The sequence below is a fragment of the Aptenodytes patagonicus genome, chromosome 6, assembly GCF_965638725.1.
Source record: "Aptenodytes patagonicus chromosome 6, bAptPat1.pri.cur, whole genome shotgun sequence".
Lineage (NCBI taxonomy): Eukaryota > Metazoa > Chordata > Aves > Sphenisciformes > Spheniscidae > Aptenodytes > Aptenodytes patagonicus.
The window spans coordinates 9,575,459-9,717,775 of record NC_134954.1 but is presented as its reverse complement, the minus strand read 5'-3'; the positions used below and the strand labels follow the sequence as shown (position 1 = coordinate 9,717,775).

Here is a 142,317-nt window from a genome sequence, read left to right as displayed (position 1 = left end):
CGCCCCGCCGCATCCGCCGACGCGTGCGAGCGCCGGGGAGCGTAACCCACGACGACGGCTCCCCTCAGCCCTGCGTGTGCCGCCCCGCACCCCGGCCCGCCGCCCCACGCTCCCCCGGAGACCGGCCGGGCCCTGGCGGCGCCCGGCCTCGGCCACACCTGCGCGTGGGCAGGGGCAGGCCGCCCTGGCGGGGCCCGGGCCGCCGCGGCGATGCCGAGGGCGCCGTGGGAGGACGCGGGCCACCGCAGCGGGCGCCGGGGGCCGCGGCGGGCCCGGCACACGGTAGCCGGGCTCCGGCCACCACAGCTGGGCCCGGACCGTCGCGTCCCGGCCGTCACCCCGGAGGGGCCGCGGCCCCCCCACAGCGCAGGCCGCCCCGGGGCCGGCGGCCGGCGCCCCCCGAGGGGAGCGGGCGGGGCCGCGCCTGCCACGGGCGCCAATTAACCCGGTAATTAGCGCGGCGCTCCCCGAGGGCCGGCCCCGGTCCCCGCCCCCCCCCCGCCGAGTTCCCCCCCCGCGGGCGGCGCCCAAGGAGTTAACCGCGGCCGCCCGCCCGCCCGCCCCGCGCCATTGGCCGGCGGCCGCCGCGCGGCGCCCAGCCAATGGGCGGGCGCCGTCCACGAGCGGGGCCGCGTGCGGGCGGCGCCCATTGGCTGGGCGCGAGTGTGGGAACGGCGGCGGGGGACGTTTCACACGAGCCGCGCGCGTGCGGCGCGCGCTATAAGTAGGGGCGGCCAAGGGCGCGCGGCACCCGCGCCCCGCCGGCCCCGCCGCCGCCGCCGCCCCGCCGGCCTGGAGCGCGCGCCCGCCCGCCCCCGGCCCCCCCCGCTGCTGCCGCGGCGCCTCTTCCGCGGCGGCGGGCGCTGCCGGCGCGGGCGCAGGATGCCGGCCGACCTGATGGAGAAGAGCAGCGCCTCGCCGGTGGCCGCCACCCCCGCCAGCGTCAACGCGACGCCCGACAAGCCCAAGACGGCGGCGGAGCACCGGAAGGTAAGGGCGGCCGGCCGGCCGGGACGGGTGGCCTCGGGCCGGGCGGTGCCGTAGGGAGCAGCGCCGGGCGCTGACCGCCGCCTCTCTTGCAGTCCTCCAAGCCCATCATGGAGAAGCGGCGGCGGGCGCGCATCAACGAGAGCCTGGGGCAGCTGAAGACGCTTATCCTGGACGCGCTGAAGAAGGATGTAAGCGGGGGTCGGGGCGGGGGGCGCGGGGGGGGGGGCCGGCGCCGCTGCCGGGCCGGTCTGAGCCCCGCCTGTGCCCGCAGAGCTCGCGGCACTCCAAGCTGGAGAAGGCCGACATCCTGGAGATGACCGTCAAGCACCTGCGGAGCCTCCAGCGAGCCCAGATGACCGGTGAGCCCCGGGGGGAACCGGGGAGGGGAGGGGGCTGGGGCGGCCCTGCCTGCATCCCGGGAGCTGGGGGCATCGCGCTCCCTGCCTGCACCCTCGGTAGTGAGGGTAACGGGGGCACCCGGCTCCACACCTGCATCCTTGGTACTGGGGGGTGATGGGGGGCACCGTGCTCTGTGCCTGTATCCCTGGCACAGGGGGCCAGTGGGCTCCCCACCTGCATGCTGGGTACTGGGGGGCCGTGGGGGGCATAGCGTTCCCCACCTGCATCCTAGGTACTGGGGGGCGGTGAGGGGTACCGTGCTCTGTACCTGTATCCCCAGTACAGGGTGGCTGCGGGGGGCACTGTGCTCTCTGTCTCCATCCCTGGTACTGGAGGGCAGTGGGAGGGCTGCAGTCCTGGCTTGGGTCCCCTCTACCAGCAGAGCTGTGCTCCCCACCTGGATCTGTTTTGAGGGGATGGGAGGCACAGGGGCCACCGGGGGGGACTGTGCTCCCAACCTGGATCCCCAGTACTTGGGGACACAGGAGAACTCTTGGGGGTTGTCTGTACCCCACCTGGGTCCCTGGTGCTGGTGGACTTGGTAGCGGAGGGGCCACGTTCTCCATCCGGATCCTCGGCACCCGGGAGCACAAGACATGCTGCCAGAGGGGCTGCGCTCCCCGCCTGGATTCCTGGCTCAGAGGGGCTGCAGGATGCAACGCTGGTGGGCTGCACACCCCCATTCCCTGCGGAGCCTGCTGACCTCTGTGCGCCTCTCTCCCCCGGCAGCCGCACTGAGCACAGACCCCACGGTGCTGGGCAAGTACCGTGCCGGCTTCAGTGAATGCATGAACGAGGTGACACGGTTCCTCTCCACCTGCGAGGGCGTCAACACCGAGGTGCGCACCCGGCTCCTGGGCCACCTGGCCAGCTGCATGACTCAGATCAATGCCATGAACTACCCTGCACCCCCCCCACCGCCCCCGCTGCCACCAGCCGCAGCCTTTGGGCCACCCCTGGTGCCGCCGGGCAGTGGCGCGGGGCCGCTCCCGGGCATGCCCTGCAAGCCGGGCGCCGACGCAGCCAAGGTGTACGGTGGCTTCCAGCTGCTGCCAGCCTCCGATGGGCAATTCGCCTTCCTCATCCCCAGCACCGCCTTTCCTCCCGGCGGTGCTGTGCTGCCCCTGTATGGCGGCCCACCCACAGCTGCCACTGCTGCCTCGCCGCCTGGCCCGCCACCTGGCACAGCCGACTCGGTCTGGAGACCCTGGTGAGGGTGGCAGGCACCGGACTGGACTGAGCACTGCACCCCGTGCTGCTGGCACGGCTGTACATAGGTTATATGTTCATATTGGATTGTGCCTTTGTACCATAGCACTCCCTTGACAGTGTTTCGTGTTTTACACGAGATCTTTTTTCTTCCTTCCCTCCCCTTCCTTATATGACACCAAAGATCGGGGTTTTTTTTTTTTCTCTTTGAATGCTCTTAAAATAAAAGTGTCTCTTCCATTTTGGAAGGCCTTTGGAGATAAGTTGGACTGCTGGTGTGTGTGCATAGGAAGGAGCGCAGCTCCTGGCTTGCTCCTGGCTGCCTGTCGATCGTGCTGCTCCAGGGCTGCCCTGTCCTGCTCTCCAGGCTGGAGCTGTCACTCAGACCCTCTGTCCCCTCTTCCCTGCCCTGGGGCAGATGTAATTACTGCTTCCTTGGGAGCAGCTCAACTGATCGGACTTGTTAAAAAGAGCTTATGTTTGCAGAGCTGGTGAATGCGCTGAGGGAGGCACCTCCGCTCTGTTCCTGGCTCCTCGGGCTGATGCAGTGGAGTAGCCCAGGTAAAGCAAGACGGATTCGGCACAGAGCCTGACAGCCCGGCTCCCAGTCTAGGCTGCCTGGGTGAGCCTCCTGCCCTGGACCCGGAGGGGCCTGCTCCCGGGCCGTGGTGTAAATCGCAAATGACTTCAGGCAGTTGATTTAGAGAGCGGTGCCTGCCAGCTTCTCATGTTACAAAAACACCGGCTCTCCGCAGGACAAGCCTGACACGAGTGCTCCTGTCTCCTGGCTGACAGGCTGCAGCAGGCGCTGGGCATCACCTCCACCTGGACTTAAAAGCACAGAGCTGTTCCCAGCCCTGAGCACCAGCCAGGCTCTGCTTGATGATTAATGCTCTGCATGTGTTTTTGATAGAGTTGGGCATTTCCTCTGCTATTATATGGAAAACATGTGTCTGGGGGAGTGATGTGGGGCTGTGCGGACTATCTCTGTAACTGTGAGTGGTAACTGACCCCTTTGACTTAGGGATGCCCCATTTCCAGGCAAGATGCAAGCCCTAGATAGAGGTGAGCAGCAGTTTCGGGTTACAGCTTGCATTGCCCTTCTTAACAAGTCCTAACTCGGAGCGGACAGCTTTAAAATGTGCCAGGATCCACTGGGGATTCCTTCCAAATCCTCCTGCAAAAGCTTGTTGGATTTTGGCTGGATCAGCCAGGTGCTTGACTGTATCCAGGTGCTGGGGAAATGAAAGCTGGGGAGAGTGTGAGACCAGACAGATTAAACCTGCTGGGGTTTGAATCCCTCCCCGGCTTATCCCCCCTTCTCCCTGTATACAAACACATCTTCCTGATCTGAAAATACTTCTTGGGATGGATTTTGGAGGGGGGCGGGAGTGTCTGGGATCTCTCTGCAGGGTGTGCTGATGAGGTTGGGGCCAGTGCACCTCTCTTTTAAAGGGGCTGCAGGGGCTGATCTTTTTCTGCCTCCCAACACCTTGCTGCCCTGCCTGCATTGCCACCCTCATGGTGGCATCTTGCAGCCAGGTTTTGTGTGCCAGGGTTGGGAATATTGGATTTGCTGTCCCTAGGCAGGCGTGTAGCTGTACAGGCGCTGAGCCTGCCTTCCCTTCCACCAGCTGTAGTGTGACCTTTCTGTGCTGGAGGTACCGAGGGCAGGACTGAGCCCACCTTGTGTTCAGAGAAGCACTCACAGGACCTGTCTGTCTGGGAATCACATCAGACCAACTCCTGCTGCTGGTTGACCTGCGTGGAGCTGATGCAGACCGGTAACGCATCACCTGTAAGAGCTGAGGCTGTTCCAGCTTAGCAGAGTCTTCCTTTTCTGCTGAAGCAGTTGGTTCGGAAAGTGCATTAGAAAAAAAGACTTTGCTGTAGGCTAATGGAGAACACATAGCAGATCCAGGAGTGAAAGACAAGACGAACCTATTTGCTAATGGAGTTTAAATAGCCTAGTATAAAGCAGATATGCCATGCTTGGACCGGTTTCTCCAAAGCTTTCTGTGTTTACTCTATCCTACAGCCTGTTGACATGAGAGATCTGCTTGAGTTTGTGAGCTTTGAAGGGATCAGAGCAATTCCCAGGAGCTGCGCTCTTGATGCCAATTCACTGAGCCCGTGACAAATTGGGATGACAAATGCAGGCTGTGGGTCCATGGGTCATTATGTGCAGGAGTTGCCCTTCAGGTGCAGCAAGTGCCTTCAAACTGGGGTTGTGGGATGAGCAGGGAAGGGTAAGGGAGGGATGGGGAGTGCCAGGGAAGGGACAGGGCTGAGCTGCTGGATGGTGGCCTCTCGTTTGGCAGTGACCCTGCACGGGGCTGTGCAGGAGAGGTAGGAAAAGGGACTGGACTCAGTGCTGCCGGACAGGATGGAGCTCCTGTTGGCTTCCCTGGACACCCTGCTGAGCCCTGCCGGCCAGCAGAGAGGACCCTGGGGAGGGCTGGAGCCAGGTCTGTCCCCCTCAGATTACCACTCCTTGGGTTTGTAAGCAGTTTGCCGCAACCCGGTGCGTGCATTTGCAGCCTGGAGAGTGCTGAGCTGGAGGGAGCAGCGTTCCACCCCTGCCTGCAGCGCACCTGCATGGGGGTCCACAGGCAGGGGGCTTCGCCTGCCTCCCCCAACACTCTGCCATGCCCCCCACCCAGCACGGGGCTTACATCCCTGGCTGCCCCTCGTATCCTTGCAGCTCCCTTCCCTGGGCCGCTGTTGCCGTCCCGGGAAACCTGTCATTAAAGTCAATTAACTTTTCCCACACTCCTCGCAAGCGGTGCAAAAACCCCTCCTCGCTTCCTCCTTGGCTCTTAAGTGCTACCATATGGCACGGGCCCCCGCGCCCGCCCTGCCTTTGATTCCAGCCAGACAGCCGGAGCTTTATGATTTAAGCCGGGAGAGCCCTCGTACCAAGCCCTGGGCCGCTCTGCGGCCAAGGTGGTTTTTTTAGCAGGCAAGGCTGTTTTCTGGCAGGAAATGAATAGCTCCCAGATGAGCTCAGGAACCTGAGAGGTCGTGAGAAAGGAGCGAACCCCCGGCGCGGTGGCGGGCTGCCAGGCAGCGCGGGGAGCGCGGGAGGGAGCGCGCCGCCGCCGCCGGCACACGAGCCTGCTCCGGCCCCCGCTGGCAGGCGGCGAGGCCGAACGCCGGCAGCCCGTGGCCGAATGCCGGCAGCCTGCCTCCGCATGCCGCCCGCGCACCTCGGACGAGACCCGGCCCCGCGGCCCCCTGGCCGGCTGTCCTAAACCATCGTCCTCGCTCGTGCCAGGGGCCCCCGGCTGCCGGCCAACCTTGGGCTGGGATCCAGGCCTCCGGCCCGCAGGGAGCGTGGGGATGGTGAAAAGCATCCTGGCAGCAGGGCTGGGATTTGGGGGGAGTGAGGCAGGCAGTCTGGGGGTGCCAGGGCAAGAGCCCCCCCTGGCACCAGCACTGCAAACCTCCCTGAGGGCTGCGCGCCACGGGTGTGGGAGCAGGTTGGGGAATGGCTGCTCGCTGATGGGGGCTGGGATGCTCCGGCCCCACAGCTCCTGGCTAGGGCACACAGCTCCTCCCCAGCCCCATGGTGGGGCCGGATCCTGCCCAGACCCAGGGAGCCCGTGACTGGAGTGTGTGCCAGCGCCTCAAGACCAGCACCCGCCTTTGCTCTGCCACTGCCCCCGGGGCAGGGTGGGGAAGGGGACCTGTGATTTACGGGGGGTGACATGTTTTACTTAAGTACGTCAAACAAAAGCCCAGTTTGTTTTGCAGAGCACAGGCTTCCTGGGGGGGGGTCAGCCCAGGCAAATGACTCCGCTCCCGTTCATTAAACATTTGTGGCCAGCCACGCCATCAGCTGGCGCTGGGGACAGCATTCCCGGCTGAGCTGGGACAAACTTCTCCCCTTCCCAGCCTCTGCAGCAGGAGCGATTTCCAATGTCCTGTGCCCCAGCATAGCTGTCCCCCCCCCGGCACAGTCATGCCAGAGCCATGCCCCAGGGGTACCAGCTCCCCATTACGGTGCCTTGCAAATGTCCAAGGACAGTGATTTGACCCACGCAGGCTCTGGTTTGCTCTTCTCGTGCACAGCCGTGACTCAGCCCTGGGCTGGCACGTGTCCTGCCTGCCGGCACTGCAGCGAGGGTGGCACGGGGGCTGTGTGACACCAGAGGGGTGCAGGGCTGGGGGGGGGGGGGGGGAGGCTGCCCCCAGGGTGTTTGCCAAGGGGGGCATGGGGGCAGCAGCACAGGGCAGAGGTGCTGTTGCTGAAGGACAGCCGCGGAGGTAGGGCTACCTGTAATCTGTAACGATTAGGAAGCTGTTTCCAGCCGAGGTTTATTGCCAATAAAGCCAGCTCAGCACAACTGCTGGGGCATTAACTCTTATCTGCCCAGCACGACAAGAGCCCTGGGCTTTGCCTTTGGGCCTGAGGAGACCAAACACCCACAGCAGGGCATGGCAGAGCCTGTGCCGTGCCCTCCCGCGCTGGGGACACAGCCAGCACCCTGCACGGGTGGGACGCGCTGCTCCAGCACGTGCTACCAAAGCCCTTGGCCCCAGCTCCCTTTGCCTGCTGCCTGCTGCGCAGGGGGAAGCAGCAGGAGCCCGGCCACAGGGGCAAAGGATCCATACCCGAACTCCTGAGGGGTTCAGCTGTACAAAAGCAGCGTCCCGCTTAATTAAAAGCAGATCTGCTGTAATGAGCCTGCCAGCACACCAGCATGGCTCGGGCAGCTCTGCTAGAGCAGAGGCTGGGACTCAGCCTCACCGTGGGACTGGGACACACGGTGGCCCAGGGGCTGGGAGCCAGGGCAGGGTCACCCTGTGACTCCCCGCGAAGCCACGTCTCCCTTCGTGTCCTCCCACCCCCCAAGGAAACACAGCCTGTGTGTTTCAGTTCCAGCCTGCTGCTGCTTAGCACCTCTCCAAAAGTCATCCCTAAAATTGCCTCTGGAGCAGGGTCTCTGCTGGGTCCTTCCGCCCCCGAGCAGGGTCCCATGCCGTCCCTGGGCTGTCGGCTCCCATCACACTGCCCAGCTGTGCCAGCACCGGGACCGCCAGCAAACATGCCTGCCCTGCAAGGGAGATGTCTACCGAGGAGCCATGGCAGCACCGGGAGGAGGCTGTGCTCTGCTTTGGGTCCTCGGGGGACTGGGACGGCACAAACCACTCTGGATGTGGGCGCACCGAGGCGCCTCACAAGAGCCCTTCCAAGGGTGCCCTGCATTTTGTTGGCTTTTTTGGCTGCTGAGGAGGTCAGAGGGCTGTCGGCAATGACTGGAGGCTGCCACAGCTCTTCCCACTGCAGAAGATGAGCTGCCACTCTGTTCTCTGGAAAACATTATGAGTTCTTGAAATCGTAAAACAATCTGGCTGGTGTCTCTCCCTCTGACGTTGGAAATCTGGACAGTGTTTGTACCAAGAGAGGGAGCAGGATGAAGAGACACATGCCGAACCTCACAGTTACACATCTTGCCTGGCTCTCGCTCCCGCAGCCCTGCTGCAGCCCAGGCAGAGATAAACCCCCACCTCTTTTGGCAGCACCCACACACGTAGGGCATCTGCCAAACAGGGGAGACAGTTCTGGGCCTGATCCCACTGCAGCCCAGCAGCACCCTCATTGAGGCTAACGACTAGTATAAAGCAGGACCAAAACAGGCTGATCCTGCTGGCTTCAGGGAACATTTGGCTTTGTTTGCAGCTCCAGCATCAGGCTGAGCCCCATCCCCGCCTCCACCAGCAACAGGCTCAGCTCCAGACCTGGAAGACAACCTGCCTTTGTCCCAGCAGTGAAATGAATCCAGTTTATGATGGGGGAGAGCAAATGGCCCATTGCACTCAGGGGTTTGACTGCAACATGTAAATGCAGAGCAATACCAGAGCCCTTCCCGGCTACAGAGGAGAGACCAGGACATCCTTCAGGGCTGCATCGCGGTGAGTGCTGGAGGAGACGATGAGCCTGGAAGGGGATGGGGGAGCTCTGGGATGACGATGCATCAGGACAAACCCTTCCGCTAGGCAGCGTTCCCAACCAAACCAGTCCCACGTATGGTGAATGGACAGGTAAATTGGAGCCTTCATCCCCAGCTCTTCATTTGGGAGGGCTCCAGCTGGTCAGCAGCCGCACAAGGGTCTCGCAGCGAGGACCCCAGTGGGCCTGACGGATGCTTCCTTTCTCCCTGTAGCCAAGCCTCGCTCCTCGCCATGGGGTCAGCACTGGCTCGTCCTGCAGCACAGAGCTCCGCGCTTCCCTTCCCACGAGGCAGCTTGCTTTCAGCCATCCTTCAGCTTTCATTGTGCTCTGAAACAGAGGGGCTGGCAGCTGGACAGCCCGGGCTGGTGTTTCTGAGCGGGCTCCAAGCAGCTGTTCGTGCTCGCAGACGGTGCTGGCGCTCGCTGCCTTCCCTGCTGGGCTCAGCTGCATGCAGGCAGGCTGCAGGCAGAGACTGTGGGCAGCCCCCTGCCTGTGGCGCTGCCTGTTTGGGTCAGCTCTCCCCAGAGGTTTGAGAGCGGGTCTGGTGCCAGGCACCGGGTGAGCGGGGTCACGTCTCCCCAAAGGGACGAGGAGAGGGACCACCACAGCCACCGGCTGCTGGACAAACGGACAGGGGCAGCAGGATGGGAGCAGGCAAACAGGCAAAGAGGAGAGGGGCATGGCCGTGAGCTGCATTGTGCTTGCTCACCCAGCGTCACAGCAAGCACAAGGGTTGTAAGGCACCTCTCAGGGAGCTCCTCCCGCGTCGGGGCAGCCTACGGCACAGCCACCACTCCCCCCTCCCGCCGCCATCCCCACGGCAGACCTTGCACAGGGTGAGGGCTCCCTTATCGCCCAGTGTTTGCCTGTCTGGAGGAGCATGCTGCAGACAGGACTGGTTAACCATCACCCATGGGAAACAGGACAGGAAAAGGTCTGATGGGACGGGCTGTCCGTGGTCACTCATCCTTCATGGGGGAGGCTCAGACCCCAGCTGACCCCATGCACCCGCTAGTGGCTGCGGGCTGCTCCAGCGATGGCTCCAGTGTCAGCCACATTTCACAGCTCAGAGTTGTCCCTCCTGCGTTAAAGCCCACTGAGACCCCCCTCCCAAAGTAAACAGGAGCCAGTTTATTGCCCGCTGGAGTTGTTTCCCGGGGAGGTCAGGAGGGCTCTCCTTTGGGCTTGTGACAGTCTGCTAAGCTCCGCTGAGCCAAGGTGTTACGAGAGCACCATGTGCTGGGAAGAACAACGTTTAGCCTTGGGGATGCCTGCAGTGTGCTCTAAACCTTGGGACAAAGTCCTGTTTGTCTTCCCTTGCTCTTCAGGGTGCTGTGCTCTGGGCTCCCCTGCCCACTTGTTTATGGCACTGATGCAGAAAATTGCGATGGCTGTAATTGCCAGCAGTTTGCTGATTGTGCGCCTGCCCTGTTTGCTGGGCTGGAGACAAAAGCCCTAAATCCCCTTCCAAGGTTTGAAACTGTGTCATCCCGACAGGCAAGAAGGGGACAGGATTTACTTATGCGTTTGCATAGAGAGTGTCTGGACATAAGACCAGTGCACCTCAGGGCAGGAGCAACACCGGCATCCCTGGGGACTGCCCTGTAATGCTGGTTCGCTGACCCCACATGCCTCACTGCGCCGGGGAGGCAGCTGGGCACCCCCACACCCCCTCTGGGCTTCGTGTGCAGGAGACCGACCCCCGTGCAGGCTGCCAGCTCTTCTTCTGGCACCGATCCCTCTGCAGCTCGGGCAAATTGGCAGAAAGCTTTCCCCGGGGCCAAGGCACCACGGGCCCAGGCTCCGTGTGCCTGAGCCAGCCCAGCATCCTGGGAGACCGCTCCTGGAAGGGTCCCTGCCTCCAGCCGGATGCTGCTGGGAGGGTCCACAGGCTTTTGAGGGGGGGGGAACCCGACCCCGCGTGTGAGACCCCAGCAGGAGCTCGGCAGCAGCTGCAGCGGGGCTGAGCAGAATGATGCAAGATGTCTGGAGACGGCCAGCTACCGGCAGGAGTGCGTGGGAGAGGAGCTGCCCGCCACGGGGCTCTGCCTGTGTGCGGGAGGGACCACACAGATGCTTTGCTGTCCGGCTCTTCGCAGCCTCGGGGCACCTGGAAAGAGCAGCACAGATTTTCCATCCCCCCCCCCCGGGCTGGGTACACCCTCTGGGGCTGCTCCATCGCTACCCAAAACAGGCAGGGTGGCGGTGTGGGGTCCCCCCCCCGGAAGTGGGGCTGGCGGAGCTGTGCTTGTGCTGCTGGGTGCTGGGGGGGTGGTCGACCATCGGTCTGGGGCCCGAGGGGGGGTCACTATGGCCAAGGGAGCTTTGCACGGGACCCTGGGGAGGAGAGAACGAGGATTTGGCCAGTCAGAGCCCCTGAGGACAGCCTGGGGAGAAGGGCAGCAGAGCTGAAGCTGGTGTCAGCACAGCACAGTGACGGGCATAGGGACACCCCAACACATCGTGCAGCCACACACAGCCTTGCACTGTGCAAGCGGGGAGCACCAGCAGCTTGGCTACAGCCCTGCCAAGCCCGCAGGGAAGGACCCTGTGCACAACCACATCGGAGCACATTCGTGCGGAAAGGGTAAAACTTCAGATGCCGGGTGTTGTTTCAACCCTGGAGCCTCGTCAATAGCAAGCTGCCCTCCAGAGACCTCCCCTTCGGCCACAGAATGGAAGTAGCAGCCTCAGCACTTTGGCAGGAGCAGCAAGCTTTCTGCCTCCCAGCCCCGCTGAATAGCGGCAGAATTCATTATAGCCCCGTTTCACTTCTCCCTCCAATTATCCCCCCAGACAATGGGCCGGGGCTGTGGCGGAAGGTCCCTTTCAGGAGGTGCCGGTAGCAGGACGTGCTGCTGGGGCTCAGCTGAGAGCCCCTTTGCTGGAGAGCAGTGACCTAAGTCCAGCAAATGCCACTTTTTGGCCCAGGCGGTGAGCGTGCACGGGGCAGCAGGGCCAGCCGGGCACCAGGGACTGGGGGATGCTCCCTGCAGGGCGGGAAGCACTTGTTGACAAGAGCTAGCCCCAATCTGCAAAACACCTGCAACACGGGGGTATTTTGGCCAAAAGTAAGATATCGATGATTACTTTAATTAAGTACTGGAGTGTCATTTTATCTTTACAAACACAGTGGTGATTCATCCCATCTGGCACTTCTCTCTGCACAGCGACTTTGGAGCCAGCAAAGACCAGAGGCGCTACTTGCATCGTGGCTCTGACCCAAGGGACTGGGCTCCTGCAGGTGACACCTTGCGTCCAAGGACCCAGATGTCTTCCTTGCTGCGCTGTGGCCACCCAGATCACCGCTCTCCAGCCAGCCATGTGTAGGCCATCAGCTGCTAAGGTGGAGAAACCAGCAGCAATCGGCGCCAGAGCCTGTTGGGGCTCTCTTAGAGCCTGGAGCTGGGCTTGGGGGTCAGAAGATGGACATGACACCCAGGTAAGGGCTGGTCTTCACCAGTCCCTCCCTGGCTGCTTGGAGGGTCCCCTCTCTTCCAGAGATGCTCTGCCCCAACCACACTCATTGCTGCACAGCTCTCCAGAGCCTTGCTCCTGCACGGTGGAGCAGAACTCTCTGGAGGGAGACTTGAGGGTGGTTGATGCTTGGAGCAAACTTTGGTGTGGGGAAGGGGCAGGAGCCCAAAGCCCACGGGCTTTGTGCGGGGATTTGCAGCTGTGCAGACAGGGAGAGCCTGGAGGTTTGTGCAGCCACCCCGTCCCTTCCACCTCTGGCTTTGCAAGACTAAGGGCTGTTTTGGAGGACCCGGCACAGGGGAGTGACTGTGCACCAGCAGGCCCAATCCTGGCACACTCGAGGCCGTTGTGGTGCGCACGTCGCCAAAGCAGGCTGTGCCCCAAGCTGGAGAGCCTGCAGAGAAACCCCGGGAGAGCGCCACAAGGGCTGAGGACGTTTCCGATGGAGGCAGACAGGACACTCAGCCTACTTAGTTTATCAGGAAGAAGATCAAGAGGCAGCTTGATTACAGTCACAAGGACCTTGGTGCGTAAGTACCTTGGCAGAAATAACAAGCCAGGTACTTAAGAGCTCTTTAGTCTAGCAGGGAAAAGCAAAACAAGGGCCAATTGCTCCACATTTCTAGCAGTCCGGGTGATTAACTCCAGAAGGAGAGGCAGGAACCCAGGCTGCCTCCCCCCGGGCTGCCGCAGGGCTGGCTGGGGGCTCCCACACCGGCATCACCTGGAGCAGCGTATTTTACTTTAACATAAGGTACATGAAACTTTTGGAGATAGCAGAGGGTCCGCGGGGCTAGGGCAGCATGGGGTGACCTGTCGAAACACTTCTGCTGCAGATGGCACACGTCTTCTCGGCAGGCGAGGTGGCAACTGCTGGTCCTTGGGACAAGGCGAGGTGGCAACTGCTGGTCCTTGGGACAAGGCAGGGTGCAGGTGGCATTGTCCGGGAGCAGTGGGTGGCACGGCACGAGGCGGGTGGCTCTGGCCAGGGAATCTGCAAATTGGCATTTATGTTGAGATTGCAGCCGAAGGCCCTTTGTGCCAGAGGTATCTTCAGCTTGCTGAGGTTTGAGCTCCCGAGCAGAGGGTTGATTGATCCCCTCTCTGCAAGCTCATAAACTTGACCGAAAGCTCCTGGGGACACAGGGGACCCAGATCGCCCAGCAGCCAGCAGCACCCGGGGCTGATCCCGATAATGTGCCCCTGGGATCTCCTGCTGGACGCAGCTAACAGGTACCGGGCAGCTGCGTCTCCACGGTGCCAACAGCACAGCGAAGCAGGAGGAGGAACAGAGCACTTATCCCATGGAGCCATTCATGTTTCTATTTAAATCCTATTTTTCCCCCCACGTTTTTTACAGTTTTCTGGTTCAAAATCAACAGCCTGGCCAGGGCCCTGTTGCAAAGCATTGGGAAGAGCCCTGGCCCGGGGGTGGGGGGGTGGGGGGTGCGGGGCCCCCCGTGCAGCCCTGCCGCCCGGCGTGCCGCCAGCCGGGCTAACAAAAGGCCAGCAGCGGGGCCAGCCCGTGCTGGGAGCGCCGCGGGGCCGCTGCTGAATAGCTCTTCCCGCGCAGAGGAAGGCGTGAAGAGGCGTAATCAAATAAGGGTATCAGCATGGTGCTCCTTGAACGGCGCTCCCAGCGTGAGCCGGCGGCGGGGCCGGGTGGAGGTGACAGGTATCTTTATCCCGCCACGCAGGAGAGCTCCAACGTCCCGCTGGCAGGAATTTGTCTGCAAATTTTCCCCCATTGAAAGGAGCGAGGGGGCCAGCGAGGCGCGGGCTGAGATGATCGCTTGATTAAGGCCGGGGCAGGCGAGGTGGAGAGACGGGGCAGCTCCCGGGGAGCCGTGCTCCCAGCCCTTAACCTCTCCTCGGGAGACCGCAAATTATATCTGTTAATGTATCAGCCCCCTGGTATCCTACAAATAAGTCGTCTGGATAAGTGCGTGTCAGACGTTCGCAGGAGGAGTTGTTACCTTTTCATCACTTAATCAATTTCATCATCATCATTTAATCTATCTCGCAATAAACTTTAACCCGGTGAGTCCCGGGGAAGGCAGGTAAAGAGGCTTACCAGCCCAGCTGGAGTGTAAACACGAGCAGGAGGCACCGGCTGCAAAAGGGGTTTCAAGAGCCGAGGAAAACAGTTTTCCCTGCTCCCCCGTGGAAACGGGAGGCCCTCTGCCACGGGGACAGGAGTATTCCCAGCCCAGCTTCCCATCCCGCTCCCCTGCCAGCCCGGGATGCGGGGGTGCGCAGAGCTGGGGTCCCCCTCCGTCGGAGACCGGGAGCGGCCGGAGGGAGGATGCTCCGCCGGTGTACCGGGGCCGGGGAGGGGGGCGGGCATGTCACGCACTCCCCCTGGGTGCCAGAAGTGATTTACACAGTGCACCGAGAGCAGAGTCAATTAAGGTCACATTTCTGTGTTGCTAAACAACAGGCGGCTCTGGGTTCAGGCCCGCTGAAAAGAAAACAAAAGCCACCCCTTGAAACGGGGGCTTTGAGAGGGTTCAAAGGAGCACCAAACAAAAGGCGGGCTTTGTGGACTGCCCTCGCCTGCGCCTTCCCGGGCCCTTCCGCCACCAGAGACACCGTTAATGTGGCAAGGGGGAGTTTTTAATTGTCCGGCACAAACAATGCTGGCATATTTAGGCCGGCCTCATTACAGAGCCATCCGAAATGCTTGAGAAGCATTCCCACCGCTTAGCATAAATAGCAGAAACGCTCTTTCACGAGCAGAGCAGGTCCCATCTGCTCCCAGCCCGTCCTCACCTTGACTTGCAATGGCGAGCCCGCAGGGTCGGTCCCTCCGCCCCGCTGCTTCCAAACCCTGGCACGGGAACCTGCCTCCCTGCCCTCGGCTCGCCCGCCGTAGGGTGCTGCCTGCACCCCACGGGAGCAGAGGGCAGGAGCCCCGGGGATTTGCAGCAAGGGGTGCGCGACTGAACTGGCCGGTGTGGCAGCCCTGGCTGGGGTTTGCTTTGCCTGCCTTGCTCCGGCGGCTTGGCCATGGGTGCTGGGGGTCTCGGGCATCACACATGGCTCCTGACCGGACAAGGCAGTTTCCACGTGGCCCCGCTGGGTGCTGGCTGATGTCCCTCATGGGGAATGAGACAGAGAAGGTCTTGGGGACCTTCTCCAGCTGGGCTGAGTCTGAATTGGGAATAACACTGACATTTCCCAGACAGACCCAGATCCAACTGGGAACCAGGGTCTGGGCTCTTCATGGCTGTGGCTGTGGCTGTTTCAGGTTTACACCCCATTGCACTTATCGGAGCTCCCTACCAGCTTCCCAGCTGGTGCATGGGTGCCCTTGACCCCAGCAGAGTGTCCCGCCAGCCCCTCGCAGTCAGCCACGCTGGCAGGCCATCCCCCAGTCTGGGCAGAGGAGCACGTGGCTGGGAGGGGGCTGCCCTGGCAGGGACATAACCTCCGGGGCTGGGTAATGGCATGGCTGCGAACACTGCTGGGTCAGCTGCCGCCACCAAGCCCAGCCATGCGCCTGGCATTTCCCGGGCAAGCGGTGCTGTCAGCTTGCAGCCTGGCAGCCAAGGCAAGGGCAGAGCTGTGCTGAGCGGGGCTGCAAGGCTGCTGGCACCGTGGGGCTGGAGAGCCAATGCCGTGGCACAGAGACAAGCCAGCCCCAATCCCCCCAGGCAAGGGGTCCCTGCAGGGGCCGAGCTGCCCTCCCTGCACCAGGATGGCTAGGAGTAGTAAAGGTACTGCGGCCACTCACCCTGCGTGTCCCACACGTTCGGGGAACACAGGGACCCCTTTGCAGCCCAAGCAGCTTCTGTGCCCCCTGCCCTGCCTGGCTCCCCCGCTTTCCCCCGGGACTTGCGGCTCCCATCCCTGGAGCGAGCCGCCCCAGCAGCCACGGGCAGCCTGGTGCAGGGCAGCCGGGGTGGTGAGCCTGTTTTCGCCACGTGGGTCCTGGCAAAGAGCCTCGTCAGCCCACAGGGATCAAAGTGAGCGGCGTTTCCCGACCGATACCTGATCCCAGAGCTGGAAGGGAGCCGGGAGTCTGCCGAGTGCCTCCTGCACTGCTCCCACCACCACACAGCACCGAGCATGCCGAAGGCCCCACGCCGCCGGGCTGCGCTTTATGGCACTGTGGTTTCTGCCAGCTTCCTCTTCCCCTCCTTTGCCTCCCCTTTCTTGGAGGCAACCAGCTCCCCACGCCCCATAGTTTATTAAAAATCCTGGGTACCTTGGAAGAGACAACACAATAGTGTACTTGTTACAGCTGCCTCCTATTAATGGACTGCCCCTTTTGATTTTAGAGTGGAACTTTTGGCAGAAAACCAGCATCCAAAAGGGAAAATGGCTGTAAAACTCAGCAGAAAGGCGGGGGGGGAAGCCCCCAGCTTTGATCAGAAAGGCTTGAAGATGAATCGCGGTGATGCCCAGGCAGATTTGCTAGAGGTGAAGTTCAGTTGCAAAGAGGGGAGCCGGGGCGGGTGCGGAGGGGGCTGGCCCGGGCGGCGTTGGGGCTGGGGTGGAAGGGAGCCACGGCAGCCAGAGGTTCAAAGGCCTCTGCAGCGTGGAACAGAATTGGAGGATTATTCACTTTCTATATTTTCACTCCTGCAGCACACATGGGAATCTAATTGGCCAGGATGAGAAATACAGCCAGACAGCTTACAAGTGGGCTCGAGAAGACAGAAAAATATTTGCAGCTGCAAGCCATTAAAGGCAAACCCAGCCTTGCTCTTACACTTTAATTACCCTGCTGTACGCTCTCCTCTGCGTACCAGAGCTAACGTCAGTTCAAAAACCTTTCTGATCTTAAAAAGCCAAGCGCAACGCCTGGCTGCACCGGGACAGCAGCACTCTGGCACAGTGAGGGCTGCACACCTCGCAGAGGCATCAGCTCTCCCCCCACCACCCCAACGCTGACCCTGACACTGCTCCTGCAAGGCTGACAGCAGCCCTGAGCCCCCCTGAAGGGGTTAGCTTGGCTTTTTATGGAGGGAGGGAGCCCAGCCTCGCAGGGTTGCGGCTTCCCGTGCAGCCCATGCTCTGCAGGGTCTGGCCAAGCTCATCCCAGCATCTCCCTGCAGCGGCGGTGTGTGGCAAAGCCCTTTGCAGGGTCATGCCCACAGGAGCATCCTCCCACAGCCTCCCCGGCCGTCATTGCTGCTTCTGCATTTCAGCTGAGCCGCTTATTCCCCAGGATCCAAAAGCACTTGCCGGGGACATTTTTGCCTTCTCGGCACCTGGACCCACCCCGATGGCTGGAGGCAAAGGGTGACAGAGGGACCCCATCTCCCCATCTCCCCCACGGCAGCCACATGTCCAGGTCACTTTTCCCAGTGCTACGGGCACTGCAGCCTGCCCGGGGGACCACGATGCCCATGGCCACAGCGCAGCCACCCCGGGGTGCCGGCAGCACAGCACTGCCCATGGGGGGGGCTCTGGATTCGGCGAGGGCTGGCGCGGCGGCAATCACAGCCCAGCCCGCTCGGCCACCACTGTGCCGCTCCCAGCTCCTTGACTGCTCATTTCCTTTTCTGCTCCTGCAGTGACACCAAAGATGTTATTGCAGGTGCCGGCCCCGCTCGCTCCCCCGCATGGTTCACCCTGCTTCTCCTGAAACCTGAGGAGAACTGAACTCATTTTATGCCATCTAATGCTCTGAGGGTTAACCTTGTGCCAGGCATTTTAATCCAGCTGTAAATTCGGGAGACGAGAGGGGCTGCGACTTTGATTAATAGGGCAATTTTTTATTGATTATTTTGAAGCTTTGATGCAATCTCCTTCCAAATGCATGAGCTGGGGGGGAAGAGGGTGTTTGAGTCTGGACTCATTTTAAATTGAGCTTAAAGTTGCTTGGCAGCACCAAAGGGGCATTGCAGGATGTAGGCAAGGACTCCAAAAGATGGGGAAAGACCCTCAGGTGGAAGATCTGAAATGAATATACGGTGTTTGCACTAGTTTGAGATGTTAAACCCAGGTGCATGCATGGGACAAGAGGAAGACCCGCCTGGAAGTGCTGGTGCTGGGACTGTGCACCAGGGTGTAAGCAGGGAGCTCTCTGGTCCTGAGTCCTCACAGGGCTGGTCCTGGGGGGCTGAGAGAGCCACCCTGCTTCTGGGGGAGATGCTTCAAGTCCAGCAAGGAAATGTAGGGACAGGCAGGCTCAGGAGCGCAGCGCTGCCTGGGGACATCTCTGCTGGAGCCAGCGTGCTGGGGGGTGACACGGTGTCACCGGCACTGCCCAGGGGCCGATGGGCGCAGCACAGCAGAGCCTCGCAGGCAGGACGGCACAGGGGCAGCGACGCAGCACTGCCAGCAGCCCCGGCAGGCCTCCACACATGGAGTGCAGCGAGCAGGACCCGACCTTTCCCTCTCCTGCCCCAAACCCTGACAACCTGGCAGGAGCTGGCAGGGAGGGCAGAGAGGGTGCTGCGCCCCGGTAGCCCGAGGATGGGGAGGAGGCAGCCGCAGCCCTGGCCGACAGCTGGGGAGGGTGAAGTGAAGGCTAAATGAGGATGCTGGCTGCTCCTGGCTGCCAGCCCAGTGCCGCCCCCACAAATCACCCAGTGGCAGATGAAAATCAAACCCCGATGGGAAGACGATGCCCAGGGCCGGGCTAAGTGCCAAAGGAGTGATGTTAGCCCCTCCACGGGGCACGGGCCAGCGAGGACCTTTCTGGGCATCGTGTCCCCAGCGGGAATTTGCTGTGAGCCAGTCTCACCCCTTGGGGGGGGTGGAGGTTCCCTGTGCCCCCTAGGAGAGGACTGGCCGGGGGACATGCCTCAGGGTTGGGGAGCTGGGTGGCTGCCGTGCCGCGTGCCGAGGCCAGTGCCCAGGCCAGCTTCGGGGCTGCTCCCAGCTCTGCCCTGCTCGGCTGCTCCCGGCCCCTGCTGAGCCCCGGGGGACAGCACGGGGGGAGCAGGGGCTCCAGATTGGAACCACATGGAAGCACATTTGCAACAAATTAGGCCGGGAGCCAGCAGCTCTTGCTTGGCCGGGTGTGCAGCCAATCTTTGGGGATTGTCAGCTCCTCCCAGGTTTCCACAGCGGATGTTCCCCGGCCAGAGCGCAGCTGGGCTCTGCGTGAAGCTGCGGCCAAGGCAGCCCAGAAGGAGATGAGCACACGCGCGGGCAGGGACCCCCGCCCACACGCACAGCCCCGCCAGGTCGAGTGGGCCCCTGAGTACTCCCTGCTTCGGCCGGGGATGCTTTCGGGGGGTGAGGATGCCCCAGCGCTCTGGGGGAGAGGAGGCGGTACAAGGGAGGGGTTATTCAGCCAATTCCCAGCCTGGCAGCCCTGGGGTGAGGGGGCAGCTGCAGCGGACATCATGCCTCCTTGCCTGCCCCGGCTCACCAGCTCCTTGAGCTGCACCCAAAATTCGGCAGCTGGGGAGCCCCAGCTTAGGTGCTGGTGTGAAATCACATCTCGAGGGTACCTGAGAAAGGGGCTGACCGAGAGGTGGGGGAAAAAAGCTCCACCTGGCAGCCCTCCCAGGGGGCAAGAGGGTTAAATCAGTGGTACAGAAAGGCTTTGAGTGTGCATGTCAAAGAATGACACTAACAACTCATGTGACAACCTGCCAGGAAAACTTTTCAGATCATAATTCGCATAGTGTTTGTATCATGTTCCCTTCCTGTTTAAAAAGGCAATATGGAAACCGTGCAAGGGGTTATTTGCTGGTCAGGCCAGTTTGCTGGTTATGCTCCCTGTCACGCGCGTTCCTTTAGGAAGTGATGCCACTGTGACAGACATCATTTCTAAAAATAACACCATCCCATGCATGAGTCTCCAGTGCCATTTGTTCCAATAATTCATTCCCAATTAAAGAATAATGGCTAATGATTAGCAGTGGATGCATAGTAAGCCCCTGGCAGAGCAAGAAATTGGGCTGCCTCCCCACAAACCACCCAAGCATCTTCCGCAGTGGCATGTCCTACCGACAGCAGAGGACAGAGAGGGGATGCTGCCTTCCTCTGCCCAGCCCAGCCGTTTCAGCCCTTACAAACCCTTCAGCAGTATTGCACCCATCCTGCCCCACCTCTAAAGGACAAATCCCTGGGGGCACCCAGAGCCCCCGTGCAGCCGCAGAGCCACGGCACAGGTGCTCGGCTGGATGCGTGGGGGCCCCAGTGGCACTGCGGCTCTCCGATAAGGCCATGCCTGCTGTAAAACAGCCTCTTGTTTTGCGAGTAAGGTTATTTATGAAATGACAGGTTGCAGTGTTAATCTCTGGTTGGCAAGCGAGCATGCCAGCAGCGTGGCGGCCGAGCACAGCCTGCAAAAGCCTTTTGCTGCAGTCCAGGCAGGGAGGCGCTTGGGGAGGTCCTGGAGATCAGCCCGTCTGCCGGTGGGTTTCACCTCCAGCACTTTGCACGGCCCCTGCTCCCTGACGCCCACGCTGCCTGTGCCCAGCTCCCGGCGCGGAGGGGCTGGGGCAGGAGCTGCCCGTGCGCGGGCAGCCCCAGCTGGGGGAGCTGACCTGCAAGCCCCCCCGCATGCTCCTGCTGACGGCCCTGCAGCAGCAGTGGCCCAAACACAACTCCCCCTTGGATTTTTTATCACCCACATAGCGCTGGCGAAGGAAGGGAGGCCACCGCCGGGGAACATCTGGGCTCCATTGCTCATTGTCTGGCAATTAATGCTAGCGCTGAAGACAGAAGGGACGTCAGATATTAAATAAACACAACCGCACTCTGCAGACCAAAACAGCCCCCCTGGGGAAAGGCGCACATGCACCCGCACCCGCATGCCCCCCTTCCCCCCCGCACGGCCCCGGTCAGGGCACAGGACACGGACGGCTCACCGCACACACGTGTGAGCACAGCCACACACGCTTGCAGGCTCCCACACAGCTTGGGTTTCACGTCAGCTAAGGCAGAGCAGGGAAAAAAAAATAGACCTCCTTTTCCTTTTTCGTTTTCCAGCAGGCAGATTACATCTGCAAGTGCAGAAACCGATGAAAACTCTACCCCGTGAAACAGGGTGATGCAGGGAAGGCGGTCAGAGCCCCCCGGGGTCTGGGCTGGCTGGTACCCCCACAGCCAAAGCTGCTGCTCGGGGTCTCACCCCTGGGCTGGACACATGCCTCCAGCAAGGAGCAGCCACGTGCCGGTCCCCGTGGGTGTGCACACTTCACACGTGGGGCTGTGAGGGCTGTGCCCTGCCTTTACCAGCACCCCCAGCCCTTCCTGCTGCCCCCACAGTCCCGGCACAGCACGGCACGTTGCGGGGCTGACGGCAAATTAGCACAAGGCCCTGCCCTATGGGTTTCTGTGCATCCTACCAGCCAAACAGCAGGGATGGACAGTCCCACCCCCCCCCTTCCACCGGACTGGTTAAAGGCTGTGTTTCCCCCGCTCCAACCTCGGTGGACACCAAAAGCCTTTTCTCCTGCCCTTTCCCTGCCTGTGCTCAGAGGCAGAGCAAGTGTGAGAGAGGCCGGACCCCCAGAGAGCACTGCACAATGGCAGACACATGCCTCAGTGCTGCTCCTGCAGGCTGCCAGCCCCTGGGCTGAGCAAGCTGGTGCACCAGTTAGTTCACAGGCCAGGGCAGCTATTCCCCACGGGCTGCCTCGCACCGGGCAGAGGATGCACAGTGGGGCTGCTGGCCCAGCCCCAGCTCGCAGGACATGCTGCCTGGGTCGCCAGAGCACGGCAGAGCTCAGGATTACCCCTGGATGCAGGCTGCGGCACTGGGCTGGGCTCGGCTTCATGCTGCTGCACGGATGCTGCTCTGATGTGTGTAAGAGCCACACCACAGCACCAGGGCACAGCAGGGATCGGCGCTTGCTGTTCAGGATGCTCCTGACCTCTGCCCGCTACTGCTGCTGCATTGCTGGAGCAAAGTTTCCTGCATCTTCCATCAAACAGGAGGCGTTTCAGCAAGGCACGTTCACCCTGCACAAGTGTGTGTAGGGGGGGGAAAGCAAAACACAGCGGGCTGGTAGGTGCCCAGGCTCAGCCTGGGTGGTCTCCCATCCCTTCTGGCCTTAAACTTGTGGGTCCTGTAAAGGGCAGCAAGGAAAGGGACAGGCAGTGAAATGTCCCCTGTTCGCACAGGAGAGGAGCGCTGCACCAGCCAAGGGCAGCACACAGGGTTTTCTGCTCCTGTGTGCGGCGGGGACTCATTAGCTCAGGGCTGGCTGTGCCTACTTTATTCTCTGGAAGCTTTTGTTCCCTTACAGAAATGTAGTCTCTCTCTCTCCCTCGCCCTTAGCCCCTTTTAATATTAAGGTCAATAGGTTCACGATTAAGCAGGAAAAGGGCATGAAGAATCAACCAAATTAAATCTTGTGTGCAAACAGGTGGGTGTGAAATTTCAATCAATGGCTGGTGTTAGCAGGGACCCCTGGGATCCCGATTTCCCAGGGGAAGACTGGGCAGCCCCAGGGGGATTTGGGTACAAAAACTCCAGACATGGGAGAATAGAAAAAAGTCTTCTCAAAAACCAATATTGACAAGGTCCCTGTGTTTGCACCCCGGCTTTCCCCGGCAGCACAAAGGGAGATGATTATCCCGGGTCCGGTGGGGAGGGGATGACGGGAGCTCAAAGGTGAGCTGGGCCCCCCCCGGCTCCCCTGCCCCCAGCCTCTCTGCTTAATCCCCCTCTCGCCCGAGCTTTGAAGTCGCCAGAGGTTGAATATGGGATGTAAATCACGTTAGCCGCAGTGTGTGATCACAACTCTGCTGCGAGACAATGCCGTGGTTCCCCCGGCGCCCGGGCATCCCGCCGAGCCGTGGCTGGCACCGGGCTATAAACAGCCCCGAGCTGCAGACGAAAGCGGGGACCAAGGGTGGGCTGTGGCGGGGGACACCCATTGCAGGCGGGAGAGAGCCTCGTGCTCCGCCGCGGAGCCGGGAGCAGGAGCCGCAGCGGGCACCGGCGCCCAGCGGCCGCGGGGCTTCCGATAGGAGGAGGCTCGTCCCTGGGATTAATTAGCAAAGGCTGCGGCCACAGAGCAATGTAAAACACGAGCCGTTTGCTGGGGCGTTGGTTACTGGGGCTGTCCCGCAGCGGTGCACATCTTGTAAGCATTAGCGTCACGTAAGAGGAGCCTGCACAGAAGGACGTGGGGTTTATTGGGTTGTAAACTGCGTTGTTCCCGTTACAGTAACGACGTTGCTGGTGAAGAAATGTGCCTTTCGCACACGAGGCTTGGGAACCAGGTGTGCCGGGAAGAAACGTAGCAGGGTTTGGAGGCTCTGCTGTCACCATTGGGATAACAGAGAGAGAAACAAAGCAGGCGTGGGAGAAAGCAGGAGGAGGCACCGAGGAGATGTACCACTACCCCCAGGGCTGCTGTGCCTTTCAGCCCTTTGCATTTATCTACCCCCGACCCGGCTCGCTGGTGCTCAGCCCCCCTGCTCCCTGACACAGGGCTGCACACCCCGACTGCCTCCTGGGAAGTTCAGAGCTGGGGTGCGAGGGGTGACAGGGAGGCAGCAAGTACCTGCCTGCTCCTCGGCTCTGTTTTGATGCCCTTCGCTCTGCCTTGCTCCAGCACTTGCACTGCCTCCCGCGGCACCTGGGAAGATGTGACACATGGGGTTTGCTGCCCAGCACAGAACAAGGGCACTGCTGCCTGAGCGAGCAGCCCCGAGCCTCAAGAGCTTTCCCACCCTGCGGAAAAACCTCCCGTGTTTAATTTTACCTTAGCTAAGGAAGCAGCCTCCAAAAAACGTGATGGTGGACCCAAATAATTAACCCATTTCCTTTTTTCCCTCTACCAAAAATGCATCCATTCTCTGCAGGCAGCAAGTTGGCTGTTTTAAGTCTTTTTTCACCATTTCACATCCAAACCAGGACTGATTGTCCAAGACCAGCACCAGAGCTTATCAGCCATCGCCTTCCAGCTGCACAGGTCAGGTGCCTGGTGGGAAACACAGGACCTGTCATCCTCCCCGCCTGGTGACGAGTGACGGAGAGGAGCTGGGTGATGCCAGGATCTGAACCACATGGCATCAACGCGAGTGCACGTACATGCTAACAGGAGCCAGGCATGGGTACCAGCCCAGCTCACCCCCCCCCGGGCTCCCCTTCGCTCCCCTGCAGCTGGAGGGGCTGCTCCATCCCAGCCCGCTGCTGCAGCACCCAAGCACAGGACCCTGGCAGTCAGAAAGTATCTGCTTTCAAAGCTTTTTTTCTTTCTTCTTAATTAGGAGACCGGATGATTTTTTTTTAAACAAAATATGTTGTTATTGTGGAAAATATCTGCTCTCCACAGAAAATGCCTTGCGTTCGCTGTACACATTGTGGGCCATACCAGAAAACATCTGATGTGCTTCCAAATCCGCCGGGGCATTTCTTTTCCTATTAGAGTGGAAATTTTCTTCAGGAAACAAGTTTTACCTAGTTTGCACTGACATTTGCCGCAGCAGGAAGCAAGCAGCCCTATCCCTATGCCACCCCTCCATCCCTGGGAGGTGGCGTCGTAGGGACACCCTGGCATGACCAGGCACCCAAACCTGCAGCACAAACCCTGGCTTCGACCCAAGCTTTGACCCAAGTCCTGTGAGCCACCAAGCACCAACCACCAGCACCCACCCAGGCTGGCCCAAGGGGGAACCACGGCTTCTCGGGGCAAGATGATACCTGTTTGGGAAACACAGAGGAAAATACATTATTTTAGTCCTATCAACAGCTCCCCGGTGCCATGCGGGAGCCGAGAGGAGCGCAGCATGCCCACCACGCTCCCAGGGTTGCGCTGGCCCAAGGGCAGTTGTGGAGATGCCCTTTTCTGTCCCACCGTGTGAGCTGCCCGATACTGCGGCACTGCTCTTTGTCCCAGGTCAGAAGAAAGGTCTGAAATTTACTGTGGAATGGCAAGGCTTGACTATTAGATCTGGAAAAGTGACCTGATTTTATCACCATATCTTCTGCCCGTATTGCTGGTGTTTCACAATGTGAAGTACCAACAGTGCCCAAGACAAACATCTAATATATTTAACGTTAGCCAGTACGGCTGTACAGCATCAACACTAATTGAAGTTTAGAAAGCTAAGTCAAAACCAAACACTGGCATTTCAATTTAGTATTTTCCATGATTGTTCTATAGAAATGAAAAAAAAATAAATCCCAAAGCAAAAATGAAAAAAAAAACCAACAAAAAACCTGCAAAATTTCACTCGCGTCTTTAAAATTCTTCTGCGATTAGCGTAGATGTCAGGATGGTGATTACAGCAACTCTACCCATCAGTTTTCCTGCTGTGTCCGTAGCACAAGGTAGGAAGCACCCGGGCACGACTGTTACGGTCCCTCCACGACAGCTCCGGCTGGGTCTGAATCTGACAGCCCGGGACTTAAACTCTGCCCGGCTCCGGAGGAGCTGCACCCTTTCCAGTTGGGGACTATTCCTTAACACTGTTCCCGCCGGCAAAGCCTCCGGGGACAGTAAAGAAAATTGCCTGTGCCTTCCCACCTGAAACACGCCTTGTTTACTAACCGCTCCTCATCCAGTGTTTATAGGGTCAAAACCATGGCGGCTCGCCTCGCATGCCGGAGAGCCCAGGGGCTCGTTAGGCAAGGGCTGGCTTCACCGGGCGACGAGCCCAGTGAAGATGCTGCGGTGCCGTGCGGCGCAGCCAGCCAGGCCACGGCCATATTCTGAATTTATTTCTTTTTTTTTCCAGGCAGTCTTCTGAGAAAACATCTGCTGTGCCCCAAGCCCGCACCGGAGCTGAAGATCAAAATAATGGACTTTTGTCTTTTTATTAAGCATTTTAGCAAACGTGACTATTACATTCATATTATATTTCCCTGTTTTGTACAAACACGTTTAAGTCAGCACTAAGAGGATTACGTTTATGGTGCACCAGTCTCTGCTCAAATGGGCTGACTAAAGAAACTCTTGTTAAACAGTATTTTCTCTAATGCCTGTTGCTTTTTTTCCTTGCCTTAGTGCTCAGACATCTATCCAGGCTTCCTAAATCCACCCTCCTCATAAGCTTTCACATCAAGACTCTTCCCCGCCTCCACTCCCCTCCGCACCCTTTAATACAGCTGAAGATGAACATTAGCGCTTGGTTCAACTGCACTGGAAAGGGAAAGGGCAGATTCATCAAAATCTTTATACCTCCATAGAAAAATGTAGCCTTTTGCCTTTCCTCGAGTGAATGCCTTTTCTAGAGGGTATTCATTGGGGTTCGGTCTGTTTTTGCAGACAGCTCCACAGATGTTGACATTTTTTTTCTTCGCTGGGTTAAGACGCCTTCTATAGGCTTTCAGTCTTCATTTGTTACTTCTTTATTATCCAAGAGGGGGTTTTCTTTCTTTTTTTTTCCTCTTCTTTTTTTTTTTTTTCCCCTTTCCTCCGAAGGAGTTGACTCGGTTCTCTGAAGAGAGCAGTGGTAGTCAGGCTCATTATTATCTCGGACCCTTTTTCATCGCCCCGGCAGGCCGGCCGGGGCCGCGGGGCCATTGTGGTGGAGCAGCAGGTAGCTGTGGCACGGCGGGGTCAGCGCTCCGGCCGGCGCAGTGCCTTTGTGCGCCCGCCTCGTGCTGCTGGCTCCGTTTGTCCAGTGGTGGGAAAGGTCAGGAGCATGCCGCCGCTCCGTACCTGAGCTTTTGTCTCCAGCCTCTGCCAAGAGTTTATGGAAATAATTTGTTGGAAAGCAATCGCTGGACCTGGGGGGGGGAAGCAGAGTGAAGGGGTGGAGGTGTGCCAGCAGGGATGGGGGTGCTACCGGAGCTGCCTGGTCCATCAGACATGCTGCTTCTTGGCTAGAGCTGTTGCATGCTGCCAGTGTCCACCCTCTGCATGCCACTCGGGAAGCCATGGGCTTGCCATGGTCCTCAAATGGACCATTTGTGGTCGGTATCATCACCTTTACACATCGAGATAGCCGGTTTCCCATGGTGAACTTTGCAAAGAGAGCAATTTGGCTTGGTGTGGAGGCTTAAAGCATGATGCAGGCAGCACCCCGTGCTGATGTCCCCATCTCTGAGACCAAATGCACCTCACTTCACCCAGGACCCTTGCCTGCAGACATACACCAGCCAAATACTCCATTCCAGTGCCAGCAGGTGTCCAAATACCTCTACCCCAGCTCCCAAAGAAAATTTACTGTGTATCTAGAGATTTTTCCCCAAAAAAGATTGCTGGGACAGACACAGGGACTGGCAAAGGCATCATAATTCAAGTGGTGCTTCAGGACCTGCCATAACAGAAATTGGAGGTAAAAGGGCTCCAGTCTATTCATAGCTGGGCTCATTGTGTCACCTCACCACTGCAGGCCATGCATTATCTCAGGGAAAAGGAAAGCCCTCCTGCTCCTCCCGGGAGCCCTCCTGGCCCGTTCCCACACTGCCCGGAGTCACCAGCCCCACAGCCAGCATCGGGCTCTCCCAGCGTGAGCCAGCGGCGGGGCCGGGTGGAGGTGACAGGTATCTTTATCCCGCCACCCAGGAGAGCTCCAATGTCCCGCTGGCAGGAATTTGTCTGCAAATTTTCCCCCATTGAAAGGAGCGAGGGGGCCGATATGATCGCCGGGGCAGGTGAAGTGGAAAGACGGGGCAGCTCCTGGAGAGCTGTGCTCCCAGCCCTTAACCTCTCCTCCCCGGCCTGATGATTTAATGCCTTAGCGGGGGCACGTCGGCTCCAGCCGTGGGGCAGCGGGTGGGCATTAAGGGTGACGTGATCCCAGTTAGCGCTCACCATCTAAATAATGCTGGCTGTGGTTGGGAAGGAAGGTGCCTGGCCAGCAGGCACAGCACCCTCATGCCTTCGCAGCACTGCAGGGTTGTGCTGCTGCCGGGTGCCCACGCTGGGTGCCCAAGTGCTCCCCAGCTGCCCTTGCCCAGCCGAAGGAGGAGCAAGGGGGCGGTAGCTCCCCCCCACCAGCTGCAGCCCCATGTCCCAGCCTGGGACACTGAGCTCACCGGACGGAGTCCGGATGGGAATATCGATGGGGACACCGAAAATCATCACATTCAGCCCCCATCAGTATGCTAAAAGCTCCTGCCGTTTTCCCTTCTTATCACGGCTTTAGCAGGAGAGCTCCCATTAGCTCTACACGTCACCCTTGGGGAAGTAGTGCTGATAGATGCGTGAGATCAGGCAGGTGGATTTTCTTTTCATCACTTACGCCGGAGAAGCCTTCCACTGCTAAAAGCAAGAGGAGAATGAGCCAGCTCTTGCAGCCTAATAGCGATACACCCAGAGGGTCACGGCTGGATTTCATGCGCCTTGCTCTGCGGTGGTGCCTGGGGGGGACTGCCTGGCCCTAGTGGGCAAGGCAGGATCTGGCCCAGAACAGCACTGACTCAGAAGAGCTTTCCTCGGGGCTGGACTCCTCATCTCCCCCTGCACAGGGATGAGTCCTCTCCTGGCGCAGCATTTCACCCTGGCAAACTCCCAGCCCACAACCACAGGGAGAAAGCAGCTTTTCTGTAAAAGCGGAGTGCTGGCATCCCTTGCTGCGCCTGCTCTCTCTCACCCCCATGTGTTTGCGTCAGCCGTTGTCCCCCTCGAGCGTGCTGCAAGCTTGGTGGTGCTGGACGGCTGGCACTCACACGCACTGACCGGCATCAGGGATGCAAAGGAGCCCCGGGCACGGAATCCACAGCAGCCTTTGCATGAACATTGCGAGTGCTGAGGTTTATAACCCAGAAAATCTGGGCTCTGAAGGGCTCTATCTGGCGGGGCAGGAGGCGTGCCGCCCTGCCCAGAGCTACTTTTATGCCATTGTGCCTTTTCAGCATTGCATTAAGGCAGCCAAAGAAGGGGGATTTTTAATGGTTCCAGGGGAACAAAGCCGGGACATTCGGCCCAACTTCATTACAGAATCATCTGAAACGCTTGAGGAACGTTTCCCACTAATTATCATAAATAGCCGAAAAAAATCTTTCCCTCCCAAAGCAGGTTCCAGCTGCCCCTCTGTGTTTTCTCACCTCCGCTTCCAATAGCCTGACCCTGCCCCCGCACAAAGGGGAGACCCCATCTCCGCTCCCCCAACGCTCGGGGGCTCTAAAGAAATACAAACAGGCAGCAGATTAACAGCACTTGTTTGCACCTTAAACAAACAGGCGACTTCCGCCCCTCCGGCCTCTCCCACTGCCCAAGGGAGGATGCGCCGGCTTGTTTTCCTTGCCCTTGCTCTCCTGCCCTGCCCAAATCCTGGATAAAAGCATGGGCAGCACAAGGCGTGAAGCAGGCGGACCAAGGATGGGAACGACGGGGGTGTCAGCCCCGCACCCCCTTGAGCCCCGTCCCCCATGCCTGTGTGTCCTCTCGCTGCCCCAGCCGCCCCGGGGGAGGTCGGGCCCCTGCCCCGGCGGGACATGGCTGCAGCCCTTTTGCAGGAGGGTTGGGAGATGCCGAGGCCAAAGCAGACGAATGAATGTCCCAGTTCAGCTCCTGCCCCCTGCGTCTCACACAGCTTCTTGGCAAGGAGCAGCCTGACGTGGCTGGACGGGTGCCGTGAGTGGGCGCAGGGAGGGATGCTGTGGGTGAAGGATGGGGAGGGAGAGACAGACCATCCAGAGGACACACGGAGTGCTGCTGGTGTTCAAAACCATCACCAGCATCGAGGGGGCACAGCAGCAACACCGACAATGACTGCCGGTCCACGGTCTTCTCTGCTGAGTGCAATAGGGGATGGATGGGTGCCGGACATGCTTGCCCGGCCAGTCCTTAGGTTGATCCCAGCAGCCACAGATGCCTCTGCAAGGGAGCTGCCCCAGCTCGAGTCCTCACCCTACAGGTGCCATGTCACCCACCCCACCTCTCCAGGCGGCACTGCCAGCACCTCCCTGCTCCTATGGGACCTGGTGCCAAACCAGTCCCTTCTTGCCCTGCCCGCAGCACACGGAGCAGCCAGCCCCGAGGCCCCCACCCCGCCGGGTCAGGCAGTCACGAGAGACATGGGGGTTCAAACCACGCCAGCAGCCGGCAAGACGCCGCTCCTGGCACAGCTACGGCATGTGTTTGGGGCTGGCACATGAGGCGGGCACCCGGGGAGGAAGCTGCGGCAGCGCAGTCATGGGCTGGGGCAGGTTCCCAGCAGCAAGCCAGCAGCGGGACTTGCCCGCTGGAGGCTCAGGTTTGCTCCCCGCCCAGGTTATTGTGCAAATCCCCCCATGCAGGTGTTCGTTGCCCCCCTTCCCACCAGCCACAAGAAAGGGCTGTCGCTCGTGAGCCCCCTTCCTGCTCGTGGGGTGCCCCAGGGGCAAGAAGGGGACCGGAGGCAGGTGGCAGGGACAGGCCACCGCACACACAGCATGGGGGACTCCCGGCGGGGCTGACGGGCAGAGGGGTTACAAGTCGGTACTGCAGCACGAGTGACAGGGCTGTGGGAACCACAGCTCATCTGCACGGTGTAGGATGAGAGGATGAGAGTAGCGGCTGTGGGACTCCCAGGCCACGCTGAAGACCCCCCGGTCCCAGCACCACTCAAAGACACGCACGCACGGTGTCCTGTCTCTGCTTCTAACTGGTTGTCACCTGAGGCTAACTACGAGGACCTCAGGCAGTCATGGGAACTGGGAAGGGGTTTACAGTGTCACAAGCAGCCTGGAGTTGCCACACAGCGATGCTCACCTTTTTTTTTTTCCAATGCAAGAACCAGGGGCATCCCATGCAAGGAGAGGCGAGCAGGGGGAGAGCAAAGGGAGATGCTGCCTTTTTCAGTGCATGGGCAATCCTGGGCACTCCTTGCCACAGGGCGCTGCAGATGCTAAAATCTTACGTGAGTTCAGAGAAACCAGAGAAATTCATGGATTAAAAAATCATCAAGCGCTACTCAGTGCAATGGCTGTCCTGCAAAGGGACGCCCGGGCTGCCCGCAGAGGAGCGGGGAGGGTGTGCTGGGGGCTGTGCACTCCCTGGGCACCTGCCCTGGCCACGTACCTCCCCACTGGGAGGAAGGCCTCTCCTTGGCATCGCAGCGAGGTGCAGCTCCAAAGCAGCAAACCTGTACGCTGGTCTCCCTGGTGCAGATCCCCCATCCATCCCCGCGTGCTCTCTGGCTGCTCTTGCTCAGCAATCAGGAAACCCAAGCACGTTCCCCCACAGGCTGCCCAGGCACGTCACCCCCCCAGGACACCCTGCATCCCACCCGCCTCTCAGCCCCTTCCCTCCGGGGGGACACCAGAGCGAGCAGGGGCAAATGGGAATGGCTGCTAATTCCTCCCAGCCCAGCCCAGCCGTAGCCCTCCAGGGATCGGCCTCACAGCGATGGAGGGAGCCAACTCCTTCCTGCCTGCGAGCCAGCTGCATCAGCCTGGCCCCGGGAACACGGGCGGCTGTATTTTCATTGCAAATTAGAAATCAATCATAGCAGGAAATTCCCATGCTGAGAACACCCTGGCTATTATTATTTTACAGCGCTCAGAGGTGTTCTGGGCACTTAGAAAGACGTGGCCCTTTCAGGGTATTATGGGGCAAATTAGTTTTAAAGGCGGTTGTAGGAATGTTGGACATTTGGTTTCCGGAGCAGGATGGGCACAGGTGGAGGCTGTGGGGCTTTGTGCTGCTTTTGGATACACCACCACTCTGCAAAGAGGGAATCAGCACGCTCCGGAGTGAACACCTCTAGCCTGACCCCAGCTTTATTAATAACAAGTAATTAATATGAGAGCGGATGTGCCTTGTGTCTCTGAAGACCTTTTAAGATGTGATTATGTTGTGCTAATCTCACCCCAAAGTACTTCCCTGTTTAGACTGCGCTGGGCCATTAAATATCTGAAAAGCCAGTGAAGACCCCCCCCTCGCCGCCCCGGGAAGTGCTCGGGGTCTGTTCCCCAGCAGCCAGGCCCCACTTTCAAACCCTCTAAATCAAGTATTAAGTCAAGCCCATCTGGACTGCCAGGAAAAACACTCCTTTCCCCTCATCTGTGTCTCATTACCCACCGTGCCAGCCCCAGCCCCGGAGCCGCTCGCTCCATCCCGCCCAGATGTGCTGCCCCGCACTCGCCTCCCGTATTTCACAGCCGTCAGCAGGACTTCAAGGAGCAGCCGAAGGGCCTGTAACACTGCACAGGCTCTTAGTAAAGACATATATCCAGGTCCCTAAGGCAGAGCCGCAGGCACATGCCCTAACGCGAAGCCCCTTTCCCCCTCCCTTGGTCTTGCACCAGGCAGGGGAGCTGGGGCCCTTGGGGCTCCCCGGCCAGGAGGTTTCTGAGCCACTTCCCCGCGGCTCTTTGTCCAGCACGTGTCCAGACTATTGATTTTCAGGGGCTCTGCCCCTCGAGACCTCCCAAAGCCAAGCAGCCCCTATGCCCTGCACCTGGGGAAGGGCACCCAAAGGCAAGGCAGGGCAGGGCAGAGCAGGCACTGGCGGCAAAGGCGAGGAGTTGAAGACAGACACCTGCAACTCTGTAGTAACCGGGGTGATTAAATTTGGGAGCAGCTCACCTGGCACAGGGCAAAGTCAGCACTGAGCCTAGAGAAAATAAGGTACCCAAACACCCAAACCAAGGAACAACCCCTGTGTTCATTGGCTCAAAAATCTCCTGGGCTAATGCTTTCTAGTGAAAGTTTCAGCACTTCCAGAAAACCCGCAGAAACAGCCGCTTTTGTTTAAGTTTGGCGCTTTCCTGGCCCTGGCAGCAGCCCAGGACTGCAGAGGTGAAGGCGCACATCAAACCTGCACTGAAGAGGAGAGCTATCCCTCTCCTCCCGAGCTTAAGAAGAGCTGGTGCTCAGCCTGCAGTCGGGGCTCAGCGTCAGGTGAAGTTATCGTATGAGCACCACGTGGCCAGCCGTGCTCAAACATTACTCTTCCAGAGAGGCCAGGGCAGGCAGCATCGCAAAGAGGTTTTGGGGGCACGAGGTTTAAAAAGGGGGGAAGAAAAGCATGTCTATTGTCTCCCTGTGTCGCTGCCTGCAGGAGGGTGTGCAGCCCTTGTCCTACGCCGGTCCCTGATGGCCGGCACTGACTGGGGACCCCACGCTCCAGCAAGCAACAGGAATCCCCTGCAGCAGGTCACAGCGAGAAAAGCCCTGGGATGAAAATACTCCTGTTGCCAGCCCTTCAGTGCACGGCAGAGATGCAGGGGAGGCTTTAATATCAGTGAGGAGGAAAGGGAGAAAGAGAGGGGAAGAGGTCAGAGCATTATGACGGACGTACGGGCACTGACATATCCCGTAACAGGGAAGAAGCCGCGGCGCAGGGTGGGAAGCCTTGGGAAGTCCTTCCCCAAGGGCTGCTTGCACCCTGCAGGTACCTGCCAGGGATGGGGAGGAGATGCAGGCAGGAGCCCCGACCAGACCTTGCAAGCAACAGTGGACCGTGCCCGAGGTCCAGCGAGGTCCCCAACCGGCCGGGTGCGGGGTCTCCGGCATTTCGGTGTGGTGCCTCCGGTGACCCTGGGCAGGCGGTGGCAGCCACTGCCTGTGTCGGGATGCCATCTAGTGTCGCTTGGTAGAAGGTCCCGCAGACAGTGACACCGTGCATAGGTTCCCCAGGCTTGCAGCATCTCCAGGGACCAGCTGGAAGGCACCCCAAAACAGCCTGGGTGCTGGAATACCCACCCCTGGGGGACTGCACCTCACCAATGCTGGTCCACACCCCATGACATAGGCACCCCGTCGCCAGCACAGCTCCAGACCCCAAAGGAGGGCGATGGGCATTGCCAAAATCGTGCAGGGGCAGCAAAGCTCAAAGCGGTGCCCAGGCTTGCTCGGGGGACCCCGGGGCAGCCAGGGCTCGGAGACTCAGCAGCCTCACCGGCAGCATGGGCTGGCCCTGGTGGCAGGTGGCTTGGTGAAGGAGAAGGGCGAGCAGCCCCCATAGCAGCATGCAGCCCGCCTGCAGCACCAGCGCAGCCAGGCCCAGGAACAGGGACACCCGGCAGTGCCATGGGCTGGACCGCAGGGTGAAGCCCCAGGCATGACGGCTCCTGGGGGCCAGGGGTGGGGAGGCCGGCCAGGGGCTCATATGGTCTGGCGGCGGGGGGACGGGAGGCGTCGGGAGCAGGATGGTACCTGCAGGGGTGGGAGCATGTTGGGGGGCAGTGGGAGTGGGCTGGGTGCCAACCATGGACAAGCCCCGCACAGTGGCATGGACCCGCTCCCCGTCTGGTGCAGGAGGCTGGTGGGACGGGGATTGCGAGGCCAGCGGGACCATGCCTGGAGCAGCAGTTCTGGGGGGTGGCCAGAGTGCCGTGGGAGGGACTGAGACAAGAGAAATGCTGGGTGTCCCCCATGGGATGGTGGCTGGCCTCTCCGTGGGCACCATAAGAGCAGGAGGCACTTGTCTGGTGGTGGCTGCCAGCAGGCTGGTTGGCACCGGTGTGGTGGCAGAAGCTAGAGTGGACAGTGCAGGCTCTGGGCTGGTGGCCCCAGGAGGCTGTAGGCTTATGATTGATGGAGTTGGGCACAGGCTGAAGGCTTCCTGTGGCACAGCTGGCGATAGGGTGGTGATGGAAGTCTTGGGCAGTATGGTTGATGATGGGGTGACAATGGAGGCCTTTAGCAGCACAGTTGGTGATGGTGTGTTGATGGAGGTGTTGGGCAGCACAGCTGGTGATGGTGTGTTGATGGAGGTGTTGGGCAGCACAGCTGGTGATGGTGTGTTGATGGAGGTCTCTGGCAGTACAATTGGCGATGGTGTGCTGATGGAGGTCTCTGGCAGTACAGTTGGTGATGGTGTGTTGATGGAAGCCTTGGGCAGCACAGTTGGTGATAGTGTGTTGATGGAGGCCTTCGGACGCACAGTTGGTGATGGGGTGGTGATGGAGGCCTTCAGCAGCACAGCTGATGATGGGGTGGTGATGGAGGCCTTTGGCAGCATGGTTGGTGATGGTGTGCTGATGGAGGTCTCTGGCAGTACAGTTGGTGATGGTGTGTTGATGGAAGCCTTGGGCAGCACAGTTGGTAATAGTGTGTTGATGGAGGCCTTTGGACGCACAGTTGGTGATGGGGTGGTGATGAAAGCCTTCAGCAGCACAGCTGATGATGGGGTGGTGATGAAGGCCTTAGATGGCATGGTTGGTGACGGAGCAGTGAAGAAGGCCTCCGTTGGCATGGTTGGCAATGTGGCAGAGGTGGCCACAGGCGACAGCATGGTTGGTAGTGCCATGATGGGAAAGGCTGCCAATGACAGCATGGTTGGCGCTGCCGTGGGCAAGGCTCCAGGTGACAGCAAGGTTGACATCCCTTGTGATGATGTGGAAGTGAATGGCAGAGATGAGGTAAAAGCAGCTGAAAGAGGCAGAGTAGCTGGGCAAATTAAGTGGTCGTCCCTCAACGATGTCACTGCTTGCCCTGCCAGGTGGGGTGGACTCTTGCATGACAGTTGGGTGGACAATTTGACCTTCTCACTGTTGCCCAGGATCCAGCTGTGCAGGTAGCAGAGGTTGCAGTCACATCTCCACGGGTTCCCACTCAGATACACTGAGCTGAGCTTCTTCAGGGGGTCCAGGAGACCTCGGGGGACACTCTCCAGCTGATTCTTCCGAAGGTTGAGGGTTTTCAGATTTGGGAGAGAAGCAAAGACCTCATCATCCAGAGCAGAGAGCTGATTTGTGTCCAGCTGGAGGTCTGAGAGCTTGCTGAGCCCAGTGAAGGCTCCTCTTGGTAGGGCTGCTAGCTGGTTGTGGGACAAGATGAGTTTGCCAAGAGATGTGAGGTTGACAAAGATGCCGTCTGGAAGTGTGGCCAAACTGTTCCTGCCCAGGTCCAGCTCCCGCAGGTGTGGCATACTGTCAAAAAGGCAGCAGGGGAGCTCCGTAATGTGGTTTGAACCCAGAGTCAGCAGCTTCAATTTGTTTAAACCAAAAAAGCCCTGAGGTGGGAGAACCTCGATGAGGTTGTTGTCCAAGAGGAGTTTCTCCAGATGAGACAGGCTCCTCAGGAGCATGGGTGGCAGCACCCTGAGCCTGTTCCTCTGGAGGCTGAGCTCCAGCAGCTCCAGCTGACTGTCTAGCAGCCCCTCTGGGAGGTCCTGCAGCTCATTCTCATACAGCCGGAGGACTCGCAGCCGGGGGAGTTTGCTAAAGGCATCCCCAGGAAGAGTCGTGATCCTGTTTCTAGCCAGATCCAAAAATGTTAGATTGACGAGAGAATCAAAAACTCCTTCTGGAAGAGAAGGGATTGCATTGATGTGCAGGGAGAGCTCTCCCAAATTTTCCAGCCCATCAAACAGGCCTTTGGGGATGTATCTGAGGTGACTGTCTCTCAGCTCCAGCCTCTGCAAGCTTGGGAGGTTTTGGAAAGTGCCCACAGCTAGTTCTTCTAACGAGGCACCAGATATCTCCAAGTCCCTCAGCTTCTCCAAACTATCAAAGGCTCCGGGTTCAACTGTCTTGATCTTGTTGCCAATAAACAAAATCTTGATCAGGTTGGGCATGTACCTGAAGGCACCTTTCCTTATAGCAGTGATGCTGGTTTGCACAAAGATCATCTCAGAAATGAAGGGCTTTGCAATCTTTGGGATCTCTTTGACGTCATTTTTTGTCCCTCTGTAGACCTCCTGGTAGTCTTTGGGCATTTCATATAGATCTTCACCCAGGATTTGATCTTGGCATTTATGGGGGTGGAAGGAGAGGAAGAAAAGGAAAAGGAAATGCTGGTACATTGTCCTGAAAAAAAGGTTTCAAAAATCAGTTATGAAGAACAAAAAAAAATAATCTCTGTCCACAGCTCATGAACTGTGGTACCATGCTGTCGTCCAGCTCTCAGGAGTCTTCTATTCACATATCATAACTAATTTTATGAGAAAGAGAGAGACTGTACAAGCCAATGTATGCTGCATTTACAAGAGTTCACTGCTGTTGGTACCAAGGGACGGAGAGGTAGGGAGAGCGAGCCAGCTCATGGCTTGGCACCGGGAAACGCTCCGGGAAGGGCAAGGGCTGGAGGGTCTGTTCTCTGACCGTCCTTCTCCCATGTTTGGGCTGTAGGCTCGGCATCTGGGTGAAGAAGGCAAAGTGCTGCTGCCCATTAGTGCTGCCCCAGTGGGTCCAGTTACTCAGCAGGGCAATAGCCCATTCATGCAACAACAGAAGCAGTCAGCCCTGCGCTTGCTAATGAGGGACTAGAAAGGGTCCCAGGAGCCAGCCAAGACCAGATGACCTTGTTTACTCAGAATTTCCACACTGTGCTGGATAGACTTGCTATTTCATTGGTGCTTCTCTCAGTTCAGGGGAGTCATTTAAAACATTGCTTCTAAGCATCTCCTTTTCAGGATTCTTGCTAATTGCATCACATTTTGGCCTTGGTTATGCAGCTCTGTGAGATAGAAATGGTTAACTTGTGAGCAGCAACCAAGCTTTAGAGCAAGGCTCGTTAAAAGACTATGAAATGTCCACAGATGAACTCTTTAATACCTAACATTTAGGACTCTGACCTGCAGTTAGGAAGTGAAGTCACTGATGCACACCCACCAGTAGCCACGAAAAGCCCACCACTTCCATCGGGTCATTTGGAAACACTCAGCTAACACATTAGCTGGGGTTTAATGGGTGTGAGCATCGTACTGGGACAGTCGTTTCCAGCTTGTGATTCACAGCCCTGGGTGGGAGCAGGGGAAAGGGCTGTGGGTTGCTTCTTGGGTGTCCATCAAAGCTGACCATGCAAAAAAACTTATACTGGGAGGGTAAATTTGCTATGAAAAGTTATTTTTTGAAAAATGTTGAGAGGTCAGCAAATACAGGAGGCTGAAAGCCACCGGGTTTGAAGAGAAACCGATGGGAGGTGAGGTATGTGCCAGCTGCCCCGCGGGGCTCCCCAGGGCAGAAGCCGCTGCTGATCCCTGCCCATCCTCTCCCCAGGGAGACTCGGGTGCAGGAGCCAGGGGTGCGGGTGCAAAAGTGCCTGCTTCACTTCAGCTGCAGGGGCAGTGCAATGGGTTAAATGCGGAGGTGGGAACGGCTGGGCTGGGTGCATGGGGATGAAATTCAACAGTTTTGAACTGCAAAGCTCTTTTAAAACCTTCCCTCACCCCGTCTGGCTGTGGTGGACCTCAGTGTGGCCCCCTGCTTGTCCCACCCTCCAGCAGTGCAGGGACACAGGGGGACGGCCCCAGCTCACAGCGCTGCAGCCTCTCCTGCTCCTTGGTGCAAGGAAACGATCAACAGCCCCCCAGAGCCGCCCCTCCCGGCACATTTTAAAGTGCAAAAAAAGTGTTTTGCATCACTTACTTGACCGAGCACATGCCAACGAGTCCAGTCGCCGGAGCGAGCCGTGCCGTGCCGTGCGAGGAACAAGGCCACCAGACATGGGTCCCATCACCTGGCCAGCTCTTTATCCATGGCCCAGGCGCAGGGCTTGGTTTCGCATGAGGTCAGGGCGCAGGTCTGCGAGGGGAGATAAGGGACGGCCGGGGAGCAGGCAGTGGAGCTGTGCCCCCAGCATGGGAGGCTGTTTGCAGAAGTGCCTCGGAAAGGACACAGACACGTACTCCCTAGGCATTATCTGCTGGTGCCACTAGTCACATCCAGGAAAACCTGAAGATCTCCAGGCCAGCCTGTTTTGTAGCTGAAGCTCTCTGCAGTCCCATATCTCCACCAGTGTAACCCACCAGCTTCACAGGCACCACCCCCAACGACACAACAGAAAGGAGCTTTTCCTATTTAAAGCTTTTCCGGTTAAAAATATCCAGCTGTTTCCTTCCTCAAGAATTGGCTTATGTAGCTAAAGGTGCTGCTCTGAAGCCATTTGTTTAAGCTTATAAGTGATGACTTCTGTGGCCGGAGAGATACGCTGACACCCAGGCTCTGGGCTCAGCCCCGTAGCCCCACACCTCGCTGGCTGTAGGGCTGGGTGCTCCCCTCCACCCTAGCACAACTCAAAGACCCTCCTGCGGTGACACCCAGGCCTCTGGCCGGTGCAGAGCGTCTTCTGGGAAGAAACACTCTGTTTGATGCAAAGACTTAAAATGACAAGGCATCCATTGCTTCCCACTGGATAATTGCACTAGTTGCATTTAAGCATTTCTTCTTTGGTTTTCACCTGCTCTTATTAAGGTTCAGCTTGTGCTCCTAGGCTTTCCTGGCAAATTTAGAAACACTCCAAACTATTGCACATTTCCAACAGCCTTACCCCTTTCCAACATCAACCCTGTATGCATCCCCGCTCGGTAGCAGGCTGCTCCAGAGGCTGTAGGGTGGCAGAGCCAGGGTGGCCAAGGGGACGGAGCTTGCAGCAGGAGCGAGACCAGCCTCCCTGGGCCATGGACAACACACCCCACGGTGTGGCAGCTGTGCCAGGGCTGGGGAGCTGCAGCAAGCCCCAGCCTCCCCGGTCCAGGCTTGGAGATGGCCACGCCAGCATCACCTGGGAGATGGCCGCAGCAGGGTGGCAGTCCCTTGTGCGGGAGAGGTGGCAGGGTGGCTGTGTGGGATCGTGTCTGGGGGTGAAGCATCGCCCACCTGCCTCCCAGGAGCTAACACAACACGGAGCCTCCACTTTGCTCCCAGCCCTCCGGCTGGGCAGCAGCCCCAAGCAAGGACCCCCCAGCTCCCCCGTTGCTGCAGGCGGGGCCGGGAAGGCTGGCTCAGAGGAAGGTGGCCAGGCGCAGGCAGGGCTCTCCCAGCTCTGCCTGGCCCAGGAGGGCCCGTGTCCCCTCGGCCGCAAGATGGTGCAGCAACACCACACCGCAACCCCTGGCCTCGGCGCCGCCGGGAGAAGGGCTCTGCCGGCGTGCAGCTCGCTGCAGCCTGCCGGGCGCGCGCCTTGCACGCACGCGCACGCGCACGCACCCACGAACACACACACACACACGCACGCACCCACGCGCACGCACGTGCATGCACACGCATTAGCTCTCTTAGGGGAGCACCCACCTTACCTGCCATCCCCTGGGCGGGCAGCTCTGCTGGGGCTTTACGCCCCCGTCTCTGCGGGTCCCCGAGCCTCTCTGGGGCAGACCACGGGGTTCCATGGCGGGGCTGTGGGCCAAGCCCTGCCAGGGTGGGTGGGGGGACCTGCTGGTGCACAGCCCTGGGCTGGAGCCCACCCTGCAGCCAGGCAGCCCGTGCCCCTCGTTGGGCAGTTGGCAGCGCTCCCCCCACGTCTCCCTCGAAAACCCCACACTAAACCCCGTGCCCTGGGGGTCGGTGCCGGGCTGCGGCTGGGTCTCTGCACTGCCGAGGGAAACGGGGAAGGAGGTGGGGCCGGTGACCTGCAGCAGGCGGAGACGAGCACGCCAGAGAGCAGCACCTACTGAATGCCAGGCATCTGCACCCATGGGACACCACGCACAGCCCCAGCCAAGTCCCCGTCGGACCACAGCGACTTGCGCTTCCCCCAGATATGCAGCCGGAGACAGGGAGAGTTTCCTCTCTCCACCCTGGGAACTGGTTGCGCAGAAATAATATATACATTTTAATGATATTTGAAATACACAGGAAATGCATAGCTGGGAGAATAAATACCACCAGGCCAGCTCTTGCGGAGAGTTCGGTGACAGCTGGTGGCCATGGTAGGGGTAGCAGAGCGAGACGGGGTGCCAGTTCCCAGGCTAGTTCGGAGGTTGCCAATGCAAGAGCCGAGCAGAAGTGGGTGCCTGCCTGAGCCCTAGGGCGCAGGGGGGAGACCTGGTGACATGGCCTCATCCCCGCTCTGCGCCATGATGAGGATGCTGACCTGCAGCGTGCCGCAGCGGGAGCGCAGCACCCAGGCGCCCTGGTACGCTGGCCCCAGCCCCACCACCTGCCTGGGAGTAGGAAGAGGAGGGAGGCGAAGGCTGAGCCGCTGGCAGCTCTTGGTATCGCAGGCCATGCTTACGGTGCCCTCAGGGTTGCTGTAGGTGCAGTGCCCCAGAGCATCCTCCCCTGGCACCCCATCCCAGCCCTCCTCCGGGGGGATGCTGGGCTCTCCCGGGCACTCCAGCTGCCCCTGGGGGACCTCCAGCAGGGACCGTCCCCGGAGGGTCGCTGGGCTGGCGCAGGAGGCTTGTGTGTGGATGAGGGGTTCGGCAGAGCCCTGCAGCCAGCCCAGGAGATAGGCCAGGCGGCAGTCGCAGGCCCAGGGGTTGTCGGCCAGCCCCACACGCACCAGCTCCTTGTTGGCATCAAAGAGCCCTGGGGGCAGGCCAGCCAGGCGGTTGTGGTCCAGCCCCAGGGAGGCCAGGAGCGGCAGCCCAGCCAGCAGCCCGGGTGGCAGGCTGGAGAGGTTGTTGTGGCTCAGCTGCAGCGCCACCAGCCCCGCCAGCCCCTGGAAAACCCCAGTGGGGAGATGGACCATGGCGTTGTGCGAGAGTGCCAGGGTCTGCAGCACTGACAGGTTGGTGAAGAGTCCCTGGGGCAGCGTCTCCAGCCGGTTGCGGGCCAGCGAGAGGTGGAGGAGGTGTGGGGTGTCAGCAAGGAGGGCGGCAGGCAGGGTGGCCAGGTGGTTGCCCTCCAAGCTGAGGACGGTGAGGTTGGGGAGGGCAGCAAAGATGTCGGGGGCCAGGCTGCCCAGGGCATTGTGCTGCAGCTGCAGCCGCCGCAGCCTTCCCAGCCCGGCGAAGGCACCGACTGGCAGCTTCTCCAGCCGGTTACCGTCCAGGTGGAGCTCGGCCAGCTGGTTCAGCGCCCCAAAAGCACCGGGGGGCACCTGTGTCAGCAGGTTGTCACTGAGCTTGAGGAGGCGGAGGGTGGCGAGGGGGGCCAGCAGCCCGGCCGGCAGCTCGGCCAAGACGTTCTGTGAGAGGTCCAGGGTCTGGAGGTGCTGGAGCGGGCAGAAGATGCCAAGAGGTAGCACCTCGATCTTGTTCCCTGGCAAGCGCAGGTCCTGCAGGCGGCAGGCAGTGGCAAAGAGCCCCGGCTGCAGGGAGCGGATGGCGTTGGCACCCAGGGAGAGCTTGCTGAGGCTGGGCAGCCCCACCAGCACCCCTGGGCTGACCGCTGGCAAGGGGTTGCCCGACACCTCCAGCTCAGTGAGGCTGGGCAGCCCCCGAAAGGCGCCAGGCTCCAGCTCCTGGATGTCGTTGTTGAGGAAGACCAGCTTGGTGAGGGTGGTGCTGGAGCCCAGGGCCCCGCTGCGGACGCTGTTCAGGGCTGTCTCCACGAAGAAGAGCTGGGTGGCGTTCCCTGGCAGGCCCGCCGGGATCTCCCGCATCCTTTCCTCCGAGCAGAAGACTTTGGAGGTGTCGTAGCACTGGCAGGTGGGGGGGCAGGGCAGGGGCAGCCCCCCCACCAGCAGGGACCCCAGCCCCAGCAGCGTGTAGACCACCAGCCTGCACTGGAGAAGGAGCCGAGCCTCATCCCCTGCCTCTGCAGGGCAGAAATCTGCACCCGCAGGTGGGTGCTGCTGGGGAAGCAGCTTTTGCAGCCAGAAACGCAGGGGAACAAGCCCTGGGGTACTGCCAGCGTGGGCAGCTGCTTGGGCCATAGGGCATCCCTCCAGCCCCGGACCCCCCACCACCCCAGCACTCCCCTTGTGGGAATGGGGAGGGCTTCCCTCCCAAATCTCTCCACGCCTGCCCCGTGTGGCAGGTCGGGACTCTTCCCCTGCACCCCAGCCCTGCTCCGGCTCGCCCTGTGACAACCAGAGTGGTGCCACCCTTGCCAACAGTCCCCACGTCCTGCAGAGCAGTGGCCTATGTCGGAGCTGTGGGGTCCCACGGTGGTCTCAGGGGAACCCGCAGCCTCACGAGATGTCTCTGCGGGCATGGACCTGGCCACTGGGGCAGGGGAATGTGTGAAGCACGGGGATGTGCTGCACACACTGGGTGACGGGGACAGCGCTGCAGGGCTGCCCTGTGCTCAGTGACAAAAGGAGCGGGCTCCACTTGTTGTATTTCTAATTGCCCATCAAGTACTTCTTTCTCTACAAGCAACCAGAGCTGCATCAAACCTGCCCGAGGGATATTTGGCTTGACCAAATGCCTGTTCCCAGCCCACGGGAGGCACTTTTTGACCACCTGGGCAAAGCCATGGCCTCCAGACCTCCCCCAGTCCCTCCCGACTCAGGACACATGCCAGTGCTGCCGGGTGATGGCGGATGCTGCCTGCCCCACGGCAATGCCCACCTGCGGACACCCTGCACAAGTGGGGGTATCCTGGACTTACACCAGCGCTTGAGAGCAGTGTTGGGCTTGGCTTTTCCTTTCCACCATCTTACTTGTTTTCATGCAGAGCCAACGGCAACTCTCACCTGTCCCGGGCCCTCCCAAACCACCTGAGCAGTGTGACCGCCACTTACCGAGCACGGCATCGCGGGGACCGCCACCAAGCCTGCAGCAGGTTTGCAGCAACGCCGCTCAACAAGATGGGACGATGTTTTCTGGGGCGGATGGAAAGCCGGCCGACAAGCCGTTCCTGCTGGGGCGGAGCTGCCCCTCGCTGCTTATCGGCAACAACAACCCGTGTCCTTGGAGCGCTTCAAAAAATAACCCAATCCCAGAGGGACTGGAGGTGAGGCCAGAGGCAGCTGCCAGCGAGCATCCTGGCAGGGAAGCGGGGTCTCGGCCCCGGACATCCACTGGCCCTGGGATGGTGGCAGGGCGCTGCTGTCACGGGTGGCACCGGTCCCACACCGAGGTCAGCACGTTTGCTTGCAGCAGCCCCCCAAGAGCCCCCCTGGACTTTATTAAATTTCAGTGGGGAATGGGGCTAGCAAACGTTCCTTGCATGACCGGGCGCAGCTTAGCAAAGCAAAGCAAAGCCATGGGGAGGGGATCACCCTGGGACCATCATGCTGAGATGCACCAGGTGCTTTGCAGCCTGGGACATGCACCCAGCCAGCGGTGGGATGGCCAAAGGGACCCATGGGCCAGCTGGACTCCCAGGGAGCTTGCTGCCTGCCCAGGGGAGCAGCATACACCACCTTAAGGGCTGCCCTGCAAGGGCTGTATTGGAATGGGCTGGGGTGGCAGCGGCCATAGAGGCACCCCCAGGGGCAGGAGGAAGGACACTTACGTGCATTCAGCTGGACCGATGGAGCAGATGGTGGCGCACGGAGAAACTCAGCTGACACAAGCCAGCGGCAGCCAGCTCTGAAGGGAGCCAAGTGAGCTCCCCCCCACCCCGGGGTGGAGCTGGGGAAACCCTCAGGGCCCTGCCCCAGGGAGAGGACTGCGCAGGAGGCAGTTGGTGTCTCCATCGAGAAGCTTGCCCAGATCTCATCTCACTCTCCAAAAGCCATCCTGCTGCTGTTGGATGATGGCTGAGCCCTCCTGGGTCCCTCACCCCACGTCAGAAAAGCCCACTAACCCTCTCCCAGCCCCACCAGCCTGTATGGGCTTTCCTCAACATGAAAAAAAAATCTCTTCGCAGATGAAATCAAGCGTGGCTCCCGTCCCTGCTGGGTCATTCCCCGGCTGCGCACCGCGGAGGAGTGAATGAACAACTCTTGGCACTGGGGCTGGACAACTGTGCTTTAATGGAGAGGTCACAGAGCAGCACCCAACAGCCCCGTGGCACAGTCCCATGTCTCCCGCCACCATGCAGGTCCCAGCCTGGAAGAGCATCCCATCATGTGCACAAGCGTGGGGCTGCTTGTGCCAGCACTGGCTCCTGGGGCGCTGTGAGCAGCCAGCACCATGGGGTGCACACCAAGTGTGTCCCTTGTCCCGTGGCAGCGATCCCCAGGCAGACCGGTGCTGCCACACCGTGCGCAGAGGTGAGCTGGACTCTTCCGTTGCCATGCCACGGCTGGAGGAGGCACGGCGGCCACTGGACACAAGTGCTGCTGGGGGACAGTGTGGCCCCTGCCTGTGATTTGCAGAGCAGCCAGCGCTTGCTGACACCGCTCCCCCCCCCAGCATGCACCACCAGCATCCCCGCCGCCTGAGGGCTGCGAGCAGGCAGCAGGACCGGGCATACACACAGGGGGGCCACTCAGGGTGGGAAGAGGAAGAGGAAAAGGGAGGAGAGGATGTAGCTTTGCCAGGCAGAGCAGGGCCAGGCTGCTCACTAGCTGGTGGGGTAGGCACGAGGGTGTTGAGGCAGCGAGGACCAGCGATAGGGTGCAGCGGGAGCAGCCCAAGCATGCTCCAGCAGCCCCGGGGCACAAGTGTGGGAGCCTCTCCCAGCCCCTGGCAGAGAGCCCTCGCAGGGGGAAGGGGTGGCCAGCATGGCCAGGCAGCGGGTCCAGCTCTGTGCACGCTTCGCCCCCCACCTCTATAATTCCCCTGCAGCAGGGGCTGGTGTGAGCCCCCCTGCCACCCACGGGGTTGGGGCAGAGCGCTGCAGGCAGGCCGCAGGAGGGTTAGCACCGGCGTGAGGCGAGGGCTCAGGGGATCTGCTGCTGCACCCAGACGCCGGCACATGGCCCCGCGGCTCTCCTGGCAGGAGATGCACAAGCGCAAGGGGAGCAGGCGGTTGCTTGGGGTGAGGGAAGATTGCTGGCTATGCTCTGGCCCACGCTGCCTGCAGGCAGGGAGGGCAGCTTGGACGCGGCCAAGTCACTCAGGGTGTGCCACCGTAGCAGCAGCGCCAGGCCCAGGCAGCCCAGCCCCGTGGGGATCCCCACCCGGATGCAGGCGAGCTACAAAGCAGCACAAGGACACGCAGCTCTGCTGGGGGCGAAGGCGTTCACTCAGCTCCTGGCCCTGCATGACGGCTAGCAGCTGCCTGCCCAGGCAGGGGCAGAGTCTGAAGGCATGGGGTGGGGGGGAAGATGGGGAAGAGGGGCTGGGGGAGGGCAGCGGGCAGCGCAAAGGCAGGTACCGCTAGAGGGAACGATGCGAGGTCCTGTTGTTTGGGATAAGCACCAACATGGCCAGGCTGTGGCTCCCTGCTCGAGGGGTCCCTCTCAACCCCCCCCCACATCCCTGCTGCTGCCCCCCGGGCAGGGAATGGGCACAGAGACTGCGCTGGAGGCAGGAGGGGCAGCCGTGGAAGGTCACCCGGGGGGACACCCTGCCGCAGAGCAGGGACAGGGCAAAGCAGAGCAGGACAAGGGGACACGCAGCACGTGGGGTGATGCCAGGCTGTCCAAATCATCAAGGGCAGCTGATGCAGAGCTGCTGTCGTGTCCCTCGGCCCCGTGGGGAGGGGACACCCCGCCAGCACCGCTCCCCCCAGGGTCTGCCGGGCGCTCAGGCTTCGTTAGGTGCCTTCATCCTCATGAGCACAACATGGCTCTTCTTCCTACAGCCATAGACCACCAGTGCCACGAGAGCGGCGAGCAGGGCCACACACACCAGCACGATGACTGCCACCACCACCCCGCTCTGCATGCGCGTCAGCCCCCACTGCCCCCTCTCCTCCTCCTCTTCTTCCTTCTCCTCCTCCTCCTGGGGGGAGACAGGCAGCCCCATGGGGGGCTCCGTCCAGGCACCCTCTGGCAATGCTGCCTCAGAGGGGTGAGTGGGGAGTGGGGTACTGGGATGGGGGAAGGCAGTGGGGCGCCGGGGGGCAAGGAGCTGGTCCCGCGGCAGCCCAGCGATGGGGGTGCCCCGCAGGGTGGGGGGCTGGGCACAGAGGGGGGGTGTCTCGCCCACCTTGTGGGGGTTGTCCTCCAGCCAGCCCCGCAGGGACAGGATGCCCTCATCGCAGCGCCAGGAGTTGTTGTGGAGCTTCACCTCCCGCAGGGCGGACAGGGGGGAGAAGATGCCAGCAGGCAGGTACTCCAAGGCGTTGGAGTGCAGCTGCAGGTGCCGCAGCCCTGGAGTGGCCCCGAAGAGGCCCCGTGGCAGCACCTGCAGCTGGTTGTGGTGCAGGGAGATGTTTTGCAGCTTGGGCAGCCCCTCCAGTGCCTGGGCATCCAGGCGGCGCAGGGCATTGGAGTGCAGCGACAGCTCCAGCAGCTCCCCCAAGCCCCGGAAAGCCCCTGGCGCCACCGAGCGCAGCCGGTTCTTGCTGAGGACCAGGAGCTGCAGCTGGGTGAGGTTGCTGAAGACAGCGGTGGGGAGGGTGGAAAGCTCGTTCTCATAGAGCCACAGCTCCCGGAGGTCGGGCATGGGCCCAAAGGCACCAGGGGAGATGTCCCGCAGACGGTTGACGTGCAGGGTGATCTTGGCAAGGGCGCGCAGAGGCAAGAAGACGCCACTCGGCAGGGCGGCGAGGAGGTTGTTGGACAGGTAGAGCTTCTGCAGGTTCCCGTTGTGCATGAAGAGCTCTGGGGACAACGTCTCCAGCTGGTTCTGGTGCAGCCCCAGCTCCTGCAGCTCCGGCAGCCCGTCGAAGGCACCTGCCGGGATCTGCCGGAGCCGGTTCTCATAGAGCCGCAGCACCTGCAGCCGTGCCAGCCGCTCAAAGGCCCGGGGCGGCAGGCGGTCGATGTTGTTCCTGGCCAGGTTGAGCTTGGTGAGGCTGGTGAGCTCGTCAAACACCCCCTCCTTCAGCTCCTGCAGGTTGTTCCCGTGCAGCTGTAGCTCCTTGAGGTTGCTCAGGTGGGCAAAGTGGGAAGGCTCGACCTGGAGGATCTGGTTGCTGGAGAGAAGCAGCGACTCCAGCTTGTCCAGGGGCTCGAAGACCTGCACAGGGAGCTCCTGCAGCTTGTTGCTGGCCAGGCTGAGGTAGCGCAGGTCGGGCAGGTGCTGGAAGGCCCCGGGGCTGATGCGCGACAGGTTGTTCTTCTCGATGCGCAGCCCGATCAGCAGGGAGGCGTTGCCGAAGGACGCGTCACCCAGCTCAGCAATATGTGTGTTGATGATCTGGAGGGTCATGGCATTCGCGGGGATGGGGCTGGGGACTGCGGTGATGCCAGCGCCGGAGCACTCCACCTGGGCGGTGCGGACACACTGGCACTGCTCTGGGCACTGGCCACCAGCCAGCTGGATGCCCACCAGCAGCAGCAGCCACCGCCACCAGCCTCCCTGCTCCATCGGGCCTGCAGCAAAAACAAAGGAGGGGGGCTCAGCCCCTGTGATTTCCCAGCCCCCCAGGGCCGCTGCCGGAGATGGGTGCTGCTTTCTCCCTGAAAGGGCCACTGAGTCTGTGGCCACACTCCTGCCCCCAGCACCGCAGCAAGGCAGAGGAGGGCAGGCGAGGAAGGCTGGGAGCAGGCGGGGTTGGGCACAGCCCAGGCGGGAGCGCAAAGCAGGACAGAGCTGGGGGCTGCGGCGCCTGGCTGCCATACCACAGCTATTAGTGGCATCCATGGCGTCCCCCTCGCTCAGCTCCTCCAGCAGCCAGAAGCGTGGTTTCCTGTTTTGCAGCGAGCGTGGCGAGCTGCTACCAGCGGCGCTGGCCTCCCAGCACCACCGAACAGCCGAGACCTTCACTGAAGTCGGCCTGCGGCACCCACAGCCGAGCGGGTCCCAGGGATGCTGGGTGGGGGCAGGAAGAAAGGTGCCTCCCCAGCACCGCCGAGCACCCTCCTGGCTCTGCCCGGCAGCAAGGGCTCTGAGCTCCTGTCGCGGAGCCAAGAGCAGCGCCAGCACCCACTGCCCAGGCATGCTTTAGCTCCAATCCTGCAGGAGCCTGGGTCAGCCAGGCCCTCTGCCAGCTCCCCAGCCCAGGCTGGGTACGGGGATGGCGCTGTCTGCACCCCATCCCCAGCAGAAGGTCTCAGCCCTGGCCAATTTTGGCCGTGAGAGCAGGGTGTCTGGTGTGGGCACCTGTTTGCGGGCTGGTCCCAGGGGAGCCCTGAAACCTGGGGGGACCAAGAGCTTTACAGCAAGGTCCTCCATCACCCCATAAGCACGGCCACCATGGACACCCTCTCCTCCCTCCTCTGGCCTGGGAGCTTCCTCCCTCCGTAGATTAAAGCAGCAGCCTTGTGCCAGGCTGGCATGAAGCAGCCGCCCGCCAACAGCTTCAAGTGGCACAAGGGAGGGAGAAAACCTGTGGCTCCCCCGTCCCCGAGCACGGCTCAGCCAGACAGGCAAGTCCAGCAGCGCAGGGGTCCAGGCACGGTGCCCTGGCTGGCACAGCACCCCAGGGTGCTGGGGACACAGCCCCTGCCCTCCGCCCCAGGCTCCCTCCAGGGAAGACGCTCGTTCTCCGACAGGGAGGGAGGAACCCTCCACAAGCCAGCGCAGTTTATGTTTCCCATATGGAAACAATCTGCATCCAAGAACAGCTTTGTTTATAGCAAGCCGTTTATAAACTTCCTCAAACGCTCTGTACATCAAAAGCCCTGCTCATGTCACTCCCTGGTAAGGCAGCTCAGAGAGCATCCATGCTGGAGCGCCCTTCAGGAAAGGCAGCTGAAAACAATTTATCTTCTCTTTTCTTCTAGGGACAAAAAGCTTACAGACCAAGGGGCTGAATATACCCTACCACTCAGCCCCTCAGCATCCCACTGCTCCTAACCTCAGCCCCCCTAAATGTTACTTTGTCCCCCTTAATTTTCTCTGTTGGTTATTATTTAAGATACATCGCCTATGTAACTATTTCAGCTCCCACAATGCTTAAGTGGTCTCGCTTTGTTGGAGAACCCTTGCAAGACAAACATCTCCATTAAATCAAAAGATGCTGAACATGCACACCCCACTGCCGCGCTGCCACCCCTCAGAGCTGCCCTGGGAGTCCCCTGGGCCTGGGGCCGCTGACAGGGGCAGTAGTGGAGAGGAGACTTACCCGAGTGTCCTGCAGCTGCGAGCGCCGTGTGAGCACAGCTCCGTGCTGGCAAGAGAGCTGAGTGTGGTTCATGCTTCCCCTCCCAGTATATAACCCGTCCAAATCAATGAATCAGCACAGGGGCAGCGTCAGGGTTAGGGAAAGCGCTGGAGCAGAGCTGCTTCCAACTCCTGTTTCCTCGGCAAACACCGCAATCATCTCAAGGATGGACTTTTGGGTTTCCCTCTCCTGAACCCCAGTGCCCTCGTTTGAAGACAAGCAGCCAGCCCCACGAACACGCTGCTCACGTCACCCAGGTAGCAGCTCGTCCCCGGGAGCCCCCCTGGTCCCCGGTGGGACACGGCTGGGTGCCCTGACTGTGGGGGCAGGTGAGGCAAAACCAGGCCCCTGGGCACGATCCTGCCCTTTGCTGGCACACATTCACACCGGGGCTACTCCATGGCATTGCCTTGGCAATGCACAGCACTTGCCTCCCCACCTACAGCCCCTGCAAGTGTCAGGACCTCTGGCCATGCCCCAGCCCAGGGCTGGCAGTGCAGGCAGCCCCACAGCACACCAACCCTGCCCGGGGTCACAGCTCTTGTTCACTCCCCCCAACCGCAGACGCAAACGGGCCAGGAATCTGCAAGCACCCACTCCAGGGCTCTGCCCCACAGGCACGTTGCCCAGCGCAGCCAGGGAGTGGGCACCAAGCAGGGGTCAGCGGCGTTGCTGGTGCCAGCCGGAGGCCAGGCTGCTCCAGAGCACCCTCAGCAAGCCAGAGCATCTCCCACCAGCGCTGCCATGCCTGCGGGCGCTGGGAAACCCCCTCGATGCCGACTGCAGGCAGCCTTGCAGCCCCAAAGCAGCACATGCTGCCATCTCCCAGGGGCTGCTGTGGCTGGGCTGCAGCCCATATGCTGCTCTTCATCCTCAGCAGCCCTGGTGCACGGATGATGGAGCCCTGCACGCAGGGGTGTTTGGGAAGCAGGGCACAAACCTGTCCCATCCACTTGTTCAGGGGCGCCTGCTGCCACCCCTCCCCTGCCCCCTCCAGCCCACATGGGTGCATGGGGGTGCCCTTGGTCCCCACCACCCACTGCCCCCCCCTCACCCACCTCTCCTAGGCAGCCCTGGTCCAGCAGCTGCCAGGAACAGATATTCAGGAGGAAGCAGCTAGGGAGAGCCAGCATGTGTGGCCCCATGACGTTTCCCGGAGCCAGAGCAGCCCCGTGCTAACCACGGGGCAGCTGGAATTTCCCTGACCGTGTCTAATCCCATCTCAGCCCACCCATGTTTCCGCCGGCCGGAGCAGCCCCTGCTCAGGTCCCAGCCGGTGCTAACGAGCTGCTGGAGATGGGAACAGCACGGGGCTGCCGCCAGAGAGGGGGGAGGAAGGCTGCCTCCATCCCCATGCCACAGCATGCTGTGCTGTGAGGAGCGGGAGGCGCAGGGCAGCGCAGGGGACGTGGACCCTGTTCAAAGTGGAGATCAGACCAGGATAAACAACAAACTGCAGGGACAGAGAGGGGAGGTTCCAGCCAGACCCTGAGGAAGGTGACAGGGATCGTGGGAAGAGGGTTGGGAGTGGGACCTCAGCCGGAGGCAACCGCCGCCGATATGTCAGATTGCATGGGGGGCCCAGCTGCCGTGGGACATGCCCAATGGCCACGGACCCCTCCCCAGCCGGGGAGCGAGCACCGAGGCTGGGGCCACCCCCGGGCCAGGCTCCCTGCCTGCTGCTGGGGCAAAGCCCAGGAATTTGGGCACGGAGAAGGGACATTTTGAAAACACCACCCACAAGTGCTTTAGCTCACACTCTATTGACATAGCAGATTTTCCCAGTGCCATGGTTCCCAAAATAACCTCCCCGCTTCCTTGACAGCGGAGCAGCTGGAGGTCAGGCAGCGGGCTTGGAAGCTGCCCACTCCCTGCAGCCCTGGCATGAGAGCAGGGCTCTCATGGCCTTATCGCACCTTTATCACCGGCTCTGCCTGCCCACTGCCAGCACCATCGCTGCTGGGCTCCTCCCTGCTCTGACTCATCCCAGAAGCACACAGCTTTTCAGCAAGGCAACACAGAAATTAAACCCTAGCACTTCCAAAAAACCACCACCCCAAGCCCAGTCCGACAGAGGAATGTCGGACTCCGCTCCTTCCAAGCAGTGCTGCCCCAGGGGGGACGCAGGGATGGGGATGCAGCGGTGGGTACCCTCAAACACCCTGCCCCCAGAAGGGGGCTGATCAGATTACGGTACCTACGGCCGCGCAGAGCACCCGAAGTTTCAGAGGAGCCCAGCTAACAGCCCTGCCAAAAACCCAGCTGCCTCTACCCAGGCCTCAGGAACCTGGCTCCGGCCCCTGGCTGGGAAGGGACATCTGTTTTCAAGACATCCCTAAAAATAAAGCAAGGCTGAGTAACGGCACAAGCCCGTGCACCGCACCCGCAGCAGAGAGGGAGCCACTCCCGGAGGTGAGCACACAGGAGCTTACCCCAGGCTACATGCTAGGGCGAGGAGTGGGGGGCAGGCAGGGAAGTGGAGCTGCTGCCTGCGGTGCGAGATCTTGGGACAAATGCACAGACACGCTCTGCACATCTGGAGGGGAGAGGCAGCTCCCAGAGACAGCATGTGGATGTTATTGAGGGTGAGATAAGCGTTTTGCAAAGGGAGGCTGCTCCGCATAGCTGGGAGCTCGCACAGTGCTGGATGGAGCGGAGCAAGCCTCGCACCATGGGAAAGCCCCACGGTCCAGCAGTGCTCTGGGGACCTTCCCCAACTCCAGCCACACCAGCCAGAGAAAGGCTGAACCCCCCAGACCAAGCTCAGGACAGCGTGGAGGCACTGCTGTGTTCCTACACCTCTAAAGGAACAATGGAACCCAAGGGTGAGCACCTGCCAGACCCTGTGCCCCAGAGAGGGACTGAAACTTGCGGTCACAGCTGGGCTGGGGGGGGTGGCTCCTTCCCCCAGAGCCCCCAAGCCCTCCCTGCCATCTCTGCTGCCTGCACAAACGTGGTTTTCTGATTCCTCACCAAAGGCAGTGACCAAATGCCGCTGTGTGGGAAAAAGTGAGAGCACGTGGTGCTGCCCCGGGTGCTGCCCCACAGCCCAGCCACTGCCAGCAGTCGCAGCCCGGGCTGGAGGTGCCCTTGCACCAGAGAGCCCCCAGCACTTTCCACAGTCATTTGTCCACATGCTGCTGAGCCCACAGGAGGGCCGAGGTCCTGTGGCAAGTGGTCCCAGCTAGTGCTACCCCTTGTGCTTTGACATAACCCTGGCTGGGGCTCCCAGAGGCTGGCACAGCCAGGAGCAGGCAACCCTTGGCCACGCTGAGCCACTTGCATTTAACGCAGTCTGGGTTCCCAGCCCCTCCGGGGCTCCCGTCTGTCCTGTGACCTCTTGCACAAGCCCTGGTGCTCCCCTCCACCGAGCTCAGCCCTGAAACACCACCAGCTAGGGAGGTCCCAGGAGCCCCACAACAGCAACGTCACCCATTTTTGCGGAGGTCAGCCTTGCTCCTGGACAGCGGGACAGTCCCGGGTCCATCCGCACTGGCACACCTCCCAGCGCATCCCCACGGCCGAGGTGGTGGGTGCAGCAAAGCCGAGCGGCTCTGAATCACCAAGGGACTCGAGACTGCTTGGAAAAATTCATGTAATCGCTAAAATTAGCAGCTTGTGGGCTTGGCCGGGAGAGCGCATTGCTCATCTGCCAAACAGCTGAGCACACTCACCCACGCCGCAGGGCTGCACAGCCCAGCAGCCTCAGCTCCCCCACCTCCGGCCCCTGCTCCTCGCACACCTCCAGCTCCTGCCTGAATTCACACCTCTGGGAGGGATGGGACATGCCCAGGCCCCACCACTCCTCACAGCGCAGGGCTCGGACACCCCCCCCCCCAGTTATTTTGCACTGCTGCAAGCCACCCACCACGCTATGGAGAAACCCCCACAGTGGCCCCCGGTACTTGCAGAGACCGGCTGGCCCAGGGCATCGGGCCAAACTGCTCTGCTGAAGCAGAGGAGGAGGGTGGAGGGCTGGGCTAGGGGCCAGGGGAGGGGGTCTCCTCAGTGCTCCAGTGCGGGGGGGACACCTCCGGGCCTGAGCCATGCAGCAGGACACGTAGGCTCGAGCCACAGCTGAGGGGTGAAGGAAGGTTCATTAGTCCCTTGGGGACAAGTGCTGGGGCTCCCACCACCCATTAGAGGGTCACCAGCAGCCCCTTCCCCACCACACACCACCCTAACCCTTTGAGGAGCCCAAACCAGAGAGCTCCTCCATAGGGCCAGCAATCCAGTGATTTCAGCCCCCTGCTTGAGGAATGCAGGGCCAGGCCTGCCTCGCTGCTCATAGCTACAGGACGCCCCATCTGCATCTGCCCCAAGGGATGGGGACATGTCCTGCCTTCCCTGGGGAAGTGCACGTGCAGGTTGGGAGCTTTGGGAAGGAGCAGCAGCCCTGGTCCCTCCAGGATGGGCAGCAGGGATGGCCATCAGGCTAACCTCCATCCAAGCACCAGCACGAGACCCACCACAACCTTCCTGGAGCTCAAGGAAAATGGCATTTAGAATCTCAAGCGCCAGCAGGGCTCGCCTGGCCAGCAGGACCATCTCCTCCAGGCTCGGCCCTGGCCTGAGCCCTTAGCGATAGCAGCAGCACGCGGGGCTTGGCGTGGGCTCAGTGCAGTGCTAGGCTGGAAGGAATGTGGGGCTCGCAGCCAAGTCCGCCTGGAGAGATAATCCAAAGCGGAAAGAGCTTGTCCGATGGGCGCTGCGAGAGGGGGGAAGGACCGGCTGGAGCAGGAGGCGATGGCAGGGGGCTGTCCCTGCTCATGCACTGCGAGGTGTTTGCTGGACCAGCTTCACCCCATTCTCCATCTCCATAAAGCCATCCCTGGCACCATGGAGTGTCCCAGGGACCCCCTCCCGACACCCCAAGGGGGAAGGGGCCCTATCTCTCCCCAGTGCCCAGGAGAAGCCAGCAGAGTGCACAGCAGGCTGCTGAGCCGCTGCCAGCTGTCGCTGGCTCCCTGCCCTGGGCTTTTTTCATCTAGAGAGACACAAAGGCACAGCTGGAAGCCTGGCACATCACAGAGAAACATGACAGTTCTACAGCAGCGATTGCACAAGAGGGGCCGAGCTCGGTGGTGGGATGCCTCCGGGTGCTGCTGGAGCAGCAGACCCCCACCCCGCAGTGAAGCGGCACTCACCCACCACGTCCCAGACAAGAGGCTTTGCCAGGGCTCATCCGCCCATAAATACGCAGGAGGGAAGGGGATGTGAACCCAGGCTCCGGCTAGGAAAATGGAGGCATAACACCTCCATAGCTTGCCCATCTCTGGACAGAGCAGGGGCAAAGCAGGAGCTTCAGGCCTCCTGATCACTTTGAGAGTCTGTAAAGACTCGCAATCCCAGCCTTGTCCCACGGGTATGTGCGTTTGGCTGCATCTCTTCCCAGCTATTCTGTCATCCCTAGGAAATGCTGTGCTCTGATATCACAGCTGCTGAATCAGCTTCCCCAGGCGATGTGTGCTGGTCGGAGGCCTGGAAGAGACATGGCCAATGCTCCATAGCGTCAGCCAGAGGCTCCCAGAGCTCCTGCCTCGCAGCCAGTGGTCTCACACACTCCTGGGTGCCTTCTCCGAGCACACCTGACATCACTCAGCTTCTTTTTGCCACCAGGAGAAGGAGGATTCAAGGTGCAGGCTCCAATCTTGCTGCTCCATGCTGGGGCTGAGCTGCATTTAGTAGGCACCCACCCGAGCTCACTCCCCTCTACAAGCAACAAAGGCCCTCCAGCAGCTACTGGCCTCAAGTGGCAGAGGTGACACAGAAAGGGCAGAGATGCCGGGGACACGAGCACAGCACACGGGTGCTGGTGGCTTGGAAGGGTCCTGCAGCAGCCGGGAAACAGGCAGAGAGCTGCCAGCACTTACAGCAGCAGTTAATTCCCTCCTCGCCACTCCGCTCTTTGGGGACTCTGTGCATTCAAGTCCTGACAAGCAAAGGAGAATGGCACCTGCAGTGACATCGGGCTGGAAACACGCTGCGAACTCCCATGGCCCAGCATGGCGGGTCGGAGCTCCCACTGCTCCAGGACTGCCTAACGCAGAGAGAGCAGGAGCAACCATCGCAGAAACAAGCATTTGAGGGAACCGAGTGAGTTACAGAAGACCCTTGGCTGGGCTGCGTTGGTGACATACCCCAAGCGCTCCCGACTAGGATGCGGTCCTGGAGGCAGCTCCTGGACTCGGAGGTCTGGTTAACATGCAGGGCTGTTAACCGTGACTCCTCATCCCATAAAGGAGCCAAGGGTGTGGAGCCGATCCCCTCAGCCACTGAGTGCAGACATGCTTTGTATCCACCCTTTCCCCAGCGACCCCCTGGACCAGGGATTAGATACCTCCAACCTTTTCCAGCCCACTGCCCGCCCAGGCCCAGCCTGGTGGCGAATGTAGATCATGGGGGCATGGGCTGCAGGGACCAGGAAAAACCTTGCCAATACACTGGTGATGGCAAGCCATCGGTGCCTTGAGACGGCAGCAAGGCAACGCTGCCCAGAGAGAGGCTCCGAGGTGCAGCTGCAATTTTCCCAGGGAGCCCTCCCTGCTGCCTCCCCGCCTGCCACAGCCACCATCACGCTGACCTGGAAGACCGTCCCTTTTCCAGGCAAAACAGAGATGGGATATAAATAAGCATGTCCTTGGATTTCTCACACCAGGGAGTTTTGCAGGAAGGGCTGAGCTCTGCTGGGCAACAAGCAATGAATCAGAGGCAGCTCAAAACAGGACACCTCAGAGGAAGAGTTAGTAAAACACCGCAGGGCCCTTATTGCTCCAGGCTTTTGTTGTCTGCTGACTTCACTTCCCCGTCTGGCTCAAGCATGGGGAAAGCCCGATGACAGCATGTAAAGACGAATCATCCTCCTCTGAGCACTTGACTGTACGCAGCCCCGTGCCAAAGCCCCCACGTGCCAGAGCTCAGCGACTGCGGAATGGGAGCCAAAGGAGCAGCACGGAGACCCAGCTGGCCCCACTGCAGGGCTGGGGCAGCCAAAGGAGGGTTCAAAAAGATGGCAGCTACTGCTAACCCGCTGCTCTTCCAGAGGTCGGGCATTAGGGTGTCGTACACCCATATGGCGACCAAACTGTTGCTTTTTCTTAGAAATCAGTGCGCATCCGAGCGCCTGTAGCCACGAGCGCACTTCTTCAGTGCCTCACCGAGGCAAACAATAACCAGCATGGTTTGTAAAACAATATCCTCGTTAGTCCAGATTATACTTATCTCCTGCCTGCTGCAAGCAGATGCTTGCGTGGCACCAGTACGACGGCGCTGGAGCTGGAACAACACTAAGTGGTCATTACAGTTGCCCAACCAAGAACCTAAATTTGTAACAACTGCCTCCTTTTAAGCACTAGCATGTAACAACCCAGAACCACCACCAAAAAAGCTTTGTGTTGGCTTTGTGCTTCTCTTAAATATATTGCAATAAATATTCTGGTGCTTCTGTTTATGAATCCAGTCCCAGTTTGCTTCGCACCAGCTGTAGTGACTTGCATTTCTCCTTCTTTAGAGACAGCTCTACCTACCACTTAGCCAGGCTTGCTAAGTTTTGTTAAACCTCACCAGCAAGACGATGGTTATTTAACACCATGGAAGCATATTGCCTCTTTTCACAGCCTAGACGAGGAATTCAAGTCCAGCAGCAGAGCACCCTGAAACAAAGCAGTCCATAGTTTATTCTCATCGCCTAGAGTAGCACACAGCAGGGAACAAGCCACACACCTGCAGCAAATGCAAGCTCTCTTCAGCTCAGGCTTGTAAAGTGCCATTTCAAGGTCATCCAGGAAAGACCTCAATAGTTAGAAAGTCACTAAGGCTACAAAAGGACTCCTAGAGTACAGGGTCTCCTGCCCAAGGAGCCAGGGAACATCCAGAGGCTCTTTTATCCAGCCCTAGCTTTCAAGCACGTCAGAGCTTTTAAGAACAAGCTAAGTCACATAATTAAGATAAAAGCTAATAGTTAAATCCAAGAGCACATGCAGTCTGACAGCTACCAGTCTACTTCAAACTAAGACACTCCTATCATTCAAAATATTAAAAAAACATTTAAGTATGAAGACCAAAACCCACACTATTGCCTTTGTCTTTGCATATCAACACTTGAAAGGGCTCGAAGTCAGGGAGTAATACTATGGAACAAGAAAAGGTAAAAAGTACTGAGACTGAATATGACTGAATATGCTACTGCATACTGCAATTTGGTGGAGATGCATATGTTCCCCAGCCAACTTCAAAAAAGGTGGCAACACGTCAGGGCCCTCAGATCAGGCAGGCTCCTGCACGCCTATGTTTTGCTAGCCAAGCCCAGGAGAGACCATCCCCTTCTCTCCCAGCTCAGTCAAGACCAGCTCCCAAACCAACTACGCTCCTCGGGAGCCAAGCCTCAGTCCTAGGCATCTGCCTGGCACTCCGATTTCAAGACTCACTGCATCATGCAGCGAGTAACACCTTGCTTTTCAGACCACTGGTCCAAGTTTAAGGATGAAAGTGTTTACTTAAAATTCAGACTTGTAGTAATGTTACAAATTTTCCAAAAAACACACAAACAACAAAAATACATCAAGACTATACTTCCTAGCCCAACATCTTACTTATCTTCCTTTGGTTAAGCTAGAGGAAAGCACTGTTAGCTTTAAATGGCACCCCTTCCTCCTGCCATGTCCTGGAAAGGGGCTGAGGACAGAAAGCAAAAACTGAGACATTTGCACCGTATCATTCTGCCCCCACCTCCATTTTTAAAAGGTCTTTTCCAGTATCTCCTCCCAAAAACACTTATTTCTTTTCTCAATAAGGAGACAAAACACTGCAGGCAGTATAAGGCGTAACAGCATTTGGAGTACCACAGGCAACCTTTAAAGCACTGTTAAAGCTGTGTTCCTGCGTAGACTTCCCTACACTGATGCCACTTCCATCCGAGCAGCGTGAGCACGACAGCAGACAGTGGTGTCTGGCAGGGACAGGGCTGCAGTCCAAAACAGGAACTAGTAGCACACACGTAGAGGTGACCACAGATTCTCTTTCAGCTCTCCCTCTGGCTTCATGCACCAAGTGCTGTAGCAACGCACAGCGATTACAATCACTTTTGGCAAACACTAAGGTACATAAAAGCACATTTTCATTATGCTGTAAAAACAAGGTCTTCATGCTTCTTGCTATGAAGATTTGTAATCCATCTCTGAATCAAGTGTGAACTGCCCAAACGCTCAAAATGCATCCAAAAGAGTGCTTCTAATCCTCTCTCTGGCTGGTATTCTTTATCTTCTCAAAAATTTTATCAGAACTACAGGCTGAGCAGGAGTATTTCTGGAGTGCAAGAGCTGCCTGGTTTTACCCATCACATACAGACTGAGCACAATGGCTACAGTCTGGAGTGCTAAAATCAAAGTGTGAAGGCACAAGAATAGCTGACAATAAGCAATTCTAGTATTAAAATAGGGCTTAGCACTCCTGCGGGCTGGCAGCTCATCCCACCAGGCAAGAGTAGTTAAATCTGTTCCTCTGACGCTGTTGGTTTCTACTACGAGTCTGGGAGAAGCTTGAGTTGGAACATCTGAGAAATGAAACCTAGGCCGTCCAACATATTGAACATGTGAGTAGGTAAAACCTGGGGTTGCAAGAGGAATTGACGTGGGTGTGCTGGTATCCATGTCGGACACCACTGTTACAGTAGTGTCCCAAGACGACGTCAAGTGCTCCGTCACAAGAGAAGTCGAAGCCTGGGAATAAGTTGAGCTGAACATCTGGTATGTAATGCCTGTGGTTGGCAGGCACTTCAGGTGATGATCTGTTAGAGCCACAAGAGAAATATTCTGTAGTGCCAGCGGGCTGTCACACGTTAGAGATGGCACATTTTTAACTATCTCCATGCTCTTTTGGAGCCACTCTTGGAAGCCAAGAATTTGGCAATCGCATTTCCAAGGGTTGTTATCAAGGAAGACTTCTTGCAGTTCAGGTAAAGCAGTAAAGAAATCTCCAGGAAGAGACTGCAGCTTAGTACTATTGAGGTAAACTTTCTGAAGGTGCTTGAGATTATGAAAGAGGTTTCTAGGAAGAGCCTCAAGCCTCGAATCAAAAAGGGAAATGTTCTGCAGTTTCTGAAGGCTCAGGAAGATGCCCTCTGTCAGACTGGAAATATTATTTGTATGCAGAGAAAGGCCCCGCAGTTCATTCAGACCACTGAATACATTCTTAGGAAGAACACTAAGCTCTGGATTAAAACTCAGCACAAGAAGCTCTAAGTTTGTCAAGTTACTGAACACAAAATCTGGTATTGTTGAGAGCTTTGTGTCGTACAGCCACAGGCTACCAAGATGCCTCATTTCTCCAAACAATACTTCTGGAAGAGACTTCAGTGGGTTCCTGTACAAGGTCAATTTAGACAGGTTGTGCAAGTGCAGAAAGAGCCCAGGAGGCAAAACCTCAAGCTTGTTTCTGGAGAGCGTTAGGCTTCTCAGTTTATGAAGACAATGAAATGCATCAGGGGCGATGGACTGGATGTTATTGGAATGCAGGAAGAGTTCCAGCAGCTCCTTCAGGCTATCAAACATGCCAAACTCTATTGAAGACAGCCTGTTAAAATACAGCATCAGCTTCTCAAGCCTGGTTAACGCACTAAATATATTTCTAGGCAGTGCTGCCAAATAATTTCTCGACAAGTTCAGTATTTTGAGTTTGGCAAGTTTCTTCAGCACGCCACTAGGAAGTGCTGTTAGTTGGTTTTTGTTCAAGAAAAGCTCCTCCAAACTAGCTAGTTTGTCAAACAGATTTTCTTCGATGGATTTCAGCCTGTTATTTTCAATGATCAATTGCTGAAGCTGTACCATGTCATCAAACACTTCTGGGGGAAGTTCGACCAGCTTATTATCTAGCAGCTTGAGGGCTTTTAGCCTTCTCAGGCCTTTAAAAGCCGTTGGTGAAATCAGAGAGATGTTGTTTGAAGACAAGATGAGATGCTGCAGTTCCACCATCCTAGAAAAAACATCCTGCAAGTATGTCACATTAGTGTCCGTTACGTGAATTTCTGTCATGTTGCAAGGCAGATTTAACGATTCCAGGTCTTTTATGTGGGGACCAGAGCAATGAATTGCATTTTTTGAAGAGCAGTCGCATTTCTCAGGACAAATAGATGCATCCAACTGGAAGAAAAGCTTGATCATCACTGACAAACGAAACACCAACATTCTTGTTGAAGTGCCAGCAACATTAGCTGTTACAAGAGATAAGAGAGAGTCAGGATTTGATCGTAGGTAGTTAATAACTTAGCAGCCGACAAAGTTGTGTGAATATATCATAAAACCTGCAAATGTGCGCGAAATTTCTCTTGGCTTGAAAGCAAACTTCAGAATCTCTATTACTGTTGACTGCAAATATTTCTACGGTGCGAAGTACAGATAAAGCTCTTTTGTAAATCAAGTATTCTTTGTTTATATTTGTACTAGTCAAGTATAATAAAAGCATTTGAAAATCATGATGAAACTCTAAGTAGTCATAAGGCATGTATTTATTTGAACAGAAAAGCATTATACTAAGTTACACACAGAAAGTCTTTAAAAATAATTATCAAAAGATCCTGCACCCACAATATTTTTTTATTGTGGGTTACCTGAGGTTTAAAAATAAAGTTTAGCCTGCAAAAATAGATAATGGAGGTAAAAAGGGTGTCCTGTATTTTAAGCGGCCAAAAGCAAAACAGCATACAGTTCTGTTAAATCATCTCTCAGCATTTGCAAGTGATCGCTTCTTGGAACAGCCCAAGAACACACAAGAAGCAACAGGCTATTTTCGACATAGCCTGAAATAACACACAAGAGCTCATGCAGCACAGGACAGTAGTGGGCCTCCGATAACCGACGAGTCTCATTTCAACAGCTTAACACAATACTAAGTTATCAGTGGTATTAAAAATACAATGAAATGAGAGCAAAGAAATGCCATGAGGTTTGCTAGAAAGCTGTACCAATAAAGGTAGATCTGCATGAAACATACCACAGAGTTGGAAAGTTGTATAGATTTCCAAACAAAAAAAGGAACAGGAAAGCAATCATTGTAGCTATAATGATAATATTTAAAAGACCAAGTCAAACAGAAATCCTCCCCAGTTTAGAAGTACTTCGTTAGTGAAATCAACAAGTCCAAGTGTATCAGAAACCTGGAAGTCAAGCACCTGGCTGATCAGTAGGAGAAGCAGCAGCTGGGACTGCTGGAATAGCTGGACAAGTTCTGCAGCCCTAACTGGAATAGCTGACGCCATGTCAGTCTTCAGCACCGAGAACACTGGGGGAGAGGAGGGCTCCATCCCAACATACCCTTTTCTAGGGGCAAGGATGAAGCTGTCCCATACCAACCCCACAAACAGACACAGGTACAAACACAATCACTTAAAAAGGAGTAAGTCGGGTAGGAGAGCAGAGCTTCTCACATGCCTGAACTGCTGACAAGAACATACCACCATGGAGCAAGAACAGCTGCTGCATCAAAAAAGCAAAAGAGTACTTTAAAAAAAGGTTCTTGGTTAGTCTCAGAGTACTGAAGACTGGTAAAATCTGCATCCCTTCCTCGGGAAGGGAAGGACACAGCACCTAGTGGTATCAACCACCAGCAACGTGGTGCGGGAAAGCAAGCTCTTGCTGGCCTTTCTACAACTCTTTGAATGAGACCATAAGTCACCAAAAAAGTCCTTGAGATTTCACCCTTCCAAAGGACTTTTCCATGTCAAAAAAGAGTGTTTCAGAGAATCTCGCCCTCCTAGTAATCCCCCCCATTCAACTCCAAAACTGACCATCTCACATAAACCAGCGATGCCTTCACCTCAATAGAGAAACTCGTAAGCCAGCCTGTCCCTGATCCTACCTATCCCCACCTCAGCACGCTGACGAGGAGCACATCCCCGCACACCCAGGGCAAGCACCTCAGCCTACAGCCCACAGCATGCAGAGCAGGCAGCCGGTGAGCTGCTTCTGGGAGCTGCGTGAGCACAACACTCCACGCAGGGCAGAAATGCACCAAGAAATTTCTGTTTCAAGCCCTGACTGGCATCTCAACCTGCACCAACTCAACCCAAGACCACAGCATAACTACAGGATTCAGTGAGACGGGAGAAATAAGGATCTAGAGAATCAAATTGGGGGAAAAAAACCGCCACAAATTATTATGCTACAGACTGCAAATGCAGGTCCCTCAGAGGGCATGACTGCAGGTCAGAGTCTGTAAAGTAAGAAACGGGCTAACACTAGTCTGTAGACTGGGGATGTCTGTTTTCCTGGTCTCATAACAAAAGGTAAGAGAGTATTCAACGAGACAAGGTTAGACACTCAGAAGTGCTAGAAGACGTACATTTTCACAAACAAAAATGGAATGGTAGAAATTCTTTGCAAGAGGGTAAGGCCACAAGCATATGACTGGCACAGGAACTGGATAATCCTATGGATCTCAAACATCTAGAGCTGCTAAGGCATTTTTTGAGGAAATATTTAAACAATTGAAGATTTTAACAGTAGCAAATACAGTAAGATCCACATAAGGGTCATACTTACACATTCCCGTGTATTAAAATTTTATCAAACCCTCATGTGAGACAGAATACTGAGCACACATATAATTTACTATGGTGCTTAACTTTTATACTTTCTTGCAAGTTTCTAAACTCATATGAGCAAGAAAAAGGAATTTTGAACTGTACCTTAGAAACTTATCTGCTTTTTAGAAGAACTTACTAGGAGCAGAGCAGGCAATCAGGCTTCACCATGATTCTGCACTTTAAATGGGAAGTAAAACAGCAAAACGCATCCTCTAGATAACACTTTCACCCCTATTTGCGTAACTACTGTGAAAAGCCAAAGAACATTTCGAGCTTCAGAGCAGATTTTGCCTACGTTTAGTTGTGTAAGCAACCAGCTTCCATAGGTTGTATGCAACTCCAAAAGTAGAACTTGAGACCGCTCACAAAACAGGAGAAAGTTTGAAGTCACACATGCAACAGCACAAAATGCACTTGTAGCTTCTTTGACAGTGATATTAGAGTACGTGCTTCAACCAACCCAATGCAAATCTGGCTAGAGTCGGAAATCTGTATTTCAACATGAATTATGATCAGAAAGAAATTTCAAATTTGTTAGATAGTTTCACCATGGTCTGCTACACAGGTGCATTAGGTTTTGAAGGAGTGGAGATACCTACTTTAAACAACCAAGTGATTGATATGTACCTTCACCAGGCTGCTCTGACTTTTACTTTCTTGCAGGATTGGAGTCAAAGCAATTTGAGTAAGAAATCAAGAGTTTTCTACTTAACCCTTTGGCTAAGCAATCCAGGGTTGACCCATTTGGCTTCTGTTTTTCCTCCAAGTCTTCTGTAGTCACAGGCCAACAAAACCTAAAGCCTGAAAGATTCTGCAGAGAGAAAAGCTTTAAGTTTTCAAAATATTAGCTTGAAATTAAAAGATTAAGTTTTTGTAATGAAGTAACCAGATATTTCAAACAACTTTCCTTCAAGTTTAAAATAATGTGCTCTGTGAATGAATGTTTAAACAGAAGGTGAGCCACAGGATGGAAAAGATGTCTTCGTTTCTGTGTGATTTTTCTGAAGATGACTGCGACAACAGTGCCAGCTCACAACCAGGAACATTTGCCCAAGAGTCTTTTCAAGATAATGCCTCCCACGCGTCAAAGAACAGAAGGAACATCTGGATAACAGAAGGTGGAAACAAGCTGCTATCACATGTACAAGGCCTGGCTCTAAAATGGCTCTCATAAGCCACCAGATGAAATTACGGTCAATGTTATCCTACTGCAGGACAGCAGTGCTACCGTACGCACTGCTAACACGTAGCACGCATACTTCTCCACCCCCATCTTCAAAAATACAGAGGCACTGAACAAGGTACCCATGACATCAGTGGGAGTTAAGTCTGTATTCTTCAACAAGCTTTGGATCTAACTGTATAAAGAATAATTAAAAACAATTTCATGAAACTAATGAAAAGAGTTAAAATATCTGTTCATTTTAATTTTATTTTCAAAGAGCTTCAGTCACAAAAATGATTTACAAGTCTATTTACAATTCTATTGTACAATTATTTATGTATGCCTCTTGACAACAGGGTACCATTCTAGAGCAGCAATACATATTTTAAATACAAAGATGTAGTATCATTTCAGATTTAAAAATAAAAAGGAAGCTGAGCTTCTAGAGAGTGCTGTAATGACGAGCCTTTTAATCTGTGTTAGGCTTGAGGAATTCATGACAAACTGAGTAGTTTCTGGTTCACATAATTATCAAACGAGCTGCAGTTTGTTGAAAATAGCTTTAAAAACCTGAAGCTTTACTGTATAAAATCAACATATTCAAGACTCTAAAAATTGTCAAAAACCCACAGCTTTCCCTTAGACATACAAAAGCCTAAGTTTACAATTCAGAATTTCATGGGAGAAATCCTACAGAACTTTAGCTCTCTCATTTTGTGATGACCAACATAAGCATTAAAAATTTGCAGCATAAAAAGGACTCCACATCTGCTTAGTATTATACTGTATACACATATACAGTACAGGATTATTTACCCAATTTGGGATGACTGTTCAGCACAACCTTCATGAAGAAAGAAAAAAATAAATAGAATTAAAAATCCAACAACTTTTTAAAAGTGCAACAGTAAGAATTTCCAATTTAAAGTTAGGACGAATATGGACAGTCAGTTCTGTGGGTGTTTTAGCCGCTTCTACTCAAGCATTATTCGCAGCATTTTCTTTACAGTAGATTTAGTTCTATAGTACATGAAACTAGAGTTACTGCTAATTGAATCTGAAGGTAAGAGGAAAAAAAACAAACTTTAAAAATAACCCTGAGGGATATACAATTTCATGATCTTGCAATTTATTTCTAAAAAGTAACATTTATTATTTAGCAATTGCTTTTCTGGGTAGACCAGTCCTTTAAGTATGTGCATAAATAATATTTAAAAATCAGTAATATTTACAAATCCTAATATATCAAAGTAAAATACGTACAGATTGAAGTCTGCATACACAAATAATTTAATAATAAATCAAACTCCTCAATGTAAGGCCAAAATATACAGCAGGAAGAAAACGTCTACCAAGTATCTAGTGGAGATCACTAAATTGGTCTGTTCACCTGAATTTAGACTTCCAAGATGAACATTAGAAGAGATTCTTTTCATTACAAACTGAATTTCATCTTGCTTCAAAGCAAAAACTGAATACGCTAGTGCAGATCTAGTTTGCTGCATTTCTGAAAACCAGAAAAACTAAACTGCTCAAAATGAGAAAAATTATAGGTGGCCAAACTCAGCTCTTGGGCAGGAAGGCATAAATCCCAATAATTGCAGAAGATGCAAAAGCTTATTTTGTGGCTGAACTTGCAACAAGAAGGATTCTCAGAAAAGCTGATTTATTATTCTTGACTAAGCATCAGGAGCAAATAGGTCAGAGCTCAAGCATGCAACCTCAAGAACATTTACTAACTCTGAACGCATACCTTGAGGAAACCAGCTCCCGTTTGCAAAATATTCAAGTTTAAATAGGCTCATGACCCATTAGTCACTCAGTCAAGTGGAGACACTGGGCAATATCAGTTTTAGTAAGAGTTCCCTAAAATATTCTCCAAAGACAAGCCCACCTTAATAAGCTGTTTCCTCCTCACTTTCTAGGTAAGTCTAATAAACTAGAATAATATTGAAAGACTAGCTTCAGAAACCAAACAAGCCGAGAGAAATTATCAGTTTAGAGAAAGTATTAAGCAAAAGCATATAAAAGACACATAGATTTTCTTTCACTTCTGATGGAACAACCAAGCTAAAATGGTCAATGAAACGGAAAGCAAAAGCTTATGCATTTAAGGATAAGTCACAGCTCCCAGGTCCAATATGCATAGCTTCACAACATTTTTCAGCTAAAATATTATTTTTCTTTAAATTTGAATACTACTTACGCAGCTAAGAATTATTCTTCATCAATTATTCCATGCTACAAAGATTTTGTAAAATCAACATTGACAGAAATTAGCCAACTGACTCAAGTTCATGATTAATAAATTTATCCAAGTCCACAGTTGCAGACCCCTTAAAAGCTACCGATGTTGTTCGATGTTTGTGACCCTAAGAAGCCAGGATAATAAGACTTTTTCATTGCTCTGTTGAATGAATGTTAAGAAAACCACTTCCCCCTTCCTCCTGCTCCACCCCTCAAAAACAAACAACAAAAAAATCAGGAAAAGAGTTGACAGCTGGACTAGAGGATAGTACACTATGTGCATACTACTTATGAGGAGCAAGTGCTAATAACGTAAACCCCCAAGTTCTAGGAAAAAGTCTTCCAAACCATTTAGCACCACTTTTAAATTCCCTATTGGCACAGTATGTTCAACACTGCAGAAACCATAACATGAGCAGTGGGGGACACTGTCCATACTGCCTTACAGAACAGCACAAGGGAATTAGGCCCAATCTGAAAAATTCCCCTTATTAAAACAATGCTGGAATGGAATCGTCTCCACAGGAATTAAAAAAAAAACCAAAACCCAAAAAACAACAAAACCTCAAATTCCATCATCAGAATACACACAATTCAAACGGATTCCAGCCGGCCAGGGAGTTTGGGGCCCTCCTTCCACGACTACTCTAAAGGACCCGACTTCCTTCTCTAAAGGATCTCTACAGAATCGTGACTTCTCCAGATCCCCTCCGAAAGCTTGGAGATGTCTGAACCAGTCAGTTGCATCTGGTCAAAACAGACTGATATTTTTATCATCTTCCCAAAGATACCAAATAAGACTTTTCTGAAAGTTCAGCAAGTTGAAAATAGTTTGGAGATAAGTAATTTGTGGTTTAAAAAAAAAAGTTTGTGCTTTTTGCTTTGCACATGAAGACGATGCCTGCCTCTACATCTTTGCAGATCTATTTTTCTAGTGGTCTTGTGTTTTGACACCGCCTAATGGCAAAATGATGTATCGCTACCCCAAGTGCTTAAGCAGCATTATTGGTGATGCAAGCTTTTCTTTTTTTTCCTGGTTTTTTTTTTTTTTTAAATAAAATCCACATAAGCCTTATAGTTCTGCAGCAAGACAGTTTTTAGCTCATCTATTTTCTCTTAATTTTGTTTCATACAGCTACATATAGTGCTTAAGACACCGGCAGACTCTTTGAAATGCATATGTCCTTAACATGCACAAATCCCAAGCATGGGCATGTGAAAATATTCCTCCCTCACACCCCCATTTCCCTTGCAGCAGTAACTCTGGCCTTACTACTTCAAGGTATATAGGAAAATTGTCTTAAGATTTACAAATAAAACATGGTCCACAAAGGGATAATCCAACCCTTCTGCTAGAAAAAGCAACGTCTGTGGAGAAATGCATAGCTAAATGTAATAAAACATGAGACAGAAGAAAGTGTTAAGATTCTCCAGCCTTCCTTCTCCAAAAGCTTTAGAGTGTAGCCAAATGCCTCCTCCTCTGGAGGCCACCTGAGCCCTTCCTTCGGGTTAGCTAGAAAAGAAGCTAAGAACCCTCTTGAAAGCAATGTGCTTTCTTCTTAAGGACAGAGCATATTGCTGCTATAGCATTCCCAATTCCTGCTGTGGCAGACTAAAGAATTAAAACTTAAGATCCAAACTTTACACCTGGAAACACTCCCTCCTTACTAGTAGGGACAAACTTAGAGGTACACACACCAAAACTTTAGAACCGTTTTGAGGCACAAAGCTTTTTAACAGTGAATATCAAAAAAAAAAAAAGCATGACAAGGTTATTATGTGCCTCTAGTACTACCATGAAATCATTACATCATAGGGTTTATGTGAACACGTGCCCAGGTAAGCAGGTTAGAACAATGATTAAGATACTCCAGGCAAATAAAGTGAACCTGTTTTAACTGCCCTGCAGTTTAAACCTTCAAATACATCTCATTTAGGAATAATGAAATTTGGAAGAAGGTGGAAGGAAACACAATCATTTTTGTTCTGCCTAAGGTAACCTACATTTTTAAAATTCATAGCCGTAAGATGTCTGGCTCTGAACTTTGTATTCAGAGAGATAAAACAGTTGGAGATATCTGCATTGGAATTTGACATTTAGTATACTGCAATTTCAAATAAAGCCTTAAAATTACATTCTTCTGAATACTACTATAAACACATGCCACCAAGATCCACCGTTACGTTACAGTGATGATTTGATATGAACCATTTTCTTGGGATGGTACTTTCGCTTCTGTTGTTGTTCTGGGTTTTGGTGGCCATTCTGGATCAACCAGCAGTTCCTGAGCTAGATGCATATACTTGGCTTTTGGTGTCTTCTCTCTACAACCAAACAGGGAAGAAAGGAAACAGACTCCACGGCGATCCACAGCCTCCTGCAGAAGTGAACAGATTTGAAAATTGGATTACCATAACAAAAAAATTAATACAACTAACAATACAGTAAGTCGCTAGAAAAAAAAACCTATTGTTTTAGTATCTAATTGACTATTTCATTGTCACATTGGACCTAGAAAGTGTAGTACAGAAACTCTTCTGTTGTGTCATCTCTTCTATACTATGGTAGCAATGACATTTAAAAAACATTAAGAAAAACCAAGTATTCTGCAATGCCGTAACATCGCAGGTCACATTAAGAAAACTCAAGTATTCTGCATTATTGTAACATCTAAGGTCACCAACAGCCTTTATGCATATTTCATAATAGTTTCAATAAACGCAGGTATAACAGGCACCATTAAATGATGTTACTGTTGAAGAATAAAAGCCTGGTCTAGAAAAAGCAGTCAAATTCCCAGACTCTCAAAACTCTTTTTAAGCAATGAATTGTTTAACTGAAGGCAGGCAGCCAGCCAAAAGTGGCAGAATTTAACTTGCTGTTACTGTGAAACCTAAATCCTGCAGGTATTAATAGTTACTAGAACAGACACAAATTATTGAACTTAAGTCTTCCTTCCTATTTTTCCTCTCCCAGTCCTAAATGCATGTAACAGCTAGCTGGAGAAGAGAAACATCATTCCTCATTCTCAAGACTGGATCCCTTTCATGTCTCAGAGAGCACCTGTAGTCTGCAGGGCTAACATTTTAATGGATATATATTCTATGGTTTTCTTCATGCTCTGAATTTCTGTCAACTGGTGAACTGAACCAAACGTGAGCCTTAAGCACAACTTCCGTTCTTCAGTGAACACAAAGCAATTTTTTCTTGAATAGCCTCAAAAGGACAAATGTAAATCTGAAGTGAATACATTTAATAAAATTTAGTGCTGAGAAATAAACCATTGTAATTTTAACAGGAACAAACATACAACCAGCTAAAAGTAATAAGCCAACAGGCTTAAAAAAGAAAAAGCTTTTTTTTTTTTTTTTTTTTTTTAACGGGATTCACATAGATTTCTTTCATGTGTTAATGACAGAGGGGCAGACCAGACCAAAATTTATGGTCACCTGAAAGGCAGAAGCAAAATCCTTCAGTCTCCTAAACCATCTGAAGTAGTAAAACCGTACTTTCATTTCCCATTTTGTTGCATTTCATATTATGTGCTATAAATTACTGCTCTCACAAGACAATGTTCTAAAACCCTAAACCAAATTAATTTAATAAAGAACTGTATTAGACCCAGCATCAGCAGTTCTGCTTCCAAGCAAATCAAGACGTTCTCCAGTCCTAGCATGCTAACTTGTGACAATGCAAGTAAAATTTGCTAATGTGCAAACTGAAGACAAAGTGAGAAAAGTCTTAAAAGCAATCCTCTGGGTTTGCTTCGCAGTTCTTGTATACAGAGCTAAATTCTTTAAGTGTCAACAAGGAGAAAAATGTAAAACCAGAAGCCTTTCCTTTTAACATTCAAGTGGCAGAAATCTAATTTAAACAGTCTTAAGCTTAAGATAAGGCAACAGACACTTATAGTTCATAAAAAAAGACAAAACTGAATTAATCTGCATGCACTCAAATGATGACAGCAAAATACTAGTCTCCAACCTGAGGCGGCTGGGGTATGGTGAGGCGATATTCTCCTTGTTTGTCTCGATTGAACACAACCTTCCAAAGGATCATATCAAGGAGGACATTCTGTGAGACATTGCAGTGAGCAGGAAGAATTAAAGAAACTAATGATCATTTGTTGTTAGCGTGCACATTACAAATAAAACCTGAAATAGTGTGTTAGGCATAACTAATTCAGTGCCAGGCAAAATGGAGAGTTTACATTACTTGTCAGTACTTAAGTGATAAACATTTTCACTCTTAAGTGCTCACATGAGATTTAAGAATATGAACATGTACTTTAAAACAATAGAAACAATGACCAAAACTGCATCCATCGATACAGGTAAAAATCATAAATACACATTCTTAATGTGTTTCAATACTCTAAAAAACCTGTAAAGCACAGCAGACATGAGTGCTTTAAGCAGTTTCCCCTCAAACCGTCTTTAACATTATAGTGTACTTCATGCTGTAGCTACACTTTGTTCGTAGTTTGTTTTAAACCAGTGACATTCCCAGGAAAGCTTCAGTGGGGTGGCAAAGCTGAGCCACCAGCAGGAATTCCAAAGGAATTCCGTAGGAGCCGTTCCAGATTTTGGAAAGCAGGCTGAAGTTGAACAGTATGTTCAGTACATCTGGTTATTCTCATACGGCTGTGTGGGCGGACTCGAGAGCCTTGAACAAATCCGGCAACACAGGTGTGAACTTGTCTTTCATGGCCTTGAGCCTACCACTCTGATCTTTGGACAGGTTCCATTTCTAACATCTGACTAACCTCTGACACTGAGAAAGGGGAGCCGATTAGCCAGACTTTTATAATGGATTTTATAATGCTTATGATTTTATAATCCACCAGAATTTTATAGTGCTTTTATAAAGCATTTGCCAACAAATCTTCAGCTTGTTAGATGTTAATTTTTGAAGCCAGTCTGGTTTAAGTATGTCTATACCCGGCATCGGGGTAAGGAGGAACATCTGCTAGGATCTGCCTTTGTTGTGCAGTATTTTCTATCATCTGGTAGAAAGACTATGCGTGCTTTGTGAACCTAGTCTGGCACCCACATGGAAGGAGCAAAAGCTTTACACAGCATTTCAGAAAACATGTTTGGGACAACCACAGTCAGAAATCATTCTTGTTGTAGAAGCAATTAAGAAACTACATATGATCATAGTGTGACACAAAAGTGTCAAACTGGCAAGCGTGACAAAAGAGGATAGATCTAATCCCTCGTGTATCTCATCATTATGAGACACTTAAAGAGGCAATTACAGAGGGATTAGTCTCAGCGGAACAAACTATAGGTGATATACCTACAGAGTACCTTGTTAAAAGAAATAAGGAGGTGCCACCAGAAGCTTTTCCTAGATACTCAGCATATGACCTGTGGTACCCAGTAATTCTGTAGTGAAAAGTGTAGCGAGCAGAAAATCCAGGCAGGCACACAGGGACAGAAGGGCAACGAGCTATACTGGAAGTGAAGGAATGAAATAGCCTGCGATTTCTACACAACACATTGGACCCAATGAGTTGGCACCACATGAAAAAGCTTCATGGAGCCTAGAGTAATACTGCCGGAGTTGGACAAATACAGTTCAAAAGGTGGGACAAAGGCAGGTTGAAGTTATGGAAGGTGAAGCGTGTATCATAAAACAAAGTTTGGGATTTGAGGATCACTAGACAATGCTTCTGTTGGACACCTGCTGTACAGTGAGACAACTTATCTCTCTGTCTAAACAAAGCATTCAACTAAGTGAAAGTGGAAGAAATAGGTTTTAAGTCAAAGCAGAACATCCCAAACGATTAATGTCAAGAAAATTAAATTCTATAGTTACTTCTATTCCGCTACTAAAGTATGGGCAACAAGATAAATAGAAAAGTCTGGTTAAAAGGAATGTGACAAATCATCAGTTTTGGTAATGACAGTTAAGTGACTAAAGCATTGAAAGATGCTAACTCACACCTGCACAGGAAGAAGAGTGGGTGGGGTTTGAAATACTGGGTGAAAGCAAACGCTCTACAGCAATTATATTGCTTAGGTTACGCTTACTAGAAACTCAGAAGTTTACAAACTGATGTGGCAACCAACAAGGCCCAGGAGTGGAACCTTATGAACGTTTAAACCAGAGAACCACTTGTCCTTGAGAGACACGTGCTGATACGTGGACTGACACACTGTACTAGAGCGTTTAGTGTCTACTAGAGTGTGCTAGAGCCCTTACGCTTCCAGAACAGAAACATCACCAGGTTGTGTAAAAGTTAGAAAGATCATCTGCAGAACAAAGTAATTTTTCAGCAGAAGCTAAGTTTAATTTATTTCTCTCAGTAAAGTATATCACTGGACTGAAAATTGTAACCGGCACCTATTTACACTCCATGTATCAACACAAAGCTCAATTCCAAGGAACAATCTTAGTGCTTCAAAAAAAGCTGATTTCCCAGAGATGGTAATAAAAACATCAAAACTGGCTAGAAAAAATAAACAGGAAAAAATATTTCTATCTAGGAGGGTTGTTTTAAACTTATCAGAAGACAAAAGAGTCACGATTCTGCAGCTTCAAAATAACTATTTTGTTTCAGTAGCAAAGACAGCAATATACATAAAATAAAGAAAAAAAGGAAACTATTAAGAGTTTAGTAGTACAAAAAATGAAAGAATTAAAGGGCATAATGGAAAACTCCATCACAAGCAGGGTTAGAGTAAATACAGGACAATGTAAGAAAGGCACAGGATCTTTAGGAGAGGATAAACTTATTAACAACAAGGAAAAGGCCAAAAAATTTAATATCTACTGCCGTGTTTTGGAAAAGTCAAGTTATCACCTATCATGTGAAAACACTGAAAAACATGTTCCAATAGGGAGCAACATAATCGCATATATTGCAAATTCTATTTGGAACAACGTTTTGAACGCAAAGCCTTGATAATTTTGATTCAAGTAGCCAAAAAACTTGGTTGATTTTATTTCTACTAAGTTGCAAATAAAAGGGAAAAAACTAGTCAGCTGGAAAGAATATTAATGCTGTAGTAATCTTCAAAGGCCAAAATGGTATGATCCAAGCAAACATTACGCTGGTTACCTTGATAGCAATCCCTCACATAGTAATGGAAATACTGACTAGAAGCTGCAGAAAATGTTGTACAGTAAAAACATATAATTGTAGTGTGCAAGCGCTAGATAATGTTGAGAGGCTTTTTCTTCTTGCAGAAAAAAATAGTGACTAATGGCTGCAACCAAAACCCAAATGTATTCAGGTTGGAAATAAGGCATCAATTTAACAGGGAGAAGAACTAACCACAGGAATAAATGACTGGCTTTGAATCCAGACTCCTCCTGGAAGATGTATTGGTCAAACTCCAATTCTTGGAAAAAACATAGGGGTACCTGGATGAAAGGTAGGGCGTGTTTCTGCCCACATTAACTCTGGAATTACAGCAGAAGAGGTCAATATCCAGAGTGACTTGACTTTTTTCCAGCTCAGGGCTGGAAAAAGCTGATCTACATGAACATCTCTACTTCTGGACTTGGATCAGATTAGATGAACAAGTTATACAGACCTGCATTATTCTGAACAATAAACTATGTGTGTGATCAAACTGAATGAAGATGGGCTCCCCCTAAGGATTTTATATAGTTCTTTACTATGTTATGTTATTCTGAACTGAATTAACACAGCAAATAAATATGGAGAGTATTGTCCTGTGAAATAGTTGAAATAATTTATGTCTTTCAACTTTTCCCCCTCTTTTTTTTTTTATTAATAAAAAAGGTTTTAAAATTATGCTTTTAACACAGAAAACCTTGACACCTTAAATCTAGACTACAAGGACATTTTTAGGAATACAAACTTAACAAGAAAACAGTGGCCACTTAATGGGCATGCTGTGAAGAGAGACCTTCTAAACAAAAGACAAACAAGTACCCTGAAAAAAACCCACTTAGACAAGCATTTTTTCCATTTGAATTTCTTACCTCCGTCAGCACAGATGCAATTGCATTGAGAATAACAATGATGAGAATTCTTAGGCGCCACTCATATGGCACACACACGAGCTGTGAGAAAAAGTTGCCAGAGGTTAGCAACACACATATGAAATAAACACACATTCAAAACAGGCTCAGAGTTATAAATTCTCTCTTCCCCCCTAGAGGTGCGAAGTTAAAGCTCTAAAGGGGTCAACCTTGCCCAAAAGGCAGCCAACCAGTTATCCCAGGAAGTACAGACGCCTGTATATCTGCTGAATCTTACCTCAAGAAATGTGTCAATAGATTCAACAGGATGCAACATGATGAAGAGTATGAAGACATAAAGAACTATCACAGATATAACAAACAGAACTGTAAAAGAAGAAAAAATATTTTCATTGGACCATCTCACAGAGTTTTAGACAGTTTTTCCATGTATCATGGGTTCATCACGCCCTGGAAATAACCTCTTTTCTCCCTCTAAACCCCTTCCAGGTGGATTTTGGCAATGCAAGTTGTGCTGATAGCCATAAAGAGACAGAAGGCCAGACTCAAATTACCACTGGCTCACTTGTGGAGCTGGAACGTATATACACATATACTTCTACAAACAAAGGAACTATTAACACAAATTTCTCCATACAGTTTAATACTTCCCTATTTCTATCTCTGATTATCAGAGGATAATTGTACTATGTTCCCCTAGCAACACTATTACTGCTGAAGTGGCACAACAGAACTGTAAGCAAGCCACGGATGAGTAAGCGCAGAGTCACTTCGAGTTTCACTTGTAACTGTATATAGTAAGAAAGGACTTACAATTTTTGTAGCACGGTTGTCTAAAGGGCTTTCCTTTAGAAAAGACAATTGCCACTATGAGGTACTGAAAGCTGGATATAAAAAACAAAGTTGTGTTTTCATAATTTTTAATGTAATGTTCATCATGAAGAGTCTCATTCCCATGGTGTGCATAGCTGGTGTTTGTGGCATCCAATATATTACATGCACTACAACACAAAAAAAACCCAAAACATTTAACACTGAGTTAAGGAGAAGATGCAAACAAGGCCTACTTATTAACAAAAGTAATGACAGAACAAATTGCTATAGTAGTTAAAAAAAAGCTTATCCTTGAAAACCTATTACAGGTAGTAAGAAAGGACTCAAAACTGTGTCAGGGACCTAGCAATTTTTGTGAATTCTGAGCTTCGAGTTCTTTTATGCTTCCAGCTTGTAAGTTCACTACATGAACTGTTTAGAAGCTATCACTGTAAATACACTTTGAAGACAGGTAAGAAAATACTGCAATCTAAAAAAAAGATGAAAACACCTCTCCATTTTCAGAAATACGAATTTGATTTACTGGAGCTCTAACAGGAAAACAAAACTTTGTAATATAGAATCATAGAATAGTTTGGGTTGGAAGGGACCTCTAAAGGTCATCTAGTCCAACCCCCCTGCCATGGGCAGGGGCATCTTCAGCTAAATCAGGTTGCTCAGAGCCCCGTCCAACCTGACCTTGAATGTTGCCAGGGATGGGGCATCCACCACCTCTCTGGGCAGCCTGTGCCGGTGTTTCACCACCCTCAGCGTAAAAAATTTCTTCTTATATCTAGTCTGAATCTACCCCCCTTTAGTTTAAAGCCATTCCCCCTTGTCCTGTCGCAACAGGCCCTGCTAAAAAGTCTGCCGCCATCTTTTTTATGAGCCCCCTTGAAGTACTGATAGGCTGCAATAAGGTCTCCCCAAAGCCTTCTCTTCTCTAGGCTGAACAACCCCAACTCTCTCAGCCTTTCTTCATAGGAGAGGTGTTCCATCCCCCTGATTGTTTTCGTGGCCCTCTTCTAGACCCGCTCCAACAGGTCCATGTCTTTCTTATGCTGAGGGCTTATCTCTTCTTATATAGAAGAGATAAAATAGGTCTGAACCATTGATTTTGAATTTCATTCTCAACTGTCCCAAAGTTGAGGAGTCTTCAGACCCTGCAGTCTGGCTCTGACCCAGTTTTGCATTTCAGCCATTGGGTAACTCCTCTGTACTAGTATGCTTGTCAAAAAATTCAGCAGACTAACAAGCTGCCATACAGAAGCTTTATTTAGAAAGTCCCCAAAGGGGGTCAGTAAAGAAAAGAGCAATTATTGCCTATGGCTTTCCAATCATTACTGTATTTCCAATCATTACATGGCGCCACTGAAACACTTACTCAGATTCCGTTGTCCAAGGCTCATACCAGGACTGCTGTTTGACCCAAAAAAACCCAAAGGTTTGGAAAGCAAGGCAGATGATGATCTGAGACAAAACGGAACACAGAAGTGGACCTGAGATAAGACCTGATGGAGGCCTTCGCGCAACAAGCTCCTTCCAAGCAGGGTTCAGACTCACTGCAAAGAGAAAGAAAAATGAGTTACAAATTACATCATTATGGTTTTCAAGAATTACCCTGTTCACATTCTGTGGCATTAGAATGGCTTGCTCATGACATCACTTTAAAAATTAGTCCAGAACTGCAAGTTGTGAAACCACCTTGAAAAGTTTATACCGCACTAGAATAATGCCACAGTGCCTTCTATAGGCTGGTTACCCCCAGCAGCACAGGATAGCAGGGGACAATAATAGAAGCCATGAGACTCAAGGAATTAGTAGTGTCTGGCCAAATTCCCTTTTGTCTGGCACAAGGACTTACAGCTCATCTCCTCAGTTTTGGTCTGCCATTGCTTCAAAGCAGCAGTTTCTATTAAACTTGAAAATGGAATTCTACTGTTAGCTAGTAAGCTGAGTGCTAGGTTCATAAGTGGAATCAAATATTTTGCTAGATAATAGTTTTCGAGCATAACATTTTGTGGACAGAAGTTCAGCTGAAAATGCAAGAAATCAAAACATTTGAGAAAGATGATGTTGGAACAACTCCTGTTTTGATTCCAAAACCAGTTTCCTCAGGTCAGTAGAGGTTTATGACTTCCTGTACTGTGGAGAACTACTTTCCTAAGATCACGCCCACGACCTGCTTTTTGTATGAGGACACTTCACAAACTTCAGATGAATCTAACTCAGTACGCAATGTTTGTTTTATTTAATGCATATACTGTAGTAGTCGTAATATCTTAACTGTATGTCACAGTGCTTACTCCAAAATACTCCATATTAAAGAAAATTTCACCAAGCAAAAACTGCTTTATAGAAGCCAGCAGGGGTAATTCGCACAATACTTACTAGTGAAGACAACCACCAAAATGATTGCCAAATCAATGAAGAGAAACTGGAAATCTCCCAAATTGCTCAGGATCTAGACAGAAATCACAACTGAAACATTGGTAATTTCTTCACACCAAGAAACATCTTACAGTGACACTCCTATGGCATTAATTCTTTAAATTTCACTCTATAAACAAGACAGTCTCTTATCAAATTGGCTTCCTTTATCTGCAGGAGTCTTGAGTACTCTACAATTCACAGATCAATTCCTGAAGTATCAAGGTATGAAACAATTCCAGTTTCAAGATGCATAAGCTATTTGTAATTGAAATTGTAATCAAACGTACTACCGAATCTTACAAACCAATGAAATAATAGCTTAGGCCCACAGTTCTCTAAACACCATAACCTTACTATGTAGTCATACAGTTGTCAAAATTTCCACCTCAAAAGGTCCTTTAATACTTTGCATGTTTAACTTACTCAGAATACAAATTAAAATACAGGATTTCTACCACATGCCATATTGTGAATCCAATCACATTAACAGGAAATATTCCACTTTGCTTTTTTCCCCCCTCCTAACTCAATACTTGCAGCTGCTTTCTTTCAATCCTTACGTGAAAGGAATGCATTGCCTTTAAATAAAGTTGTTAGGCTATTTTAAAATTCTGACAGTTTTTAAATAATGGAAAATTGTATTTTTGTTCCATTTATATGCTTATTTGGACATCCCACTGTAAAGACTTTCTACTCACAGGCATTAGTTATTGCCTTTTTTAAATAGATACTACCATGTTTTTCACACAGTTAATATAAAAAAAGGCAAAAAATACTAACAGTACTTTTAGTCCAAAGACAGTTTTTAGAATGTGGGTGTTGTGTACTCAAAGAGACCTGCAAGAATTTATATTAAATATCTATCAATTTTCAGATCTCTGAATTACGTTGACACTGCTTAAGCACAATTAAATACTTACAGAATATAGCAGAGTAACACTGATGTACTGGATAATGCTGTATAATGCCATGAACTTAAATACACAGAAGGAAGTTATTAAAGCAGCACGGCCTTCCCTGTCAAAACAAATGCAATCACGTAACTAGAAAGCTGTCTGTGCAAGCAGTTAAACTCTGCTTAGCAAAACGTTAGCTGCAATTAAACATATCAGCAAATCCTTTGAGGGACATTAGGCTGAAGACATGGAGAAAAAGAGGTCAGAATAGTACACTTGCAAGTACATCAAAGTTGTGAGCATGCCTTCTGAACTGAGCCACCACCTTGCTTCGGTGTTCTTTGGACTTTACGTGGTTTTCCAACAGAGGTTTTAAAATGAATGTCTGCTTGCAAAAGCATCTATGAAGCACTAGTTTACTACATGGATTGAATGAACATGCAGTCAGCCACAGAGTTGCTGACTTCAGAAATGTTTCTGATTACGCACTACTTCATTAGTTCCACACAGACTTAACTAGATTCTTCTCTGGCTGACCTTTACCCAAAATTATTACCTAACTTCCAATTCTAGAACAAAAAATTGGTCAAACCCTATTTAGAAAATTTGTTTTCTACTTTGTATGGTGCTGAGCAGTTATCTGAAGAATTTTACTGCTTGCAATTACACACAGCCTTTACAGAAACTAACACAGTCACTAAGACATCAAATTAAATACTAACGTGTAGAAGCTCACTCACTCTAAAAAGTTAACTTTACGTGGACAAAAGGGTTTATAACAAAATACTAAATCATGCTATGGCAAGCCTTTGCTCAGAGTACCTTCAGTAAAGAAACAGAACTACTAAAAACGTATGGCTTGTTCTTTAATTCAAACTGGCAGTATCAAACATATACTGACACAGGGTATGCAAAACGAGTTACACAGACAAGTTTAAGTTCACAGTAAGTGGCATTACCTGATCAGCTTTGGCACGCAGGAAATACTAGGCGTCCTGGAAGTGAATGGTGATGCCACAGAAGCCTCCAGTTCAGACAGAGATATACCACCATGTGCCCTCTTTAGCGCCTGCCAGTGAAGATTGAAATAGAGAACATTTTAAAACTTGCTTTCAGCTGTAAAATTTAACTGAACAGTTCTGTACGGAAAATAAAAATATACTTACGCCACAGTCATTTGCTCCATCTCCACACATGCCCACATAGTAACTATAAAAACCAAAGATTATGTCAACATTCTGGACCATTCCCTAATCATAGTCCACTTAGCTTGTTTCATTAAATAAGTCTGTATTATTTGACTTATTCAGGGCTTGCATAATAATGAGTGATCGTTAATGCTGAAAGCAATTACTCTTCCCATTATACGTATAAGGAAGTAGACAGAAAAGTAACATGACTTAGCCAGGTCAAACCAACCAATATGGTTATCAGCCCTCTATCATTCCAAGGTGGTCTAAAGTATTTTTGCTCTAGGCAAAGAGATTTTTGTAGTATTTCGTATAGCTGCAAGGCCTGACAGCAACAGACAGTATACTGACCATATGTGAACAGAAGTCATCCCATTAATACTTCTTTAATACACAGAAGACATTCGATGGATTTGTTTATTAAGCCAACCAACCAGATTTATAAAATATGTTAGTCAGTTTAGTTATTCATCATTTATAACTTCATGAAAAGTCTGAAACTTTCACAACTAGCCAGCAGATGGTACTATCATTCCTGCTCAGCTAACAGGCTGATTTACCAGCTCAAGGAAGTTATATTAGCCTAGCCTTTTTCATTTGGCAAAACCGCTAGCAGCATACGTAGTTTTTTCTCCTATCACACCAAACACTCTCTCAACCCTCCCGCTTTCTATGCTTAAGCAAGTACTTACTCTACATTTTGTAAAGCTTCCACCAACTGAGTTTTCTGATCAGGCGCCATGCGAGCAAACACAGTGCCATGTAACACAAGCTGGAAGACAGAAGATTTCTTAATGCTCACAGGGCAAAATCTGTTTACCATCAAAAGTGCCCATACTCAAGTAAAATGCTCACCTTGGGTACCAGGTCCTGAAAATGCTCCAAAATCACTGCAAATGACTTTCCATTCATTGCAAAATGGTATTTGGTCATCTGGAGATCCTCAAGGCTTTCATGGACCAATTTAACTGGAATATCCTATCAAAAGTAGTTTAATACTCTAGCTGTAGTGTATTTACACAGACACCTTGTAATTTCAAGCTAATACTCAGCGGGGTATTCCTAGAGGTCCCACACTAGAGGAGGTTTCTAAGAATGTTACTTGAAAGAAAACCTCATACAATGAAAACACGTATTTAGTAATAAGAAAATGTGGTTTAATGTTTCAACTGCAAGCAGCTAGAGCAGTCTTAACAGATTGAAATGTGGAAAAACACTGTCTCCTGCACAACTAAACTGTCAAATGTCACATCACAGTTGAAAAACTAGCTCCCCCAGCTGTTTTACTCCTCTTTGGTATTTTAAGATCTGAAAGTTAACCAGTACATCAATTTTGATTTGACACAACAACAGATTTGCTACTTAACGGAATAAGATAAAAAGAAAGAAACTCAACAGTAAAACTAACTGCTTACACTCTAAGGGCACAATAATGCTCATATTACCTCTGAGTTTATGGCTGGTGACGAACTAGTGCATTTTGCAAGGGTATCTGCATAATGCCAGTTGATCCTGGCAGCCTGCCCATCCTTAGGAGGTAGTGCTTCAGCAATAATGACCTTATCCTGAGGTAGAATCATTCCACAGTCTCTGGCCACAGAGATAGCAGTTAACATGTTATCCCCTGTTAAACAATTGCATGTAAAAAGGTTTGAGTTAGAAGAGGATCAATAGCACACACTGATACTCCACGTAAGAGAAAAGCTAACAAGGGCAGTTTTAAACTAGGAGAACTGCCTAACGTACCAGCAACAACCTTAGGGCAAACCAAGTCTACAGACAAAATTCAAAGTCTAGCCCGTTAAACCCCTCCCCTGCATTAGCATCACTAGAAACTTTGTATGCTTCTTTCAGCCACAAAGATCTCTTATTGACCAAATCTAAAATCAGGCAGAAAACATGGGGCCATTTAAAGTACTGCTTTTTAAACATGGTCACAGATCATGCAAGACAAACACCCAGTTGTATTGCTAGCATATCAAAACACCATTCCAAAGTTGCAATACCTGTGATTTAAAAACCACACACACACAGCGTGCAAAACACTGAGCACAGATACCTAGCCCACTTAGGGGAACGTAAGAAATCGTTCTTACAAAACAAATCCATTACAAAGTGACTTATAATATAATTAAAAATGGTAGGGACCCTCAGGAGGTCATCTAGTCCAACCTCCTTCTCAAAGCAGGGTCAGTCATAAGATTAGACCAGGACTTTTACTTAGTCTGATTTGGAAAACCTCCAAGGTTTTTCACTTTTCAATTCAGTATAAAGTACTTGTGCATGGAGCTAGGGAGAGGAAGCTACGAAGTAGAATTAACCTCCATGCTGGTTTCTGATCTCTGACTTACCAAAGCAACTTTTACCCAAAAAGAAACAGATTGGTGTCTGAATATTCTCACAATAGTTTCTAAACTTTCCTCTTGCTATACATACAGTGTAATCTCAGCCTATTGACGCTAAAAATTTACTTCGTACACTAGAATTAGAAGACCACCAAAGAGAGATGGATTTTTATCTTTTTGAGTATGAATGTTTACATGCTAACCTGTAACCATGACAGTGCGAATGTTGGCTTTATGCAAATCTTCAAGTACAGCAGGGGTTTCTTGCTTTAGTTTATTTTGCATTATAATTAACCCCATAAAATCCATGTTGCTCTCAATAGCATCTCTGTAGAAAAGGAGGCAAGGAAAAGAACGATTATTAGATGTAGCTTAAAGAGCCTGATTTTCTGTTTATCAAAGTAAAAGGCAATGTTTATTTTTAGCCATTAAAAGTGTGAAGAATTTGCTTTTAAAAAGTGACCTGAGAGATATCATCATTAACATTCATTTATACTTATTTCCCTTGTTTCAGTTTAAAACCTGTATGAGAAAATGTTTCCTCTCCAGTGCAGTTGTTTGTAATTTCTTTTAGAAAGAATTCTTGTGGAAGAAACTATTCTCAAAAAGAAAGGTTATTGCTAGAAAAAATGCTCTGAAACTAACTGCATTCACAGCCAAATTTTAAGATTTTAGAATGCAATCTCCAATTTCCAAATTAGCTGAACCTTAACATACAAAGCTACCAAATTATGTTACCAAGGCTAGTAAGATTAATAGACATTAGCTAATTAAGTAAAGCAACTAATTAGCTTTGTTTTACATGAAAGTCAGTGTATTTACAGGTCTTGGGTATTCTACTGCTGCTGTAGATTTTTCACACCTGAAATTGGAAAACCCCTTTCTCTGCTTTGTACTGTTTTGCAAAAAGTTTATCTTGTGCACAGAGCTGATACAAAAGAACAGAGTCAAAGTTGGCATTTTCATAGCAAAGCTACACTTTCAAACACCATGGAAAAGATAGCATTACCCACAAAACTAGGACCAGCTGGAAAGTAATTAACAGGAAATACTACCCTTTGAAGGAAGAAACCTTTCTACATTCCAAACCTTTCTGACAAGCTTTGCAATGAGGAAATGGACATGCTGCCTATAGTGGATGAAGAAACTAGATCAGACATGCACAGGAGGGTTTCCACTACATGCCATTATCTTCAATAGACACAAATGATATAAGTATGTTCAAGTAACAAAGAAATTGGATGAGATTTTCTGCCACATTAGCATAAATTAAACCTCATGAAGAATTATTATTACAGTTCATTTCAAGCTTAAAGATGTTCCTCAGAATTCACATTATTGCAGAAAAACTTCCTTGTCTTAAATTTCTATGTATTGTCCAGGGTACAAATAAAGAATGCACAGAACTACATATTTCAAGACAGAAGTAAGCTAAAGAAGAGTAGTAACTGATTTAAACAAAAATAAACATACATAATTAATTCAAAGCATGCAGCTTTTAAAGCCTGTTACTTATTAAAAAAAGTGAAGTCACTCTTACCTATTAATAGTCTGGACTTTGTGCCATGTAAGCTTAGACTCCAATTTTCTGTGAGCAAGAGCAATAACTCGGAAGCCCTGCTTCGTGTATTCTTCCAGGACACACTCAAAGTCAACAGGAACTTTAAGAAGGTCAAGTTTAGAGTTATTAAAATTATTCATGTTACAGCTGAGCTACACAAGAAATAAAAATAGTTTGTTCCTTTACCTGTTTCCTGCTTACACAAGCTGGCAATCACTTCAGGGGCACCTTTCATGTAAGCATCCATTCTTTTCTCCCCTAGAACTCTTGCTATTACACACATACGTTGCAAAACTGAAGAAAATGGAAACTGGCGCACAATTCCAATCTCGTAACTGGTCTGTGTCATACAGGAAGGAAGGAAAAGGGTTACATCCCTATACATTCTGAAAAAAGACGTACATGTTTAATTGAAAAAGCATACTTACCGAAAGCTCAAACAATTCCTAAAAAAAGAAAAAATACATTTACTGTAAATATTAAGTTTTTTTTCAGCTACAAACTATTTCAACACAAATCAGTAAATGAATCTACACAGCACTCTATATAAAGTTACTGTATTTGCAATGGATTTCATGAAAGCTGAATATGAATATACTGCATCTGTTTAGTATCCTTTGCTTTAAGTGAGACATAGTAGAACTTTAGAGCTTGATTTCTTGATTAGAATTTGCAAGACCTTTCGCAGTCCAGCCTGTTTAGCCTATGTAAATGATTAAAGTACATTTCAGAGTATTTCAGAATAAGTCCATTTCTTATTGGTATTTCAGAATAAGTCCATGATTAAGTATATCCTAAAAAAAAAATCATGTAATAAGTTTCAAGAATGTTCACATGACAACTACTGCACAATAATTACTGCTGTGCATGTACACTGGGTTCTGAACAAAAGAAGACACTTCTATCCACTTAGAATAAGACTCATACAGAGGAACCAGCCTGCTATACCCTCCTGCTACCCTGCTCTGAAATAATCTGGATATACAGTTACATGCTTAAATTTCCCCTCCTGTTTAAAAAAAATACTTCAAAAGCATGGGGAATAAACAAGAGGAATTAGAGACACGCGCACGCCTACAGGGCTACGACCTTATTGGCATCACAGAGACGTGGTGGGATGGCTCCTATGACTGGAGTGTTGGGATGGAGGGATACAGGCTCTTTAGGAAGGACAGGCAGGGGAGACGAGGAGGGGGTGTCGCCCTCTATGTCAATGACCAGCTGGAGCGCATGGAGCTCTGCCTGGGGATGGATGAGGAGCCAAATGAGAGCTTATGGGTCAGGATCAAAGGGAGGGCAGGGACAGGGGACATTACGGTGGGGGTCTGCTACAGGCCACCTGACCAGGAAGACCAAGTGGGTGAGGCCCTCTATAGACAGATAGGAGCAGCCTCACGCTCACAAGCCCTGGTCCTCATGGGGGACTTCAACCACCCCGACATCTGTTGGAGGGACAACACGGCAGGGCATAAGCAATTCAGGAGGTTCCTGGAATGCGTCGACGGTAACTTCCTTCTCCAAGTAATAGAGGAGCCAATGAGGAGAGGTCCTATGCTGGACCTTGTTCTCACCAACAAGGAGGGGCTGGTGGGGAATGTGAAGCTCAAGGGCAGCCTGGGCTGCAGTGACCATGAAATGGTGGAGTTCAAGATCCTGAGGGCACCAAGGAGGGTGCACAGCAAGCTCACTACCCTGGCCTTCAGGAGAGCAGACTTTGGCCTCTTCAGGGATCTGCTTGGCAGAGTGCCATGGGACAAAGCCCTGGAGGGAGGAGGGGCCCAAGAAAGCTGGGTAATATTCAAGGATCACCTCCTTCAAGCTCAGGAGCGATGCATTCCAACAAAGAGGAAGTCAGGCAAAAACACCTGGAGGCCTGCATGGATGAACAAGGAGCTCCTGGACAAACTCAAACACAAAAAGGAAGCCTACAGAGGGTGGAAGCAAGGACAGGTAGCCTGGGAGGAATACAGAGAAATTGCCCGAGCAGCCAGGGACTGGGTTAGGAAAGCTAAAGCCCTGATAGAATTAAATCTGGCCAGGGACGTCAAGGGTGACAAGAAGAGCTTCTATAGGTATGTCGAGGATAAAAGGAAGACGAGGGAAAATGTGGGCCCTCTCCAGAATGAAATGGGAGACCTGGTTACTCAGGATATGGAGAAGGCTGAGGTACTCAATAACTTTTTTGCCTTGGTCTTCACTGGCAAGTGCTCGAGCCTCACCGCCCAAGCCGCAGAAGGCAAAGGCGAGGACTGGGAGAATGAAGAGCCGCCCACTGTGGGAGAAGATCAGATTCAAGACCATCTAAGGCACCTGAAGGTGCACAAGTCCATGGGACCCGATGAGATCCATCTGCGGGTCCTGAAGGAACTGATGGATGAAGTTGCTAAGCCACTATCCATCGTATTTGAGAAGTCATGGCAGTCCGGTGAAGTTCCCACTGACTGGAACAGGGGAAACATAAGCCCCATTTTTAAAAAGTTTTCCCTTTTTAAAAATGGGGCTTATGTTTCCCCTGTTCCAGTCAGTGGGAACTTCACCGGAAGGAAGGAAGGAACAAAAGGAAGACCCGGGGAACTACAGGCCAGTCAGTCTCACCTCTGTGCCTAGGAAGATGATGGAACAGATCCTCCTGGAAGCTATGCTAAGGCACATGGAGGACAGGGAGGTGATTCGAGACAGCCAGCATGGCTTCACCAAGGGCAAGTCCTGCCTAACCAACCTAGTGGCCTTCTCTGATGGAGTGACTACATCAGTGGGCACGGGAAGGGCTACAGATGTCGTCTGTCTGGACCTCTGTAAGGCCTTTGACATGGTCCCCCACAACATCCTTCTCTAAACTGGAAAGGCATGGATTTGATGAGTGGACTGTCCAGTGGATGAGGAATTGGTTAGATGGTCACATCCAGAGGGTAGTGGTCAATGGCTCAATGTCCAGATGGAGATTGGTGACGAGTGGCGTCCCGCAGGGGTCCATGTTGGGACCGGTACTGTTTAATATCTTCATCAATGACATAGACAGTGGGATCGAGTGCACCCTCAGCAAGTTTGCAGATGACACCAAGCCGAGTGGTGCAGTCGACACGCCAGAGGGACGGGATGCCATCCACAGGGACCTGGACAAGCTGGAGAAGTGGGCCCGTGTGAACCTCATGAGGTTTAACAAGGCCAAGTGCAAGGTCCTGCACCTGTGTCGGGGTGACCCCTGGTATCACTACAGGCTGGGGGATGAAGGGATTGAGAGCAGCCCTGCCGAGAAGGACTTGGGGGTACTGGTGGATGAAAAGCTGGACATGAGCCAGCAATGTGCGCTCACAGCCCAGAAGGCCAATCGTATCCTGGGCTGCATCAAAAGCAGCGTGGCCAGCAGGTCGAGGGAGGGGATTCTGCCTCTCTGCTCTGCTCTGGGGAGACCCCACCTGGAATACTGTGTCCAGCTCTGGAGCCCTCAGCATAAGAAAGACATGGACCTGTTGGAGCAGGTCCAGAAGAGGGCCACGAAAACGATCAGGGGGATGGAACACCTCTCCTATGAAGAAAGGCTGAGAGAGTTGGGGTTGTTCAGCCTAGAGAAGAGAAGGCTTTGGGGAGACCTTCTTGCAGCCTGTCAGTATTTAAAGGGGGCTTATAAAAAAGATGGCGGCAGACTTTTTAGCAGGGCCTGTTGCGACAGGACAAGGGGGAATGGCTTTAAACTAAAGGGGGGTAGATTCAGACTAGACATAAGGAAGAAATTTTTTACGCTGAGGGTGGTGAAACACCAGCACAGGTTGCCCAGAGAGGTGGTGGATGCCCCATCTGTGGAAACATTCCAGGTCACGTTGGACGGGGCTCTGAGCAACCTGATCTAGTTGAAGGTGTCCCTGCCCACGGCAGGGGGGTTGGACTAGATGACCTTTAGAGGTCCCTTCCAACCCAAACTATTCTATGATTCTATGAAAATGCAGATAGAAGAAAATTTTAAATCTGCCAAGGACATTTTATTTTTAACTCTGCACTTAATTAAAACATGTATCTCTAAGGTACAACAGTGGCAAGAATTCCGTACCGTGCAGTGACATTAACAAACCATTGTTTTAACTAAAACTGCAAGGTGAGCACACCTGAGCACTTCATTAGCACAGTAAGAATTTGGTAACGATACTAATATTAAAATGCGTAGGCTCAAAAAGCACTACAGAACTTTATAACCAGCCTGTAAGGGTAATAATGCTTGCAATCAGTCTGTTCACCTTGAAAGTGGCATATACTGAACCACTACCTTCAAGAATGGTTTAAACATGTCTTCTCTATCTTTGCCATCAAAAACTACACAGTTTTGATCCTGTTTGAATTATATCAGCCAGAACCACAGCATACGGTAAAATGTATTTGTTTAACATGAAGGATTACTTTAACTCAAAGAATTACTTTGAATTTTTATACCATTTCTTGATTTGTTGCTTGCTTGGATTCTGGGAAAAGTTGTTTTGAAGGTCGAACCACTGTCGGCATGATTCGATTATGAAGGGCTGTTTCCTCTTCAGTTGCTTCTTCTAAAATCTGTATTAAAAATAATCAACTAATTTATACATTAACTTTGATTCTCATAATGCAATTTTCAGAAAAAAAACCAGCCTTGGAAGTCAGCCCAAGGTGCAATAACCTTTCTAAACAAGACTTCCTGTGAGAATTAAGTGTCTTAATTTAGCAGTTAACTTAAGATCCACTTAGCTATTTTACATGTTTATTACATGCATTGAAACCTTGCCACACACAACATCAGAAAGCAGTAAATTAGCTCTTCAGATTCTTTCAGTTCTATGAATTGTTGCACAGAACACATTTTAGGAACATTTTCATATTAAGACTTCCTTTGACACACAGGCATCGTCAAAAGCCCACCGTTTTACAGTTACAGCTTGAAACAGCATATAATAGCTTATCTTGTATATAACAACATAGGAAATTTCAGATTACTGATCTTAAAAACGTTGCTTCTCTTGAAACAAGCAGACACTTACCCATCCTATTGCTTCAAACATCTTCAAATCAAGTGGATCCCCAGAAAGTACCCCTTCAATTTTTGTAAGGGAATGACAAGTTGCCATGCAAGCAACAAACTCAGACTTCAGCAAGCTCTCACTGCAAGCCCTCTCTTCCGGCAAAAGGAAACTAAAACAATGAAGTTATAATATACTTAGCACTATAATTATTTATTATGAGCCAATTCAAAAAGTTTGTTTAGATTAACAGAAGAAAATTGACTGCACAAGTCTCTTCACTTGTATTTTCACACATCACAGCAAACAGATTAAGACTCTGGGCTGGAATCTTCAGAAACAGTCGCAACTTCTGTCTACTTCAAAAACTCTTGTGTTAATTCACTGTCTAGTTTGATTCCTCATACAGAGGCCTCCTACCACTTTGTACTTAACTCAATTAGCTAAGCTAATTCATTTTAGCTGCCCAAAAAGTCATCGCTTAGGAGGACAGGATTAAGGAAACATGCTATACTTTAACTGCATCATTTCTGCAGTGTGAACCTAATGAGGTGTCAGACTTTAACAAATTAAATTCCACCTCAGCCTCGTAAGAGAGTTGACTTTCATTACACTGAAACCATGATTTCAGTTGCATTCTCACAGCTCATTACAGAAATGCAAACATATATGAGCTCACATTGCATTTTCTATTCTATTCTGCTGAAGCTGTTAAAGCACAACTAAGTACCATATTTGCTACCAGCTCTGAGCTTATCCTTACCGAGCATTTTCCACCCGTTGAATTCCCCAAAGATCCAAGCCATCCTCAGTAAGTGTGCCAGTCTGCAAAATAAACCAAGGGGCATGGCAAGAAGAAAAAGCCTTCAGAAACAAGTTATCTTCAGGCAAAGCAAAAAATTAACAGCCAGTTAACCAAATTACACCTGAACAATATATTTTATTTTGTTTTCACTTAAAAATCAAGACTTCAGGACAGGAAATACAGTATCTCCCTTGCTTTTTGCTAGTAACTAAGTTCCAACTGTCTTAACTTAAAAAACCATTCAAACCAATCATGCCCCTCCTTGGAGACAGGACAAAACAGACTCTTAAAATCCAAAGATGATAGCTCAACATCTCTATATTCAGGGGTTGGGGTGACAGAAAATAGGTACTAAACCCTTAGTACTACTTTCTTACATGGCTAAAACAGTAACTGGAATATATTTACAAGGGAAATAATAAATTTAGTGTGGGTACTTAAGATTTTAGCTAAAACTCTAAGGAGGAAAATAAATTTTATCTAAGAATTAGCTAAAAGCAAAGGATTCTGGCTAGTGGCATTACTGTCTTTCACTCGCGTTTCTGTTATGGAATAATAACAAAATATGCTTGTTCGGCTTTGCATTGAAATAAATGAAAATGAGAAACAAGTCTGACTTCACACTTCAATTTTCCAGAATCCTGTGTACTAAGTAAAACTCTTAATAGACCCCAACTCTCACACTTCGGGGATGCCAGTATAAAGTAGGACTTGGGTGTCTTGAGATAAGAAAGCAGCTCTGTATTATCACAACTTTTTAGAGCAGACTAAATTATGTGAGTTAACAGGTGGTAAACACTGAATACCTGGAAGCAAACAGGACAAAAATTATCTAACTTATGTGAAAGTAATGAGTTTTCTTGTAGTTGCTAGTCTATACAAATTCCCATTTATAATACAATGCCTCTCCAGGTAGCAACACAAAGTTTCAAAATTCACCTAACCTTATCAAAACACACAAGATTCAGCTGGCCACAAATATTTATCCTTTGTGGGCTGATGCAGAAGATGCCAATTTTTTTCAACCTTCTTTGTGCATAAACGATGCCAGCAGTCATGGCAGCAGGGAGCGCTGGAGGCACCGTGATAGTGATAATGTCAAGGGACTCGATGATGATGGTATGAGCCGGAACCTGCAATAAAGGTCAGAGTTGATGAACAAGAACTCACTACTTAAAGATTCACTATCCCACTGAAGCATTACATCACTGTTACCAAAAGCAAAATCCACACATTGCTTTCCCCAGTATAGCACGTGCTGGCTTGCCCAGAAACCTAGCACAATCTTCACCCACCATCAGCAACCACAATAATCCAGTCCTAAATTATCCACAACCCATAACTTCAAGTTTTCGCTTTTTCCCCTGCAAATATATTACTTCAAAACAGTAACTGAATAATGCAAAATTTTTGGAGAGAAAAAAATTACAGTTATCAGGTTATCAGTTATCAATTTCTTGGTAAGGATTTTTTTGCCTGCAGCATGCTTTAGATGTACTGTATCCTATTTCTTCCAACTGGGTATCAGTCAGATGGTAATCTTACATATAATAAAGAAAAGCCTAGTAATTGGGTCCGTAGAAATTGAGGTAAACTCAGATTTCACTAAAATATATTCAAATTCTGCCTCTCTGCTGAATTTTGTTCTCAGTAAGCTTGTCTTTCTTGTACCATTGATACAAAATAAAGCAAAGAAATTTTCACTTAAAATCGAATTGTTTCTTATCATCTGAAGTGTGTTGGAAATCATGATCAACCTTTTCTAAAATAAGGCAGTTCTGGACCAGAAATGAAAACATACCTCATTTAAGATGCTATTGACAACCGTGTAAAGAAACCCAATGCCTGCCACTACTACCAGAGACAGGAGAAACAAATAGGCATCTCTGTAGAGTTTAAAATCAGTTGGCTTTGGATATAGTATGGAACGAACAAGCTGTCCTTTAGCAGTACTAAAGCCTAGAAATAAAAAGGAGTAAGTTATTAAAAGTATAAACAAGAGCAAAGCTATTCAAATATATTAAAAACCTCAATGAAACCCTTAAGCTACTCATTTCATTAAGACTGTTTCTCAATATACAGTAACAGATGTTTTGCAATACTGTAATTAGGGTGCTTCAAAAATGTACGTGCACATCATACTAAGTGCTTCTCTCCTATGGCAAGGACATGCAGCTGACGCAAATGAACCCCTCTTCTACAGCAGCAGTAAAAAGCCCTCAAATGGTTTGGCCTGGAAGAGCTTCTTGTACTGCATTTTATCCCTCACAGTGCAGAGCTAGTGGGTATATTTATTAGTTGTCTAATTAAGCCAGTCCTTGCAAAAAGAAAATGAAGTTACTCATAGAGTCCAACCTTAAGTACGTAAATGGCAAGTTTGTGAGCTCCCTTGACAGCCAGAAAGAAAGATTCAGAAAAAAACTGCAGTGCAGAGAGTCATCTTTTAGAGAAACCCACCTCTTGATCACATTTTGACACCTAAATTAGGAGACTAGATTTCAAAAGGTCTTAGAGTCAGACAACCAGTAGACACCCTGAGAGCCTCCTTGAACCTTTGCCTCAACATGTGAAGAGACCAACACCAGTGCCCAATTTTGTATGCCCGAAACATTTTGTATCTGCTTAGACTTCAGAGTCTATTACTACAACCTCAATACCAATGTCAGGTCCGCTGGCATTAGTGACAGCTCCTTGACAGCTTCTCAGTCTGCAAGCCATCACAGCAAAGGCTAAGCCCTCCCAGCAAAGGCTAAGCCCTCCACACTGATATGCGGCATACAAGGTTCTACCAGAACGAAGCAGCTATTGCATCAGTCTTAAAGAGGATGAGTTCATCACAAGAGGAACAGGGCGTGAAGCCTCCAGGCTTTGAATTTGCTACTGCAGAATACAAACCACGGGCCTGTTCGGAGAAATTCAGCATGTCAGTATGTACTTGAGTATTTAGTCATGTATGCTTTGTAGTTTGACACAGTAGTCAAAAAACAAAATCATAACTACTTTTGATTTTTTTTTTAATGGTTTTACAGAAGGTTCTGTAGCCACATAGGCTAGAACACACCAGGGTAAAACAATAAATGAAAACCTCATGTGGTGTCTTGAGAACACACTGGACATACAGATAGCTTCAGTGAACATTTCTGTTCTCTAAAAATAATTACCAGTTTTGAATTCTTTACAATTACAATAGAAGCCACAATGACATACAAACTAACATATCCATGAACTGAGTTTCAGGAGCAAAAAAATGGATACATTATTTCATCGGTATTTATGATATTTCAGCTGTAACAAACATTTCATGTTAAAGGCTTAACTCTGAAGAGTACTGTGCGTACAGTCCCAGCCACTCAATCTTATATCCTGATTTACAACAAGATTAAGACTACACGTCTTTGCACACAACCATATGGAGTTCTGCTCTCCTAGAATTCTTTTAAGGACTAAATTTTCTAGTAGCTTCAATTTTGTGGTATTCCCCCTCCTCAGATAAAGGGATTTTTACTTGTATCTCACTAGGTAAGAATTACTTTAGTTCTTACTATCGGACATCTTAGGAGCGAGAAGCTGCAAGCACTGTGACATCTATCCAGTTCTGTGAAGTGGGAAATTCCCTACTTGCCTAAAAGCCATCCCTGTAAACCAAACAGGAGAACAGAAAGGATTTTATATCCCTTTGCTCCTCTCTCTATATATAGCCATAGCAGGAAAAGTGTACTTGTCCATACATAAAATCTGAACAAGGTCCACAGAGCTAAATTCATCCTGCTTACAACAAAAGCTCTTTGCTTTTGTCACAGGCAAAGAGCAGATTAAAAAAAATTACTTCAGATGCCAGGGCAGTAAGACTCAGTGTGTTGGAAGCAATTACAATTCTCCTTGTAAGAGTTCCAGACTGTGGTTTCAGACTTTAAAAAAAAAAAAAAAAGCATTATCCTTCTTGCAGAGTATAAGAAATAAGTCTTCAGCAGTTCATTTCTGTTCCTGTTTTGGACCACCTATCTGTATATACATGTCAGGCTGGGCACATAAAATTTCTTATTTAAGAAACAAAAGAAGTTGAGATGGATATTATTAAAGGGGAGATGTGTTCAAAGGAAGGAAAATATTTTTCTTTGAAAAAAAGACTAACAAAAGCCACTAGAAAGACATTAATGAATTTAATAAAAAAAATCAGAACATTTACCGCTAAAACAGATGAACAGAAGGTGAAGACACCAGAGAAAGAAGAGGCTAATTAGGATGAAGTTACTTGTTGGAAAACTTGCTTTAAGTAGTATTCTAGTCAATGTAGTCAAATTTATTCTATGCAATTCTATTGTAGCTTGGATTATAGCTTACACTGATATATTTTGTGGTGGTTTTCTTAAGATCATCTTTGTAAAGCAGAATCCTGCAACTACATTAGTCCATGCAATTGTTTTTAATAGAACATCTGTATTATCTAAAACCAAACCTTTACCATACTAGTATGAATAAGCACTTCTGTAGAAAAGGCTAGGTCGAACACATTTTTTAAGTAAATGTTATGTGCTTTGACAAAACTATGGGCAAAGAAAAACATCTGACATTGCCAATGACTCCACTAAAATAAGCCGTTCCCCACTACCCACCCAATCCGATGGCACACCAAACCTTTTCAAAGAGGCATATGTAGTTCAAACAACACAAAGTAAAAAACATCTAAAGGACTTGAAAATGCATTCAGGTAAGTTTTAAATTGATGCTAAAGACTGCTTCACTTTCTTGCTTGCCCACTGATACTCTCCAGGCCATTATCTAGTTCTATTACTGTTGTAAGACATTTATCAAGTTATTTGGGGTATACTCATTTATCCAAGCTTAGCAACATTCAATACAATACTTCAAACTATCAGTTGACATACACCTATAAAAGCAAGTACTACGTTAACAAGTGATAAACTTCACAATCGATACCTGTTCTCACTACTAGAGCTTTGACCAATTCTCCAGTATAAAAACGGGTTTGAATGACATTGGTTCCACAGAACAAAGTATGCCGTTTATGCACTTCTGGACTGTATATTTCATCTCCCACTGCTTTCGGATATTCTGAAGGATTTGGTAGATTAATCTTTGTGACAGGAACACTTTCACCTTAAATGGAAAAAGAGTGTCTAAGCAAGATCAAATAAGAATAGACATTTTTTCCTTCACAACTTCAAGTAGAACAATATAATCTCACTTCATCAGCACAGAAACAGACTTATGGAAGAAGTCATCTTCCTTTCAGCACGTTATTAGGTAGTCTCTCATCTATTAGCCTCAGCTCACCAGATTCCTTATCCAAATCTTACTTAACTCTATTCGTTATCCACCAATACAGCTTTTGTGCCTCTGACTTCAAATCAGATAGGTGTAAAATACAGTTCATCGAAAGAAAACATAAGCTTCCTTCTCCTGCTGCAAGGCATCACCCCATCTTTACTCAGAAAAACTAGAAGCTGAAGAAAATTATTCTCAGCTCCTTCGGTGACTGAATACACTCAAGCTAGGGCTGCAATCAATTTTTATCTTGCTAGCAGCAGCAAGAGGCTCAAGTATATTCAAAGAATTGAACATGATAAACCACACAATCTCTGAACTACAATTTTCTAAACGCTGCCAGTTGGGACAGATTATCCTAGGAATAACAAAAAGCCCATCCTATTCACTGAAGCTGTCCTTCAAATACATCAGTCCCTGGTTTCTGAGTATGCAGGCACAACTTGAGATAATTTCTGTTTTTAAGTACAGCAGAACATTCTACTCGCTACCTTCATTCTTGGAAGCAGCTAAAAAGTTTGGGCAAAAATTTTCTGAAGAAACATACTGCAGAACTCAATCTGCACTAAGAACACCAAGTCAAGAGGCAGGAAGACAAACTATCAAGAAGAAAGCTTTTCAAAAAGAAACCACCACTAATTTTTGGCATTGCCAAGCACTACCAGGTAGCTGTTGCAGATAAGCAGAACACAAGTACGTAAGTACTTAGGAGCATATGTAATTGCAAGAACATACACATTTCAAGCAAAATAAACATATCCACTTCTGCTAGAGAATACTGCAAGTTAAGCATGCACATAGGTATAACTAATACGTTTAGCCACGCAAAACTGTATCGAGTTACTTTACCTGTTAACATACTTTCATTTACAATGCAAGTACCACTGAGAAGTACTGCATCACAGGGCATAATTGTCCCATTAGATGGAATCAACATGAGATCTCCAGGCACAAGGTCGGTGGAAAGGATTTCTTCTATTTCTGAGTGTTAAAACACAAACAAGTTCACCTGAAAATAGCCACCATCTACAAAACCTGATAAAGGTCCTCACAGCTAAGATCCAGATGGTGACAATTAAGATTATACTCCATTTTATTAATGGCATTATGAAAAGTTTTTGAAAAGATAAAAAAAGCCATTGATAAACCCAGTTCCATCACAGATTAAACTCTAGAGCACATGGATATAGTTCATCATAACAAATGAAAGGAATCAAGCTTGTACAAGTGATATTAACAATTAAAGTATAACTTCAGTATAAAAACACAAGTCCAATACAAAAGCATGTCTTACAAAACAATATCACACACCACAACCTAACCATCTTCAACTACTGTGGTATCCAAATGAGCAGAAGTCCAGAAATCGATTTGCAGCCCCTGATGGGTAATAAATTGTAATGGAAACCCAACGCATGCATGTCTTTAAGCCAAGAAAGAAACTACAGTGACAATTACATATGTGAAGTGGTAGATAATGACAAACAGGAATAGGACAAGCACCAAATCTAGAACAAACCTGACAGTCACTAAAAATACCATCTAGAAGGATAATCCTGAACAGGTGATTATCCTATCTAAATTCCACTTTGCAACTTCTCCTTTTCCAGTGCAATTTTGCTAAGAAATGCAAGCGTTTCAAGCTGATCAAAGAAAGCACAGATGCACACCAACTTTACACTCACACTTAAACAATTTAAACTCAACCTTCCAAACTGCCTGTGAAATTTACCTTGGTTTCCTCTGCAGACAGAAACCCTGACAATGCTGTGAGCTGCTACCATGTCATGTAACATAACATATTGCTGCAAAGGGGAGAAAACAGTTCATTATTTAAAAGCACAGCTTGTTGTCTTCTAAATGCACATTCTACCTCTACAAATAGAAGTGATGAGATTCTTTACTAACAGCCTTTTACAACAAAATGTTACTCAAAACATTCTCTTGAACATAGTTTAGGAAACTTCTGGGCAAATAAAGTTTGAGTGCATCAACCTGTACAGGTTCCTACTTTTAGCAGCATTCTGGAAGCAAATATACACTGCCACACAAAATGTTATAAAAATGTTTGGTCATTAACATACATAAGTAAAGCTGCAGTAGTTGTATGAACTTGGATTAAGGCAAAAGGGTTTTTTTTGTCTCTGGTCTGAATTCAGAGATTGCAATTTAAGGATAATTACTACTTTGATTTCCATCATCTACAGCTAAGTCTACAGAGAAAAATGCATCACCAATTTAACAATCTGCGCATTTGGCTGGTGCTCAATTCCATTGGACTTTTTCAAACAGAAGGAAACAATTCAAGATGGAATCACTACTGTCAATACAACTTGGTACATAAACTTGTGTCCGGGTTTTATTTAAGTGAGGTAGTGTTTCTGTTATCTGAGGTCAACCTACTGATTCAATAGCATGGAAAGTCAGCAGAGAAGGGTCTCGAAGAGAACTGTAAATCCAAATTCTTTCAGCTCAAAGAGGGAAAACCCATAACAGTACTCTACCTGCATACCTCTGAAAAATTCTTAAAGATTTGTAGGCAATTTCACATCAAAATAAACCAATCAGTAAAAAGCTGAAAAGATGCATCTGTTTTCTTTGAACTTACCTTTCTAATGGTGTAGAGGGAGCTAACAATGGATATTACAGACATGATCACAATTGCTAATGCATAGTAGTGATATTCATCAGTGATCCACAATATCACACTGAACAACTGAAAAATGTAAAAAGGGTTGAGAACCTAGAAGAGTGACAGAACATTAAAGTTACACCAAAAGGTCACATGCATTCTCCGTCAGAAGAGAGTCAGAATCATCCTCCTCCTCCATGGAGGAGATAAACCTTTCAGAGTTCTTTATACATGATTTTTGTCTGTTTTGCCAAACTGATCCCTCTTTTTCACTACTTCCTCAACCCCTCAGAAGCACAGTTCTCACTAAAATATTACACGAATACACACTTTTAAGGCTGCGTGCATTTTCCCCTACAACTCAAAGCAAAATGATAGGAATATCTGATGCACCTTAAGTTACAATTCTTAAATTAATTTCATGTTATTATCTTTTTCTTATTAATAAATGCACTGACACCTCAAGTTCTTACTCCATTAGTTCAGGCTGGAGAGTTTCTTTGTTCAAAGTTTCTATCATGCATTATTATAGCACATGGATAACAAGTCAATTATTCAAATCCACCTGACAGAAGGAAAATGAAACAAATCCAACAAAAGTATATGCAAGAACACATTTGATCTGATGCGTATAATCCCTGGTCTGATAATGGAGAACACAATCGGTCGTTTTAAGTTTGATATGAACAACAAAAAATAAATTAGATGCATACCCTCTCAAAGAATTCTGACACATTTTCTAACGTCTTTGCTAAGACACCAGGTTATGAATTCTGAAGAGCTTACAAGCTAAGATCTCTTAAGTTTGGAGACCTTAAAAATAAACGTCCATATCATTTTGCTTTACAGTGCTGGGCTCTGGGGGAAGGTTTATTTACATTTATTTACATTTATTTTACATTATTATTTGAAGACCAGTCCAATAGTCATTGTACTTAAAGTAACTTTTAATGATATACTTCTTATTTTAAGTTTGTTAAAGAAGAGATCTTACCTCCTTAATCAGAAGCTTAAAAATGGAAGGCACTTTCACAGCAATTTCATTTACTCCATAGAATGCTTTTCTGCATTAAAAAAAGAAAAATATCAAAAGACAGTTAAAGTTTTTATTAGAAGTCTTATTCACTTCAAAGTAATTCCATTAATATGAGAAAGTATAAAATACTACTTAATCTGTGGCCCCTTTTATTTATCATATTGTTTCAAAAGATGTTTATCAGAAAACATTTACCCAGCGAGATGTTCCAATATAAACATAATTATTTCATACTTCAATTTAAACTGTAATTTAATTTTTAGGTTCTTTCATAGTAAGATTTCCCTGTAAACTGTGTATAGGTCCAATGTTATTAAACATGTCATTCTGAAAGCCAACATGGGATTCTCATTAACTTAAGCTCAAACAAGTGTTAACTCTTACCCTGCAGTAAGACACTGTTTTCATGGTTCCGTATCTTAGTTTTATTCTTAGCATGAAGAAAGGCAAATCATGAAAGGGGGAGGCAAGAAACTAACCTCTGATGGGATCTGAGCTGGTTAAATGACATTGACATGAAGAAGCCCTTAAAGGATGATCTTAAGGAAAAGGCTTTTATTGTAGGAAGAGACACAAATTGACAGAAAATGGAATGATGAGCAAGCAGATGCTTCCATATTTTAAACTCTAAGAAGGTCTCATTTGGAAAAAACCAGCCAGGAATGCAACAGAACTCAAACTATTCTAGTTTGGGTAGTGTATCAATAAATTAGAACACCAATAATTAAGGACATATCTACATTTTCACAATATATATTCCAGCTTGCTGTTCACATTTGAGAACTAAGAAATCCCTGAACTATGTACCATTAAAGTTACATTTTAAAGGTTTTTTCTAGACTAAATTCTTCTCTACCTATGCACTTCAGCTGTGTCCTTTGACAGGCATATTTACACCGTTAGTCGAAAATAGCACGTTAAAAAATTAGTATTTTTCCCCAGTTATTTCTTGCCAACCAGAATTAAAAGAAAAAGTGGGGAACACATTTAGCCCCAACCAACCAGAGACAGATCCATGCAAGCTGTAAGACACACCTGTGATATTAACTGAGCTTTTAAAATTAAAGCCAAGGTCCTGAGACCTGGGAAGTTTCAGCCTGATCTTCCTAAAATAAGAAATTAGTTACAGTTTAGGCCAGGTTTGCTGCTTCCTGGCATCCAATGTTCCTTATTAGCCACCTAGCACACTATCCCCTCTCTCACAATGACCACTAGCCAAGGATGGGAAAGAAAACAAGAAGCAGTAGCGTGATCTCCCTCAGCGTTCCCCTCAAGCCTTCAACAATCTGCAGCTTGAGACAAATGAGCATCTTTCTAGCTAAAGAACTCTTGATGGACTTTTCCACCGGGAATCAGTCTATTTGCCTCTGAACCCATACACGCCCTTCAGCAATGACAGTATGTTATGGTAACATTTGTCACTTAAAGGTGAGTTATGTGGAAAAAATAACTACTTTGTTTTACATCAGCCGCCAAATTTCACTGTATACCTGCCAACGTGGTTGAAAAAGTAACTGCTTGCTATTCTTTTTGTACACTCACTTTATTTCAAAATGTTAGGTAGTAAATACAATTTCAGAAATATATTCTGAATTACTTTAAGCAATAGTTCCAATTCCCATGGTCAGTGTAGTTTGAGAAAAGTAAGTCAACACAATATCAGAGACGAGTTCCTACCCAACATACAGGTAAGAAAAACAAGAATTTCATACATCTAACAGCCTTCTTTGAAGGACATGTAAGAGCCTGTCTGTAAACACTAATCACTCAACTGTCTTTAATTTTGTTAACGCTTTGAGAACAGGTAACGGAACGAAAACAATTCTTCCCTCAAATACTGTAGTATTACCTGTAATCATGCATTCCCTTTGTCAGTCCTGTGCTGTGTTCATTATGAATTGAAGAACAGAATGTAGATTCATCTAGACCACTAATTAAAGGAAAAAGTCAATGAGTTAATTAAGAAACCTGATATTTAAAATGAAGTATTCAGTAACTCAAAAGAGCTAGGTCTTTGCCAAGAGTTACACTGTATTATAAAAGAACAAAGTCTATGGATTAATGTTTTTCTAGCTATTTTTTTCACAACTGCAGATACCAATGAGATGTTAAAAGCAGTCCTCTTGTTGACACATCTTAGTCTGTAGGATAGTCGTATCTATTTCAATCAAAATGGAGATACACTTAAAAAATGAAGTAAAATACTAGCATAACTAGTATTCAAAGGCCTCTAAAAAGAAAAAGTGAGCAAGTTTTCTAAAACATTATATGAAATCAGTATGGATTAATATTTCTTCAAATTATCTTCATTTGTCTCATCTTGCTATCAAAATTTTATCCATGACTAGGTACAGTCTACATTTTAAGTACTTCCTTATTACTGGAAGACCCATCTTCACAGGACTTTTCTACATGCTGTGAAAGCAAATGCTATAATTTAGAAGATCTGCAGATAAGCAAGCACACCTGAAACATTATATTTACAGCTAGGGGATCATTTCAACTACCAAACTCAGTAAATCGGACATATCATGCCCAATACCCAGGCATTTTCTAGTGGACATACTTTGGATGCACAGGAAAATATCATTACCTTCCAAAAGGCTTTCACAGATGACATGACAAAAACCAGCACTATTCAACACGAGTCTTTTTTATATGGGATATTTATTGTTATCTACTAAAAAAGATTCAGAGTTGTCCCAGTGAAGAAAAAACTCTGTATTGTGCATATATAGTAACAATTATTTCCATTCTCTAGAACACAGGGAAAGCTTTAAACATGCTCACTATTGCAAAGGCTAGGACCATGTTTCCGCCAACTTCTCGTAAAAGAACAGAAGGTGAAAATGTTAATGTGTTAATCTGGCCACAGGTTTACAAGGTTTCCCTAAAAATTTTCAAGTTCAAGGATTTTAAAATTACAATTTTTAGATTAATAAATATACAATTCCCTGTTAATAACTGCGCCTTTCCTCCCATTGTGTCCCAAATGATGCAATTTTTCTTTTCCTGCACAAAAAGGAATTTAACAGTGGGTTTAAGAAGGGTGCTAAGTGCTTTATATGCAAATATGCATACCTATGTGCGTAATGTCCATGCAAAGACAAAGCTTCTAGCAGGATGTTATCTGCTTTTTACAGTACTGTTACAGTACTGAATTCCCAGGGCATTTAAAAAAAACCCCGTGTGCACACAGTTTATTACATAAAGCACTCATCAACTCACTCAGGGATTCAGTTGACACTAGCTAAAACAAAACAGACATACAAGGTCAAAGTTGCATCCTCTTTGGCTACGTCTGATTTAGTTTAAGAACAATTACACTTGCATTTCCTGTGTTTAAAACAGTGATCTTAATATTGCATTATTATAAGAAGAACAATTATATGAAAGTCAAGCTCTCATAACCGAATTAGTTGCCCAAGAAATCTTAATTTGCCTCCCTTCTGTATTGTGCTAAGTCTTTAATTATGTGATGCAACTTTTCTGTCTCTGGATACTTGCATAATTAACTGCACAGAGTGAATCTATCTTCATGATGCAGTACTGTGCTTAGATCACAACTACAACTGTGTGGCTTGCCTTACGGATTTTACTATAAAGCCCTCAGTCTCTTTAACTTGATTCTCTACCATGTTACTAGGTAATACAGATTTCTGGTTTTTACATAAACTGAAGAGCAGATTAAGAAAAAGTATCTCGATGAAGGACAAATTTTTAAGACTTCTTTTCAGAATATTTATCATTCATAAGTTCAGCTATTATTTCGCAGGTGGTATCTAGTACTTCATTGCATGATCATACCTAATTCACTTTAGAGAAGAGTTATAGCAAACTCTCATTCTTATTTGACCTTGTACAAAAGTGACTTAGTACTCTGCCAGTACCAAGTATGTCTCAGATCCAGCTGTTTCTCCTCTTTATTACCCAATTGCTAAATAATGGTGTCCAGCTCAGCTATAGTACCTACCTAAACAAGTGGTCAGGCTCAGTCGTTTCATTTCAAACAAATGAAAGTTTGGCGTATCAGCAAGAATGTGATTGAATAAATGCTCACATAACTTCACAGGCATATCTGAGATTTTTCCGGGGCTTATAAATTGGCTGAGTTATCACGAGAACATCAAAAGGCACAGTCAAACAGCCAACAAATGTCAGGTTTCAAGTCACTGCTTTAATGCTAAGGAACAACATTTTTTTCTACGCGTGTGGAGTCGTATGATTTTTTCCCATACCTGTTCTTAGCATAAAAGTAGTTTTGAGTTTTTTTAGTCTCATCTGTGGGAAATATTCCCTTTGAACAGTTTAAATTAGCAACACTATAGGCATGAAAACAGTAACGCAAAATGACAAGCGTCACTACCTGCACCACTGTAATTCATGGGAGGCTTATCATAAAAAATGCATACAAAGCTTTTAATTATTTACACGTGAACTGAGACATTTCTACCCTCCCAGAGGAGGAGTGTTCAGTTTTGTAACTGCTTGTATTACGATAATTTCTTTAAATTGTTGTCATTACTGATAAATTTCCATACTATTGGCACATACTTTTTTCAAAAACATAAGACACATTTGCAGAGTATGTTTCTTCTTACAGAAATTTTGGCTATTTTTCTTTCCTTTGGTCACTGGTCATTATTTTTCTCTATATGTAGTGCCTGGACTTTTCCACATGACAGTTCAATATAGTGAACATTGATTTAAGTTAAAAAGAGGTTTTATTTCTGACCTGAACTTATTTTAACAAGCAGTTGTCAAAAACAGAGAAGTCTGTGTTTATTTAACTTGTTAGCACTATGAGAAGGCCTTAGCAGTAGCATCAGAAAAAAGAACTTTTTTCTTCAACCCTAACATCATGCAACAGTGCTGCCGGATAAAAGAAAATACAGCGCATCACATTCAGTGAGCGCAGCTAGTACTGCCCACTAAAAGACCTTCTCTATCAATGCAAGAGACCTCTTTTTGTTACTAAAGAGTAACAAAAGAGGGATCAAATTCAGCTCAACTGGACTAAAACATAGCAGCAGACCTACACAAAGGTGAGCAACAAGGTATTCGGTGAATTCCCCTCTTCCTAGATACGCCTTTTGGGTCTAGCTCAGCAGCAATGCAAAAAATATAAGTTATTCCATCAGAAGGAAAGTTTTTAAGAGTTTTTAGGAGGAGAACTACCGTCTATAAACAGGTGCTCTGATTCTCAAATAACACTCCAAGAACAGGCAAAAAGCCTGCAGAGGCATGCAGCCTGTCACCCTATATGAATCAGGCTCAATAAAGGTAGATTAAACAAATACCTTCCTTCCAAAGTCACATCGAGTTAAAATCTCCCTGCTCTCACTATGTTTCAAACAAAGACTCAATGAGCTAAGACAGCTGGTCAGAACATGATACGAATTTTCACCATGTTCTTAGGCATGCTATTGTATTTTAAAAAAAAATGCAGTTTGAAGCACAACACAAAAAGTATTCTTACCGTACAACATCAAAACTTTGAACAGAATCATTCCAGAAATACTTCACGCTGTGATGTGTGAAATAACGAATCTGCAAGGGCAGACATAGATATTAAACTAGTACCGCTTAACATCTCTTTTCTGATTGACTTTATTCTGAGCAGCGATAGAAAGTGAATTTAGAAAAATTTCACTGAAAAATGAAAACTTTTCTTTCTAAGTAATCTTTCAAGCATTCCACAATTTCTAGTAACAGGTTATTGAGGAAAAGTGGATCTGTGGTGGATCTGTGCTCCACCCAAAGAACGAGTTAGCCTTTTAGACAAAAGTAGCAGCTCACATGTACAGTATTATGTGTGTTTACTCTAGATACTACTTGAGATACTTTGAAAATTAGCAAGCGTAATATTGCAGGTTTACTTACAGGCAAATACTTTTTCAAATCATTTTTATTCTCTTCTGCAGCAGATTCACAGAAATGAACAGCACGGCCATTTGAAACCTTGTGTACAATAGGGTTAGGATTCTGTAAAGGATTGGCTCCCAAAGAAGGCATACTGCGAACCTTTGCACAAAACCATATCTTGAATTCATCCTTAAAAAGAGGGAAAAAAATGAGTTGGTTGAAACAGCATTTAAACAGCATTTTACTACAGTAGCTGTAGCAAAATGTGTCAACAACAGATGACAGATTAGCAGAGCCCATACATGACTACAGAAAATATCCCCAAGTTAATATCAGCTACCTTAAGAATACATTTTCTTTCCACAATTCTAAAGCATACTTTTTGCACTGAAAGATTTTTTTTTTTAAGCAATGAGTCTTGGTACTTGAATTTTGACATCTTCAGCCTGCCACAATTTAATACAGTTGTTCTGTAGTAGGAGAAACTATGGGATACCTATGCATTCAGCTGCACCCACCCTGCAACTTCAAATAACTGAGGGCTTAACACAAGATCATAACCAGGGACTGTACACAGCAATTGTAGAGGAAGAAAACCACTTGAGATCAAACCACACTTGGGTCCACAGTTACACCTTAATTCAACAAATGTATCTTTGCTGAACCAGGGAGGAAAAACCTGAAAACCGTGTTACCATGTTATATGAACAAGGTATCTGTTCTGTAACTTTTGATGATAACAGCATTCACGTATTTAATTCTTAAAATCCAAAAGCAAAGACTTTCTTTTTGCTATGTCCTCCGCGAACAGCTGTCAGTCTTCCCATACGGGCAGCAAAGCTATGTACAGTACCAAGGAGCACAGTTCTGCAGTGCTGTAAAGCAAAATCGTGTCTACACTGCAGGCAAGGATTTGTGTATTTTAGCAAGCAGCAAGAGGCATGCGAAACAACTGCAAACTGGGAGAAGCGCACCCTCCGACAGACTTACAGTTGTTCTCAGCAGAAGCACTTCACAGTCTTTAAGCGTAGTCCTTTTGCATGTTGCTTTCACACGCCACTGAGGCATCCAGTAGAGGAGGAGGAGAAGAAAGCCACCAGAACAGATCACTCCTACAGTAACTAGCACCAACTTCCAGTGACATAGATCATAGCCATAGATCTCCTGCATGGAAACAGAGAAACAAGTAACGATGAACCTCTTAATTACTCTGGCTCAGGAAGCCAACATTAATTTTTCATAAAGTGCAGTATTTAAAGCAAACCAAATTTCAAAGTCATTTTCTCCTTTTTCCTTTCTGGGGGAAAGAAAGATCTAAAAAACTTAATACATGATGGGAGTGGCAACGAAAGGGAACACTGTTTCACTCAGTCAGAAATAAAAATATCAATAAAGGCATGACAACAGCAGAACATCCACATTGTTTAAAACATTTCATTGCAGGACCTGTCTTCTCTCTGCACTGCTCCTTAAGGACTGAGGTTGCAACACAACCTGCCTTAACTCTCAGTGAACAACCGAATTTTTGACCATGACACAGCACAAGTCAGCTAAGCATTTAAGAGCAAAAGCATATGTGGTTTTGTCAAATGCTGATTTTACCACTCTAGCATCCGATTAGCTAGCATAATTTTGAATTACTGGTGCCAGCTGAATTTCATACTTTCTAAACAAGCCTGTAAATATATTTATCAAACACAACTTTTTAGTAGAGAAACTGGTTTATTTTGCCTGCCATTTAACAAGAAATGCTACTGTGAAACATTAGAAACTGCAAGCCACACTGTCAAAAGCTCTGTAACTTGCACCAGCTGGAAAAATCCTCTTCTCCCATTAAAAAAACCCACAAAGTATTAAGTGTGTCTTGGTCAAAGGCAAATACCAACTTAACCTGATGACAGCCAGGAACAGAAAATAATTCAGTGACTTACTAGATGCTGTGTTACATTCCTAAGTTTCACATTCTGTCATTAGATTATATTTCCTGCTGCAAAAGCGCAATGAAGTTTCCCATTGAGTCCCACCCACATTGTTCATATTGACACCAACTTTTTGCAAATTTTTTTGTACTTTTCATTAAACAGTACTAGAAATTGTTTAAACTCCTTTCCTAAGAAAAGGCTTTTCAACAAGTTTGTTTTGCAGCCTTCTCAGCTGACAAAAAACTGAGACAAAACCCATTCTCTGTTACCCCCAAAACACTGGAGCCAGTATTCACTCCTTACCAATAAAAACAAGTGGGTGAAAGATGGTGAGAGAGGTTCATCTTCTCTTGGGGCAAAACAAAATTATTTCCTCCAAAAAGCATTTGTTTTAATGATCAGACCATAAGCATCTCAGTTTCATTTTTTGTTGTAAGGTGTATTTGCCTACTCTCCCTATTAGAGCTGGTCTAGTGAAGAGCAGCTTTTCCTAGCAGCGTGCACAAAGACGGAACAAGGACTTCAATTCACAGGAATCCACCATTTTTTAAAACAAAAATCCCTATATACCCCAAATAGTTTCTGCTGTCTCTAGAATGGGCTAGAAATTTAAAGATCAGCTGCCACTATTTTCCTGTCAAAGCTAACTTCTGCGTCTTCCAGGACAAATGATAAGAGATATCATTGCTGCAGTAGGATGCAAAGTTTGTGTGCTACCAAATACCCATAGAACGGCTTGCCATGCTTTAGGTAGTGAGTCTTATCTGCATAAATATGAATATGCAAGAGTATGCAGAGTACAGTCAGATTATGGAGCATTAACCTGTTTTAAATGACAAGAAAAAAGCTCCAGGATTTGAAGGGAAAAAAACAACCACACACAAAGCACCACACTTTGCTTCCATTTTCCTTTTAAAAAAAAAAAGTTAAGTACCAAAATCTGTTATCTATTGCAGTACTGACCTCAATGTAGCCAACCCAGCACCTCTGCAAGGGCTTTCAACAAAAACATTCCCTATTCCAAGACTAGGTTTCTTAATACCAAAAAAGATTTTCAAGGATAACCTCATAAAATTGCTAAACCGATTTAAACTGAGACAGTCCACTTCCTGATGTAATATGCCCCATTTAGAGAGAAAACCATGAAAAAGTGTTTCTTTCACTGTATAAAAATAGACGAACAGAATTCATTACCATCTCATCTTCCTCTGCTTTATTGACAAATTTCTTTTCTTCTTTCTCCATGTTTAGTATGATACAGAACTTCTCGACTTGAGATATGGAAGACCTTTAACAACAAAAGAATTAAAAATCGAAGCAACATTATGATTTTATACCTACGTATTAGGTTGTTTTGAGTTATTTTCTGTAAGTGCATACATATAAAACACACTGACAACATATTAATATAGATCTTAAATTTGCACTGTTACTAGTTTCTAGTAGTAACGACCCAAGGAGCTCTAGTAAAGCTTTCAGATTGAACACTGGCTGAATACAAGTGAAATATTGCAGAAACGTAAATTAAACCTGTAAAAAAAGCTTAAAAGTAGGTCAAGATTATACATTTCTATCATTCTATACATAATAGCTCCAATCAGATGCTTTCAGAAGCCAGGCTATCCTTCAAGAGGAAAGGCATTGTACCCCTGAGATGTGCATTTCTCATCTGAGCAGAAAAGTAAGTACATGCTAAAAGTAGTTTAGTCCCCGGTTTAATATTTCTAAATCAAGACATGCTTAATGGTCAGTCAGTCTTTTCCCTTCTTTCCAATTCTTTTACCATTCAATTTGTATCAATGGGTTCTCTTCTTACTGTAAATATCTCACAGTTGCAAATCTTGAGGGGTGCTCTGAGGATAGATTACGATCACAAGTTTCATGAACAGGGAAAGGCATGAAAAAATATGAAGCTATCTATGAGATGAACACAGTGCACGCAGATCCCTATTCCAATAAGGAAGAACTACAAACAAAAGGCTACAACATACTATGAGGCTCATCAGAAGTTTCAACATCACATAAACAAAGAAAAATCAAAGATACCAAGTCAAAAAGCTAAATTTCTGGAATTAAAACTGCATCTAACCTTCATTTGGAGGTTAACATGTTAACCTGTACATGTTAATTGTACGCAATTTATAATTACTACTCCCATATCGTATTTCCACAGGACCACCTGCCGTAGTTAAAACCACCGAACAGCCAGCATTCACCTGCCAAGACATGGATTAACTATCATTCTCTGCACTGACATTGTACAGCCTTTGATTTTATTTACTGCACATATATAAATCTCTCAGAAGACAGCACCTATTACATAAGCAGTCCTCAAGTATTAAGGATTCACTGTCATAGCACAAGTAGTTATTGTAATTGTCATTTTTCAGACAGAAGGCTGTTACAAAAAAAAAAATCAAGGTGAAAGCCATCCACTTAACTTCATCTCAGCTGCCCATTGAAGACTAGGATGCCACTATTTAAAATGCTTAGTATTAGGCAGCATTATGATAAAAGCACAACCATTACCAAGTTCTTTGCTGTCGTTAACTCCCCAACATTTTCACAAATCAAATCACCAGACTCCAAGTCAGATCCTCTCAAAGCCAGACCCTGGATCCGTGCACTTATATTCAGCAACAATGCCAACTTGAAAAGATCCTTCCTCCCAACTCCTGCAGTTTATCAACATCATCACATCCTCACATGTTTTCTGCAAGCTACCACCTCCTTTCCAATTAAGTCAACAAATGAAGCAGGAACCCAACAGAAAAAGTTTCTTTTGCTGCCCAAATCTGGGTCTCCTCAGAAATCTATTCCCACTGCTGAACAGAGTCCTAGTGGAAGAAACACAGACTCGAAGCAAAGAACTGCATCACAACACAGGGCTCAGTCACAGGTAAAAAACAACTCAGCACTTCATAAATTGAGTGCTTGATACAGTTTGTATTTTGTTCTGTATGGAAGGAAGCTAATTTGGTAACAAGTGTCTCCTTTGATAGAAACACCAGCTCACACACTCCTTGCTTTGTTAAGCTGAAAATTTTCTATTACTATCCAATACTGAGCTATGAATACCTTTCTTACTGCAGATTAATTTGGAAATTAAGCCAAAAGATATGTACCACTGATGCTTCCTTATCTGTTACACAAGTCATGCAAGTTCTAAAACACATTTTTATTTAAATTGCCACTTTTCTTCACTAAGCAGCTTTTTATCCTGGGAAAGATATAGATAGAGAGATATATACATATGAAACCAGTTAAAATCTGCCCTGAACCTACACAGGATTGCTAAGAAAGCTCCTGAGAGCAATCTTTGAATTAATAATGTCAAACAACTTTATGTACACCGTACAAATCACATTTTCAATCAAGAAGTCATGCAGCCAGAAAAAGTTTTGTGTATTTACAGAATTATACTTCTAGTAGAATTTACAGCTCCATGAGAGAATTATTAGATTTATCATACTTGAACTAGTCTGCTCTTGAGCAAACATGCATTTTCCTGCTATAGTGTACTGCAACCTCAAAAACAGTGCCTGCAGGCAAAACTCCAATCTCGATTAACATATCTAGCAACAACTGTACTTGATACAGGAAAGTGCCAGGCAGCAAAATAAATGCAAACAGCTTCAAGATCAATAAATCTCAACTGATATTTCCATATGGCCAATGCATCAGAACAGGCACCTTATGGGACACCGCAGCAGCATGACAGAGAACTGCAATTGCTTTAATTTAGGGCTGTCCCACAGCTAGGAAGGAGAGTCAAGTCATCAGTCTGAAGAAGCACGAAGAGAAATCTCAGCACTGAGAGCACCCGCAATAATTCCTGTGATTCAATGAGTTCTTTGAACAGCTGGGTAGAATCACACAGGGAATACACGAGGGTCATTAGGAGGCTATTTTTGACTCACATCATTAGCTCCATCTGCATTATTTTATACAGACTCATTTACTGAGCAACCTTCACCTAACACACACATTCTCAATATTTCACATACTGCCTGTAATTTTCCATATTAAACTCAAATTCAAATCTCTAAACTTAGAAAACGTTAGAGATCTTTTCTTAGTTGATGGGTCATGAAAATCACTACTATTCAGCAACGAAGAACAGCACTCTTTCTCCAATCTTATCCCTTTTGGCACATCATCAGCCCAAGCTCATCACCACAAGTTCAAACGCATAACTGCTTTGGGTTTGTTTGCCACTACCCTGCTGAAAGTTGGGGTTAGAACACCACCACCATGGGCTCCACAGGGTTGCCCTCTTTGGAAGTGACTTCAGGCTGCTGGGTCAGCCTGAACAAAGCAGCAGCAGCAGCATCTCACCAATTCAGAGGAGACTTTAGCAATCTGCACTCGATCTTTACTTCTTTCTATAATATGGTGGGAAATTAAACATTTCAATACTTTAAATATTTAATTAAATATTTAAACATAAGCCTTGGACTTTTCAGACTACAAGGGAGTACGACATTTTACTAGTACTCGAATTGAAGTGAGGTTGAAATCCACTCACAAGAAGCAACGTGGACTCAGGAATATTCAAATAAAGTGCCTGTGATGCAAGGGCTGCCACTCAGCCTCTCTCCGGCACAAGTTCCCTGGAGTGAATAGCTAGAGAAGTCCTTTCCCCCTTTAACAAACTGAAAATAGCAACCAAAAAGCACTATTTGTTCCTCTTAAAGAAAGGGGCCAAAAACAATGGAAACGGTGAAAGTTACTGTCGCTCCACTTACATAATTTTTGCTCATTGAGCTACTATTGTATAGCTAAGTGTATTCTAGAGTCAGAAAAGTAGGAAGTATCAAAAAGGTCTGTAAAGGAATCGCTGTTTGCCACTGAGACTAAGAATGAAATCACTTGCAACATTTTAGAACATAGGTATAAATTTAACAAATGGTATAGCGATCAGCTGAGCAGTGTCTGAACTGTAAGTACTTCTAAGAGCATACATTTGAATCACAAGCTTAAACAGTAAATCTGCAACTTTGTAAAAAAAAGTATATCAAAATTAAGTTAAACTGCATTTGCTATTTGCCTCTGTCCTGAAGAGTATGTAGCTATGAGTAGGACAGCACCTGCACTTTCAGATTTAAGTCGATATTATTTTGGAGTAGTTCACAAACTGGATCACTGGAGAAATTACAGCAGTGTACAGATCTTAAAACTACATGTATCCCCCACAGTGAAGAAAATGTTGCACCTTTTCTGAATTACTACACCAATATCTATTTGTTGATCTATCCTGACTAAACAACCAGGATACCAAGCAGTTCTACCAAAATATTTATAGGCAATAAACATTCATAGCAACAGTATAAAAGGTGCAAGTGAACTCGTGGCATATTTATTAAGGAAAATGTTGTTAAGGAACTACAGTAAGTCTCAATCAGTATGCCTGAAGTGTTCTTCAAGCCACACTTTCAAAGGACTACTAGCTTATTTGAGGTCAGTTTTCTAATACTTGGCACGATTAACAAACTACTGCAGTGCAAATTTTACCCTTCAAGTTTGATTTGGGGGGTGGGAAGCAAAGAGATCTTCCCTCTGTTCTCCCCAACATTTGCCCCAAAGTCCATAATCCTTAAAAACTAATTCTGCTTTAGCACACATACATTGCTGCCATCAGTTTATTCTTCCAGTTTTCCAGTTTAACTGGAAGTTTCATAATTTCAAGAGAAAAACTCCAAGGTCTGGAAAGCTACAAAAGAAGAAACTTTTGAGATCTCCTGCAGTCACTGGGTAATTTAAATACCACGTTTCTCAGATGAAAATGTAATTTTGACAGCTCAAGTCTCTAGTAAAATCCATGCATGGATATGCATTAAAAAATTACCAAGTTGTTACATATGCTTATGCTCTGTCATCATTTGTCTGCTTAAAATACGCAAGTAAATAAACTTAGAAACTTGTATCTTAAACAGTCCCTATTTTATTCTTTTCAGATATTCGTAAAAATCCTGAGATAACTGAAAGAGTTTCTCTTACCAACAAGCAGTCCAGCAGCTGTCCTCTGCACTTGCTTTTGTTATCATGAGTTAGTGAGGCAATTCTTAATAACTGAGACCCTATCTACAAGGGAAGTCCTGACAAATGAACTATTTTGTCTAAAATCTAAAAAAAGTCTCCAAGGGCTTTTCAAACTGTTATCAAAAGATTAACATATCAAAGAAAATTTGGCACTGCTTGGAATGCCTTTTTTTTTTTTCCCTCTTCCCTCCAGTGTGGCCGAACAATTGCAAGACTGTGGCCGGGCTGGCGCGGAGGCTGCGCTTCCAGGCATCAGCCGCCCGGTCCAGCTCCTTCTATTCAAACCACAAACGCCTCACCAGGAGCCTGCAGACAGTTTCAGGTCTATGCACGAGTCCTGATGTTATCTGCCCAGCTAAAAGCATGTATGCTTCTGACCAAACCCTTCCTTGTATTTACAGCTGCTGCGAGTGAAGACAACAACATTCATTTTGAGGAGCTAATCGATGTTAAAGGCGGCAGTTAAGAAATGCACACTTTTCTCGCTCTCAGCATTTTAGAGTTTATCACAGAGCAAGATGAAGCGATCACATACACCAAATTAGACGACCTTTAGAGATCAAGTGCTACAAAGCCAACAGGTAACTTGGTCACTACCCGAACGTTGCAGAAATAAGTTACTTTTCTGTACAAGACAAGGATCAACCAGCACTGCTTTGGTAAGAACGCAAAGGGCAAATGAAAAGATCTAGCAAAGCAGACAGGAAAAGTGAGAGACATGCATGAAAAAGGCCAAATTTAAAAACCACCTATGTGCAGACATTAATACGAGTCAATCTTCCTCACCTCCCTACGTAATTGCTGTCATTAAATAAACCAAGCACTGTAAATGTCTACAGGAAGAGAATTAAGACAAAAAAACAATTGGCCTATCTAGAAAAAGATCATGATATAGATCAAACATGAATCATATTCCTGAAATCTGATCTAGTGTCTTACTAAGTGACCAGTCTGGCTCTCCTAGGTCCAAAAGGACCCATTATGGTACCTTTAAGGGCTACTGAAAGACTTTTCAAGTCCTTTTCAAGAACTTATTTACAACAAATATATCCTTCATTAAGAGACACTTCACAGCCCTGGAGTTAAAAATTAAGTTTCTAAATGGTCTGATGTCATTACAAGTATTTCAGATTTCTGAATTTAAAAAAAAAAATCTCTTGAACAGTCATTCTTAACTGCCGATAGTGGCTGTTGCATAGCAGACAGACATCATCTTCAACTGTATCCTGACTAGCTGTCAAAACACAGAAAAACCCTGTTTCGTTTTGAAACTAGAAAGCCAAACATTATTTTCAGTCACTCAGAAATTAGACGTTTCTGCATTTTAGAGCCATCCTTCCAACCCTTTATCATGAGAAGGAATCAACCTAGCAAGGTAACAGACCTTACAAAGGCAATGTTTACCACCAGGGCTTATTCTTGTTCCAGTAACGTGCGATTCCCACACATTCAGAGCAGGTACCAAACTGAGTCCATTTTTTCCCCACGCGTTACGGTAAAAGTTTTTGGCATTCATGCAACAGTCCTACAGGAGGTAAGCCACTGCTTTGCATATGCAAACCACCAACTAATGCTCAATCTCTGCCATACTGGCAGTTATGGAATTAAAAAGTGAAGAAGTACTCAAACTAGAAGAGCAGTAACAGGCCAGGGAGAGGTATGAATGTATCTTCTGAGAATACGTTCAGTTTCAAAATACATTCAATTTCTTAGGAAAGATGAAAACGCAGCCTGGGCTATAGCTGACCACTAGCAGAAGAGGATGGCAGTTAATTTTACGAAGTGACTGACAGAGGAAAAGTGCGTGCTTTTGCCCTTCCATGGAAGCCAGCTTTCCGCATCGCCCTACAAGGGCTGCGTGTCAGGTGCTGCACAGGAGCACTTGGCACATCCAAGTGGTGCTTTGGAAGACAGTTCTGCACTCGTACCTCAGGCCAAATGCCAAAAGTTGCTCTGAATACTGAAGCGTATTTCAAAATTTGAACATTATAATGTGTCCATACGCATATAAAAAAAAAGTACCTCTTATCCAGCTACTAGCAGTAAAAAAACCAACGAAAATGCTTCTTCAAAATTATTCCAGAAAAATTCAGAACTCTTTCCCCCAGACCACGGAAACATTTCTCAGCAGGAGAAAAAAAAAAAAATCTGTTCTTGACCCAAGATTTGCATTCAATACACTGCTTTCAATGCATGTGTAATATTTAATCTGATGTCAGAATTGCCAGCAGCCGAGGAAAGAAGTTCTAGGTATAGCTTAAGACACCATACTCTAGAAAAAGCACACTGTTAAGTGGAGCTATAAAAATAGAAGGAAAAGTCTTATCAGCTATTACTACTTGAGCTTGCAGCTCCTGCCCATGCCAACTGCCAATGAGTTCCACATACAATACCTGAGAAGCTGAATTTAAAACGCTGACTTAATTTAAAATGCGCTGTACCAATAAATAAATGGACAAGGGCACAAGGCTAAGAAGATGTAAGGATCAGAAAAATTAAAGATAAAAAAATATTTAGGGGCACATTCTTCTCAAACCGTATCATATAACATGCTGCACACTTTAAAGATCAATCACAAAAAAAAAAAGCAAACTTGAACAGAACATTTCAAGCTTTCAAGAGCTAAAGCCAAAGCTTCTGCCCACAGTGTCTTGGACATAAGTCCTGTATTTACCTTCCAGTCCTCCTCCTTTACCTAAGAGATCCTATTTCAGCATCCGTAAAAATAACATACTATTTCCTAAAATTTCTCCACTAGCTGCTTTTGAAAAGATTGGCAGAACCTGCAGCCACTGAAAATTAAAAAAGGACCATTTTTAAACAGACTTGCAATTACAAAAGCTAGGAGTTGATTTTAAAGGCTGTAAGAATGCCCTGCTAAAATCTGCATTATGACATCTTCTCTCCAAACAGTCTGTTATCAGGATTCATCATCCCTCACTCACTAGTCTTGGTATCTCCTCAGAGGAAACAGTTTCCAAAGTTCCTTTTTATGGATTCTCACAGTCTTCAAGGAGCTTCTGAACATAGGCGTGCCTGCACTCAGCGTTTTTGCATCTCTGACGTGCACTGCTGTTGCAGTAACAACTTCCACTTAGTATCTTAGGACCACAGCCATGATTTGGGGCAGATGGGATTACGCTACACCCCAGACTCAGAGGGATCCATGTATCTGAGCTGCAGCACAATGCTAGAGGTTTCTCGTGCCACCTGGCAAGCCTGACACCATGCACGAGACCCTGTCTTTGCCTGCCCCCGAAACGTGAAAGCCATGTCACTCAAAGATCACTTCAGAACTGAAACAGATCACTTTGTACCTGATATACAACTTAGCCAATAGTCTGGGGATATCACATTTTTATGACCATAAAAAACAAAGGTTATCACATTTGTGATATCACAACATACACTAGGGATGAGCTCACGTGTGTTAATTTAAATTTATTTGTAACGCTTTTAGTATTATTTTAACATATTAATATTTATGTAGTTTGTAGTCCAGGCTACAAACGTAAAAGATACTCTCCTCGAGAGGCACCTTCAATCTGAGAAATGCACCTTACATGAATGGACGTCATTGCGATTTTCGGTTCTCCACCAGCTTGCAGCTGAACCCTTAAATACGAAGCTATCCACATAATGTACAATAAATGTTTGGATAAGACCTACAAGCTAAAAGAACTATGGAAGATCAAAAATCCTCCAGCTATATTTTGAAGGAAGTTAAGGTTATAATTTGTACTACAAACAAAGCTTAACACTTTAGTCAACTAACCAAGCTCTAACAATAAGAATGACATAATAGTTTAATGAATACATGGAAATTTTACAAGTACACGAGCTAAATTTTAACAAAGCCCTCCACTCAATACCTATTTTATCACTTCCCATCTTGGGCTTTCTGTTATAATACAAGCTTTTGTTTCTGTGTTTAGGCTTAAGGAATACCATTGTATCCAACAATCACCAAACCAAAATTGTATTTACATTTGTAGAGTGTATTCTTTGTAAAGTATACTTTTTGCAGGCTGCAATAGCAATTGCAATGTTTATAGTAGAATACATGCTACATTAAGGAAAGATAATTCTACATGTAACAATAAACTCAGTATCGCAATTCATCATAATAACAAAGTACTATAGCCAATACTATACTCAAAACTTACTTTCTAACTGGTCTTCAGATCGTTATATTCAGACTACTTAAAAATTTGCTATTAATGTAACAGCACAGGCACAAGTTGAAGACATGTTAGAAGAGAATTTAGGAAAGCCGTCATTCATATCAAGGACAACTAGTCAAGCATTTCACCACCTAACCTTCCCGGCATCTCATTTATCTTACTTCAAGCAGCACCTATTCACATTAATGAAAATTTTCAACTGATAAATCAAGCGCCAAAAGTCAAACCTGCCCAAAGCTTGTTCCCACTCTCAGGCACACAGAAATACAGTCTTTCCTTGTTTCCTTTTTAGATTTCTGGATCTCCTACCTCGCTGCCATGAAGGAAAGAAGGTCTGTTCCACAGTTAAGGAATCCAATAAAGCATACATTTATTTTAGATGCTTATTGTTTCTTTCCTCTCTTGGAAGAGTATACTAGACATTTGGGTTAGAATTCACAGACTCTGACAACAGGGACAATGAAATGTTTTATTTATTCTTGGATGAGAAAGTTCAACTGTTTCAGATACTTTGGGTAAGGCATGGCGCCATTACACCCAGCGTGAGTTTTCAATAGCTGAGCACGGAAGCTGTTTCCAAAAAGACGTTCCTTTCTCGCATGGGGCCTGAACTTTACTCAGTCCTTCTATTTGATTAAATAACCAAGACTATTATGGTCAGATAATGGAGATGGCAAAGATGCCCCATCCCAGCACCAAGAGAACTGCAAGTATTCTAGCGAAGAATTGTGAGTCTGAAGACCCAGATCCAGCAACAATGGGTCCTTTCAAGGAAGCATTTCCCCTCAGGGGCTGTGCCAAGAGCCCAACCTTTCCTGTGTGGCTGCCGCCTTATTGTGCAATGTAGAGTATCTGCTTCCTGGGATATATTTGCTTTTGTAGTATGGATGCTCAGTAAAAGGAGGCAATGACTTTTTTTCCTCTTCCTCTAAATTCTTGGAAAATATTTTTGAGGTTAACACAAGAACATTTGAATCAAATTTCTGTTCGCCTACAAGGAGATCATCAAGCACAACCAGACTAATCACAAGAGATGAACTTTCCTCTAAAGTTTAGACATTTAACTTTTGTTTCCTCAAAAGAACATATAGTTGGCATACAGCTATGACTACAGCATAGTTCAAGAACCAGTCGTACTCATCATAAGCAAGCAATCTGCTTTAGCGTCCTTCTTTTTTCCCCCATCGTAAGTATGACTTAGTACCTTTCATTGCATTCTGAGACAAAGCAGCAGTATTTCTTCACACTTTCCTGAAGTCGTGATGTAAAACTTAAAGATTCTTAAAGTTCAACTACGTGACTGCTAAATGCACGCACAGAGTATCTTCCAGATTAATGGAAATAGCACCAAACTGTACTCACTTCTAAAAATTTATTCTATAAGAAGATCTATACATGTAAATAGGTTAAACTTCAGCACTTAAACCTGGGTTTTCTAATGTTTACTGAAGGTACAATTTTTTAAAACAGTCAATGAATTGATACAAAGCCTTAAGTATGTGGCACATTCACTTTACTTAGATCAGAAACACTTCAAGGAAAGAGCTCTTCTTGTGTGCAACCAACCCACCAATCAATAGAAATACTATGCACGACAGAAACTCCAAATATCATATACCACTAAAAATTAAAGTTAAAAGGTTGTATCAAAGAATTTAACACAATTGAAGATGTCAACCAGGACAATTTATTTGCCTTGATCAAATTCTAGTAACTGAAATAAGTAACAGAAAAATCTGCAAACAAGTTCCATTCAGAGATTAGACTGCTGTAGAAAACGATTTTCTTATGCACAGGAATTTATACAACCTGACAGCTTAGCTTCTGAAAGTGATTAATTTACTCTCAGAACTACCGTATGAGGTAAGATGAGAAAACTGAGGGGGAAAAGTTACACTATCTCCATGAACTGAAGTTTGACAAAGACAAGAAGAGAACAGATGTACAGGACTAACATTTAACCCTATTCCTCCTTGCCTGTAGTGTAAACTTTGGCCCACGTCCATCTAGCTACTATGTCCCAGTCATTCAGAACAGTCCTACAAACCCAGAAGAGCTTTAGCGATTTAGTAAACAGTTATCCCTCAGAGAAAGACTTCTACAGTCCATGAAATCAAATGAACTCACAGCAGCCTACTACAATACGTTTCATCATTGCCTTAAATAGCTCAGTCTAAATGATACTTTGCAGCGCTTGTGTACCTCTTGGGAGTGATTTCCATAGCATCAGCAGTGGGAGACATCTTCTGTAGAATGGAAACAGACTCTGCAAAACTCTGACACCATCTCCCTTCAACTGCTGCAATCTTCTCAGCACTGATGATAGTCAATAAAGGTCTTCAGACTCACGTCTTCCAGTAAGCAACAGCTTTGGGTTATCACTCCATTTATAGTTAACTTTTATCCTGCACACTTACCTAAAAGGAGAAATTCTCCTTTAACGTATCATGGCTAGAGCAATATTTACGTCTGCATTTGAGTTACTTTTTTAATTTTTTTTTTTCTTTCCTAGCCTATAAACTTTTTAATAACAGCACCAAGAGATGTAGCAGTGTCCGTCTTCTCTGCTATAAGGAGAAAAGTTAGTTTTCTTAAAACCAAGACTTTAGTGTTTTAAGCACATTAAATGTATCAAAGAGCACTCTTTCCTCAAGCGTTGACCTCACTAACAGAAATAGCACCACCATCCAGCCAAATATTCTGAAGTAGCCTCTTCTCAGATACCTCTGGTCCAGATGCTCCACTCAGATTTCCCCCATCAGCCTTGTTTTTTCATAAATATTAGGTGAAAACAGAGGTCAGCTTTCTAGAGCACCATTAAGGACTGCCACAATCCTCCACAAACATTAAATGGGTGAGGAGCTTTTACTCTATACCCTTTGAATGAAAGTAACCGAAGAATAGAAAGCCTGGCGAAGGCTAATAGAGCAACAAAATAACAGCCCCGAAAGGTCAGATCAAATGTGCACTTAGCCCAGCATCCCGAAGAGCAGCAGTCAAGGAGCCATCACAGGTAGAGTCGTATAATGATACTACACAGTAGACTCTCTCCAGTCCCAGTGACTTGCAGTTCAAGAGCTTCGTCAGCCAAATACCGTATCATCTTATTTAATATTAAGTGGATTTTTCTTAATTTTTTAATTATTTTGGGGCACATTTTAAGCATGCCAACATCCTGCAGCAAAGAATTCCTGAGTTCATGGGGAAGGATTTTTTTTTCTTTCCTTATTTTGACCCTCCATCTGCTAGTTTCAGCAGAAGCCTTCTACTTGTTGTATTTGAAGGGGCAGTGAACTCATGCCTTATTTACTCCCTCCCTGTCACCTGTGATTCCTTTATAAACTGTTTTAACCCCCGCCCTTCAGTTTTCTCCATGCAGAAATGACTAACAGCTTCCCTTACAGAGGTCATTCCATGCTTCTGATCATCCTTGTTAGCATCTTTCACAGTTCTGCTACATATCTTTCTTACAATGTCTCATCCTCCATAAGAATTTGCACGTGGCCAATAATACACTAATGCTACAAATAAATCAGGAAATAATACACTATGCAAATGGCTAATAAAGATTGGTTAAAAACTATTTTTCACGAGCAGAAGTGTCTGTTTTCTCTCATACATATTCAGTCTTTACAGGTAAGTGGAAGAAAAGTCACACGTTCCTAGAAGCACCTGCTGGTTACATTAAGTGCCGATGTTAAAAGAAAAAAATCATCTATGGAATAGAAACATTAAATAACATTACGTATATTACAAAAAAATATATATATATTCCATGTGGACATGGTTCTGGGCAACTGGCTCTAGGTGGCCCTGCCTGAGCAGGGGGACTGGACAAGTTGACCTCCAGAGGGGCCTTGCAACCTCAACCATCCCGTGAGTCTGCGACTCCGCTTACCATACCCAGTACGTTTTCATAAAAGAACATTCAAACAATGGCGGCTCACAAGATGAGAGATTTAAAACAAACATTTTAATGACTTTTCATAAGTCATCAAGGAATTAAACTTGCAATTATATAGGTACTAAATTCCTTATCATCAAGTCCCAGATCCCTGAAATATCTCTAGAACATGAGAAGTTCCCATCAGGACTATCCCCACGTGCCATTTCTGATGAGCACAGGTGTTTCTAGACTTCTGGTTTACAGGATGAAGCTAAGGCTTCTATTCCAGATGGTGCCACAGCATCCAAATCCCCACCCATCTTACACTTCAAACCTCACAGTAAAGGGATCAAGGGCAGAGCACAGAATATCTCTGAAAACACTTCAAAGACAAAGTAAGCAATGTTTTTTTGCCCTGGCTTTCTACACAAAGGAAGAGGGGGTGGACATTCACAGTTTACATAAAAGTGACCACAGGGCAGCTCTGTCAAAGTTGACACCTCACCCTGAAGCTTCAACGGGATTAAGCATAAACTGAACCCCTTGCAGAGGCTCCGCGGAGTCCTCAATTTTGTGTGCTCCTTACACAAACTACAGCAGAGCAGCCTGATTCCAGATGCAGTAGGCTTTACCCAAGATCCCTAGCAAACCACTGTGATTAATGCAGTTAGAAATCCACACATGCAACTTTCTGACAGACATTAACTTAACTCCCATCTTACCTGCAAACATACCAATCACCTCGCAGAGTTTTTAAAAATGCCTTCGTTTATCAAGGTAGAAAAAAGAACTTAGGAAAGACCCAACTTAAACACTATCACAACCTGCTGTATGAATATGCACTTTGGTTTCTCCTTGGCCACAGAACTCAGGAAAGGAAATTCACAAGCTACTACTTTATCTGAACAAAAGCAAAACAATCAAAAAGGTTTTGAAAAAAGACTGAAGCTCTGAACATTCCCTTATTTCTGTGGAACATTAAGAAGGGAATCGGCCACAAGTTACTCTATTTTTACTATCTTTCAAGCTGATGTTATAGGCATCACACCCATTTTCATAGCTGTATTTAATAGATACACTACCACACTTTCAAAATTAAGAAATATTAACTTAGCTAAAATAAAAATTAGCACCCAAGGAATGAGGATGTTCCCTGATAGAGGAAAGCATAGATATAAAACACACGCTTCAGAAATCTAGCAAAGATAAGATGGGAGGATACAGTGAAACACTGAGCAGTTGATTCACCACAAAATACTGCCCCACGAACTTAGCGAACTCAACTGCCTAAGTATAGCTCAATGTCCACAATATCAAAAATTACAGTCTCCAAGGAAAATGAGCTTTACAAAAGGTGAACTACTTCAATTTAGCAATAAGTCAACAGAAATCATTTTCTCAGGGTGCACACCAAAATATTCTCAACCCGATACAGCTTCTGTTGACAGTAGCTAATCAACCAGCACAATTACTGTCTGACTACAGTCTGTGTAAGTTCTCCTACCACATCCATCAATGTTACATATAACAAGAGTTACCTGACTTCAGTCAGACAGACAATTATGGCATTTAATATACTATTGCTTCCCAGACATTTATGCCATCGGACGATAAGAGCAAGCAGAAGAAACTGAGGCACTCTATGTTTGTTCCACTACGCAAATTCAAAATACTTTGCACTGAAACCTGAGCAAAACACTCCTATGATCTATTCTGCCAGTGGAGTTACGTGGACCAGCAGTGCCCAGCAAAGAGACAGCAGCAATTTAACGCACCAGATAATCACTACTGAAATGACCACAGGCTAAGAACTGGTGTTACGAACGCTACTAGCATACCAGTACCACCTTGAGGCACAAAAATCCTTCATAATGCGTGCTCAGAACGCAATTATGCCAAAGGTCTCACTACTGACAAAAGCTGTCTCTCTGGGGAAGGGATGTTGCTGGATAAAGGAAAGGGTGGCAGAGGGAAGAGCGCTACGAGGATACCTACATTTGCACGCTACAGAGTAAGGACCCTGTCAAGCTGACAAGACTGTAACGTATTTTTCTCTAAGCAGAGGGATAGTTTTTCTTACCTCTGTTTCTCAAACAGAGGGACTGTTTTTATCTTAGAGGAGTGGAAGAATCTTAACATATCTGCCATTGTCACTAAAGTTGTGAAGGCTTGATCCAAAGCCCAGTGAATTCAAAGGGTTGTTCCATTGGCTTGAGCTCTCCCCCTACAAAAGGCAAACAATTTGTGTGGTGAAACATTATGTGTATTCCTACATCTTTGCCTGTTTATTACTATAGCAAAGCTATTTCTGCTGGAAAAGACATGGTCATAAGAAAATGCAATTTATATTTCAAAAAATAAGATTTGTAGCTGAACTAACGAAACTTAGGAATTCAAGAGCCCGAGTACACTTTCAACCAACTGAGACTGCACAACAGGGTTTTTCCAAGTGCTTTTGTTCACTCAGACACATTACATCTGCCTCTGCTCCAGACACATGCCCTTCACCATGGGTTGGCATCACCCAAGCATTAGATAACTGTCACAGCAGTACAATTGTACAGAACGACAAATAGGCAGAAGCTGTGTTTCATCCATACACTGTTGGCATTTAAAGTCTGGCTGTCCAAACTGCAGTCAAAACCATTACTCCTTTTCACACCACAGGTCTTCAATACCGCCAGTATTAGGGCTCAGTAGATTGCCTCTAGCAATAAAGCATGGCTATGATACAGGAAAGTAATGTCAAGACCCTCGCTTGAAACACTACTTAACTTTCTTGTGGTCCTCGTCCAATGGACCAACTGAAGATAGGGTTAATCCAAAGAATGTACTCTGTAAGACTGCGCATTTGACAGCCCCTTTATGTTCCTGTTTGAATTACCAGTTGGTCTGAAAAGAACTTTTTGCTGGCTTGTCAGATCTGAAGTACTGCTATAGTGTCAGCAGCACCCTCAGCCAAAGACTGCTCAAGCCAATGGAACAACCCTTTGAATTCACTGGGCTTTGGATCAAGCCTTCACAACTTTAGTGACAATGGCAGATATGTTAAGATTCTTCCACTCCTCTAAGATAAAAACAGTCCCTCTGTTTGAGAAACAGAGGTAAGAAAAACTATCCCTCTGCTTAGAGAAAAAATTCTCTAGCAATTCAACAGTAATAGGACTTTTCAGGAAGTTCATCTGTACCCAAAAGTTATACAGTTCAATAAATACTATTATGGGGTGAAGGTAAAGTCAGGCAGGTAACGCAATGTAACTGCCAACACACTGTACAATCACCACGTTGGAGGCCAACCCTTATCTACATCACTGAACTTTCAGCTCCTGGTATCTACTACTGCATTAAACGTATCCTCCAGAAGATAAGCTCTTGTTATTGTTGACATTAAACACTGTGGCAGATCTGAAGGCCAGAGTTCAAAGTGTAACTGTACTTTTCTTCACTGATTTGGAGACATGGTATGACAGCAAAGTGCATAGGATTAATTTAAATGTTTCCACACATTCCAGTTATCTTGCAAGTCAGTCACTGAAATAGAAGGAACAGTTGGATCCTTTGTTTGTCATGCAGTCTACTGCAGACAATCAAAAGCAATTATAAGAGTGCATGAAAATAAATGATAAATAAAATAGCATGACTAGACGTGCAGTTGGACTTACCACTTTGAAATCTGTCTGTCCTCACTTAGGCTCCCTGTACTGGTGAATATACCAAAATACATGTACTTCAAAAACATCTTCAAAGCCAAAAGTGGACCTTTCTAAGTAGGGATCAGAAGCGTTAGGATTACCATCTGAGTCCAAAGTAGTAATCTGAAGCTACAAAGACTACTAAAATTATTGAAAATTCCTCAATGCTCTGCTACACTGAAGTTACACACACACACCCCTCTTGCCATCCTGCAGTACCTCCACCAGGGAGGCTTAGAACATCCCGACAGCACAAGAAAACTTGCTCCATTTGCAAGAGGCAGCATCCCAGAGAAGAGAGTAACATCCAGAACACCGTATGTTTCCAAACCGATACCAGCACCACAGTCTAGCCATTTGAACCTGTGCAAGGTCTAAGCTCACATATGACATGACCAAGCGATGGACAAAAAGAATCCTGAGTATTTCCCCCTCCTTGCCCCAATCTTGACACAAACTAAAACTAGAATCCTATAAAATGAGATGAAAGGGACATCAATAGCGAGTTTAGTCTATTCCCCAACCTAAACCAACTATATTAGTCTTTCTCAACACATGAACTTGTTCTTAATGGCCACAATAAAAGACTTCTTAAAGTACCATTTTTACTGTGAGAAAGTTAAAAGCTTAATCGGTGTTTTCCTTCATGAAACTTAATACAATTTCAACCTGCCCACCATGGTCATTGAAAACAACATTTCCTTCTTACAAATCTTTTAAATACTTGAAATCTCTTACATTCTCCTTAACCTCCTCATCTCTTGCCAAAGTAACTCGGATTTTCTTCCATCTTTATGAAGTTGTTTCCTCGAACTCTGGTCATATGCATTTCTCTCCTCTGAACTCTTTCCAAGTGGTCCAAATTCTTCTTGAATTTTGGCACCCAAAACAGATGCTGTCTGCACACTGAGAGTACACCAACAGCAAATAAAGCCAACGGATTTAAACTTTACATCTCACAGGCAATACTCCCGTTTAAACATCCCAGTAAGATATTTGCCTTTTCTGCAAACAGCATGACACTGACTCATGTTCAACTTGTGATCCAGTACACCCCCAGGTCCTTTTTCTAGTACCTAACCAGTTATTCCTCACCCTGCATTTGCACAGCTGATAATTCCTGCCTAAGTGCAGTACTCTGCATTTGTCCCTATTGAATTTCATCCTATTTTCCAGGTCATTTTGAACTCTCATCATGTCCCCCAACACATAGTCCCTGAGAATTTAATAAGCACATTTAATCAGCCAGTTGACTGATGCTTCCATTAAAGGCAACCGTACCCAAGACAGAACCCTTCAACATAACCTCTCATTTCAACACTGAATTGGTAATTACTGTTCTCTGAATAGGATCATCTACCCAATTTTGCACGTTTCCTAGACTACTTTCCCTGGATCATGTCTCCATTTACTTATCAGGCCACTAGAATGTGGAAAACCTTATTAAATAAATTGATCAATCAGGAGACAAGACCTCCACTGCTTCTGCCATAGCCACAAAGCCTTCTGCTCTGCAGTAAAAAGGTATTAGACTTTGGACACAATTAGGTTTCCCACAAATCAGTTCATGCTGTTATTCTTCTTGTAGTTATCTTCCAAGCACTTGAAAATAGAATGTTTGCTTATTAATCTCAACTGATGGAAAAAAATGAGATAAAGTGAACTGTCAGACTTGAACTCCTCTTCCTCAGCTCTCTTCCATTATACCTCTTGGAAGACTCGTCCTTTGCCAGTCTTCTAGTACTTCTGAGTATTTCTAGATAATATTTTTGCATTTTTTGAGCTGTTTTGAAAATCGTACAGTGAAGCTTATCAGGGCCAGCTGACACAGGAACATCTAATGGAAGTACACCCTAGTGTAAAATACTAACTCATCACAAGTATTAATAAGATTAAGCACCTGCATGACACTATGTTAGACAAGCAAAACAGGCACCGAGCACTTCAAATGTTCTGCACCTTCTCTAAATACGTACTGAATCAAGAGAGACATTTTCCAATCTTCCTCCTGCTATTAACGTACTTCTACAGGAACCTTGCTAGCTTTTATGCCTCTTGCTAGTTGCAATTCCATTTGCACTTTGGCCTTTCCAATATCTGCCTCTACTAATCTTTTATACATGTTCTTCATAATGTGACTTACTTTCATGCTCAACATCTATTTTTTTTCTTGCATCCGAAGTCAGTAAAAGCTCATAATATAAGTTGGTCTTACTACTTTTTCTATTTCTCAAAAGCCTTCTCATTTTGCTGTTCTGTCTCCTACCCTTTATAAGGATCACGAGCTCTGAGTTCATACCCATTGCCATTTATCACCTTTCATTCTGACATCATCTAGCTAGAATAAAATCTAAAGGAGTTGCCATTTTTGTTACTGTATGTACCTTCTAAACTGAAAATGTCACCATCACATAACTTCAATAAAGGTTAAAAAAGAAAGAGTTAGGCATTTTGATTTTGAAGGATGGTCTTTTGGTCTTAAATACCACTTAAAGTCTCAATCCAACTAAAGTAGTAATGGACTTGCTACCATTTCCAGTACCTGGTCCTCTTCCAAAGAGCTGCTTTAAGATGAACAATGCAATGCCACAATTCTAATAAACCAGCACTACAAAAAAGGGCTAAATTATTTCAAAGGAAAAATACACAATGAAAAAGTGAAAATGCAGAATGAATGCAAAATGCAGCTAATTCTGGTAGGTCTGACAGGATTACGAACACCACGATTGACACTGCACCACTTCAGAGCAAGCAGCTAGACTCCACGGCCACAGAGACCCCTTCCCAATCCCAACCCGTGCACAGTGCTCCAGGCAGGCCGTGCTGAAGTTGCATATTTCAGAAAAGGAGCAGCAACATACAGCACTTCAGATTTTTGTGTAGACCACATCCATAACTCCTGAAGAGTAACTGTGAATCACCCATCCTTTTTTATTTAAGTCTGCCTTTCAGCTACCAAAGATTAAAGTTTACAGTCTTATTTCAATCAGGAATAAAGATGTCAGACGACTTGAAGCTATAATACAACTACAGTTTACTACAAACTGAACTTTTGTTCTCTGCTAAGCAGATTATTTAACAAAGTAGCTTTTTTTTATGAATGAAAAATATTTTTAGCTCATTGTGTAACAGTGAAAGGGAAACACTTTAGCATTACTGTTATTTAAAATATTTTTTTAAATGTCTAATTGGGAAATTAGGGTTTTTGAACTAGGATTTGTTTTGTACGAACTCTCCCATGCTAAACATACCCAGATCCAAGCACTAGTCAGGATGTTGGGTTTTTTTCACCACTGAAAGAACACAAAACCTACTAATTTGCGCAATACCACGCCTACAGACCCAAAGCAGGCTTGGCCATGCTAGATGCCATGCTGTGGAGACCAGTAATCACAGAATCATAGAACAGTTGGGGTTGGAAGGGACCTCTAGAGGTCATCTAGTCCAACCCCCCTGCTGTGGGCAGGGACATCTTCAACTAGATCAGGTTGCTCAGAGCCCCGTCCAACCTGACCTTGAATGTTTCCAGGGATGGGGCATCCACCACCTCTCTGGGCAACCTGGGCCAGTGCTTCACCACCCTCAGCATAAAAAAATTTCTTCCTTACATCTAGTCTAAATCTACCCCCCTTTATCCCTGCCCAAAAAAGCATACACTTACATACACGCTCAGTTCTCCAATGCAAGTCTTTTAAGCCATTCAAAAGATGAGTCTAAATGTACACTGCAGAAGCATACATTTTTACATTACGCTGAGAAAATGAAATCTAAGGAAGCCCTTTTTTGCTCATTTCCAAAACTCAGAGTTTTAGAAGAATTAACTAAGGACTTTGTTTCACAAGGTATTAAAGGAATGAAACCTCTTCCCTCCATGCCAGCTACCATCAGGTGCATACCAGACAGACACTTAATAAGGAAAGTGTTAAAACAGGTCTCCCTGGCCTGCTGTTAAAGATGCTTAAGCGTACCACTCAACTTAGACATTTTTCACACCAAAAGCAGTAATTCCTACAACAGACCTTGGACAAGCTAAGTCAAAGTAATCCACTGTTGGTATTTTGCAGAAATAAAGCAAACAGCATCCGAAGGTTGCCAGAAAAAGGAACAAGGGTGCAATGGTTAAGAGGCTTGATGAAAACCTGGTCTTTCCATGTCAGCTCCCACTTCTAGTACAGATTTCCTCCATGACTTGGGCAACCCACTTGGACCTGGCTTTAACAGTAAAAAGGGATTTTATTCCCACAGAATAAATGGAATTTGTCTCCATACCACTGAAAATCTGTCCCCTGTTGACTGTTTTATACTCCACACAGAAGACAGTGAGGATACTACCTCCTCGAGGCAAATGCGAAAAATTAATCTGAGGGCTCCACGTCAATACAGATTTTTTTAAATTTCTTTTTAAAAATAATTTATTAGGACCACAGCAAATCAGCTTGTCTGATGCACCATGCCTGTTACATGGCACACTAGCAGAAGAGGACTGAATCACAAAGTTTCTCAATCGTACTCAGCCATCGTGATGCAACTTCCCTCCCCGCTAGGCAGCCCCCACACTCCCTTGCCAGGCATTGCATGCTGCCTGACCGGGCAGCTCGGACCTTTCATCCCTCTCTCTTCAGGTTAGGGATGAATTAGTGCCTGCCCGAGCCATCAAGCCCTCCCTAGAGGAGAAAGGGGTGAGAGCATAATGAGCTGCAAGTCTAGAGAGCACTACTGGAAGACACCAAGCGGAGCACCTAGAACAGCACCACTGCTCCTGGAAGGTATTCGGGAAGGCGGCAGCTGCTGTCCAGCGGCTCCGCTGGAGACAGCATCTGCAGAATTGCTCAGATCCCTTTCACTGCTTTCTCCTCCTTGTGGCACAGACAGTCAGCTTTGACCAAAACTAAAGTTAACAAGAAGATCTCTCTTACCCATTTTCTGAAGCACTTTAAAAGCCGAGTACTTTAGAGCACATCAGTTTTTCCTAGCTGACCTAGGCGCTCACACTGGAACGCTCCATGCTGCCAGAAGCCAGTTTTTTTTTCCTCACAGGTGACTACACCAACAATAAACGACATTTTTATTTCACCAAGCCATCTTAACAATACGCTCCTTAGAAGTCAGGAGAGTTAAGCCAGTACCGATAAATTTCCAAGTCAATTATGCACTTCAACATTTACATAGTACATCTTCTTTAAACTTTGTAAAGTTGTGTTTGTAATTAGCCAACAAGAAAAAGCAGCTTACAAAACTAGCAGTACGTGGCCCTTACTGTCACACTACATACCAAGAGATGCTACATGGGCACTAAGTTTATGAGGGCCTGACTTATACCATAGAGGATATTTAAATCATGCCAAAAAAGCTGTTTCTCCACAGGTTCAAGAAAATCAATATTCTACAGGAGATAACACAGTGTTGTACAAAAGTCAGTTTTACTTTAATAAAAGGTAAAAGTAGCAACTCTTTCAGATACGATGGAACTGATGGCAGAAAAATATAGCTAACCTGTCTGAAGAGCCAGTGTGTGGACAAATCTCATACATACAAGGGCTGAGTCACCTACAATAAAAAAAAAAAAAAATACAGTCAGAGGAATGAATAGGCTAAATGAAACTTAATCTTAATTGCCCTAGCTAAGAATACCGTACAGTTCTAGCGAGTGCATGCAGCAAAGAAAACACGTTAATGAATTCTAAAACTGGAACAAAATTCGCAGCAAGCTCAGATGAAGAGGAAGCAGTCAGTCGGTGCGGCCAGACAACTATCAGCGCTCATGTTAGAACAGTTTAGAGTTAACCATCTCCCATTGCTGGAGGCTACGCTATCTCAGCCGAGGGAGACAACAGCTTCTTGGAGGGCTCCAAAAGCATCCTCCAACCACAGCACCTGCAGGGATACACAGATCCCGGCGGGCAAGCCAGAGCACTAGCGGTAGCAGCAAGCTTTTAGAGCCAGTACTGCAGATACTCAAGTTCTTCCTCTTCACCTTAAGTATCGATGCAGTTTTTAAAACTGCCTCATCGACTCCGTTTCAAGTCTCAGTGTTTAATCCACCTAGTCGTTGTTTATTCCTGAACAAGCATAAACAGGCCCCCTCTTTGGGATGAAGCAGCGGTGGTCAGAGGTGCTTGCAGTGCGAGATCACCATCTCCACAGCTCAGCTGACAGAAAAGTACTCGATAACCTTTGTCAACAGCAGTGTAACGCACTGACTCAGCTGCTGAAAAATGGATGAGACGCATTGTGTCCTCTTCTTGTACTCTGCTGGGAAAGTTTCTCTTTGGTACACAAGCACTAACATTTCCCACCGACCCCGCCACCACAAAACACACTGACGCGTGCCCAAACGGCGAAATGCTTTATGCACCGGTGTTCGGTAACCAGAGCCCACAGGCAGAACTGGAAGCCGGGCGGAGCAGACGGAAGAAGCGCAAGCGGACTTCTGCCCGAGCTGCTGGAGGTGCCACCCGGGGGGCCCGGGGCAGCCCGGCGCTGCTGGCGCGAAGCCGGGCAGCGGGAGGGGAGGGGGGAACCACCGGGCCCGATGAGAAGGCGCCGCACGTGTCCGGAGACCGGCGGACCCCGGGCAGCCGCGCACATGCTTCCCCGGGCGGCGGGGGATGCCCCAGCCGCGGGACCTGCTCCGAGCAGCGCGGGGGGCCGCTACTCACGGCGGCGGCCCCGCCACGACCTCCGCGCCCGAGCCGGGCCGGGCCGCCCCGCGGGGGCTGCTGCAGGCAGAGGAGACGCCGGCGCGGCTGAAGGGCGAGAGGGCCCGAACCCAAGGCGACAAGGGCTGCGGGGCGCCGCTGGAGGCGAGGCCCGGCCCGGCCAGGCCAGGCCAGGCCCGGCCCGGCCCGGCGACGGCCCGCGGACCCTCCCTCCCTCACCTGCCGGGGCGGGCCGAGCCGAGCCGAGCCGAGCCGAGCCGGGCCGAGCCCGCCGCCCCACGGCCCCACTCACCGGCGCCGCCCTCAGCTGAGCCCCATGCCGGCGGGGCGGGCGCGGGACCGGAGCGGGACCGGCTCTCCCCCGCCCCACCCCGCCCGCCCGGCGGCGCGCCCGCGGCTGCCTCGTGAGGCGCGACCGGATCCGCCGCCAACCGGCTCCACGCGCCGGCCGCGCTGGGCGGGGGCAGGGAGGGGCGCGGAAGTGACGCTCCGCGACACGCCCCCCTCCCCGCCCCGCGCGTCACGCGCCGGAAGACCGGGGTGCCGCGCGGCTCCGGGGTTGGGCGGGGCCTCGCCTGGGGAGGGGGCGGGGTTTGGGCAGGGGGCGGGGACAGCTGTGGGGCGGGGGAGAGCCACGGGTGGGGCGGGGAAGCCCAAGGGGGGACATGGCTACGGGAGGGGGGGGGACATGGCTACCCGGGGGGGGGCATGGCTATGGGGGGACATGGCTACGGGGGGGGGCATGGCTATGGGGGGACATGGCTACGGCAGGGGACATGGCTATGGGGTGACATGGCTATGGGGTGATATGGCTATGGGGGGGGGACATGGCTATGGGGGACTCTGGGGCAGTGGGGCTCAGGGAGGCGCTTTGGACAGGGGTGGGACCCCTGTGGGAGCAGGCCGGGGGCTCCCTGGGGACCCGCATGTGTGGGGCTGTGCCGGGGGTCTCAGCCAGGGATGGCGGTGGGCATTGGGCTGCAAGGCCTCACCCCAGAGTGGGAGCGGAGGCTCGTGGGGGTCCCCCAGGCTGCAGGTGCTGGCTGTGGGGTGTCCTACAGGCACTGGGGGGCTGGACATTGCCCCTAAAAGCTGCAGGGCAGACATCCCCGCAGAGCCGGGGGCTCACTCCTCATGGTACCCTCCTGAGCTACCCCCAGTCCTCAGTTGCCATGGGGTGGGGAGCGGCACCACAGAGGGTACTGGGCCAAGACCTTTAAAGCCTCTGTTGGAGGAATTGACCCCGTCCAGCACAGGCATTCACGCCATGGTGGGCTTGAAAGTCAACCGTGGCGCCCAGAGGAGCAGGCCACTACATAACTGTGTGTGACCACTCCATATAGAATCATAGAATCATTAAGGTTGGAAAAGACCTCTAAGATCATCGAGTCCAACCGTCAACCCAACACCACCATGCCCACTAAACCATGTCCCTAAGCGCCTCATCTACTCGTCTTTTAAATACCTCCAGGGATGGGGACTCCACCACTTCCCTGGGCAGCCTGTTCCAATGTTTCACCACTCTTTCAGTAAAGACATTTTTCCTCACGTCCAATCTAAACCTCCCCTGGCACAACTTGAGGCCATTTCCTCTCGTCCTGTCGCTTGTTACTTGGGAGAAGAGACCGACCCCCACCTCGCTACAACCTCCTTTCAGGGAGTTGTAGAGAGCAATGAGGTCTCCCCTCAGCCTCCTTTTCTGCAGGCTAAACAACCCCAGTTCCCTCAGCCGCTCCTCATCAGACTTGTTCTCCAGACCCCTCACCAGCCTCGTTGCCCTTCTCTGGACACGCTCCAGCACCTCGACATCCTTCTTGTAGTGAGGGGCCCAAAACTGAACACAGTATTCGAGATGCGGCCTCACCAGGGCCGAGTACAGGGGCACGATCACTTCCCTACTCCTGCTGGCCACACTATTTCGGATACAGCCCAGGATGCCATTGGCCTTCTTGGCCGCCTGGGCACACTGCCGGCTCATGTTCAGCCGGCTGTCGACCAGCACCCCCAGGTCCTTTTCCGACAGGCAGCTTTTGCAGCCTTTCCAGTATGTTACACAGTGGCGAGAGAGGGTGGGGAACGGCTCATGGAGAACCCCCCGTAAGAGGTGACCATCCTTCCTGCGCGTCCCGGGACGCCGCAGCAGAGGCACCACCCGCCCAGGGGGTCCCTCGCAGACCCCAGGCCAGGTGCGGGACACAACCCAGTCGTCCCCCTCGTGTCCCCCCCATTCAAAAAAGCCAGTGGGTCGCTCAGCTCCTCTCCCCCTCAACCCGACAGGAGTGCCAAGGGGTCTTTGCACACCCCGCTGTCAGATACACGCCTGCCTTTAATAACCCACCTCTACTTCTGTCAACTGCCTTTGCCATCAGCTAACGATATGCTTATCTGGAAATGTAATGGTGTCCAAGGAACGTGCCCAGTGCTCAGCTCCCTGTTATCTCCCTCATCGGCAGCCCTCTCCCCTGTCACTGCTCTCCGTGGCGTGCTCAGCTGGGACTTGGGTGCGCTCTGCTCTCAGCGCCTGGAAGCCGGTGTTTAATTTTATAAAACTTGCATTGCTCAGAAACGCCCAGCCAAGAAAGCCAGCTCGGGCGGCGTGCCCGACGGCCCGCTCCATTACTGTCCCACTGACTTACGCGTCTCTCCAGACACTGTATCAGAAATCATTTTTACTACTTCCAGGTAACATATAAAGATAATCAATAGCGTAAGGGCAAGAAGGGACACCTGTGAGACTTCACTAAACACACCCCCAGGTGGATGACGGATTACGTTTTCAGATGCATCAGTTAAAGATTTTGAAGAGCGCTGTAAACCATTTAGGGGGTCTGTAAACCACAATAGGGTCTATGTTTATTTTCACATAGTACCGTGTTTTTTCCAATAGTTCTCCTCCATTGCAGATTAAGGGAGCCGCCGACCGTTATATCTCATCGCACGCAACCCCAGCAGTGACTAAACAGGGGCTACATCCACCTGGCAGAGCACCCCATCGCCCCAGCAGCGCTCTTGGCTTCCCGTGCCAGCTCCGGTGACTCCACAGCCCCGGGGTGAGTCAGCCCGGCACGGGGATCCAGCAGAAAACTCTGCCAATAATAAAAAGAAAAGAAAAGGCACAGTTTTCTCTTGGCCCAGTGAGCTGAGCTGATTTACCGGGCAGGCATGTGACCACTATTTAAGAAATGAGAGGAAAAGAAAAGGAGAAACAAAACTGCCCGTTTTGGCAGCCGCCCATGGATCAGACGTAATACTGAGTGGCTCTGACTCAAATCAGAATGGTCGCCTCCCTCAAAAAAAAAATTAAAACCATCTATTTTCTGTTAACGTGTTAACTCTAGTACCGTCGCAGTTTAATTCTGTGTTGACTGCATGCTTCATCGCCCTCCTTACCGCTTTTGCCGAAGGTTGGTGTCAGCCTAGCCCAGCTTCGGTTCCTGCTTACCTGGGACACATTGGTTACTGGTTTTTATACAATGACTCAACAGTTACTTCCCCCGATTCTCTGGAAATTCGGCGATGCAGTATATGCTGAGAAATCAGTACTAAGGGTTTGGTGATCTTCTCAGGCAATTTTTAAAAGACATTTGCCTGCAAGTTTTAAAGATAGGTATTAACCAGTGATTTTCGTTCACTCTGGTTACATGTGGAAGACAAAAATACCTCCATTAAACATGGGGACATCGTTCTGTCCATTTTCCAAACAAAGAACAGAAAAAATTTACTGAATAATTTCAGCTTTTTTTTCACTGAGTTGTTATTGCCTTTGTCTAACATCCAACCTAAATCGCTGCTAGGATTTTCTTTAGACCTCAAGGAAACCCCACTGGGTGGTGATCAATCATATTGGCCACACGTATTTTTTCACTGAATTTCCCTAATTCATTACCCCTGTTTCCAAACTGTTGATCTACCCACTGCTATCAGCTTGCCAAATTTCCACCTATATACAATTCTTTATTGTTGCCTATACCTCCCCTTTTGAGCAGGATGTTTTGTTTCATTTTAAAACCAGAAAAGCCTCCTTTGGTGACACTGAAATTGTGAGCATTTGAGTCATCTAGTAACACACTGGTGAAGAAGTCTCTCAATTTCCATTCAGATTGTACTGAAGTATTTCCTCAGGCTCGCTTTTGCTCATAACTGCTTTTAGCCTTGCAAACTTGGCAGCAGTGTCCGCAGTAGAGTCATACAGAGGCAGGGAGATTGAAACGTGTACCGTACCACCTGGATATTGATGGAAAGAGAAAAACAGAGGCAAAAAACGTAAGCAGAAGTAGCAGACATCCATACAGAACCAGAAACATGACTATGATGAGGAGAAGCCAAAGAGGAGATTTTTTTTGGCCTAAGTATTGACTGGTAAAGAGAGTCTACCATATGACTCAAAGGAAAAATATTATTAAATTATTAGTGCTATTAAACAGAAGCTCTTATTCTGTCATTCCCTATTAGTAGTAAGAGTAAAAAGATTTGCTTTGATACATACATTTCTACACTCTTCATCAAAATTCCTTTAGCCTTTTTCAATTAAAGATTAATTTCTCATTCCATTTTTCAACCCAATGCATATTCTAATGTATTATCTTTATCCCCATTAGAAGGTTTCCCTTAACACCTAATTGCTTTTCTTTTTCAGTCTCTGGCAAATTTGAACTCGTTTATTGCTTCACAAACCTCAAACCATGCAGGCTTTTATTAATTGAGAGATTAATTTTGTGGTTGGCACGTTCCCTCCACCCATCTCCTTAAGCTGTTTCTCAGCTGCTTTCCAGCTCTCTTGGCGTCACTCTGGTTTGTACCGCTGGAAGTGCCTGGCAAGCTCCGCTCTCCCGCAGCATCGCTGGCTGCAGCTCCTCTAGGGAAGGGACGGGTCACAGGGCATCATGAGTTATGACTTACATAGAAATCATGGTGTTTGGTTGTCGTGCTTTAAGCCCAGCCGGCAACTGAGCACCACCCAGCCGCTCGCTCACTGCCCCTCCCCCCGGTGGGATGGGGGAGAGAATTGGAAGAGTAAAAGTGAGGAAACTCGTGGGTTGAGATCAGAACAGTTTAATAATTGAAATAAAGTAAAATAGTAATAATAATAATAGAAGAATATACAAAGCCAGTGATGCACAACGTAGTTGCTCACCACCCGCCGACCGATGCCCAGCCAGTCCCCGAGCAGCGGTCGCTGCCCCCCGGCCAACTCCCCCCAGTTTATGTACTGAGCGTGACGTCCCATGGTATGGAATGTCCCTTTGGCCAGTTGGGGTCAGCTGTCCTGGCTGTGCCCCCTCCCAGCTTCTTGTGCACCTCCAGCCTTCCCAGTCGGTAGAGCATGGGAAGCTGAAAAGTCCTTGACTTAGTGTAAGCACTACCTAGCAACAACTAAAACATCGGTGTGTTATCAACATTATTCTCATGCTAAATCCAAAACACAGCGCTGTACCAGCTACTAGGAAGGAAATTAACTTTATCCCAGCCGAAACCAGGACATTGGTGCTTTTAAAGCATCAGGTGTTCAACCTGGTACAAACAAGAAGAAAAAAAAATGACGAGAAATAACAGTTTTTCTCTGTTCAGTTCACCTTAGTGAGACTGGTTAACAGGAGCAAATGAGCCAGAGCACACAATCCAGCACCGTCACCACTTCTGGAAATTTTATGGCCATTCACAGCCAGTGTAATTCCTCAAGACTTTGCTCAATAATGTGGGAGCAGGCCAGCGGCATGGGGCTTGAGGACGGAGGAGCTGTAACAGCCTGCTCAGATGACTTCCAGCAGCCTTTCTTAATGGGCTTCCCATGACTATTTTGATTTCATAGTCACATGTATTCCGCCTGAACTGGGTACAGGTCCCACAACAAAACTTACCAGCTCCTTTACAACTTTCTGTGACTAGAACATTTTCCACAGGTGACGTTTCTCGGTTGCTCTCTCCCACCACCTTTTCACCACTGTCGAGGGCGTACGCTGTTTTCCGTGTCCGGCTTTGCCCCACCAAACCCTGCATTCTCCCAGGCGGAGGCACAGATGTGCTGAACAATGCTCATTAGGTGGATGGCATTTAGCGAGTCTCAGGCTGACTAATCATATTTAATGTGCTTTCCCAGTCTGACTTGTATCCACTGTTATCTCTCATCTTAAACTATAAATCCTTCAGGGCAGAGACCGGCTTTGTTACCTGTTGCATATTACCCAGCTGTCAGGGGCCATGGATTTTACATGCTTCAGCAGTACACAGCATAAAAATCATTTTGCTTTAAGAACATTTGCAAAGCTTTTTTCTCCTTTGCACATGATTTCTAAATCACCAGGACAAGAGCCTATCTGGAGATCACATTTGTGTACAAAATCAATCTTGTGCCAAAACTAAGATACCCAAGTAGCAGAGAAAATAAATCAAAACCTACTGTTTGTTTATTCAGTCTCTTTAATGTGTATATATTAGCATGTTCCACCCTGCCTTTGCTGGTAGCGCTGTATAAATACACGCCTTAGCTCGGAGGAAGTTACGGGACCCACCTCCACAGTGCACAGGTGCCCAGCTGGCCACATGTGGTCCCAGATGCTGCAAGCACAGCTCTGCTAGCCCCGTGCCACCAAGCCCTCCCCGGGGACAGCCGTGGGGCCTCCTGTGGGATACCTCTGGCCGCCTTTGTTTGACTTGCCTGGCAAGGGTGTTACATGCTTAGGGGATGAAGTCCCCATGGCCCACTCTCTCTAATCCGCATACATCCTTAGGCAAACAAAAAGAGCCTCCTAAGAAAAGGGGCTGAGAGTGAATAAAGCTCCGTGCCTTCTCTGAGTCATGCAGGGGAAGGGATTGGCAGTGGGTGGACATGACATTCCTCCTCCTACCTTTATTTCTTTTCCCTGACCTCAGTTGCTTGCAGGCTCTGCCAGGTGAGATTTTCAAGTTCGGTAGGTTGGCAACAGCAATGGCATCGCTGCCGCACTGGGCTCTCGGACGTGGGCATGGGATCGGCACGGGAACATCTGACTCTTGAACTGAGTGCCAGAGCTCGTGAAGGCACAGACAGGTACATGGTGACCCATGAAACGGTGGTTAGCAATCTGCAGTTACAGTTTGACTCTTCAAGAAGATGATTCACATGCAGTTGAAAGCCACAAGTCTTTAAAAGTCTCCTTTGAAAGCTCCTTAAACTACTTTGGCAAGCCTGAGTTGTTAAACAATTTATTATCTCTTCTCTGCCAGAAGAGCTTGTGAAACAGCTTAAACAGCAAATTGTACAAAGTGCTCAAGATTGTCACAGATGAAGCCTCTCTTTTCTCTTGTGCCACCCAATCCTTTTTCCCCCCTTTCCCCAGACATCCAGTCCTTCTTGGTTTAAAATAGCCTGGCTAGTTATTTCCATTACAACAGCAGCATATCTAATAAGTCACATGCCTTCAGCAGCAGTCAGAGTGAAAGGGGAATTCATTGCTCCATTTACTCGAACAAGATCTTACATAGTCACTTTTTGTAGTAGATGGAATAAATAATACTGTGCTTTCTCATTCCTCTCGCTAGCCCCACGACTGCCATGGGAAGCAGTGAAGGAGGTCACGCCTGTCTCCAGGTTACTTCTCAGGCCCTTTAAAGACTATTCCCTCCCCAGAAGTTACCATCCCCTCTCCTCTCCTGGCTCCCTGCTGCCACAAAGCCGTAACTGAATCACTGCGCAGCTGCTTGGCACGTCCTTTTTGTCGGTACTTGTCCCTTTTCCCGCTCCCCTCTTTATTTTAAATAATACAGAAGTCTTTCAGTCAATAGGACTCTCAGACTTTGCCTAGCCCATATCATACCTAAAGAAAAGCGGGATCTGAGTGCCTTCACCTGCTTTCACGCCTCTACCATATTATTTCTTAACGCTGCCCTGCAGCGCGCCCCCAAAAGCTCGCTGATGGATCGCCTCCACCGAGGACGCTGGTCTCCTGATGGCTTGCACAGGGCTTGTCACATCCAGCCCCCGGGCTGGGCTGAAGCCCTTGGGCATCACATCAGCACTGGTGATGGTAACAGCAGAGCAAAGGCTGCCGCACTGTGAAGGAGGGTTGAGTTTGGTAGCAGTTGTCCCAGCCAGAGAGAAAAATTGCCAAGGGGACCCAGCAGGTACCTGCAAAGCTACTGACTTCACTGGGAAGTATTCCAGTAAATGGGGGGAACTCCACCCACGCCCATGGGCAGCATAAACACAATACTAGGTACCCTATTTACAGATAAACTACCCAGGACGGCTAAGAAAAATAAAGCAACTATCTAAACAGAGCTAAAAAAATACGCAGGCAAACCTCGAATGCAAGACTCTTGAGAAACCATCACTTTTACCTAGCAGAGTACAACTGGCAATGGGCAAGTGCTTGTGCATTTATTATTTGGCTGCAAGTAAGGGGACTGTGAAATGAATCCGCCTCTCACTGCCCAACAGCACAGAGGACAGATTCAAGCTCCCTGGCAACTTTCCTAGCTAGAGAAGGAGATATCCTCTCCAGCTGAAGAATGCACACACACCGCTAATGGACCTCACCATCTAGCAGCGCGATGTTTTGATTTCATATTAGAATTGCTTGAAAATAGGGCCTTTAATACCTCTATTGTTGTACATGTCTCCCTCAAATTATGTTTAAAGGACTTAATCAGACTCATTTCCTTAATTTTAAGCATATCTCTGAAAACGTATTATCCCAGGCTGATGGCATCAAAGAGTGAATTAGGAATAAAGCCAAGTGAATAAAAACAAAGATATTTCCTTTCAGTTACTGTGCAGCCTTCACAGGCTGCAGAGCATTAGAGCTGCTGAAATACCACTGGCACAGTCGTCAAGATCTGCGAATTAGTGCCTTGCTTTTATACCCTTGGCGGGAAGCGAGGACGTGATCCCCGTTACACTTTAGCCTGACAAGGGCTGCGCTGTGATGAGCAGCTTTAGATCTGCAGCACCGGAAAAATGTCTTTGAACTATTGCTGTTTGGATTCCCACTTTCCAAGACATTTATCATAGCAAAGCTCCCCTACGAACCAGAAAACCCCTTGGCTTTGATTTTTATAGCATACGCAACGCTTGCTTTCACCTTCTGTCCTTTGACATCAATTGCAGAGAAGCAGCAGCTCTTGCAGCCGTCCTGGGCCAGGCTGAAGGTCCGTGCAGACGACCGTCCCGGCCATTTCTGATGGGAGCTGGCCCAGAGCGGGCAAGCATGCAGTAAGGAGCTCAAGTGCACTGAAATTCAGGGTGAGGAGACAGCTTGTGTAACCTCCCATCAGGGAATGAAACACGGATCTCCCTTTTACTGCCATGCCACCAGGGACTGCAACATGGGCAGGATGGGGGGCGTTTGGCATCCACAGCTTCTCCAGGGGTTTATCACAGATCTCGAACCAAAGATACCCCTGTCCTGCCAGGTTAAGGAACAACTCCTAACCCCTGCTGTGCCTGGAGACAGGACATGATTTTAACAGCGTGGTCCAGGGCAGAGCAAGCAGAGTTATTGCTGAAGTGACTTATGCAACCTTGTTCTCATAGCACCTCCTGGGAAACTGCCCTGCAGACGGGTGTCGGTGATGTTACAATGAAGTGGAGGGCTGGGAAGCCTTTCTTCTGCTTGGTGCTCTCCGGAGCAAGGCTGGGCCATGCCTGCTTTCAAAGAGCACAGGAGGCCAGAGCCTGCCTGCACCTCCTCTCCTTGGCACGGCACCTTGGAGGAGGAGGCTAGGCAAGTAACGCTGCCTGGTAATTTGGCCCACCGTCAGTCATCTTCATTAATAACTTTTTCATCTCCATTATTTCAACTAAAAGGGCAAAGTCCAAAAGTTTATTACAGTCTGAGAAGCTATGCTTCTGCAGTGCTCTCTGCCACCCTGGTGGCTCCCCATTCGCCCTGCAGACCGGCGGCATTGCTGCCATCAGGACCAGCGTGCCCAGCTCGCGTGGCCTGGCACCAGCTGGAACAGAGCAGGAGCTAAATGTGCTGATGGGCAAAGAACATCTTGTGCAAGGGCCAGAGAAGATCAGCTCACCCACAAGACACTGAAAAGCAGTTCCTAGGGCGAGCAGAAAGCCTTAGGAACACAAGCAGCAGAGTCTGGTAACTGCAGAGCAACAAGAGACAGCAGCTCTGCACAAGGGATGCCTGCTGTTGGCGAGGTGTACCTGCACGCTGGGCTGTTGGGCACAGCGGCATCCAAAGGCTCCTGCTTGTGAGAGGCTTGGCGGAACCCAGGGCTACCTGCCATGGAGCCCCAGCCCGGGGATCCTGCCTGCAGCTCTCCTCCCTTCCTGAGCTCCCCAAGCAAGGCAGGGGAGCATGGCCAGCGCGGGAGTCCGGTTCCCCCACCTCGGAGAGGCTGGGGTTGCTGGTGGGCAGCAGCACCCCAGAGCGCCGGGCAGGGTGGGCAGCAGGCAGAGCTGCACGGCCGGGGAGCCCCCAGGCTACAGCCAGCCCCACACACAAACGTGCATGAACCAGCTTTACAAGGCAAAATCATGTTTGAGGCTCACTTCGCTTTTCTGGAACTACAGACTTTAGAAGTTACCTGCTTTTCCTTTGCCCCCTGCTTTCCAAGCCACACTGCTTGGGCCCCTTCCATCTCTCCAGCCTTTCCTCAGCAACAGCTGGGCCTGGAGACAGTGCTGCGAAGAAGCTGGGGAGGACAGTCACTTGCTGACAGGAGCCAGGGTTTTCCATGCCCGGCCATGGTAGCACCGTGACAGAGCTCGGCAGTGCTGCAGCCTAACAGAAATGGGCAGCTCTGGGCTTTCTCCTTCCCCCAGCCCATGCCAGAAGATGGTTTCCCCGTGCTCTCCCTCCCACAGCACAGCAGGGTAGCAGCTCCACAGCCACCACTTCTAAGCAGCAGCTAATGCTGAACAAAAAGCTGCTGGATCCTTTCCACCATCCCTTGCCCTCTGGGGTCCTTTCTTTTGCATCTGTAAGGTATTAGCATAAGAAATGACTAATTACTTTTGCAGCTCCACCCTAACGAAGCAAGCTCATCTGCCTCCTCAGGACAGGTCATGCCCTGACAACTATCTGGCTGCTTGACTGCTCCAGACACCTCTTGGGGCTCTGCAGACAGCGCAGGTTCCAGGGCATGAGGAGACAAGTGGTTGCTGAGTAGCTGTGGGGTAAAGCAGCTTTCAACCCCCTGTCCCGGGCTGAGTGAGCGGCAGCATGCTCTTGGTGGCTGGGAAACCCAAAGGGAGGACTGTGCAAGGAAGAGGGGTGCTTGCGTGACAGCACGTCCCACCTGCCCACACACTCGTGCAAAGGAATGCACCCCTGTGCACAGGCCTACGCACCACACTGGGGCTTCCTGCAGCCTTCCCGCGAGGCAGCATAGCACGTGCTGATGGAGACCTCCCCAAAGGGCTGCGTCCATGGAGAGGATGTTCTTGGGGCCCTTGAGGGCTTCATCCAAGACATCCGGCCACACTGCTCCGGCAGCTGTGCCTGACACCCGGGGACCCGGCCGGACCCTCCTTCCCTCCTGTCCACAGCTACAAAACCAGCAGATGTGAAGGTCCCCCTTCGAGCTCAAAGCAGGTGAGCTCAAGTCACCCCGTGGAGCAGAGGACGCCTAGCAAACACACTGAAGCCACTAGGCCTGCCCAAACCCAACCTGGTGCCAGCCCTGTCCCTGGCCAGGCTGGTGACCTTGGCCGAGCACAGCATCCCCTGCACACCTCTCGGGGAGGGGGAGCTGAGCAGCCAGATGCGGCTGCAGCCCCTCAGGAAAAGCCTCCTCCAAAGCTGCGCCC

General features: G+C 48.7%; 5 protein-coding genes across 8 annotated transcripts; 1 reads left to right on the top strand and 4 right to left on the bottom strand.

Annotated features, from left to right (window-relative positions):
- Positions 1-828: 828 nt before the first annotated feature.
- On the top strand, positions 829-2,861 carry HES1 (hes family bHLH transcription factor 1). Its single transcript, XM_076341070.1, has 4 exons — positions 829-990; positions 1,083-1,178; positions 1,262-1,349; positions 2,119-2,861. Exons 1-4 carry the CDS (start codon positions 883-885, stop codon positions 2,601-2,603), a joined length of 777 nt encoding a protein of 258 aa, XP_076197185.1. The 5' UTR covers positions 829-882; the 3' UTR covers positions 2,604-2,861.
- A 37,399-nt stretch (positions 2,862-40,260) lies between these two features.
- Positions 40,261-43,156, bottom strand: CPN2 (carboxypeptidase N subunit 2). The gene is made up of 2 exons (XM_076340635.1): positions 43,087-43,156; positions 40,261-42,123 (listed from the first exon to the last, which is right to left on the bottom strand). The coding sequence occupies exons 1-2, from the start codon at positions 43,096-43,098 to the stop codon at positions 40,477-40,479; spliced, it is 1,659 nt and encodes a 552-aa protein (XP_076196750.1). The 5' UTR covers positions 43,099-43,156; the 3' UTR covers positions 40,261-40,476.
- A 1,086-nt stretch (positions 43,157-44,242) lies between these two features.
- On the bottom strand, positions 44,243-49,391 carry LRRC15 (leucine rich repeat containing 15). Its single transcript, XM_076340634.1, has 2 exons — positions 49,356-49,391; positions 44,243-47,661 (listed from the first exon to the last, which is right to left on the bottom strand). The coding sequence occupies exon 2, from the start codon at positions 47,654-47,656 to the stop codon at positions 45,926-45,928; it is 1,731 nt and encodes a 576-aa protein (XP_076196749.1). The 5' UTR covers positions 47,657-47,661; positions 49,356-49,391; the 3' UTR covers positions 44,243-45,925.
- Positions 49,392-58,648: 9,257 nt separating this feature from the next.
- GP5 (glycoprotein V platelet) lies at positions 58,649-60,574 on the bottom strand. The gene has a single exon (XM_076340632.1). The coding sequence runs from the start codon at positions 60,572-60,574 to the stop codon at positions 58,649-58,651; it is 1,926 nt and encodes a 641-aa protein (XP_076196747.1).
- Positions 60,575-64,371: 3,797 nt separating this feature from the next.
- ATP13A3 (ATPase 13A3) lies at positions 64,372-130,925 on the bottom strand. 4 transcript variants are annotated; one of them, XM_076341066.1, is made up of 34 exons: positions 130,864-130,925; positions 129,406-129,459; positions 107,303-107,396; positions 105,177-105,350; positions 104,205-104,375; positions 103,801-103,871; positions 100,171-100,251; positions 98,280-98,349; positions 97,262-97,396; positions 96,386-96,458; positions 95,503-95,634; positions 94,306-94,485; positions 91,169-91,326; positions 90,312-90,500; positions 89,326-89,387; positions 88,584-88,734; positions 88,006-88,122; positions 84,012-84,029; positions 83,770-83,923; positions 83,563-83,683; positions 82,226-82,350; positions 81,123-81,301; positions 80,533-80,655; positions 80,370-80,449; positions 79,654-79,696; positions 79,447-79,556; positions 78,512-78,608; positions 77,550-77,622; positions 76,543-76,720; positions 75,159-75,346; positions 74,623-74,711; positions 74,346-74,426; positions 70,368-70,457; positions 64,372-68,760 (listed from the first exon to the last, which is right to left on the bottom strand). In XM_076341066.1, the coding sequence occupies exons 2-34, from the start codon at positions 129,441-129,443 to the stop codon at positions 68,563-68,565; spliced, it is 3,843 nt and encodes a 1,280-aa protein (XP_076197181.1). In that variant the 5' UTR covers positions 129,444-129,459; positions 130,864-130,925; the 3' UTR covers positions 64,372-68,562. The 4 variants fall into 4 exon arrangements, with proteins under 4 accessions (XP_076197181.1, XP_076197183.1, XP_076197182.1 ...); XM_076341068.1 differs by having other exon boundaries at positions 95,515-95,634; XM_076341067.1 differs by lacking the exon at positions 130,864-130,925 and adding an exon at positions 129,887-130,159.
- Positions 130,926-142,317: the final 11,392 nt, after the last annotated feature.

What these genes read in the sequence shown, in the direction of transcription:
- HES1 (XM_076341070.1), top strand. Translation starts at nt 883, where the DNA reads ATGCCGGCCGACCTGATGGAGAAGAGCAGCGCCTCGCCGGTGGCCGCC. An exon ending in CGGCGGCGGAGCACCGGAAG is followed by an intron (nt 991 to 1,082) that starts GTAAGGGCGGCC and finishes CCTCTCTTGCAG; the next exon opens with TCCTCCAAGCCCATCATGGA. An exon ending in TGGACGCGCTGAAGAAGGAT is followed by an intron (nt 1,179 to 1,261) that starts GTAAGCGGGGGT and finishes CTGTGCCCGCAG; the next exon opens with AGCTCGCGGCACTCCAAGCT.
- LRRC15 (XM_076340634.1), bottom strand. Translation starts at nt 47,656, where the DNA reads ATGGAGCAGGGAGGCTGGTGGCGGTGGCTGCTGCTGCTGGTGGGCATC.
- GP5 (XM_076340632.1), bottom strand. Translation starts at nt 60,574, where the DNA reads ATGTTGGTGTTTCGTTTGTCAGTGATGATCAAGCTTTTCTTCCAGTTG.
- ATP13A3 (XM_076341066.1), bottom strand. Translation starts at nt 129,443, where the DNA reads ATGTATGAGATTTGTCCACACACTGGCTCTTCAGACAG. An exon ending in TTAAGCTTCTGATTAAGGAG is followed by an intron (nt 97,397 to 98,279) that starts GTAAGATCTCTT and finishes TCACTCTTCTAG; the next exon opens with GTTCTCAACCCTTTTTACAT. An exon ending in TGTCTGCAGAGGAAACCAAG is followed by an intron (nt 95,635 to 96,385) that starts GTAAATTTCACA and finishes TTTAACACTCAG; the next exon opens with AAATAGAAGAAATCCTTTCC.